Here is a 102,658-nt window from a genome sequence, read left to right on the forward strand (position 1 = left end):
TTGCGGCTTCTTACTTCTCTTCTGTGGATTTACGATCAGGTTACTGGCAAATCCCTATGCACCCGGATGACAGAGAGAAGACCGCTTTTGTAACGCCCGATGGACTATTTGAATTCAACGTGATGCCTTTCGGGCTTTGTAACGCCCCCGCAACGTTTGAAAGGTTCATGGACACTATACTTCGCGGTTTGAAGTGGGAAGTTTGTATGTGCTACCTAGACGACGTTGTGATCTTCGGCCGAACATTTCGTGAGCATAACGAGCGCCTGGACTTGGTACTAAACTGCTTGAGGAAGGCCGGCCTTGTGCTTAATTCTAAAAAGTGCCATTTTGGTGAACGACAGACACTTGTGCTGGGACACCTGATCGACAAAGAAGGTATACGACCAGATCCACAAAAGACAACAGCTGTGGAGGCATTCGAGGCACCTCGCTCTGTGAAGCAGCTACGAAGTTTTTTAGGGTTATGCTCCTACTTTCGCCGTTTCATTCCCAAATTTGCTGACATAGCTCATCCGCTCACATGCCTTCTCCAAAAAGGTGTTCCTTTCGAGTGGAGCTCGGAATGCGACTCATCGTTTCGGCAGCTAAAGCTACTGTTGACGTCCCAGCCTATTCTTCGCCACTTCAATCCGTCATCACCGACAGAAGTTCATACCGATGCTAGTGGTGTTGGCATTGGCGCCGTACTAGTTCAGCGTGTCGGCGACAGCGAGCATGTGATATCGTACGCTAGCCGCTCATTGAGTCGCCCCGAGCGCAACTACACTGTCACCGAACAAGAGTGTCTGGCGGTCGTCTTCGCTGTGCAACGGTTTCGATCGTATCTCTACGGGCGCCCCTTTACTGTCGTCACGGATCATCACTCTCTATGCTGGCTTGTGAATCTTCGGGATCCCTCTGGTCGACTAGCACGCTGGGCGCTCCGTCTGCAGGAGTATGATTTCGTTGTTTCCTACAAGAGCGGCCGGCGACACGCTGATGCTGATTGTCTCTCTCGCCTGCCACTCCCAACGACTGAATGTGACGCGGACAACTTTGATGAATACATCGCTTTTGTGTCCACGGGATTCCCGGATATGGATACCTTCATATCAGAGCAGAGGAAAGACGACAGCTTACAGCCGCTATTCGCGGCCGCGCGGGAGTCCGCTGCAGACAATCGTTTTCGCTTACGTGACGGCGCCCTATATAAGACGAACTTCTCGGCTACCGGTGCGCGCTACCTTTTGGTTGTCCCCAAGAGCCTTCGCAGTCACGTATTATCTGCCATGCACGACGAACCAACTTCCGGACATCTTGGATGCACAAGAACACTCTACCGTGCTCAGGAACGCTTTTATTGGCCCCGGATGCGCAATGATACCGAACGGTACGTCGCCAGCTGCACCCAATGTCAGCGTTACAAGCGACCAACTGACGCGCCGTCTGGTCGCCTTCAGCCTGTTTCGCCTCCTAGCACCCCCTTTGAGCAAGTTGGTATAGATCACAGAAGTTAAAAAACAGCGCTAAAAAGACGGGACAAGAAAAGAAAGGACAACAGGACAGGGCGCTGTCCTGTTGTCCTTTCTTTTCTTGTCCCGTCTTTTTAGCGCTGTTTTTTAACTTCTGTGAACATGAACCAACCAGCCCAAATGCGTACGCTTCTGCAGTTTGGTATAGATCTTCTGGGCCCTTTTCCGCGATCCACAGACGGCAATCGTTGGGTCATCGTTTGCGTAGACCACTTAACCCGTTATTGTGAGACGGCAGCAGTGCCGTCGGCCACAGCAAAAGACGTTTCCATCTTCTTGCTGTTTCAAGTTATCCTCAGACACGGACCTCCTCGCATCGTAATCAGCGACCGTGGGCGGCAATTTACCGCGGATGTTGTCGAAGAGACCCTTCGTCTGTGCTCATCAAGCTTCCGCCATTCCACTCCATACCATCCACAGACTAATGGTCTAGTGGAACGCACGAACCGAACGCTTGCCAACATGCTGTCCATGTACATCGACTCCGCGCACAAAAACTGGGACACAATTTTGCCTTTCATCACCTATGCTTTCAACACCGCAAGACATGAGACCACTGGTTACTCACCTTTCTTTCTCCTTTATGCTCGTCCACCACGCTATAATCTTGACACTATGCTTCCCTACTCTGCTCATCACAGTGAGCCGATCAACGAGATTCTCTGTAGAGCAGAAGAAGCGCGACGCCTCGCTCGGCTACGCACCGTCACCTCGCAAGACCGGTCAAAGATCCGCTATGACGACCGTCACCGACATGTTCACTTCAATCCTGGAGATCAGGTGTGGCTCTGGACGCCTTTACGGAAACGTGGCCTGTACCAGAAATTTCTCGCTCACTATGTCGGGCCCTACGTTATCCTCGAACGCCTCAGTGAGGTCAACTACCGCATAGCACGGCGCACAAGCACTGGACGGCGCTCGGCTAAAACAGAAGTGGCGCACGTCGCTCGCATGAAGCTATGCAATGCACGAACCACTGAGTGACTCGCCCGGCGGGCTTCGTCTGCCAACGGGGAAATGTCACGAGCGGTTGCAATGCACGGCGCATACAGCGCGAATGAACATTCAGACAAAAGGTGAAGAAGGAAGACGACGTTGGGTGTGCTGTCTCGAGACCCCTTGTGGAAGTAAACGCGAACCATCCAGGCTCGCCTGTTTTTCAACCTTTTCGTGTACTTCTTGCGTGTAACAATATATTGTCACGTGATCACAGAACGACCACAACGTCTGTTCACAGGAGCAGCACTGGACGTCGAGCCGAACCGAACGTTAGAGCACGAGCACACACCAACCGTCCTCTTCTTTCACACCATGGCACATACTCGCATTGGCATGGCTAAACCTCGTTCCACGCCTGTGGCATCACCCCCCCTTCGAAAAAAAGTACCACCCCGATGACCAATGCCGATTAAAAGTTAAAGTAGTCGCGTACACGCACAAAGACGCGTGAAGAAGCAGTGTCAGGTGGCTCGGGGGTAGAGTGGCTTCATCCGTGACACATGAACAATGTCGGGCTGCTGGGAACATCGAGATCGCTCAGCTGTGTCTTCAAGCAGAATTTCGTAGTTGACATCTGTGAGGCGCCGTAGTACTCTATAGGGACCGAAGTAGCGGTGAAGTAACTTTTCCGAGTGGCCCCTTTTGCGAACGGGGATCCACCGCCAGACCAGATCACCGGGTTGGTAAATGACATGGCGATGACGTGAGTTGTACCTCTGCGAGTCGATTCGTTGTTGTTTTCGGATCCGCTTGAGTGCAAGCTGGCGGGCCGCGTCGGCGAGCCGGAGAAAGTCGTTCGCATCAGTAGTAATATCGGTCGTGTCAGGCAACAGCATGGCATCAAGCATCGTAATTGCTTCTCGGCCGTGAAGCAACCGGAATGGAGTGAAACCCGTAGTCTCTTGAACCGCAGTGTTGTAAGCGAACGTTACGTATGGCAAAATTGCATCCCAGTTCTTGTGATTACGGTCGACGTACATAGATAGCATGTCAGCGAGCGTCTTGTTTAATCTCTCCGTCAGACCGTTGGTTTGTGGATGGTATGCGGTTGTTTTGCGATGAGCTGTTCCACTAAGTCTCGTGACGTCTTGCATCAATTGGGCTGTAAAGGCTGTTCCACGGTCAGTGATAAGAACTGTTGGCGCTCCATGGCGGAGGACGATGTTGTTGATAAAAAAATACGCAACCTCATTGGCGGTGCCTCGTTGTAGGGCTTTCGTTTCGCAGTACCTCGTTAAATAGTCAGTAGCGACTACGATCCAGCGGTTGCCATCATGTGACTTCGGGAAGGGCCCAAGCAAGTCCATGCCAATTTGTTCAAACGGTTGTGACGGGGGTGTAATAGGATGTAATAAACCAGCAGGGCGCACAGGTGGGGCTTTACGGCGCTGGCAATGATTGCATGTTTTAACGTAATGCTTGACATCCTGGGTGAGCTTTGGCCAGTAGTAGCGAGTCCGAATCCGGGCAAGGGTACGTGCGAATCCTAGGTGGCCGGAGGAAGGCTCGTCGTGGCAGGCAGATAAAATGTCAGCACGTAGCCCTGGTGGAACGACGAGGAGGTACTCAGTCGCATAAGGTTCGAAGTTCTTTTTGTAGACGATGTCGTTGCGGAGACAAAATGACCCTGAACGTGCAAATGCCGATGGTGGATTCGAGCTGCGACCTTGAAGGTATTTGATAAGTTGTTGGATCTCTGAATCATTCCACTGTTGTTGGGCCAAGTCAGATTCACTGACTGCACAAAGAAAATGGCCATCGGTATCATCGTTCCTCGATGTCGTCGCGAGGGGTGCGCGCGAAAGGCAATCAGCATCAGTGTGCTTGCGGCCCGACTTGTAGACGACTGTAACCTCAAATTCTTGAAGGCGTAAGCTCCATCTCGCGAGGCGCCCTGAAGGGTCCTTGAGATTGGCCAGCCAACAGAGGGCATGATGGTCCGTAACTACTCTGAATGGACGGCCATACAGATACGGTCGGAACTTTGTTATCGCCCAAATAACAGCAAGACATTCCTTCTCCGTGGTCGAGTAGTTAGTTTCCGCAGATGACAAAATGCGGCTAGCATAAGCGATGGGACGTTCAGCGCCGTCTTGCCACTGGACGAGTACTGCACCAAGACCGATGTTGCTTGCGTCAGTGTGAAGTTCGGTGGTGGCATCTTCATCAAAGTGCCCTAGTAAGGGTTCACTCTGAAGGCACTGCTGAAGCTGGGAAAAAGCGGCTCTCTGCTCTGGACCCCACACGAAAGGAGTATTCTCCTTCGTTAAACGGGTAAGGGGTTCAGCGATGTTGGCAAAGCTCTGGACAAAGCGCCTGTAGTAGGCGCAGAGACCCAAAAACCGGCGCAAATCCCGTTTGTTCGAAGGTGGAGGAAATGCAGCAACAGCCATGGTCTTTTCTGGGTCTGGTCTAATGCCATCGTGACTGATAAGGTGGCCGAGGAACTTTAGTTCTTCGTAGCCGAAATGACACTTCTCCGGTTTTAGAGATAGGCCTGCAGATCGAATAGCGATGAAGACGGACTGAAGTCGTTGTAAATGTTGCTCAAATGTTTTGGAAAAAACAACGACGTCGTCTAAATACACGAGGCAGGATTCCCACTTCAGACCGGACAGGACGGTGTCCATCATCCTTTGGAACGTTGCCGGTGCAGAGCACAATCCAAATGGTAACACTTTGAATTCGTAGAGGCCATCGGGAGTTATGAATGCTGTTTTTTCCCTGTCACGTTCATCGACCTCGATCTGCCAGTAGCCGCTGCGTAAATCCATTGAGGAAAAATATCGGGCATGTCAAAGTCGATCCAGTGAGTCATCTATGCGTGGGAGAGGGTAGACGTCTCTCTTCGTCACTTTGTTGAGCTTCCGGTAATCGACGCAAAATCGAAGAGTGCCGTCTTTCTTTTTAACAAGTACGACGGGTGACGCCCATGGACTGTTCGAGGGTTGGATAACGTCGTCGTCGAGCATCTGTTTCACTTGAAAACGTATTGCCTCTTGTTCTTTTTGCGACACGCGGTAGGCGTGCTGTCGTACAGGCCGTTCGGTAGGGTCCGTTATAATGCGGTGCTTCACGGTTGGGGTCTGCTTGATTTTGGAGGTGGACGCAAAGCAATCACTATACGTACGTAAAATCATGCGTATCTGCTGTTGCTGCGCACAGGATAGCTGGCAATTCACGTCAACCGTACTGGCTATATCAGTGTTACCTTCGGCAGCAGTGGCAATCGGAGCGATAGTGGAACATTCTGCGTCATCGATGGCTTCAAAGTTCGCGATTGATGTTCGCTTTGCTAAGTGTTGGTACTGGCCGCCGAAATTCGTGATCAGAAGCTGAGTCCTCCGATGTTTCAGTTTGACGACAGCACGCGCGACACAAATCTGCCGAGCCAAGAGCACCGAGAGGTTAGTTTCCGCGATGCCACTACTCTTGTTGTCACAGTCGCTCTCCACCGTTACGAACATACTGGCTCGCGGCGGCAGTGCGATGGTGTCGTCAGCAATTCGAAGTGTTGTGGTCGGCGCAACTGCATCCTTTCGTAGGGCTGTATGGTCGTTAGATAACGTTATGAGCAGGTCGCGAAGGTTAATAATGGCTCCATGCTCGCGGAGAAAATCCATTCCGAGAATCAGGTTTTGGGAGCATTCGCGCAATACAACGAAGGAAACAATGTACGTCGACTCACGAATTCGGAGGCGGGCAGTGCACATTCCTAGCGGTGTCAATAGGTGACCTCCCGCAGTCCGGAGGTTGGTTCCATGTCCCCAAGGTGTCGTTACCTTTCTTAGCTGTGCAGCGAGGTCAGCGCTTATAACAGAATAATCGGCACCCGTATCTACAAGAGCGGTCAGCGGGTGGTTGTCGACAAGAACAGAGATACGAGCAGAGACCTGTTTGTCGTCGATGGCACACGTCGGTGAAAGAATGTCGTCGGATGTCGGCAGGCAAATCGGGGGAGGGTCTTGTAACGGTCGATCAACAGCGGCCTCACCCCCAGAGGTCGCTGTTCTTAGTTTCCCCGGCGCGGGCTTGTGGATCTAGGTGATCTTCCTGCAAGGACGTCCGCAAAGGTTGATTGTTGGCCAGGTGACGTGGAACGCCGTGGAGATGGTGAGCGGGATTGGCGACGCGGAAGGGTTGAGGATCGTTGGCTTGCCAAGTACTCGGCGATAGCACGGGGCCGCTCACCATCTCTGGGTCGACGAGTATCCGGACGAAAGCCGGGAAGACCCATGTGCCTGTAGGCGCACTCACGGTAGATGTGACCTGGTTCACCACAGTGATAACATAGAGGCCGGTTGTCGGGAGCACGCCATACACTGGATTTCCGTGTAAGGGGTGGGTTGCCGTACTGCGGTGGTCCCGAGTAGAACGACGGTGCCGTCTGCAGGGTGGACGGACGGGACGGATAGCCAACAGCTGGTGCAGGAGTACGCAGTGCTTCCGCGTACGTTAATAGCGGAGCTTCGGCTGGACGCGGGGCCGTCATGGGTTGGACTTCGGCTGCACGCAGAGTCGTCATGGGGTGCACCAGCTGCCGGACCTCTTCGCGAACGACATCCGTTAAAGCAGCAACATGGGGCGGAGAAGACACCACGTGCAGCTTTTGAAGCTCCTCGCGCACAATACTGCGCACGAGCTCCGTCAGGTCTTTTACAGTCGTGACGTCAGGTGTTTGTAGGACCGACGACACTGACGAAAGACTGCCAGGACGTTCATACTGGTACGAACGCTGCCTTAGCATTCTCTCCATTGTCGTGGCTTCGCGAAGGAAATCCTCTACAGTGTCGGGAGGGTTCCGCACTAGTCCCGCGAACAGCTGCTCCTTCACTCCCCGCATTAGGAGGCGCACCTTCTTTTCTTCCGTCATTGAAGAGTCGGCTCGCCTGAACAGCCGCGTCATGTCCTCAACGAACATGGCAACACTCTCGTTCAGACGCTGGTTTCGGGAATTGAGGAGCCGTTCCGCTTGTTCCTTTCGGTCAGAGCTTCGGAAAGTATTTCGCAACTGGTTGCAAAACTCTGGCCAGGTTGTCATAGTGGCTTCATGGTTTTCGAACCAAGTGCGCGCAGAGTCCTCGAGATAAAAGTAGACGTACCGAAGCTTTCGCTGCTCGTTCCACTCGTTGACGCTGCCGCAACGGTTGTAGTCGTCGAGCCAGTCGTCGACGTCCTCATAAGGGTCACCGTGGAACGGCTTCGGAGTACGCGGGACGTTGAAGAACCATGGAGGAGGCAGCGTTGATGTTTCTTGGGTTTGCGTTCCCGCACTAGCCATAGTACTGTCGAGTTGAGGAAATGGTCCGAATTCAGGAGGTAGGCCTAGTTGTCGCCTGCTACGCCGTAGGTCAGCTGGTTCTTCCAAGTCGCGGCTAGTGTCGGGACCTTGCTGCTGATTGCAGTGCATACAACACTACCCAGCACCTCCACCAGAAAATGTCACGTGATCACAGAACGACCACAACGTCTGTTCACAGGAGCAGCACTGGACGTCGAGCCGAACCGAACGTTAGAGCACGAGCACACACCAACCGTCCTCTTCTTTCACACCATGGCACATACTCGCATTGGCATGGCTAAACCTCGTTCCACGCCTGTGGCAATATATATATATATATATATATATATATATATATATATATATATATATATATATATATATATATATATATATATATATACTTGAACGACGACTGTGACGACGGCAAGAACCAGCCGAGACTGCCCATATGCATGGTTGATATCGCAATAAAACGGCTGTGCGTGCTGCACAACCGTTCACTGGCCACCCCGTATATTAGGGAAAGGACTGCGCGTTCGGAATGTAGTAAAGCGCAACTTTACTTGCCTTTCTCTAGACGTTGAAGACAATTCTTCTCCTTCATTCGATAAATGAGAATAATAAAGACGAAATAACAATTAAGAATTTCCAAACTATACCTAATTACTCAACATTCACGCGCTACGCCCCCCCCCCTCTCTGCGACGCATTTACTCGAGTTAATGCCGTGGGAAGATGCAGCGGCAATTTATGGGTTTAGTTTATTTTTAGTTTATTTTTTATCATACAACATTTTTCATTGCGTACTAAATTTAAAACCTCGAAGTCCTGGTCAATACCCTGAGTAGGTACGTGTCATGTTCGGTAACGCTCAACAAACAAACAAAATGGGCCTTTAATGGCGATAACAATGGCGATAATGAAAGCGTTTAACCTGTCGAAAAGGGCGTTGATGATGTCGATAAGGAACGATGATGAAAATGTCGAGTCAACGCCGTTAGCAAGCGGCCACGGGGACATTTATGACGATGGTGAAGGTGATTGTTGCATGACTGTTCTTGTGTGACTGTTCAGTGACTGTGATGGCCATGTAACAATATTAATAGCGAACGAGTTGAACTTATGATGAACACGGTGACTACAGTAAGTAGTGATGATGATAATAATTTATGCGTTGAAAAAGACTTGCTGGCAGTTAACCATTGTTCACGCATTTATTATTATCCCGCATCGGGTTTCAACTCTCGTCGTGACAGAGAAGTTCAGGAATCATATATCTCATCCACGTGCACATTAAACACCATTGCTCGCGAGTTTTACAAAAATTCCAGTACTTTAATGTTCTTGCGCCCTGCCGTGCGTACTGATCCCCTTGATTTAATTTTGTACGCATGATTTTTAATTGCACTTTAGTTCCTGCTTTTACACGCGTTGATTTTTTATACCCCCACCCCCTCTCTTGTTATTATTATTCGTTTCAATTGCCTCATGCACAGTCATTTGCTCTTTGCTTCTCTTCTTATTGCGTGTGCGTGTTTGCGATCAGCCTTACGATGACAGCATTTTTTCCCACGTGCATTAATTTTACCAATCTGTAATCCATGTAACCCTTTGGCATATTAGTAACCGTTGCAGTGTTTTGTTTCATTTCGATGAAGGCTGGGCCCACGGCCGAAACGTCAAATAAAAAAGTCTTTTCACTTGTGAGTCAAACACCCTTTTTCGTCTCTCTCTATCTCGTATATATTATAAGCTATGCGTGGGCAAGCCCTTTTAAGAAGACACGCGCAGCGCGACGCCACAATGTGTAGATATTGCGGTGGTTTATCTCGCATACGTACGGGGCTGTACCGGCTTCCGCAGCACACCCCAACGCAAGTGTCACCCAACGTCTGTAATGTTCAGAAAGATCAAACAGTATACCTACTCGCGACAGTTACGTCTTTCGTTGGTCAGTTGCGGGGGAGAATAAGCCGAGCGAGGAAGCAGAAAGACGTACATACATACACCATGATCAACAACACATTTAATTTAATTGTCACTCGTGTTTCCTGGCATACCAGGGGCGTACGCAGCATTTGTTTTCGGGGGGAGTGAGGGGTGGCACTTTTTTGATTTCAATTGGGGGCCGGGCAGGGAAATGGTCATTTTCTGCCTTGTACGCCCTGGTGAAAAAGGGAGGTTTAAGGGTCAAACTTACTCCCCCACCCCAATCTAAGCACTAGTGAGGTCAGCCCCCCCCCCCCCCCCGACTTCTCATGATTTAAGCAACTGCCTAGGGGCCCAAATACTGCAAGCTTTGAATTACAGTGTACTAAAGGTACCTTGAATATATTTGTTCAGTGATTCATCTTTTGCCGTTGGCGACCTCTTGTGGTCACGAACGCGCAGCAATGTTAAGTTTTCGGTGAGCCAAACAGATGGCGCTACATGCGCAGGCATGCCGCGCTACGAGCACGCGTCGCTTGCGTGTGAGCGCACGGCCACAGCCGCAATGTTTGAGCTCTTGTGCTGCTTTCGAGAAAGTTTCCTGTAAACGCTGATGGGATTCCCAGAGCGTTGAGAGATTGCAATTCTCACTCGGTTGGGCTACGGTGAGAGTATTTTCACAATATTAATTACTTATTGTGCTGACGGTGATGTACATGCATGAACTGTAAACGAAAATGTTCCGTATCATTGAGGTGTGGAAATACGTGAGATACAGCACACAGATATGAAAGTGAAATTAGTTCAAAGAATTTGTCCTTGAAAAGTGCATTATCGAAGCTGTTAATATTTTTCTCAGCTATAAATATTGTTCAATTTACGTTCGACAGATGTAATTCCTTTACACAATATGATGAACCCCAGCTGAGCTGTCAGCAGATATAGACAGATTATCGATAATTTTTGTATTGTTTTTCAGCCAAATGATTACTCCCTACTCAGGCAAATAAGCAGAATCCCTGTCTCAACACCATGCGTCGCATAATGATGCGCGCATCTTCGTTTCCTCACTCAACAGAGGAAAACAAAATATCCAAATACTCGGTACTGGATCGCCAATACTTATGCGCCATGGTTGTGTACGTTCATTTACGAGGGGCATCATTAACTTTTGCAAAGCTGGCTTAAGATTCGTTTTAGATTGGGAATCAAGCGGGCCGCTTCTCCATCGTTTCTGCTTCTCCACTTGCTCCGCGTTGTCTTCCTCCTTCCTCCATGGCGCCACCTGTTTGAGCGCGGTGCGCATGCGCGCGCGCTCCGTCAACTTCCTGTGTGCACGCATCATGTCTCACCCGCATCCCTGATTCCCCCCCCCCCCCCTACCACCGCCGCCAAGGTAGGTGGTTGTTAGGATTCCCCTTGTTTTTTTTTGCCGCAGTGTGCCTTAAACGTTGCGATCGGATGTCGTCAATCGACCAACGAGCGTCGACGATCACCGCCGGCGACGACTAAGTCAGTCGGTAAGCCTTTTCGTTTCCTTTCGTCGCCTAGTTGCCGTTCCGAACTTTTTTGTTGTGTGTGTGTGAAAGGAATCCTCCCTCGTTCTCCGTGATGGCGGCGTTTGCGACAGAGATCTGCTCTCCTTTATTTGCGGTTCCGCGCCGTACTTGACTTTTTCACGCGATGGTAGAGCTATGGAAATGTAGAAGTGACCGTTCTGTGTGTGCAACCTGTTGTTTGTGCGGATCGGCCGCAGCCTGGCGATGCCCGAGAGCAGCTTCTCCCCCGCTGCGGAGCGAGCCCCAAGAGGCGTCACGCACGGCTCCCGAGCTGCATCCTCTCGATGGTGCATTCGTCGCGTTTTTAATCGACTCGCGTAAGGACACAGCCTGTGCCTTGTGCGTCAGACCCGCTGAAAATGGCGAAGTGAACTAAAACCAAAGCCCGTCCGCTTACGCCCCGAATCGGCAAGATTCCCTTGAGGAAACAAAAGAGAGGAAACCCGTCCGCTGCGAATCAACAAGTGGCAGCCGATCGCGCACGGCGCTTGTCGTTGCAGCGCGTCGTCATGTGTCCGTTTACGGATGCACTGTCCGACATTGCTACCTGAAATGCCGGGCAAGTGAAAATGCTCCGTAGCCCCGTTTCGCTCGCGAAGAAAAAAAAAAAGAAAAAAGGTGTGGGTTGCAAACGGGGGTTGGGGGGGGGGGGGGGGTGACATCACTCGAACGCTTAGTTGCAGGGAGTCATTCGTCTATCTCTGGAAGCCAGCATTCGCGTTGATTGTTAGAGCCACTCCATTGTCTTTCGCTTTATCTCGCTGCGAGGGCTGCTCGCCTGAAGCGTGTGCGCAGCAACATCTTGCTCGCAGGCTGTTCTCGGTGTATCCCTTCCGAGTATCGTCTACTGCACGATGCATAACCTTACGGGCCTGACTGCACAGAGCTGCCATCGTTATCTTGTTCTCACGGACAGCGTCATGTTGTTGCACAGTAGGTAAGGTGGCTAGCGGAGACACCCTACAATAAGTTCGGCATAGTACAGAATGCTGGGAGAAAAAAAAAAGGGGGGGGGGGTGAAAAACGAAATGCCGACTAAGCCGAGATAGGCGCGTTTGTGTCATCCCCTTACGTGCCAAGGTGGAATAGTGCGTGATGAGTAACCCAAAGACACGACGCAAAGCAGATCGGTCGCAGTTCTACGAACGCGCGGATCAAGTGGCAGCCGTTCGTGCTCTTCGCATTTTGATTTTTCTCTTCAGTCCTTTCCCTGGTTGCCTTTTTGTGTTTTACTTTTCTGTCAGCAGGGCGACAACAAAGCTATGCTTTTCACGTTTTCGTCAAACAGTTTCAAACATCGTTCCGGCAAGGTGTCTGTTTTTTTTTGCCTAGTTTTGCTTCGATACTTGGTTAAATGGTAGTCAAGTGATCCCTGTTGCACGTTAACTTAGGCTTCTTTTTTTCGCTCTTGTGGGAAAAAATAAACCGAATGAAATTGCTTCAAAAGAGTTACAGCTTAAAGCTAAAGTAGTTTAATGTTTATTAAGGAATAAAAAAAATAACTGCTGTCCTTCGCGACCATCTTTGCTTGGAACTACCAGTGGTAACCTTCGCAGCAACGTTTCGACTTAATGATGTGCGCCGCCTCAGCTTATTTATTTATTTATTTTTCTCCGTTTCGCGCGCGTCCTGTATGTGTGTGCTTGTGGGCCCGTGTGTGTGCATGACGAAAGTCGATGACCGAAAGGAAAGAGAAAGTTGCTTCGCGTGCTTTTCTTTTTTTTTTTCCTCCCTTCCACTTCGCCCGCGCTCATAGACTGGGTCAGCAGGCAGGCACCGCTTGCCGGCTTTTCGAGAGCCTCCCTGTGACTGTGTCTCCACCACGCGGCCTCACGTGGAGACTCGGTCGCACGCTGGCTCGATTTCTTTAGAACGCTCATTTCGAATGCAGCGAGAGCGTTCGCTCATGGAATAATGCTTCTTGCCATGGACATACATGTTAGCGTACTGACGAATCTACTACTACTACTACTAAGAAGTGAACTTTAATAATCGGCTCGGGTCGGCAGGTTGGAAGTAGATGGTGGCACACGGATCGTGACGTTGTATCAACGGGAGGGGCGCAATGGAGTAATTGTTCGCGGTGTCGTAGCCCTCCGACCGGGGGCTCGCGCCGTTGCTTGCGCGTTTGTGGCCGAAAATGGTGGCGGTAGAAAACATTATTGATGAGAGCACATCGTTGTGGATGGCTTTCACGCTGAGAGCTGTGGCGTCCAGGCAGTGCCTCGCGACGTCCTCCGCCAGGTCTCCAGCCGAAGTTGGAGATTAGGCCTGATGTTAAACAAAGCAGCCACCGCCCTGGGCTCAGTCCCTCTAAACGTTCTTGCTGTGACCTGACCGCGGTCATCCCAGAAACAGGAAAGAAATCCTGCGCTAATGTCGTTCTTGTGAAGGTCTTGGTGTAGTTCTACATCTTGCGCTTCACGTAGCTCCACCACCGAGCAAGTGCGTAGCACGAGCAACGCCGCAGCGATTCTCTTGACGCATGCATCCATAGATAAGGCAACCACCTCGTCATTCACGCTCTTGCGGAGGCGTCCTCTCTTGGGCGGCGCGAGGGTCAGCCGGATGTTCCAGAAGGCGTTTTTCGCGATTTTAGGTAAATTGTGTGGCGACTTGTTCTTGGTTATTTCTTGTGCCTGTATTTCTTTAGACCTTGTTAGTTTCCTTTTGCACTGGCTTCGAGCACGTTTGTATTTGTTTTAGGCCTGTATTGACCACGGCGTGACTATGCGACATGAGATGGTAGATGGACAAGTCGAATCCCTGAATTGTGCGGCAATTAAAAGTCGGAACTCGTTGTACGGGGCGCCGACCTGTGACCGAGGACAGGTAGCATGAATGGAGCGGTGTCTGAACCCCGCGGATGGGCGTTTACAGCGCGCGTTCATCTGCGGAGCCGGCAGTGGACGCGAGACTTGCCGCCGAGAGGAAGACGTCCGCCAGCTGCGAGACGTCAGCGAGCGCCGTCCTCCTCCTTCTTTCTTTTTTTGTTTGTCTTTGGCCCAGTCCCGACAGCCATGGAATTTGCTCCCCCACAAGACGTTTTACCCCTGCGCATGTTATTAGGGTTTTACTTAAGTTGTTGATGAACTTACAAAGGGTGCTTGTGATGCATTCGTTGCCTCGCCTAGCTTCTTTTTTTTTTTTGCTTTTGTGTTTCACAGCGACACATCTGTGTCGGTGTGAACGCTTATTCACGGAAGAGTTTGTGTGCTTAGAGGGAGACGCCTTTAATACGGCTACAGCGCTGTAAAGATGTGTGCCCATATCGCGAAAGTTCGTACACACGCACACATAAGCGTGCGCAGGGCTCCCCTGCAGGGGTGGTGGGGGTGGCGAAGGTTCGTCGCACCGCCCCCTACCCTCCTTATCATGTGAATATATTAGGCTGACTTTGCGCCCCCCTCTCGCCTCCCTCCCTATACTGTCAATATATGAGGCTGGCTTTGCGCCGTCTCTCTCGCACCCTGCCCCCCCCCCCCGTGTGCGCATGCCTACACACACACGCGCACACACACATGCGCACACACACGTGTGTGTGTGTGTGTGTGCATGTGTGTGTGTGTGTTTTAGTTGCTAGACAACACGCCAACGGTACGCGTTCTTCTTTGCGCAGACCGTCCCTGCGCGCATCGTAACAGGAGAGTTCGTGCGAGTACAAAAACGAAAAAAAAAAGCTGCATTTGTCGAGCCCTGTAACTGCACTGGCCAGTGCCCAAGCAAAGAAATTACGGCTCTTTAACATCTTCTCAATGCTCCTGTAACTTCGCGATGCAATGACATTTGATATTGCGCACGGGCTTGCATGGTTTCATTTTCCACGTGGCGGCCTGGCTAGCGCTGTCCCAGTGCGGGCCAAAAATACACTCGTGAGCGCGCTTAAAAACTGCGGCCTCCTTCAAATGCTTCGGTCGCAAGAGGAAGTACTTTCTAGACGAGTGGTTTCTTTCGACTGGAATGGTATGCAAATTTAAGCGTGTAACGTGATAAAAGCATTCTGGAAATCGTGTAAGGCGACTCCCAAAAAAAGCCACGCACAACTTCGGCTCTTTCATCTGGGAGCCACGAGAGCGGAGCTCAACGGAAGCACACATGGAGGCAAACATAATAATATTATGTGGGGTTGATTGATGATTTATTTGTGGGGTTTAACGTCCCGAAACCACCATATGATTATGAGAGACGCCTTAGTGGAGAGCTCCGGAAATTTCGACCAGCTGGGGTTCTTCAACGTGCACCCAAATCTGAGCACACGGGCCTACAACATTTTCGCCTCCATCAAAAATGCAGCCGCCGCAGCCGGCATTGTATCCCGCGACCTGCGGCTGAGCAGCCGAGTACCTTAGCCACTAGATCACTGCTGCGGGGCAATATTATCTGGGGTCTTACGTCCCGAAACCAGGAGGCAAACGTTGCGACTTTTGTGGCGAAGGAACACGCTTGCATCTCGAGAACGGCGCGCGCAGAGCAATTTGGCGGTTTGCTTCGAAAGAGACGCGTAACAGGGCGCGTCCACACGGAAGTTTGTTTCGCGAGAAAAACTGGGCTGAAGCCGCGCGACCCACCCGTCTGTTGTGTGCAGCAAAACTGACAGGTACTGCTGTCGAATTAGTCAAGCATGGTCGGATATAGCATCAGTGCGCCAGTAGGGCACACAGCAGGATTAATTTACCGTCCATCAAAAGTGTTGTCTCACGACGGACATCAAATGAATTAGTACTGTTAAGAGTTAGAAATGGTGTAAAAAAAGAACAACAAGAAAACGAGCAAGCGAAGCTTCAGCTGATGCGCGCCCTGCATATATGCTAGGTGTATGGGTAGTTTCGAACTTGGGCTGTAGAGTTGTCATAATGGCCGCTTCTTTTTTTGACTATAGTAATGGACCTTGGTTGATCAGATGAATTTTTGTGTGCGAGACTTTGACCCTATTGCATGCATGGTTTGTGTTCTTGGAAGTTGAATAGCTACAGAAACCGTATCGAGCGTTGGACGTCCTGGCCCGATTTGGGAAAAGCCAGCATGCCAAGAAGGGGCATATTATTTTACAGCTGCTTCCGGCACCTTGCGGGCATAGCGGTCCCCGGCTTTGATTATGTGCCCGTTCGGTTGTAGCGGCCTTGAAAAAAAAAGAAGAAAAGGAAAAGGACAGCAGCGACTGTCGTTAGCGCGGGCAAACCGTTTCCCCGGGCGAGCCGCAATTAGGGTCAACTCGCATGCCCGGAAGCGCGGAGGTTTTCCACCGGCGAAAGCGCAGGCCAAACCGTTTCGCTCCCCTGCCTCGAAAGTGTCGGTCATCTCGACACGTTCGGCACGACAATAGCTCGTGCGTTTCGCCGACTGCCTTTCTTGGTTGTCCAGCTCTTCGGCGAATGCCTCGGATGCCTCATCAGACGCGACGATGAACCGTCGGCGTCTCGTGGCATCGGCGTTAACTCAAGTGACGCAAAAAAATTATCGTGTGCTGACGTCATCATAACGTCGTAGATCGCCAAAGTCATGACGTCACAGCGTGCCACCGGTCAAAGGTGGCCCGATCATGGTCAGTCTGCAACGCCCGACAATTGGTGCAGGACTACAGCTTCACTTTATGCGAGGTGCAGGAGGAGGAAGGGGAGCAATGAAAGGCGGCGAGGTTAGCCAGACGCCGCCCGGATTCCTATCCCGCACTAAGGGAAGGGGCGTGAGGGTGTTAAAGGAAAGCTGGCAGTGCCTCTGATCCTGGCGGCTATGCAAAACCACGTTAGATGCCCAGAGCTTTCGGAAGGTGGCGGAAGAGGTTTAACATATTGACTGATAAGAAGACCGCTTTCGCTTTGGGTCGTCTGAGGCGAACGCGTAAGAGACCACGTAAGAAGCTGTCACCGTCGCATGTGCAACAGCAGTCGAAAACAGCCCGGGCTTGAGAGTTCTCGCAAGGTATATTTAAACAGGTCGCGAAGGCTCGGGCGAAAAGCGCTTCAGAAGCTATTGCCAGCGACATCAGCATGGGGAGTTATGGGAGCTGCGATTGAAGCGCGACCATGTTTGAAGGGAACAAACACTAATAGTGAAGAAAACCAAGTTTGATTCAAAATGGACAAAATCTCGTTTGTAAAACCTATTGATTGCTTCTTCTGCAACTATATTATGTAGGTTACGTAGGACCTAGCAGGCGCCTTCAAGATCTATGACCCCACGGTATTTGATGCAGGAATCTCAAGGTGGCGTCTCCCCCCGTATTTTCTTTTCGCGCCTTTTCTCACTTAAACAAAGCGTCGTGTCGCGGTAATAATGGTGTTTTCGGGATTGTGAAATTCTACGTTACTAATACGTGAAACATCGTTTTGCTCTTTAGTTGGTTTAGTGTCCCTGTAGTATCCATTCGCGGCGCTCAGGTTGCTGTGTGAGTGGAATCACACGTGCACAACCTTGGTATGAATTGTCCATTTAAGAGAACTTAGTACTTTTTCAGTGTGTAGACGTAAACTCGTGATTGTAAATTATCATTACTGTGGTCATCGTGATAGACGCTTGATGGGTTGCACGAAAGCTCTCCTGTTGTGCATGAAGACATGGTGGACGCACAGTTCTGTCCGCTATGTTCTCCCCCAGCAGAGGGCGTACTTGTCACCTGTATTATAACATAGCGACAGTAACGGCGCGTACAACCAAGCCATCGCGAAGCGAATGATGCATCGGCGTTAGTCGAGGTTATTATCTATGCCATGCAAAAAAAAATAAAAATGATACACCCTTCGAGGTTGATACTATCCCGAAGTGCATTGTCTCGCCTGACTCACGCATGACATATGACGATTATTATTTGTAACCGAGATAAGCCCCAACCGCCTTCTCCTTTCCTCCTCTTCCTTTCCTTAAAAAAAAAAAATCACAGCATATTTACGGAGTACATGATGATGAGTGGGGCGAAGCATCCGTCAGCCCGTCCGCGCTTCCGTCCGTCTGTCAATCCGTGCGTCCATCTGGTGAACACTCCAACTAATGCCATCTCGCATCTTTTTATCATATATTCATTACATAGAAGTACCGCCGTCCAGTGGACATTCCAAGGACTAAACGAGAGGTGGCACGGCCGGACTAGAGGAGCGGCACCGGCACACTCTCTTGCGGCCTGCGCCTTGTTTCTAGTTCCCACCTTTCACCGCCGCTAGTTCATGGCACTGCGGCCCTACCCTCGCTAAACCTTGCTAAAACAGAGGAGGTTACGCCCAGCGAGTTTAACGTGGCAACCTTTTCCGGTCAGATAATGCTCCAAGTGCGTCCTTCTGTTATTAGTTTTTAGTAAGCATCAAATTCAAGGCAAGTTTTATTGGAGACTAAGCCACCGATACTCGTCTCTGTAGGTTATTTCATCAGAAGCAACCATCTTTTTATTTATGATTAACGTGCGTGGTTTTCCTCCTCATTTCAAAGAGTGCGCGCGTGCCGCTTCTCTATAGTCCGGCCTTGGAGTTGGCTACATACATACATACATACATACATACATACATACATACATACATACATGCATGCATGCATGCATACATACATACATACATGCATACATGCATACATACATACATACATACATACATACATACATACACACATGCATGCATGCATGCATACATACATACATGCACACATACATGCATACATACATACATACATACATACATACATGCATGCATACATACATGCATGCATACATACATACATACATACATACATACATACATACATACATACATACATACATACATACATACATACATACATACATCGCGGACGCACGACCCACGGCTTAAGGAGCTTCGCCCCTAAAAGGTTCACATTATGAGGACGGCACTTGGCTAACCCTACTTCCCACTGAAGCATCCACTTTCTACACCGAGCGGCGGTGGTCTAATGGCTGAAGTACTCGGCTGCTGACCCGCAGGTTGCTGGATCGAATCCCGGCTGCGGCGGCTGCATTTCCGATGGAGGCGGGAATGCTGTAGGCCCGTGTGCTCAGATTTGGGTGCACGTTAAAGAACCCCAGGTGGTCGAAATTTCCGGAGCCCTCCACTACGGCGTCTCTCATAATCAAATGGTGGTTTTGGGACGTTAAAGCCCACAAATCAATCAAATCTACAGCGAGCGAAACTTCTTCGTCGCCGTAACGCAGTGTTCTTTGCACTGGATGCGCACCGCAACGCCGAATTAGTTACTCTATGTGCTACCTAAAGCTAGCATATTGAATAACTTTACGCCGAATAGCCATGGCACGTCATCAGCCGATTGTACAATGAACTACGGTGCGAGCACGGGATGGATGCTGTGTTCCTGTATGTTGTCGGCAGCTCGCAACTTTAGTGCGACCATGAAGAGCTAGATCTTTTTGTTTTGCACGTTTCAACGTTCGTTGCAACTTTGTTGAGAAAGCCAACTGCATCACAAGGTACTCGCGATTTTATGAGCAAAGGAACATAGGCTGAGGAACTCGTACGTACCAGTCAATCCGAGTTCGTGTCCTATTTTATTTCACAAGTCGTCCTTTAGCAAGCTGTCCTTGTGCTTGGGGTGGCATTTTGTTGTATAGGACGGGGTGGTTGCGCACGAATTCAATAAACATTTCTGCTAAGCGCACGTTACTTAATTGTGACATGACGAGCGAGTCGGACTTGGCCGCCATTTTTGTTTTTCGAATTCCTCGGCTAGCGCTCCTATTGGTTCGCGGCTAGCCGATCTGACGGCAGACGCCGCGAAAATTGGTCCGAGAGTGATCGGCGCGGAGAGGGCCCTTTCGGCGGCCAAAATGCTCAGTGAGACTCACATGCCGGATACAAACGGGCCTGCTCTTCTGGACAGGGATCGTGTGAATAGAGCGAAACAATTCCAAGACGAAAGCCCATCGCTATGTGTCCCATCCCATCCGAGCCGTATCCCTGTAATAGTCATTATTGCTTTTATTCTGCGGTACATAGTATAAGAAGCTTTTGCTTGTTTCATCAATGCTAGCGCGCCCTCTGTTCACCGCGTTCGCAGTTCGCTTCTGAATCCGAGACCGGCGCATTTCTCGATCGCGCGCGCATGCACACACAACGTGCGTGCACCGGCACACAGCCATACCGAAGGCTTCCCGTGGAGTTCTCCCACGAATATGATGCCGCAGGCTCCCACGAATACGATACCGCGCCTGTGTTGCTCGTTCCGGAGGGACCGCATCGGTTGCGACGGCGGGGCGGCTACAATGTTGCTACCAAAGAAGAGCCGACGACGTGCGGTGATGCCGGACTCGCGGATGCGACCGGCGCATTGCACGGCGCGTGGAAAAAACGTAGCGGTAAATCGCGCCCCTTGCTCCCTCCGCCCGTGTTTGCTGGCGCGGCGGTGCAAAGGCCGGTCTGCTTGTAGAGGGAAGAGTTGCTTTAGCGGGCGCTTTATTTTTTTATATTTTTACTTTGTGATCGTCGCGCCATACAGGAGAGCGCGCGATCACTCTCTGACGGTTCACATCTGCGGTTTTTTTTTTTTTTCCTCCTCTCGTTTCATCGGCGAGCATTCGAGGGCGTCGCCTCTGTTCGCTCGTTTTCTCTTTCTGCTACTGTTGCAGTCTGCGTTGCTCCATTATAGGGTCGGGAGTGCAACTTTCAGGCTGCGGTTTCCGAAGGGCAGTGCAGACGTCAGAGGGGCTTGTGCGAACGCCTTGCGTAACTGCTCCGACGATTGTTAATTCGCAATACCTCGCCGGGAAGACGCGACGCGCTTCATTGTGTTCCTTGCTGTGTCTTCCACGCGTGGTCTCACCTTTGCAGTGTATTCCTGTATTGCGAGCTGATATGCGGAGACCAGTCCGCGTACGCGTGATCTTCTGCTGTCATGCACCACCAAAAATTTTAGAGAAGGCAATGACGATTCTGACGCATTTCATATAATATCATGAACCAAAGTAGCCGACACTAACAATGATAGGCATTTGCGTAGTGGCTGTCTTGCTGCTGCGTCAATGGATATTTTTTTCTTTCTCTCTCTCACCTGTGGAGTAGTAAACTGCTAAATAGTCGGCTTTGTTCCCGTACTATAACCTAAGTTTTCGCTGTTCGGACGCGAGTTGAAACGCTCGTCTGATTTTCTTTCTCCGAAATTTTCATTCCATTCTGGAGTTTTTTCTTTCCTTAACGACGGTCTCTAAAGAGCGATTATTAATGCGGTAAGACTCGATTTACTTCTCACAGAAGAGTTAGTTTGCGCCCGAAAATATTAATATTGTCGGGGGTAGTAGTATACAGCTTTGGTCTGTGTGTGCGCTCATGTCAGGATTTAGGCAGCAATCGAAACTTTTAAAGCTGTTGGCGTATGACGTATTACGCTAGCAGTTTTACAGTAACTGTACGAAGCGCTCGGGCCTCCTTTATGAATTACCGTTTCACGGCATCTGTATTGCAATTAAGCAGGCTGTGAATAGCGGGCGGCGAGTCGGGAATGGAAGTGTTTTATTGTGAGCGGTATATATTCTGCGAAAGATACACACAATGATAACGTGAATCATTCCTAAAATGTAGAAAGGTACAGACAGAGAAAACTTCGCGATCTGCGTACTAGTGTTGACTGCGTTTTCACTACAGCCCCCATCTTTTAAATAATTTTGGGCGTGTTCATAAATCAAGTCGCATAAATCACCACTTCAATCGCTCCTTCACGTCCGCCTGTTGCATGCATCCGCGTAACATGGGTGTCTGATAATCGCTGTAGCGGTAAGAGGTGATGTCACACGTGTTTTCGCATCCGGCCCATCCATCGTAATTACTTCCTCTTCCAAGCCAGGTCGTGAGTTGTGTTGTGAGCATCGTGTGTGTTGTAAGCATCGCGGCAAATTTCCGCGCATCATTTGTTTTTCTAATATCTTTTTATTCTGTGTTTGTGTGTGTGTGTGTGTGTGGGGGGGGGTGATTCTTAAATAAGTGAAAAGAAGATAAAAGTGAGCTGTCTGCCGTAACTGTCTGCATCATAGTGCGACATTTCGACAGTGGCTCACGAGGGATGGGTGTAAGGAGGGATTAAAATGTATATGGAAGATTAAACGGGATAGGGATAGAGATGGGGACACCCACATACAGAAGTATGGAGGAGATAGGGAAAGGTGGACACGGTCGCAGGAGTCCGACGACAAGGCACCACTCAGCGAGATCTCTAGTCGGCGTCAGGAGATGGTGTAGGGTGAGCCAGTCGACCAGAGCTGCGCTGTCGTCGGAGATTGCGGGGGCACAAGCGGTCGGCAGGAAATCCAGTGAGCGAGGGTTTCTCTGTGCGGAGATAGAAAGAGACAGAAGCGGTACGGATTGAAAGGAAGTGGTCCCGCTGCTTCACGAAACAATCATAGTAGTTCCAGTGACACGCCGCCGAGGTTTTTCACTTGATATCGTGCACTTACGCAATGTAACTGCGAAAGAAAAAAAGAGAAAAAATTCTGCGCGCTTTATACATATTGTCATCAGAGGCATCTTTTACTGTCATTTAAAATGCGAAGTAGCGCTTAGCTAATGCTTTCAGTGAATAGGAGAGGTTAGCTTTACGCAGGAATGCTGACCGTGGATTTAGTTGTGATTTCCTCTGCATATTTTTAAGTGCTTGGGTCGCGCGGACGTCATGAGTTTTTTTTTTCTCGCGTTTCTTGCATGCATTCACTCATGGCGTCCCTTCACTTTATGCGAAGGTTGCTTCGCTTCGGCCTTTCGTCGAAAAATTGTAGCTCGCAGTCCGCCCTTTTTAGTTACCTTCGAGACTGGTAGCGAATTCTTTTAATGAATCTAGTTAACCGCAGTGGTGGTCGATGCGGCAGGTACGACCATACGAGGTTAGGCTACCAGTGCTTCCGTGTACCGACCCTTGCGTTCGGCGGTGTGGGTAGTGGCAGCAGTGGTTTGAGAATAGACCTCTACCGGGGTACGTCACAGCGTGACGTCACCGGTGCACGTGCAAGGCGGTGGTTGGCAAAACACTCCCGCCGGTAGCTGAGTGGGGTGCTGTCGCTTGGTGCTTGGGGCATTTTTTTTTTTTTTGAAAGCTTAATCTTCATCTCACAGTGGCAGCATTAGCTGGCCCCGCCGCGGTGGTCTAGTGGCTAAGGTACTCGACTGCTGACCCGCACGTCGCGGGTTCGAATCCCGGCTGCGGCGGCTGCATTTCCGATGGAAGCGGAAATGTTGTAGGCCCGTGTACTCAGATTTGGGTGCACGTTAAAGAACCCCAGGTGGTCGAAATTTCCGGAGCCCTCCACTACGGCGTCTCTCATAATCATATAGTGGTTTTGGGACGTTAAACCCCACATATCAATCAGCAGCATTAGCTGTGGCGTGTGTCAGAGAACATCTAGGTGTGTGATAAAGTGCGTGATGAAACATTTCCCACGCTCGCTGGCTCTTTATCTCGGAGAAGTGAACACACGTACGTGGCGGCCTGTGCGAGGAACAGCGGCATCTTCTTCGAAAATGGGCTGTGTTGACTGTGGCGTGTAGTGTGCGTTGAAAGGCATCGACAATATTGGTTCATATTTATGGACGGTGAAACTGGGAACATTGTGCGTGGTGTGTGCAGTGTGAATAATGCAATGCGTCCTGTTGGCGAAAACACTGGCATTCGTTGCGGGCCGGTTTCAGTAACCGATTGTCGATGGAACTTTACGATCTGACATTGTAGTCAAGGTAAAAATACATTCGACACGATCATCGGTGAGTGGGTACATCTGAGCATATGCGCGGCGTGCAGAAAAATAAAAGTTCATGATATCCTGGTGATATATACGACTACGCATGAGCTATAAGCATGTTGTAGCGTTGCCAAATCTGCATATATGCTTCACCACAGCTATAACTCCTAATATCGGATACCTGATACGTGTTAATGAAAACAGCGCAGATTTTGGTTTCTTGTATACTTTGTACTTTTACGGCTCGATCCTTATGAAGTGACAATGCGCGTTAGAAGTTTGTGTATCAGGCCTAAAGGAGCGACGGGTACGAACACACGTTATAGGTGTCAAATGCAGCAAGGTAACTGTACCAGATAATACTATATATTTTTAGAATGTCGGGTTTTACATCACATAAATTTTCACTGGGTTATTGAGAAACGCAGCGGCAGAATTTCACTTTGATTTTCACGAGGATATGTTAACCTCAGCCTAACCCACGGCAAGAAGTGTTTCTTTTTTTTTTTTCATTCATCTCCGATGAGACTTTTGGGCAACGATTGAGAGTCTTATCCGTGACGTCGCGCACAGCAGCTCAAAACCACGCTGCCGCCAATGCTGTACCTCGTTTAAAACTGCATTGCACATGCCACAATGGAAATTGAGTAAGTTTACATATATGCCTTGCAAATATTTCTCAAAGTGCCAGTAATGGTGTACATTCAAAACGTTCGCTTTCGAAAAAGATCAGATTTTTTTTTCTATGGCTGCCATCTACGTGAGTGAAGCCCACAGCGTGCTATAGTCGCATCTCTCAGTACTCTAAACAAAGTTTCTCCATTCATCCAACTACGACGAGCAAATTCCCACACTATGAGCAGTGACCCTTCCGCGACCCCCTTCTTACAAAAGCTGTGACTTTGCAACATAGCAATGTAGAAATTTCTGTCGAAAAATGCAGACACGCAGCTCTGCTATGCATAAAGATGCCGCCGAAGGAGCTTTCTTGCAAACCAGCACCTGCTCCTAGAGAGGGTGTAGGGGGCAGGGTGCCCCCAGTGACGTCACACTGTTTACAAACAGGGAGAGGTCCCAGAGACGCTCACTTCTAAAATGGTGGTGGTGGTTAGAAGAAGAAGGCGTCTGATTTCTGCAGCCGGGTTGGGTGCACGGTGCAGCTGGCCTTCCCGGATTATCGTCGTTGAAGGGGGGAGAAAGAATGAAGTGCAGAGGCCACCTCTTCGGTTCGGGGAATGCGCAACACCGAGCGTCCGGCATGTCACCTCTCTCTCTCTCCCACCCTGGTAGAAAATATGTTGGGCGCCCCTTGGAATCGAATTCGCGACAAGGTGCTCTCCGCTCTCTTTCTCTCTCCCTTGCGATGATTTCACCCTTTGCGGTAGCACCCATTTTCGCCCGTCACTTCCTTGAGTCCCCGTCCGTCCACGTTTTCTGCGTTGCTCCTTTTGTCCTCTTCCCATCGTTTCGGTCCACGTCCCCCTGAGTCTATAAACATAATGAGTTGTGCAGCTGTTCAGGTGCAACGCTGCAGAGGCTGTGCAAAAGTGTGTTCGGTCAGGGAAAAATTCAACCCGCACGTCTCGTGAGCTTGGCACTGGTTGTTGGAAACGCTCGAGCGAGCCTTGCGCGTCGGGCGTTGCGTTGTTTTCGATGCGAAAGCATCGAAAACATATAATCGCTACACGACCCAGAAACAACTGATTAATAACCCTATAACGAAATTTGTTTATTTCCAAGGCTCACACACCAGGCATAAAACTGCGGATTGTAAATTTATTGACTTACTTCTCGGTGCTAACGCATCTACTGTGAGAAATATCGCTAGCCGCCATAACGTTGCACTTGATGCATTAAACGTCTTCTCACCTCGACCATTCTCTTCCTCCTGCTCCTCGGCAGCACGCCTCAGCGCGGACGCCTTGTAGATTGGTAAACCAATGAATGGATGCTGTCTTATAGAAACGGGACAGTGCCTTGCGAGCCACCAAGTTCAGTTTTTAATGCGGCCACTGGTGTAGAGATGAACGTTGCAAGTCAGCAGCCTGGGGCAGTAACTAGTTAGTAGCAACGTGTTTCCGGTAACTACTTACTTTGTTTCAGCAACTCTTAGCTGTAACTAGCGACTTTTGAGTATATACGTATTCAACACTGACACTTGCTAACAGAGGCTGACGATAAAAGGCTTTTCACTTTCTCAACGGTCGTCCTCACCATGTCTGCTCCATCTTTTAGCTTTCTTTAATAGGGCTCCCCCCCCCCCCCCCTGCTTAGGTCGCTAAGAGGTTTATCTTCCCTGCATCTGTAACGCAACTTTAAGTTTACTTATAAACTACATGTCGTAAATAAGTGATGTTGTGATTGAGCCGTTTGCTAAATTTTCGTCCGCTGTTTTTTTTTTTTTTTTTGCCGGCACATATATTCTTCTGAAGAAAGTGAATGCGAGCCATTTGGTAGGTATCCACAGTTGAAAGGATGCTTAACAAAATTTATGCTGCCGAGATTTTCAACCAGATTGCAAAATTTGGCCCTTAAATTGATAGAGACAACCTTCATTCTAGGCAGAAACTGCGGGAAAATAATGAAATTAATGTGTTTTTTCACAAACTGCCGCGCCGTGAACTTGAGAAGGTGACGTTCGCTGACGTCACACACACCCGAAACGGTGGTGGTGGTAGTGGTTAGAAGATGAGAAGGGCACCTAATTTCTGCAACCCGGTCGGGAGCACGGCGCAGTGCCTCGAATCGGGCAAGTCAACAATGCTAGCCGTCGGCCGCGGCTCTCCACTCGCTCGACTACCACGTCGGTTTCCAAAACCGGTATAAACAGCAACAGCAGCGAACAATGCTTCACGCTGGTACAGTGTAATGCTGGAGCGATGCACCAGCCCTTTTGTGAAAGGGAAAGAGTGGGATGAAAGGAGAGGTGGAGAAAAGCAAGAGGGGGACAACAATACGTGCATTCCTGCATGCTCCTCGGTGAATGTGATGTCACGGCAGCCGCGGCACGGTGACAATCCATCAAAAATGCAGGAAATTCACTCCGTTTGTCGGAACAGTGACTGACATCTTTGGAGTCGCATTTTTAAGTTTCGTCAGTTTTTTTTTTTTCAACTTTGATTCAGTATTCCTTTAAAAACAGCGCGAAGTAAACGCAGACAAGAACAGCGCTAGTCCTACATGCATTCTCGTCAGTGTCTGCTGTTGCATTTGTCGCATATTAGAAAGAAGCCCGCCGCCACTCCAGCACTGCTTTGCTTTTTTTTTTTGGAGGAGCGTTAATTAGAATATCTCGTGGCGAAAAAAAAAAAGAGGAACAAGGGTAACTCGGCCGGACCCTTTCGCTGTTTACGCAGAGTTGCTGGACGGCTTCTGGTTTTGTGCACTAGGGTAGCCTACAAGCATTGGCGGGGAACGAATGTTTTAGCGAGTGTCCCCCTCATGTTCGGCCTTTTTCTCGCCTTTGTCTGGCCAAATAATTCAAATGCATTTTTTCAAAGCTACGCACAACATTATAGGAGTTGGGCGTGAACATTAAACGCCTTCCCTTTACCAGAGAGCGGAAAAAGACTTTCCTTACTCTGGCATAACTAAAAAAAAAAAAAAAAACTACTTAGAAGTGTTGCTTGGGCTAGTTTGTATGACATGAGGATAGTTTTAGCGTGAGAACAGAACGGCGACATTCGTGTCATTCTTGTCTCTTTGTCGTCGCTCTGTTCTCGCGCTATAACTATCGACATAAAAACACAACAAGTTTTCTGCTTCAGCGTTCGAGTGATAATTGAATTAAGAGGAAGTTTCTTGGGAAGCAAGACGTTCTGTTGCTATTGCTATGTTTACACTGACCGAAAAGATGAACTGGGAGTCGACGACGAGTGATCCACCTAACAAACAACAGGCGGTTGTAAAAATAAGACATGCAAATGCTCGTGACGGTACCGCTTCTCCTTTACCCCTTGTGGACATTTCGCCGCTAAAGGCACCCCAACAGCCGAACCCTAGGTGGTCGAAATTCACGGAGCCCTCCACTACGGCGTCTCTCATGATAATACGGCGGCGTTGGGACGTTAAACTCCGCATATCAATATCAATCACCCCAACAGCACAAAAGCTTCATCAGAAAATTACTGAGGATGATTTGAATGAAGTGCTGAGTTCCGTCTTTGCTACATCCCGTATCCATGATCCATAAATATGTGGTTACTCGTGGTCGCTTTCCGATTAACGTCATAGATGTCCAATTTATCTATTATTGTTTCACTGATGATACTATGCCAAGGAGTTTTAGATGAAGCGCGTACTGGCGTAGCCGGAATGGGGGGGGGGGGTTCAATGCTTTCTCGTGTAATTTTTCAGTTTTGCACATGAAACGTACGCACTAGCATAATAAGTTTAGTCTGAACCCCCGCCACGCCGCCCAGAAAAAAAATTTCTGGGTACGCTATTGAAAGCGCGTACGCAGAATGTAAAAAAAAGGGAAAAAAAAAGAAAACGCCATCTCACGCAACACGGAATTTGGCGTAGTATGATGATGATGATGTAGTGACGTTCCCTTTGTAACGGGTTGTCGCGTGCATAGCGGCTTGGCCATAAAAGAGAAGTTACAGCTAGAAAATTTAGCAAGAAGAGCGGCAGAAAATCCCGGCTACGGGAGAAAAACAAAGAAAGGGGAAAACAGGACGGGAAAGGTGCGAGGGATGGTGTGCACTATGGAGTACAGAGGGGAAAGGTCCGCTCACTTTGTGACCCTCAGTTCTTTCCTCTACAGCAGGGTTCGATAGCCTCGCAGTGCCACCTTACAACTAGAGCCCACAACACACGTGCTCCGCCTACGCGCATTTTGTAGCGCTACCCTACAACGTTGTCTGTCGCAGCCTCCCTCCTCCTCCTCTGGTCCCCCTGCTCTGACACCTTCCTCCATGCTCTCAGAGATAGTGGCATCGTCTTCCGAGAAGCACCCAGCTGCACAGTCATCGTCGGAACGTGGAGGGAGAGCGCTTAGCCCTTTCTCGGATCGTCGTCCAGCATCCATCCGCGAAGAGCACCGGCGTGCACTCGAGTGGAATCGGCGTGTCTTCCTAGGACCTCGTTCGGAATACTGGCGGCACGTTGTCATTTACGCACTGCAATCTCGCGCGGCGTCTCCACACGGTCAGCACCAGGTTTGTCACATTTGTTGTCCTTATTGCGATTTAATTCTTACTCATTTTCGTGTTCGGATACAAAGTAGCTGTCTTGCTAGGAAGTGCAGCCACTATTACAAAGAACACACAACATAAGCGCTTGTGTTGTGTGTTCTTTGTAATAGTGGCTGCGCTTCCTAGCAAGATGGATCCTTACCAACTGGCCCGATACAATTGTTTATTGATTTACAAAGTAGCTGGTTACAGTTGAGTAACCCGCCATTTCTGTACGTTCGCCCCGTTCTCACCTGTTCCCCCCTAGCGTGTCCACCGTGCATCCGAGGTTTATGGAGTAAGTGTGTCAGGTGCTGATTTAGCGCATTATTGTTCCTCGGCTCCGCGAATTTTATACAACGAGTCGAGCTAGTCTTCTCTCACCGTCCCTTGTTCCTTCTGCTTGTTTGTTGCTTTGTCCGCCGCGCGTGAGCAGTGGTCATGGCGCCCGGCTGCCGAAACTGGCCGCGGCGGTCACATATCGATGGAGACGAAGTGGTAGAGGACCGCGTACTCACTGTGCGATGTCAGTGCTCCTTAAAAGGACGACAGATGGTCGAATCTTCCTAAGCCCTCCACAAAGGCACCTCTCGTAATCATATGGTGGGTTTGGGACGTAACACGCCAGATATTGTTATGGTTGTCGTCGTTCGTTGCTTGTGTTGGTGTGCACTTGACGTCATCTGCGATGAGGCCTAGCGGCGGGACCCCCGGAGGACCTCTTGCACGCTAACTTATGGACGGCGTGCACAAACGAACATCCAAAATGGCGTGGCGGAAGCTTTGTGAGACTGTAGTAAATGTGGCGCGCTGCGCAGATATTTGAGATCCGCCAGCACTACTTGGCGCATGCCAGCAGTGCTGGTGGAATACTATCGAAAGAGCAATGTGATTGACAGTTTGCAAAATTTTTATTGTACACTTTGCGACCGAATAACCTCGAGCACGGACTCGCAGAACGAACCATTCGCTGTGATCCGCACGTCCATGCCAGGTCCGTAGCCAGGAATTTGCTCCGCGGGGTAGCGCCCACTTGTTGAAGGCCTTGAAGAACACCATTTTTGAAAATTATGTTTACTCTGTGAAACAATCCCCTCCATCCTAATTTTGTGTGTGTGGGGGGGGGGGGGGGGAGTCAGGACTCCCTGCCTATCCTCTTTCGTTTCTTCCTTCCCCTACTCATGGGAGCAATGTGGAGGATGAACAAAAGCGCATGCTGTGAACGATATTTTTCGAATGGAAAACGTTCCTGAAGTAAAGCATAAATCGATTTTTCTTTTCTTTTTTTTTTCGTGCATGCTCAATTTCCCGTGTCCCGTCATCGAAAAAACTACAAGCAGGGTGCTCTATCGAGGATCCGAGACGCCGGCTGCTGCAGTGGCGCTGCGTAGAAAAGGGGGATGGATAGTATACGTCGTTTTGCGGGAGAAGCAAAAACTGCTTGCATCGAAATCTAAATAACGTGGTGTTTGGTATTAGCAGTCTGAAAAAGAAAAAAAAAAAACGTGCCAGGCATGCGCAGAACGCAGCCACAGCGCAAGGCCATGGGTCCGGCCTTCACGCGACCCACTGTTACTGTAAGTGTGGTTGCGATGTGCGCACAGCGCTATAACTTGTCGTTTTGCAAAGTAGGCGAATTCCCTCTTCGCGCCTGTGAGGCAATACGCGCACCTATGTAGCTGCACACTTCGTAGATGTGATGCATTTTGGCTGAACCCTTTGTAACGGATTGGAACGTTTAAACAACCCCCTCGTTGGGCGATTCGCGAGGTGTGTGGTGCTATTCCCCTCTCCTGTCACACAATGTCACAGCTTGGCCGATGCAGCCATAAAATTAAAATCGAGGGCAAAATATGACCATTTTCTGGGAGAACGCCAGAATGTATTTCGAATGTGCAGGCCGTTTGAAGATAACCAATCGGTTCTTGCGCGGTGTTCAAAAATATCTGAAGTAGAAAGCAGACACATGTATGGTTCTTTTTGTAGACATCACCGAGGCCCATAACAACGTTAATCAGGACATCCTGCACGATATATTGAAGAAAGGGGACGTAGGCGACGATTGTAGGAGCGTTTGGGGGGGGAATCTACTGAGAAAATGCAGTTATTTTGCGTTGAATGGAAAGGGTAAGTTGCACTGAAAACGTTGATATTAGCTATGGGCCCAGGCAGGGATGTCCCTTGTCCCCGCTGTTGTTTATGCTGTGCGTCATCGAAAAAGCGTTAGGAGCTAGCAAAACTAGTTTGATTTGTCGCTCTTACAGGTCGGCGTGATGATAGAGCGGAAGCTTCCAGGTATATTTTATGCTGACAGCCGATCATCTGGCGGATATACTAGGAAGGGAAGGTGAATCTTTAGAAGGACTATAGGATTTAGTTTAACAAAATGTGGATCGATGGTATTCAGTGATGCCAATAATGAGGCTGTCAATGAATATAAGACCAGGAATGTCCAGAGAAAAAGGATACAAGTACCTCGTATGTATGGGTATAGTGTGAGGTTGATACGTGGATTGAGTTACAGGAAAAAGCAACGCGAGCGAAGGGAAAGAGAGAAATGGCAATAATGAAGCGCAGAGTGGATACAGCAGGTATGAGGTGTTTCGTGGTCTATGAAAAGGTTCATCGATTCCGAGGCTTACATTTGCGAACTCAGGCATTAGTGCGGTTGAAGTTAAAGGTGCAATGAGGGATGGACGTGAATCACCCCCGTATTCTTGAATCTCCCTTCACTCGACGCTTCGCCTTCACTTGGGAAAACCGAGGCACGGCAAGTCACTGCGTATCAGCAATAGTGTGCTGTGATTCTTGAGTAGCGCAGCGTCATTTTCAACCGAGCGGCAACGCAGGACAGGTTTTAAGGTGATGAAAGCTCAGAACGAAATGAGGTTCGGGGAATATGTAGGAGAGTAGATGGGCTGATAAAGTGTCGTTGTATTTTTATGGGAAGAGGGTTGACTCACAGTGGAGAAGAAAAACTAGTACACTCACTCTCCATTTCACGGCTGGCAGTGCAACCGATACGGCAACAAAGAGCGTTTAGCAAAAAGTCAGAGGGGGTGGGGAGGGGGCACGATTTATTGGATAGCAGCGAGGGGGAAAAAGTGGCTATGCGTACTACGCAAAGGCAAACACGGAAGTAAGGAGGGAGACATTTTATGAAAATTTGAGAGGGAGTGGTTATTGTTTGAGGCGAAGTCGGGTTGCCTTATAACTTAGACTGCTGCTAATAGAACGCGTAGTTTGCTAACCCGCCGGTCGCGGGATCGAATCCCGCGCGCAGTGGCCGCGTTTTCGATGGTATACAGATAGAAAAATGAAAATTTTAACGAATGCCCCTCTTGCCCCCGAAAAAAAAAATTCTGCCTACGCGTCTGGTAACGTGCTTTCACTCTAATGTGCGCATCTTCGGTACCGGTCGGGTCTGTATTGTAAGCGGAGCCTCCGTGTTCGAAGTGGCGCTTGGAAGTTGGCATATACATGAAGCGGCAGACCCGCACCACGTGCGCCCAGAAATGACGTATATACGTGCGCCTGTAAATCCAACGGCAGCTAGCGCACGCAAGGCTTTTGCGGACGCCCGTCTAAAACTGTCTATCGACGAGTTCAGACCGTTTTTCGCGTCTTTTGGCACGCTCCCTTATAATATGAGTGATGCAATTATTTATCAAGGGCGATTGTTTGCAATGGCAGCTTTTGTCTGCATTGCTGAAATCGCAATATGTCGCTTTGAAATGCGGTTTTCTGCAACCGCTAATAACATTTGCAGCGATGTATTCAAGGCACAGCGTGTGCCCGCTCACGCAAACGTTGAAAAAAAAAAAAAGTCAGTACGCGTGCAGAACACCCCGACACACTAAATAAATCTAATGTATTTCGTTTTTTGAGGCGCAGATATAGTACGACGTTTACAGCTCGACCCGTACGGCGCTTAAAAGCCGTTATTGCTCAGTTGTACTTTCATTGGCGCACAAAGCGTGCCTAATACAACACGGGGTTCCCACCTTCTTGTTCGTTAAAATTTACGTTCGGAGATGAAGCAACAGTCCACAAGCAACAGTCTAGGTGGTGTTGCTTATAAGGTAAGCCGACTTCGCCTCTAACAGTAACCGCTTCCTCTCAAGTTATCATAAAATGTATCTCTCTCTACTTCCGTTTTTTGCCTTTGCGTAGTACGTATAGCCGCTTTTTCCTCCTCGCTGCTATCCAATAAATCGTGTCTCCCCCCCCTCCCCTCTGACTTTTTGCTTAACGCCCTTTTGTTGCCGTATCGGTTGCACTGACAGCCATCAACTTGATAGTGAGTGTACTAGTTCTTCTCCACTGTGAGTCAACCCTCTTTTCATATAATTACAACGACTCTTTACGGAGACGCGAGAATGAAATAGCCATTTTCGAAGAAAAAAAACAACATGCACATTGAAATTCTCGATGGTTCCGATTGCTCGTTCATAAAGAAGATGATCATCAAGTTTGGTTCTTATCTCCACGAGATGGTTGAGTGCGTTTGTTGGGGAAAGCGTATCAGAAACCTATTGTCAAGAAGCGGCTCCTACGCGTGCAGAGAGGCCGAATGCGAAGCAAATACCCGTGCACATTTTTGGGCTTTTCATCTACGAAAACTTTCTGTGGACACTAAACTATAGATATAGAGGACAAACAAAAAATGCTTTATGAAGGCATAATTCTAGCCTGGGCGACTGTGGAGTCGCTGGCAAACTGGAACTGATGCTCGAATTGGCGGAAACTAGTCTTATAAAGGCACCTGCTTTCGCATCAATTCTGAAGAAAGCAGGGGCCCTTATCTGAAAGGTGATGTTACCACAGCTTAGATAGTCAGAATACTCTTGCCGGCAGCTCTGCTGAGCGGGTTAAATGACACTCACTGGAGTGGCAAGTGAGCCTATAATTTCAATCTATTCAAGTGACTCGGGCGTGGCTATCATTAAAAATAGGGAAGTATTCATTTTGAGCAATTCCGATAACACTTTCCGCTGTGCCTAGTCACTGAAAAAAGAGCGACAGACAGAGAGAGACAATTTTCAGCATTATTTTAACAAAACTCATGCAAATAACTCACTAAGCTATTCGGTAGAGTAAAAATATGAAGCGCAAAAAGATAACCTGTGATTTTGAATTATGTTGAATTCCAATGGCGGAGTCGGTGCAGCCGACCGACTTCGCGAGCGAGCACTCGACTCTGGCGTAGAGCAAATCCTCCAAATCCGCCATCGGAACACAACCCGCCCTGCTGGAGCAAGGCGGAAGCTGCCGCGTTACCCAGGATACCTTGCGCGTGGTCTTTTCCGCTGTCTGTTTCCTACGTGGTTTACCAGCATCGCCGCATCGTTCGTTTGCTTGTTCAGCGCTATTCACCTGTGTGGAATGGATATCACGCCAAGCGTGCAACAGCTATTGTCCACGACGTCTGCTGTCGCTATCGAGTAGCAGAAGCATTGCCGCACGCTTTGCTGAGGCAGCCGAGCCGTCCATGCCGTCCGCCATTATCAACACAACTTGCGTGATGCTGGCGCGGCGCCAGCCGTGCCCCCAAGCAGGTAAACGTGTTAAAGGAAATGCGTCACGCTGAGTTCCGGTCCACTCCACCGATTTCGGCGGAGCAGTTTTTCCTGCTCCACGGAGAGACTCCCGCTCTGAATCTCCACCGGCTCTCTCATTGGAACTTTTGACTCTCGCTCTCACTCTGTCATTGGAACACACTTGCTCTGAAAGGAGCAGAAAAACTTGCTCCGACTCCGCCATTGGAATTCAACATTAGGCAGCTAATGTAGGCCTCGCTTACATACATGTGAGCACAGCCAACTAAAAAGTGCGACTGTGATGTGCATGTCAAATGCTGCGAAATGCACGGCATGAATCAGCATGAAGTTTCCGTGTTTATTTATGATCATTACTGATAAATAATTACGTGGTGATCGCTGCAGACGTCAGACTTGTGACTTGCTCTGTTGCCTTTCCTACTCACCGTGAGCAGCCATGAAGAATAGAAGTATGTAAACAGGACGTAATAATGTAGCGACGAAACGGAACTGTAATAACAGTTTTCAAAATATTCGCCAATAAGGAGTTGACATAGACACAACAAACAGCCACAACAAAACAAATACAAATAGACATGGCAAGGATATGAATTGTCATGACTCATTACCGTGTGGAACGCAACTTGAAAATGGTAGTTTTGGAACCCGCCGTCTGGTAACAAATTTGCAGCACACGATGATGGGAGCTTCTTTTAAACAACAATTCAGGTTGGTTGAGGCTCCATATTATTCACCGTTTTTTGCTCCGTCGGCTTTTTCAACTAAGGGGAGTGTAGTGCCTCGTTGACAGCGCGAATGGCTTATATGACTTTCCCTGTGCGAGTTGCCAGACGGGCAGACCACGGCGTGTACTACGCAAATCTACGTCAAGCATAAAGCAGCTCCCTTGTTAAAATGTGTATTTATCTGTTTCAGCAATATGATTCCGCCATTCTGACCTCCCCGTCCCGCTTTGGAGTGTTTGGGGTATGATCACTTTACATATGCTAGAGAATCACCGTGCACACCACGCACGCAGCCACGTTAACTCACTCTTTTATTGTTATTACGCAGAACCAGGCGTATCCGATTTGATCAATTTCCCGCATAGATGCTGGAAATGCCCTACTAAATCTGCACCTCCAGCTATATCGTCTATATTAAACAGCCACTATGTTTATTTAGTATGCCGAAGTGTTCTCCACGCTGTCTTTTTTTTTTTTTCCATGCTTGCTCGAGTGGACGCGCGCTGCACCTTGATTATCGATACAAATGTTATTAGGGGTTACATCTAAACCGCATCAGCAGTGCAGACACAATCTGCGATCAGCGTACGATCACCCTTGATAATTTATTGCATTATCACTCAGATAACGTGGACTAGTCCGAAAGCGCACATAACTGTGTGAACTCGTTAATTACAGTTTCGTTTGGCTGTCTGCGACAACCCTGCGTACGCACGCTACCAATGAACGTTGCCCACGTGCGCAGATCCATGAATAAGGCACACTGCAATCGTCACTTCCGCCACGCAGTAAACAAAACCTCCGCGTGAGCGCAACCCGCAGAGGAAGGAAACAGCTCCGAAGATGGGCGCGTTTTCTCGAACGCAAAACTTCCGTACACGCAACGCACTCCGTGAGAAAGCGAGACAGAGATTTGATTGATTGATTGATTGATATGTGGGTTTTATCGTCGCCCCGCCGCGGTGGTCTAGTGGCTAAGGTACTCGGCTGCTGACCCGCAGGGCGCGGGTTCGAATCCCGGCTGCGGCGGCTGCATTTCCGATGGAGGCGGAAATGTTGTAGGCCCGTGTGCTCAGATTTGGGTGCACGTTAAAGAACCCCAGGTGGTCTAAATTTCCGGAGCCCTCCACTACGGCGTCTCTCATAATCATATAGTGGTTTTGGGACGTTAAACCCCACATATCAATCAATCAATCAATCAATCAATCAATCAATCAATCAATCAATCAATGGGTTTTATCGTCCCAAAACCACCTTATGATTATGAGAGGTGCCTTAGTGGAGGGCTCCGGAAATTTCGGCCACCTGGGGTTCTTTAACGTGCACCCAAATCTGAGCACACGGGCCTACAGCATTCTCACCTGCATCTAAAATGCAGCCGGGATTCCATCCCGCGACCCGCGGGTCAGCAGCCGAGTACCTTAGCCACTAGACCACCGCGGCGAAACCGTTGTGGCAAGATGGTGATTTTAGACATTTTTTTTTCACGAACCAATATGCGTCTCATGTAGAGAAAATGCACTTGGCTGCCGAACTTGACAGAAGTGCGTGCCCCTCGTGGTCGTGCTACAGTAACATCAAAGTTGTGTATTCACAAGAACGTTTGTGATCAAATTAAAGTGTCAGCCTCGCCATATGACAATGTTGAGCAGTAATAATCACCAGAACGTTATGCCAGCTATTCAATAGAGAGATAATGGTAGGAGTCGGGGAAATTTTATTCGTCAAAAAAGTATTTACGAAGGTCCGCCGCAGGTATAGAAGTGAATATGTCCTTCTCAGCCAGTTTCCAGCAACTTTGGCATCGCTTGTATCCTTATATTAGGCACAGGGCCTCATGCAGTGTCACTAGTGACTACTATGGCGTCAACACCGCGGCGGGGTGGCAAGACAGGGAGGAGGAGGCGCCGTCTCGACTGTCGCGCCGATGTGACGCGAGCCCCGGAGCCCGCCTGCCCCGCTAGTGCAGTGAGAAGGGGCTGGGAGAAGTGGGACGAACGAAGCTGCCGCGCCGCATTGCATAGGCGAATCTTGGTTGGTGTTTCGACGGACGATCATAGCGGTGGCGGTGTAGTTGCCGTAGTACGGAAGCTGTCAGAGCGTCTGCATTTGGCGCACGGGTGTCATAGCCTACGAAAGCGTGCAACTGCGCGCTTCGATTGCTTCTAACGCATTACTGAGCTTTAAACGGTGTCTGAACGCCTGCTACGCGTCATGGTGCACAAATTGCGCCGATTCGTTCCATGTGTTAGGAGCGTGCTGACCCTCAAAAGAAAGCTACAATTGGATTTCGCCTAGATGCACCTAAGTGGTCCCTGGTTGATGTGTGCATCACCGTGAGACAATAATTGAATACGAACGCACAACGAAGAGTGAAGAAGTAACAAAGCAGCCCACGAAAACCCACAACGCTGATGTTGTTTTAACAGCGTGCTTCCCATTATTTGTGCACTGGTTTATACCATCTATGAATGCTTAAAATACCTGGCAGCCAAGCCGGAGGCACGCAATCAGCTCCCAGGAATTAACTTTATGCCTCTTAGGCCTCAGCTCAAGCATCTTAAACAGGCAGATGTAAATATAGCCCTTCTTATTTGACTTTTAGGCGTACTTCATGGCGCTAGAATGGTGATTCATGTCACATCATTAGCGCACATGCTCTCGATCGCTGCATACATTAGAACAATGTGAGTTGTCAATTGTCCTCCACCCGGCTTTGCCATGCAGTCGCTCCCAAGTCTTTTTCCTGGTCTCGCATCATGCGCGATGAACTGATTCCGCTCCATCTTGTGCGTTATCAGGGTGTCTACCAACCTGGAAAACCTGGAAAACCTGGAAAAGTCAGGGAATTTGAACACGCCTGGAAAAGTCAGGGAATTTCTGAAAAACCCGGCCAGGTCATGGAAACTGACTGTAGTCTTTCAGATCGTCACGAAAATATTCATTAGCATTAATCAAAGCTTTAAAAATCGCTCCTTAAACCACACAGAACAGCTAAGCAGAAGCATAGTTAAAAAAAAGCAGTGCATAGCTGGCGCTTCTACTTTCCGAGTACAACGTTACTCACGTGCATAAAATTGTGCATGTTTGTCTTGGCCGCGATCTCGGCTCGGCTTGAGGGTTTTCTGGTTAGGCTGGAAGTGCCATCAGCAGAGGGCAAGGTGCACAGAATATGCGAGTCGTAATTATTTTTTTTACTGAAATGTGTAGTTTACAGGTGCGTAAATTGGACTGGGATACAAAAACAGTAGTAGAGCAAATATGGTAATCCAGATCGGATCCAATCCAATCCAATCCACATATCAAGATGCCTGGGCTGCAGCCATATTGCCATTCTTCTTGTGATGCCGTGAGCATGCAGTGAGTTGCTATGCCTCTTGCGAAGAAGTGTTCGTTTAACCCTGATTGGGTGAACGCGGAAATATCCGAGCACGCCTCATGGATTAGAGCAGTGCCGAACGATACAAGTAAGGCTCACTGTGCAGCATGCCAGAAGACTTTCTCGCTTAGCAATATGGGCATCGCTGCTGTCTCCAGTCACGCTGTGAGCAAGAAACACCTAACTGCTGTGAGCATTGTGCAAAGTGCTTCCCAGACAAACATCCGCGCGTTTTTCGGTGCTGGACCCAACTTGCCGTGTTCCATGACTGCTACGACTGCGAGTGAATGTGTATCGACTGTGCCAAGCACGAGTGCTGAAAGCGTGCCTGCTAAACCGGTGGCCGTCGCGCCTGACGGGAAGGCATCCTTAAATGGGTTTCTGGTCAAAAAATGTGTCACGAAAGCAGAAGTTGTTTGGTGTCTGAACACTATAGCGACCCATGGATCGTTTTGTTCAGCAGCAGCGTCAGCTGCGCTTTTTCCCATCATGTTCCCCACGTGCGACGTCGCGAAGAAGTTGCAACTTGGTAAGGACAAAGTTGGCTATACAATTTGTTACGGTATAGCCCCGTACTTCCGAAACAGGCTGCTATCAAAGCTGCATAGTGTCCCACACGTGGTCGTGGCTTTTGACGAGTCCCTGAACAAAATTGCTCAGAAAGAGCAAATGGACGTTTTGATCAGGTTTTGGGACCCAGCTGACGACGTTGTCAAAACTCGCTACCTGACGTCCTGTTTTTTAGGACACACTCGCGCAGAAGATTTAGCTGCCGCTTTCAAAAAGGCCACTGAGAACATTGAGCCGGCAAAAATACTTCAACTTTCAATGGATGGTCCAAACGTCAATTTGAAGTTGTTGAAGTCGTTGAAGCAAGAGTTTTCCGCGTCTGATGGAAATCAGAATATTGTGGACATTGGAAGCTGCGGACTGCACGTTGTGAGTGGTGCATTTAAAACAGGCCACAATGTGACAATGTGGAACACAGTAGTGTTTCTTAGAAGCTTGTACAATTTGTTCAAAAACGTCCCTGCACGCCGAGCCGACTATGTCAATTTCACAGGGAGCATACTGTTTCCGCTAAAGTTTTGCTCAGTGCGCTGGCTGGAAAATGGCAAGGCTCTTGCTAGGGCACTGCAAGTCCTCCCAAATGTGGTCAAATATGTTGAGCATGTCAAGAAAGAAAAGAAACTTCCAGCGTGTGGCAGCTATGCTCATGTCGAGACGGCTGTGAAAGACGAGATGCTGCCAGTAAAGCTGGCCTTTATGCTTTCAGTTTCAGAAGAATTGGAGCCATTTTTGGCTGAGTTTCAGGCAGAAAAGCCGATGCTACCTTTTCTTGCAACAGCACTGGACGGCCTGTTGCGGTCACTGCTGGGACGAATCGTGCTAAAGGAAAAGCTGGATGCTGCAGGCACATTTTCAAAACAGATAAAAATTGATCTGGAGAAACCAAACAACATCATTGGTATAGCTGCCTTTGACATAGGCCTTGCCGCCAAAAGTGAGTTGCGAAAGATCACTAAACCATCTCACACTGCGGTGGTAAGTGTCAAAAAAGAATGCATCTTATTTATTAAGGCCTGTTCAGCAAAGATAATCGAAAGATCACCTCTGAAATACAAGCTGACAAGGGGGGCCAGTTGCTTAAACCCAGCAGTTTGTGCCGCTTCTGTGGAAGCTGGCCAGAAGCAGCTAAACATTGTACTTGAAGTACTTATAGAGCATGGGCGCCTTACAGGCCTACAAGGAGAGAGAGCAAGTAGATCATATGTACAAGTGTGCTCGAACAGCACTGCACAAGTGCGTTTGCGAAAATTTGATCGTGCAAGAGAGCGCTTGGAGAAGCTGTGGGTGGAACTCTGTGCAAGTTCTCATGAAGAGCTACTGCTGTTTGTGAAGATTGTGCTGTGCCTTTCACATGGAAATTCTTCTGTGGAGCGGGGATTTTCAGTGAACAAGGAATGTCTTGTGGAAAATATGAAGGAGGAGTCACTTGTAGCACAAAGGTTAGTGTACGATGAGGTGTCTGCAGCAGGTGGTGTTGCAGAAGTTGACGTAACAGACAAGATGATAGACATGGTTCGAAGTTCCAACATCAAATGGAAGGAAGACCTGGAGAGGAAAAAGAAGGAACGGTTGGACGTATTGGATGCTGAAAGGAAAAAGAAGAGGACTGCGGCTCTTGTGAAAGAGCTTGAATCAAAGAAGCAAAAACTGATGGAAGACGCACAGCTTCAGGTCTCCATGCTGCAGCAAGAGATTGAATCCTTGAAACAGTGAAGGCATTGCCGATGCAAGTAAACAAGCTTTTCTGTTTGTCGAGGGACAATTATTGTGTCTTTGAATATTTTATTTATTGTAAAAAATGCTTTCAGACAAGGGAATGCAATAAAGCAGCATGGTTTCCATTTTATATGAGCGCCTCATAATTTCTTTTTACCGCTCAGGAGTTTGTTTTCCAGTGCGCAGTTTCTTCCAAGCAGACGTACCGGTCATGGAATTTGCTTGAAATGGTCATGGAAAACCTGGAAAAGTCAGGGAATTTGGAAAAATGTAATTGGTAGACACCCTGGTTATTGACAGCGCAAGCGCAGACGACAAGCTGTAGCCGACATGTGCGAAATCCTGATGAGCTTATCGCTTAGTGCTGACGTGGCACGCGTGCTTTGCGAAGAAATAGGTAGCGAGCATACATCACCTGGATAAAGGCTTGTGAAGGCGAGAACGGAACGGATGGAAGCGCGGTGGATCATTTGATTCTTCTAACAGAGGAACTCTACGGCGGAGACAATGCAGCTATCCTGCAAAAAGGCGGGCATGATTCTACGGTATTTGTACTTTTCTTTCACTAGCAACTATATGGAAACTTTGGACAAGTTTTTCCGCGTTGCCATCATTTTCCGTATGAAGTCCGTGTAGCGCAGTGCTAGTGGTGGCCAGCCGGTTCGGGTGCCGGCTGGGCGCCACGGCCACCGCTCTGCTTCGGCGTCTCGCATCCTTCCTAATCTGTACGCCTTCGACCTCTTATTAAACTTGCGATGACGGCATGGCTGCCTTACTCGCCGTCATGTAGCTACCGCTCCGCGCGTCGTATGTTCTACCCGCGAGTAAAAGCTTGCGAGTGTTGTCGAGGACCGCGGCTGCAGCAGTGATGGAAGAAGCGGGCCATCTCAGTCGCACGGAGGGCGCATGTACCATCATTGCGCATGACAGACCTGCCATCACTTGCTCCTCAAGAAGAAAGGAAACGTCCCGCCGGTACTTCCCTGGTCTCAAGTGCAAGAAGGAACGCCGGGAGACTGAGAGGGGAGGGCTGCGTGGCTGGCGCACCAACTATGAACATTTAGGGCACTGTGGCGAGCGTTGGCGTGCATAAGCGGGCGCAGGGATCCCTTCAAGGGTAGGGGGAAGATTCGTCGCAGTGTCTCCTCATTATTGGGTGAATGTAAGGAACAAACTGGGAGACCCCCCCCCCCCCCCCCTTATGTTGCAATGACGTGGCGACCCCACCCCACGCATGCAGCGCGTGAGCGCTATCCGTATACATCAGCGAATGGCTCGTATACCATTCTGCGCGTTGTGACCTCTGCTTGGTGCTGTATCACCACTGATACGAGAAACGGCATGAAAGTAACCTTTCCGTTGGAAGCGACCGTATTCCCATGCACCAGAAATTTATAATTGCGCTAGATCGGATCAAAGGGAGTTAGCTGCTAGCCTTACTTCGTTCAAAATTACATGTTGCTATCGCATTCATACTATTTCTCAATTTCGGTTGGCCCCGCCATGGTGGTCTATAGTGGCTAAGGTACTCGGCTACTGACCCACAGGTCGCGGGATCAAATCCCGGCTGCGGCGGCTGCATTTTCGATGGAGGCGGAAATGTTGTAAGCCCGTGTGCTCAGATTTGGGCGCACGTTGAAGTAACCCAGGTGGTCAAAATTTACGGAGCCCTCCACTACGGCGTCTCCCGTAATCATATCGTGGTTTTCGGACTTTAAACCCCGCACATCGATCAATCAATCGATCAGTTTTGTGCATATTATTTTCAGAGCTATACTCTTCTGCTTTCTGTGTCCAGCTCACGTATGAGTTGTAATTCGTCCCCTGAGTTACTCATCGAGGCAATGTCATCAGCGAATCGCAGGTTACTAAGATACTCACCATGAACCCTTATCCCTAACTTTTCCCTATCTAGGGCCCTCGAAACCTCCTGTAAACACGCGGTGAATAGCATTGGAGAGATCGTGTCTCTCTGCCTTACACCCTTCTTTATTGGGATTCTGTAGCTTTCTTCATGGAGAATTATGGTGGCTGTGGGTCCACTGTAGATTTCTTCCAGTATGTTTATGTAGGGTTCGTCGGTTCCCCCATTCCGTAGTACCTGCATTACTGCTGATTTCTCGACTGAGTCAAACGCCTTCTCGAAATCTATGAAAGCTATGTATAGGGGTTGGTTGTATTCCGCGCATTTCTCTATTACCTCATTGATAGTATGAATATCGTCTATTGTAGAGTAGCCTGTACGAAATCCTGCTTGGTCCTTTGGTTGATTGAACTCTAATATCGTCTTCATTCTATTAGCTATTATTTTTGTAAATATTTTGTAGGGAACGGATAGTAAGCTGATCGGCCTGTAATTTTTCAAGTCCTTGACGTCTCCTTTCTTGTGGATTAAGATGATGTTGGCGTTCTTCCAAGATTCTGTTACCCTTCCTGTCAAGATACGCTTCGTATATAAGGTGGCCAGTTTTACTAACACGATTTCTCCGCCATCTTTCAGCAGGTGCGTTTTTACCTTATCCTCACCAGCGGCTTTGCCTCTTTGCATTCCTTCTGTAGCCTTCCTTACTTCCCCTGTCGTTACTGGTAGGATGTCGAATTCCTCTGAACTATTGTTTCTCCCGATATCATCCTGCTGTTTTGGTTTCTGTACAGCTCTCTGTATAACTCCTGCGCCAGCGCAACTATCCTATCCCCATTGGTTATGAGTGACATTGCCTTCCTTGTCCCTTAATGCGTACATCAGATTTTTGCATATGCACAAGTTTGCTGTCGTTGCTTTTAGGCCACTGCCGCTTTTTACAGCCTGCTCAATTCTCTCCATGTTATATGTTTTGATGTCAGCTACCTTGGGTCTGTTGGTTAACTCAGCTCTATATTGTCGGTTGATTTTGAGGCTTTCATGGCTTGTCGATTTAGGTGCACGTTAAAGGGCACCAGGTGGTCGAAATTTCCGGAGCCCTCCACTACGGCGTCTCTCATAATCATATGGTGGTTTTGGGACGTTAGACCCCAACATTATTATTAGAACGCGTAGTTATAAAGCGAGATTCAGTAAAGGAGAAATATGTACGTGTTGTGTGGAAGGAAACGGCGGAGCATGTTCGAAATTTAATGTAAAGATACGCCCGGGTGCATGCTTGGACACTATATCCTACATGAAGGCTTTGGTTTTAGGGATAGCAAAGGAAAAGGTAAATACGTGCGTGATATAATTAAATAAGAGATGGTTATACAAGTGGTATCGAAAAAGGAGAGAGAGGACATTAATGAATAGGGGGAAAAATAAGGTCATTGTTCCGTATGGGGCAGAGAGTTGGGCTTTGAATTTATGGTCTTTGTGATTTTGTTCTTTTTAAATGAAGTTTCTTTTTTCGAGCTTGGAGGTGCGCACGTCACTGCCCAGCTCAAGAGCTGGTGGTTCGACTAACCACGTGTTAGCCAGGGGGATAGGGATGTCGAATGTCTCTCGCATGGGTTTGTCTTTTCAAACTCCCTAGAAATCCGTCACATGCGTGGTATCTTACATTTTAGATAAGCTCACTCGGCATGCCACAAGCTTTCTGTCGTCAACGCTCATTGAGCATTACAAAACGTCTAAAACTTCTAACGATGCGTAGCCCCGAAAGCTTAGGTCGTTTGTGGCGGTATATATACGGTGACGCATCAAAGACTACCGCGGCCTTGACCTGTATATACTTCGCACATAGCGCGCGTTCCTTTGAGGAACCTTCGTGAGACTGACGAGCGTTAAACAGTGCAGCGTTTCCTGCTCGATTACGTTGATTGCGCAAAGCGAAACTTGCATTCTATTGAACATTTCATTGTTTTAGGCGCTCTTGCCTGATATCTCGCATCGACGGGCGATGGTTAGAATGCTGTATTATATCAAGGTGTAGAGTTGTAGAGCGCGTACTCGATGTACACTGCTACGCTCTTCTTTTTCTTTACCTCCGCTACTCTGCGTCACTTGACGCTTGGTGCACTCTAACTTCGATCTCTGTAGGCCGGAGTGGTGCACGCTTTCGGACACTCCGAGAAAATAAACAACCCGTGGCAATATTCCGTCCCTGTAAACACGATGGCGGACGTTAAAAATTAGTGTCGTTGTGTTAGAGTAGGTGAACACATAAAGTTTATGATGTGATATTTGCAACGCAGCGGCTCAACATGTATGCGAAAGACACAAAGCGACGCGATGCCGCGCGTATCGTCACCCGAGTGCCACGTATTGTTCGAGCTGCGAGAGGTTTCGTCCCTGGTTTTAGTTGAATGGCGCTCACTGCGCTTATTGGAGACACCGTGCCGTGTGTTGGCCCGCGTGGAAGCATGCCGGCCCGCGCGGGCTCCTTTCGCCGCCGGCGGGCATGGAGGAAGAAATCTCGCCCAGTGAGATGGGAGCTCCCTTTAGTGGGCCGCTTGGCTGCTCCAGGTAGCGGAGCACCGTGTCCTCCTCCTCCTGGCCCGCTAACCTCCATTGCCGTCGAAGGAGAAAGCTTATCCGGTCGCCTTCCTCCTCCTCGCCCGGCGCTCTTCCGCCGGCCCGTATATTTTGGTGCGGCGCCTTATCGCTCGCCGCTATGGGCCGATCTTTTGGGAAGACCGAAATGCGGAGAAGCCGCCGCGGCGAGTTGGTTTTGTGGCTGCGCGCTCTTTCTTCTACTCTGCGAGGCCGCGTTTCAAACGCTTGGAGTCATCCCGAATTCATTTTTGTTGTTGCCGTTGTTGAAACGGGCGCCCTTGCGTATTGTGGTTTCGCCACACAGCGAAGCGGCAGACTTCTGCCGCGTTTCTTCAGTGGCACATCTCGTTTGCCCTGCAACGTGATCACACTTGTCTGTAGTTGCCGGTCGGCCACATCTTTTATTGCCGACTATAGGTCAGCAATAAAAAGTGGACCTCACGCAGACTCACTCAATATATATATATATATATATATATATATATATATATATATATATATATATATATATATATATATATATATATATATATATATATATGCGTGTGTGTGTGTGCGCGCGCAGATACGGACGCTGTAATGATACCAAGCATAGTCATACTCCACGCCATGACAAGCATGGACGGAAGCTCGCAGCTAACAAGTGTGATTCAGACTGTGGTGATTTAGAAACGTCGTGATAGTCCGCTTGACCATTGCCAAGCAGCATATATACTGTTTCGCGGTGAGGTTCTGTCCTGCACGAAGGATTATAATCTTGGCTTCTGAGAGCGCCACGAGGAAAAGCCGTATTTAAACGCGACTGTAACCGAGCGGACGGAAGAGGGGGGAGGGGGGCGAGCAGGAGATAAAAGAAGCTCGTTGGCGGAAGTGCGCGTCGTCCGCGGGTACGAACTTCCTAGATACAGGATACGATATACCGGGGCTTTCATGAGAGATAAGCGTCTGTTTCGTGTAATGGGAGTGATAAGGGAGCGACGCTAATGCCGCCATATTTCCAGTTCCTCCTTCTCGGACCGTTTCCCCGCATCAGCGCCTAGTTGCGACGCAGTGTTTCTTTTTTTTTTTTTTTACAGCTATGATTGTAATTGCATCCCGGGACACTGGTATGCTCGTCGTGCTACATGGGATTAGGTTGGTTATCTATCTGTATTTTTTTTCTTTTCTGCCATGCGTCATTGGTTTTGTGATGTCCACGCGCCTCACTCGCTTTACGGAGATAACTACTCGCGCGTGCAGTCATTGAGCATCCGTGTTGAAGTGGCTGTTCGGTGGTTCGCACTTAGCAATCAGTAATCGCAGTATCGGTGCAATATAAAATGTAAAACTGACGTCATTCGATGAGAAAATCTCTCGGAAGTGGACGACTCATTTCACTGAGCGCAACTACATGCGAACTATAGACATGTCAAAAACACTATCCGCCAGTATCTCGTCGATGTATCTCGAGCGATTTTCGCTCGAGCGTCTCGTATATCGTTATCTTGAATTCGCGATACGAACTCAAAAACTATCTGGTCAGCTATGTGCAAGCAGTCTTCCATTCTTCGCAAACGATATCGACGACTGCAGCACTCGCCACGGTGGTCTATTGATTATGCTCGACTACTGAAGCGAGAGGCGCGGGTTCGAATCTCGGCCGCATTTCCGATGGAGGCGAAATTGCTGGAGGTCCGTGTGCTCAGATTTGCGTGCACTTTACACAACACCAGGCGGTCGAAATTTCCGGAGCCCTCCAACTACGGTGTTTCTCATAATCATATCGTGGTTTTGGGACGTTAAACTTCAACAATCATTAGTTCAACGGTGACATAGGAGCGTGCAGTGGCCAAATAGTAATGTTACATGTGGCACGGATTCGAGGGGATTTTTGCCGCGTCCATTTGTGCAATATACATTTTGTTGTCATTGTCGTGCTATATCTTGACACTGGCTTCATTAATTAAGGCAAAATAAAGGCAAACGCTGATCGACACCCGAGAAATCGTGACAGGCTTTGACGTATAGTCGTAGTATTAACTCCGCCTCGCAATCTCTCTTCACATCACTTGCCCAACGGTAAGTAGCAATTCTGATTGAGGCCGGCCTCTCACCTTTTCTACCTTAAGAAACTTTCTTCACTCTTTTTTGGATCGCCGAAAAGTGGAGCTAATACCGGTGCAGCCTATCTACGCTCTTCATAACTGCGTTATGTTTAACTAAAAAATTACGTCGTCGCCGATACTTGGAAGTCTGATGGTTTTCGTTAAGGTTCTAACGAAGAAAAAAATATAGCCATCGATAGATTCCCCCCTCTCGTGTTCTTTTAATTAGTTTGCCAATTGATGGACGAGCGAGGATCGTGCCGGCTGCTCGTTTGATCGGCCCGTCGTCGATCGCAGTGCTGCGCTTCTTAGCGTGCGTCACCGCTGATACGCACTGAATGCGGTCGGGTTGCGGCGGCTGCGACGGGATCGTTTCCGGGGCGACGGAACCGTTCTCGCGGGGCGCGTGTCGGGTTTGCGGCACGCGCGGCAACTCGTCGAGGAAGCTCGGGGCTTGGCCCGCCGGGAAAAAACCGGCCGCGCGGCGTACAACCGTTCGCCGCAGGGCTAGCCGACGAGGAAACTGCAGCCTTGGTGTGCCAGCGGCGACCAGTTCATCCGGCGCGTCTCCTGCTGCTCCAGGAGAGAGCGCCCTTCGCGGGGAGGCCACGCTATGGCAGCCATGCGTTCTCCTTTGCAGCGGTGAAAAGGGGGGGACTCCAAGGCGTGGTCAAGGGCGCTTGGCTCATCGGTAGAGGGCCGTATTTTGGCGTAAACGCGCGGGGAGGGGGAAGGGTGAGTTAATGGCAGGGGAGAAGGACGCCGGACACGTACCGGCTGCGATGAGAGCTCTCTGTGGTCGGGATACGCGGCGGAGAAAAAGTCGAGAAACCACTTTCTCCCTGTACCGCCGGCCGATTGTCGCGTGTCCTCTCATTGTTGTTCGCCTGTCCGCACGTGTTCGGCTCTTGCCTCGCTTCCTTGAATATCTATATAATAGACCACTACACTGCACTTTTCGTGCGGGTGGAAGGGCGGCGTGCATTTTCGGTGAAGAACAGGAACTCTCGCACCAGTCCGCTAAAACGCGGTGGAGTTGGGCTTAGCATTCAGGTCACTGACATCCGCCTATTCGTTTTCTTAGGGCTGCCGTTGCTTTGAAGAGGCATCATGGTCGGTATAGAGTCGTGAGCTGTCTCGTGCATCCAGTACTGCCCGTGGAGGTGTATTGTGGTCGTATACGAAAAAAACAAACGCGCGAGATGCTGCGTGAAGAATCCGTCAGCGGTGATGCTGGGTGCCTCCAACCGATGTGTGTCCCAGCGATCCATGCTGACAGCTTCGCTTGGCGTTCCTGTAAGTGCACCAGGAATGCTGTCGACCTTGGTGGCCGTTGCCCTCGGTTGTACGACGTTGCCTCCGAGCGCTTGCTTGGAGCACGGATTCAGGCTTCGTTTGGCGTCTTGATCGAACGTAAACTGTCTTGCTTTCAAAGCGTCATACGCGTCGATTATAGCGTATTTGCGACCACCGCATTGACCCAATTAACGGATGCCAGCAGCAAGCACTGATCACTTATCAAGCTGGCACATTTCCGTGTACCTACTTGGCGAGAAGTAATTTTTCATCCGTAAGCTAACAGAGTGAGCTGTCGTCTTAATGATGATGATATGTGGGGTTTCACGTCCCAAAACCACCATATGATTATGAGAGACGCTGTAGGGGAGGGCTCCGGAAATGACCTTGATCTTGCTCACTATTATCTCTTTCTCGTGGCTGTGGTCGTGGTAGGCCCTCGCAGATTACGTGCTCGTGCGATTGTGTATCTCTCTCAGCTGTACTCGTAGTGGCGTGCGCGTAATTTTCTTTTTGCGGCACCATACGACTTTGTTTTCGCGTTCTAATTGTGGAGCATCGCTTGGTCGGGCAATCCCGGTAGATTGGTTTCCCATGCCGACCATTTCTCGAGAGACCGTGTCGATCTGCGATGCTTATTTCTGCGCTGCTCCTACGAACATTGCCTGCGATTTTCCTCCAAGGTCGCCTACCTTCGCGGGATAAATTTAGCGGCGCAGCAAGTCGGCTGTCCGACCAGCCCCTTGCGGATGGCGCGCCGGCCGACACCTGCACCGTGGCGCACCATCGTTTGTCGCTCGGCGCGCAGTATGGCGTTCAGTCTGCCTTTATCGTGGGTGACGCGCCGCGCTGACGGGCACGGGTGAATGTTCCCCAGTGGCAAACAATGGCTGTACGATAACGCATCTCGTGTCTCCCACGCCGTGAGTGTTCGGTTCCGCGTCTGGATGCTTTCCAGAGCTTGGGCGCTCTTAGTCATTTTCGCCCCCGCCGTGCCGTTGAAATGATACTTACAAGTGCGGCAGTTTGGGCTCGTTGGTATATAGGCGAGAACAGAACGACGTTCCTCTTGTCTCTTTGTCGTCGTTCTGTTCTCGCGCTATATCTTCGTTGACGTGATCCCGCGAGAAATCGGCGGCGCGAAATCGGTGCCGCCGCGGCTGACGTACTGCAGCAGCGGGCTTCATCGATACTGCGCCACTGGCTGGGCGAGCCGCGGGTCACCTGGCGGCGGCCCGAGAAGCTCGCGGTCATCGCTGATGGCGCGACGAAAAGCGCGCGGAGAAACGGAGCTGTTTTGACCGTTTTTGTCGAACGGCCGCCTCTCCCCGGGATGTTGATCGATTGCGGCGCTCCCCGCCGCGGTGTCTCTGCGCAGCTCCTTGAGCGCGAACGGATGTTTTTTCCAAAGGGCAACGCACAATCTGTGACGGCCACGACGGTGCGTGGCTGACCGGACTTTTAATGGGATTGACGAAGGAGCCAGGTTTTTCCCCGTTCGCGCCGGAATCTGTGGTCAGCGCTCTATTGCGTCACAACAACAACAGCAGGTGCCGCAATCGCGCCTCTCGGAATCTCGAACACGCGTTTGTCGCCAGAGAAACGGGCATGGGAGCGGCTGAGCTCTCGTCGCCGTGCGGATGTGACGTCGTGTTTCCGTCGTTTGTTCCTCGTCTTCAGGGGGATGCGGGAAGGCGGCAGCAGTCCCCCGATCAGCCTTCCTCCATGGGCGCGGGAGGGAGGAGAGAAAGGCTTTCCGGCCACTGTCCGTGATCACGTGGCCCTCCCAGCGGCGGGGCGGTGATGGGGCATTCCATCGATCCGCCATCCGCGGATCTGCAGCGCAGGTGGGGAGCCCCGGTGTGTGTGTGTACAGGAGCGTCGCTGGGGCAACGGCGCTCGCGGCCGACGCGCCGAGCCCAGCGCGCGCGGACTCGCTCCGCGGCCGCCCGCCGGCGATCAGCCCTGTCCAGGTGAGAGCATCTTCCATGGCGGCGCGCGCCAGGCACCGTCGGGATGCTCGGTTTCGCGCCGATCTGGCAGCATCCCAGCGTTTTCTTACCTTCTGACGTGCATGCTGGCGCATGTGCGGCGACTTGTCGAGGAGTCGATCCTTTGAGACGGCAAGGCGCCAGGTGGGCCGATCTGTCCGGTAGACGCGAATCGCGCACCCAACCAGTAGTGCGTGCTGTTTAAAACTTTTCCGTACCGTTGAGAATTTTTTTTCACGCGCCGATCTTTGCTGGCGACATTTTCGCGACAGTGCCTCCGAAACGCCCTCACTGCGCGGCATCCTGATCGGAAGGCGCCTTGCAGCTTTCGGCAAAGCGCGCTTTCTCCGAAAAGCACGCGGGGGTATGATGTTGTCTTCGGCTTTTTCCTCCTGCCGCTCTGCGTCCGCCCGGGGGGTGAGGGATGCTCCTGGCACGGCTCTCTGCCGGCGCGGCGCACGCATCCGGCTCTGCGGTCGCCGCGTGCCAGCCAGTGGCCGGAAGCACGAGTACCGGCCAGCGTCTAGTGTCGCGCGTTGACCGCTACTCTAAATGAGCGGGGGAAAAATGGAAGAGGGGGGAATTGCACCCTCACGGCAGTTGTCGAAGCCCATTTCTTCTTTCTTTCTCTTAAGGAGTATTCTCAATTATGTACACAGGTGCCCTGTCTGCCAAACACGGTTGCTAGGTTCGCGCATTCGGGGTGCAGAATATGGCGCAAGAAGCAAAGGCTTATGGAGAAGTCTTGCAACCCCCCATACACGACTGCATCAGGCGTGCGAGCGTGCGTCCAGAAATGTCTTCCTTCAGGGAAGAACGCGGAATGATATCATCTCTCCCGTTTCCCACATTGATCGTGACGTCATTCACAGCACGCGAATACGGGTATCCCGTATGCAGGCGCCCACCGCGCATAGCGTGGCACTTGAGTAACCATAAAAAAAATGATTGGTTGTTCGCTTTCGATGCTCGAAAAAGCAGTTATTGAGATAATACTTGGACTCAGTACCATTGCCCAGTTATTGCAGTGGCAGTTGTAGATGGCGCTTGAGCACTTGAGCCTAACTTGATTATGTTGTCACAGACCTTGTTTGCAAGGTCCGGTGATAGGCAGTTTTGGAACTCATCAGAGTCTGTCTTTTGAAGATGCAGAAATTGAGGACCCTATACCTCAGTGTAGTTTTATCACGGGGAACGTTGGGCGGGCACAACTGTCTCGTGAAGCTTTTTTCGTAGCAGCCTCCTGCGGAAAGTCGATCGTGCTTGACATACCGTCTTTTGCAAAGCGCCGCAGTCTCGTACATGGACTTTGCTCTTGTGCGTGTTGAGTTGATGCTTGCAATGCATTGTGCCTTTCACTCACTCATTACTTGCTGTCCCGCGCGCATCCCGCTCTCGCTGTGTGTGCGTGCGTGTGTGTGTGTGTGTGTGTGTTGCGCTAGAAATGCTATTGTTGCGTGAAGGTTTCCGTGTGCACCGGTAACGGCTTCGCCGAGCGGTACCCACAAGCGTGTGGCGAAAACCGCGGAATCTGGAACTCTTGAAAATTCTGCGACACTATCGCATTCTCGGGCAACTGTCTCGGGCCGTGCGGCGAAAGTGAAACGGAATGTATGTACGTCGCCAAACGAAGAACGCCCTGCGTTCGACGGCATGACTGCATGTGTGAGTAGGCCGTCACATAATTAAGTAGCCCCTATGATCTAGTTGAACGATACAGCAAAGTTTTGCCGTCTGTGTGCTGCTTCGCGTTGCTCTTGAACGGTCCACCAGGGGTGGTATTTTGTAAGTCACCTATAATTGGACTGTGCCTTTGAGCGCGCGCTAATATAGGACAGAGCTGCACGGCTGGCGAACTGGCGCCAATAGTCACCGCGACTATGTAACCGATCCGTGGGCACTGAAATAGACGGTGCGTCTGGTGGACTTCTAAAGAATGATAAGACTCTCGCGCCGATGAAAACTTTAGCAGCACTGGGCGGCGTAAACCGAAGTGTTACGTACTATGAACATGTGTAAAGCTGAATTTCTGCACAGGTATTACGCGACCATATCCCTTGAACGAAAGTGTCAGTTCGTAAAGCCCAAGTTACCGCCCTAATTCTAAAAGCATGCAAAGCCAAGACACCACACACGTTCCATATCATGTCTCCGTTTTCACGCCCTGCCTTTTAAAAATTAATACAGTCCAGCTAGCTCAGCGGTATGTTATTCTACCACCCTAAGCAATTAACAGCCCCGCCACGGTGGTCTATAGTGGCTAAGGTACTCGGCTGCTGACCCGCAGGTCACGGGATCGAATCCCGGCTGCGGCGGCTGCATTTCCGATGGAGGCGGAAATGTCGTAGGCCCGTGTGCTCAGATTTGGGTGCACGTTAAAGAAGCCCAGGTGGTCGAAATTTCCGGAGCCCTCCACTCTGGCGTCTCTCATAATCATATGGTGGTTTTGGAACGTTAAACCCTACATATCTAGCAAAGGACGGGAATGAAAACGTAAAAGCGAAACCACAGCGAGATGCCGACTGTGGTGCCGAGGCAATGCAGGCTGCGCCGCGCATGCCCTCCATGTGAGGAAGCAAATATAGAACTGTGGTTTGCCGGTCGAAACGTGCGCTCCCACCAGGCTATGTAGTTTGTTCGCTTTCCGCGGTAGCCTGATGGATATGCCGTGGAACGCGGAAAGATGCACATGCTTAAAGGGGTATTGAGACGCAAATCTTTATTTGTCATCTCCAAGACCTCAAGAGCCTAGAAAACGTACAGCTAAGCGTGAGTTCACCCTGAAGAAGTAATGAGAGTATGTTTTTAAAAGGCTTGTTCCGGTTTCTACTGTACACCCTGACGTCACAACACGGTATGAGCTTCACGTCGCGCACAAAGCCGCTTCACACAATCAATCACAACTGGCCAGGCTGCCGCGTGAAGTCACCAGAATTAGCACTGTAGCCGGACGTCAAGCTAGTGTCGATGTCAGTATAGGTACGCCATGGAAAAATTGGCTTTAATATCAAAACAAAATCTCTTAACGCCATTTGCTGAGCCTCACGCTTTGCTCACAACCGCCTTTGTACACGGGAGATTAGTATGGCAGAGTCGAGCAGAAACACCTTCATAAAATGGTGTCAGATATGAAAGTACAAATGCTAAAAGAGTCGCATCGCCTTTCACAAGCCTGTCACGCGTGATAAATTTACCAGTTACGTGTAATTGATTGAAACAAAAAAAAAAGAATTACTCTGGCCGTTACAGAGTAAAAATGTAATCGACCAATGAAAAAAAAAGTAAAAAAAACGTTCCTGAACGGAAGGCGGCGCAGTTTTCGAGAAAGGGAACGCGCGGTGGTGAGACGGAAGCCTGCTGTGGGACAAAGAAACGCGCGACCCAGAGAGTGTACGTGCAGCTTTCCTCCACCACAACAGGCTCCAATATCAAGGCTCTGGAGTAAAGACAGTTTATTCTCCCTCCCTATCTCTCTCGCGCGCGCTCCTTGATCGCGTAAACATTGCACAAACTATTTTTTTAAGACGTTTACGCGAGTTGAAAGAAAGAAAAGTAAGATGTAGTCTGTTGCTCTTCACATTCCTCAAGTGCGGCTAGATATACTAGTGACAAAAAGAAGGTGTCACTATCTGCGAGAGGGGTACAGTCGCTGCAGCTGGCGTGTCGGTTGTATGCCTTCACTTTCTTATTTTCTCGCATTTCGGTCCACAAACACGACCTCTTTTTCTTTTTTAACTCTGTCTAAAGATGTCAGGTTCAGTGGTGCTATCGCTTTATCTTATCTTTGCTTGTTTTTCCTGGCCTCGTTGTTCGCCACACTTTCTCGCCTCGCTGACTTCACGCGGAATTTCTATGTCCGGAGCCTCCTCCGATGCGGGTGGTGCGATACCGCGTGTTATACGCTACACGTGCATGCACTCCGCGATGTGTCGGCCCTGCTCGCCGTGGTCGCGGACACTGGGTTTAACTTGCTTCCGCAATATACGTCGCCCTACGCTACAGCTTTCTGCCCGAATCGACGTCGTTATCGGCTATGGTATTCGAACCTGCGACCTCGCGATACGGTAGTCTGGCAAAGCATTATCGTTCCACCGTTACCCGCCTGTAGCCGAATTCGCGTGCCGTCGAAGGATGCGAAAATTATATACGGCGAACTCTCATCGCTGAATTGATTGATTTGTGGGGCTTAACGTCCCAAAACCACCATATGATTATGAGAGACGCCGTAGTGGAGGGCTCCGGAAATTTCGACCACCTGGGGTTCCTTAACGTGCACCCGAATCTGAGCACACGGGCCTACAACATTTCCGCCTCCATCGGAAATGCAGCCGGGATTCGATCCCGCGACCTGCGGGTCAGCAGCCGAGTACCTTAGCCACTAGACCACCACGGCGGGGCACTCTCATCGCTGAATTGTGTATTGATTGGAATGTGGAAAAGAATTGGGCAGAGCAGATATCAAATCAAACGGGCCAAATTCTATTTTGAAAATAATTTTGTCATTTTGATTTCTACCGGCGTCCTTACAGCGCAAGAAGAGAGACAAGCTGTCCAGATAGCCCAGACGTTTCTGTGCACTGCCTTTGGCACAGCTTGTTGCTGAGACACGAAATCTTGCTACTTTCTCGCATATACTACAACCTCTTTTAGAGGTACAGGATATTGAACCTGCTTCAGCGATTACAACGTCGTTGTCTTATGCTGTTCTTTTTTCCGTTCGGACGAACACTGGAGATAGTTTTCAAATATGATAGCTTCGCGCAAGTACTGAAGCCTACGCTGTTCCATTTCGTCGCCCGCATTGACACTTTGCCTCGGTGCCGCTGCGTGCACAAGCAGTGCGAAGTCACTGAAGCAATGTTGCACCGCCGCCGATAGATGGGGGGACGTGATGCATCGGCTACACCATTACTGCAGAGCGCAAAAATTCACTGAATCGATCTTAGAAAAAACGATCCTGGGTTGACAAATCAAGTTCATTAAACTGTAATATCCTGAAAACTAAATGATTTTTGTGTGGAATTTATAGGAAAACCGCTGGGAATTTTCTAAAAGTTCGTTATTACGAAATATTCGTTAATCTGAAGTTCGCGGAAGGGAGAGTCCGTAAGAACATGCGCGTCGTGTCAAAATGAAGCGCGATGGTCCATTCCTTCCTTAAAGCTGGCTGGACAGCCGGTAGAACGCCCGACTAAAATGCTCGGACGAAGGAAGCGAGCCTCGTTGCTCAAGCTTAGCGTGTGCCACCGTTTAGGGAAAATCGCGCGCGAAATGGTACGAAGACGAGAAAGGCGACCGAGTGGTGGTCGTCTTACTATTTCGCATATGCGTTACCGACGCTGCCTCCCGTCGGTTGCGCATGCGCTATAAGCACCGCTCCCCCTTTCGGCCGAGCGTTAACTACGGCACGATGACGCTCTTGTAGAGCACTACAGATGGCACGAACGTTGTGGCATATCAGGACCGCCAGAGATATATGTGATAACTTCGGCGCGTAATCGCGCAGTATCAAATTCGGGATGTTCGCCGAGTGGACCGTATAAAACTATGAGGTTGCCTCCTCTGAAGTTGCACTATAGAACGTGCCCAGCTGTCCATGATGACCACGATGACTGACCGTGATGGCTTATTCCGGTCGTATATGCGAAATCATGTGTGTGTGTGTGTGTGTTTGTGTGTGTGTGAAAGAGAGATGAGGCAGGAGTTACGCGATTGAAGAAAAACAATTCAGAGCCCTGTATACAGCTTGTCACCATAACCCCGGCGAAAATATCGTTATAACTCGTATCATTTGGGTTGCTCATTGTAATTTATTGTTTCAGTACCATGTCCCTAGCTTCATAAATGAGAGCTCGATAACGTGTGCACTCCGCAGGTGCGACGTACATGCTGCGGTCTCTGTCATGTTTCGCGAATTGTTCTTTCTTTTGGTAGTGCGCGCTGTCACACATTCGAACGCGGCCAGTTTCCGAACACGCTGCAGCACTTCGTCGCTCTGTCCCGAACTCGGCTGCAAGCGTGCGGATCGACAGCGCAATTCGCGGCCATTGTATTTCGCGCATTCCAAGGCCTAGGGTTCGACTCCCCAGCGACTGCGTTGTGTTCCGGTAGAGCGGAAATTTCGTGAACACGCCCGTTTGGTATTGCAATATTGTGGTACGTTAATTGTGTAAAATACAGCAGCACTTTTCGTGGCCTGTAGCCTTGCCACGGTGGGGCCAATCGGTTAAGCAGAACAGCGTTCGAACCTCGGCGGCCGTACTGAAGCGGACGGAAAGGGCTGCATATGTAACCAGTTTTCCGCTCGTGGCGCGAAAGGTTGACCAAGTGATGTGGCGGTCCCAGTAGACCGGAGGCTTTGTCTCGTTAAGGCGTGATTAAGGAAGCTGTGTCGACAAGAATAAAGTGCGCGCGAAAGGAAGGAAAGCTACGTTTCCGGTCAGCTGTAAACAGGTGTTAAAAAAAGATCCAGCGATACACGGGGGAGCTCCCGGGGGGGCACAGGGAAAGCCCGACCGTTGCGGCAGTCTTGGAGGCCACGCACCGGAGACGTGTGGAGCAGCCGCGTAGCGGCGCTTCATCGGTTAACCGCAAACGAATATTAGAACTTGCCGCTTTTTGGGCTTCTTTTCAATCCTCTGATCTAAGTGAACAGTTTTAAATACTTGGGAGTCAAGATTACCAGTTGACTGTCCTGGAGCAACCATATTGACGACCCTTGTTCCTCCGCCTCCAGAAAGCTAGCGTTTCTAAGACACAAACTAAAGAAAAAACGGGCCATCTCAAATAAAGCTTCTTGCATACAGTACATTTATTCGAACCCGTTTAGAGTACGCATGCGTGGTCTGGGACCCATATTTTAAAGGAGACATTCATAAACTTGAAATGGTCCAGAGAAGGGCGACAAGATCCATTTGTAATGCCTATCGCAATCTTAATTCACCCTCATAACCTATGGCTACAAACAACATTGCACTCTTGAAACAGCGTAGAGCTATCGTCAGACTCAAGTTTCTTTTCCTGCTGACGGTTAGTGTGAATATAGGCCTATGAAAATGCAGGCCTATGAGATCGCGCCGGGAGCTGATGCATTGGTCTCTACTCTAAAGCGACGCTCCACATCTGTGTATATTGCATGGGGTTCGCACGCCACGCCGCCTTCCCAGCGGCGGAGGTGTCTGTGAATTCATATTTATTCTTTCCACAAGTAGTGACAGTTATTGAGCGCATTGTCTGATTCTTTTATGAATCTTTTTTTTTTCTGCTCTCAAAAAGAAAAAAAAAACAGCGGGATGGCACTGACGTAGACTGACTTTCGAGGCTGTGGACCAAAATTGTCATCGCTTGTCTGAAGGGTGCGCGTCGGTTTTTGAAACGAACTTACCGAAAGCCTTCCCTCGACACCAGCTGTGACGTGACCAAACCCAGCCTCTGTGCTCGTCGCAGCGATAGCTGATAACTGGAGTCATGGCTAGATGCTTGCTTTAAATGCGGGTGCAATAGTAAAAGTGTCTGTATCGCGAGGCCGGTTAATCAATTGGAATAATATTATCGCGATACGGCGGGAGGGATCCACGGAGTAAAAAGAATCCACGGGCTGCTTTTATTATTAGAAACTAGTGGCTGATTCCGGTGAGCTAAGGAAAGTAAAAAAAAATCGCATCTTTACACACCGGTAAGGGAAGGCGCAACCTGCACAAAACGAGTACCACTCGCAGTTTCCTAGTTCTCGGCGGTAGCTATTTATCGCATTAACGACAAACGCCGTACGAAACAGAATGCTTACAGCTCATGACATTTTGCCAGCTGTCATGTCACTGCTCAGCGAAACTTTTTTTTTTCATTTTTGTGGCAAAGTTTATGACATGAACATCTTGCTGTGTTTATCTTTTTGATTCCTTACGGCACAAGTAGAGAACGGAAGGTGATCCATCAGAAGGAAGTCAGTGCAGAGCACAGTATGATGGAAAGTCCTTTATTGAAAAAAAAAGGGGGGGGGCATCTATTTTGTGGGGATAAGGTTTTTGTGGGGACCACGGTGTCGTAGGTTTTGCACATATTGTGTATCGCCATCACTAGTACTGAGGCGGTATGCGATGCTGTCAGTACTGTGGCACGTAGGACCCCCTAAACCACTCTGATCAGGCCGCTCAGACCTCCATATTGCGCCAATAACAACTGCGTGTCTAGTCCGCAAAGTGCGCTTTACGATAATTTGTGGGCTGCAAAGCGTGCATGGCCATTCACCTTTTTATCAAATGCAAGTTGACTAACTATCAACGGTCAAGTTCGCTAATCTATACCTTGCGGTCTAATGGAAACCGAACGCGATGTCAAGCTGCTGCGAAACGTTGGTGGCGGAACAAGCTCCGTAGTGATTGTGCCCTGTTCATGCGGCCGATCCTCTCCGTAGCAATGCGCCCATCTCGGCTGGGTGGGACGGTCTTGGCGGCGGGGGGGAGAGCCCGATCAATAGCAAGAAGAGAGCGCAGCCATGGTGACGGGAAGACAACACGGGAACACCTCCCTCCTTCCCTTCTGCGCCGCCGGCTGCGGATGTCGGCCGATGCTGGACTCCGCCATTGCGGCCGCTACTATCATCACCTCCTGGTCCCCGGGCATTTAATTATTCCCGCGGACGCAGTAGGTTCCGTCGCTCTGCCGAGAGCGACGGTAGTTCATTTTCTTCTGCCTTGATGTAGCATCGCCTATCTTTGGCATCGCTTTCTCGGGATAGATGTTAGAAAAATTTCGGCGGCGCGGTTCATGGCCGGGCGAGGCGCGTCGGCGGGCCAAGAAACGGCGCCGCTCGCCCGAGTGGCTCACGCGTGCGCTCTGACCTTGGTCCGTGTCCGCTCGGTCTGATGAGGGCCCGCCATCGATCCCTGGCGGGGCCATCCAGAGGCTGTTTCGGAGCCCTTTGCGACTGGCGGCAGCGAGGAGAAGCATCTAGCGCACCTGCTCCGTTGCGCATGCAAGACAAGCGCATTCGTGTGGCTTGCGCAGCTTTTTTTCTTTTTCATGTCAGTGGGCGAGAAAATGGGGGCCGTTCGATCTTTCCGCGGAACTGCTTCTCAGCCAGCGCATGTGCAAATAGCATCACTATATCATCCTCATTTGCGTCGACGTTAATCTAGTCCGTGTCAGCTTCAATGGGAGACGTGGGTATCGAAATGTATATGCCGCGCAATCAGATAGGTATGAAAAACGATTGCAGTGCCAACGATTTAAGTTGCTGCACGCGACCAGGTTTCGCCGGAATCTTTAAATTATTTCTCGATAAAGACTCGAGGTTTCACATTTCATGAACACTGCGACGCACATACATTTTATTTATTTTTAATTATTTCTATTAGATTTCAGAACAAAAAACATCGGTTATACATTGGAATACAGACTGTGTAACAGAATGATGCAACAACCCCGTAGCTTACACACCGTGATGCGGCGTTTAATATGGCGCGCCTTGGACGCAGCCGTTCGGAATGTTTTCCGAGTGGAAAAGCAGTCGAGGGAACGCCCTCACTGCACTTTAGCCTGGTGGCCTGTATCAGTTATAGGGCGAGAAATAAATCGCGGTCTTGTTTACGATCGCTCGGCTGTGATCCGCCTTCGCGATCCGCCACTGCGTGTCTGCGCCGATCTAGTGGTTATCGGAGTGATCATCTCGACCTTGACGTCCATTAGGTGTCCTCAGCGCTTCTCTTTTATTAAACTTAAAGTTTTCGTGAAGGAGTGCAGATGTAAACTTCGCGAATGAGAACGCCCCGAATATGAACGTCGTGGCCAAAAGCCTCGCAAAGCGCACCATTCCGTGCTAGGCGTCGCGAGGGCTGTTTCGTCACTGCCGCCGCCGCCGGTTCCTCGTCGGGCTGCTATTCGTGCGCGGGGGGCGTCTACTGCGGAGCACGAAGCCGCGCCCGCGAGAGTGCCTTTCGACGGTCGTCCTCGTGGGCTATTCCCGTCTTTCCTCGTACGCTGCGTATTGGGAGACTCGAGCGAATGCGCGCTCACCAACACTTTTCCTCCGGTGGTCGCGCCTATGATGGACTGCAGCATCCATTCTTCTGGGCTGGACGTTGTAGCTCTCGAAGGAGAACACGGCTTCTTTCGCTGCTGACACTCAAATGTGTGCCCCAAAGCGCTCGCTCGATATTAAATCTCTGCAAGAGTCGCCACTTCATGTGCGTGCGCGTATGTCTGCCAGGAAACGGTGTGGGAGTATGGTGTATGTAGCTAGCTTTACGGCAGCGCCTCTTCCGATCAGGCACGTCACATTTTCCGTTTACCCTCGATAGCGACTAAGCTGCATAGCGGTAGCCGGACCCTGAACGGTAATGAATGTGGCATTCGCGCTTACCACAATAACTAACATGAGCGAGCGCGCAGAACACCTCTCAAGTGCGCTGCTTCTTTCGCATATGTGGACTGATTGCGGAGGCCCGGTATGGGACTCGTAGGCTTGTCGTCCAGCTGTAGCATTCCGTCTGCTGCTTTCTTTCTGTAAGCGGGTTAACGTTGATAGTAGTGAAAGGTGCCCCGAAATGCGCCGCCTATAAGCGGCGCGATCCTGGCTCATATGATACAGGTGTAGTGTGGCTATATTTTGCTGCACGCATGGAGTGAAAGATGATTTCGTGGCCAAGCCTGGCGTGGCGACAGGAACGCGCAAAAAGGATGTCATTTTTGGTCACGCTTGCAGGGTGCGGAGCGAGCCCGCTCGATCCCAGCCAGCTACGGTTCACGGCCTTCGTGGCGATAGCTTTGCCCAATAATCGCGTCCTCCATGCAGAGGCGCGAGTGATGGACGAGCAGCCGCGATTGATCCGCGACGCGATTTCGACCAGCTCTTTTCTCCCTCTCTCTCGAAAGCTCACGCGGCAGCTGCTGCATGCGGTAAAGTCCCCCGCGAGCGCCGCCGACGGCTGGGTCGCTGTGTTTATCCGTTGCCATAGCCACGCGATGCCGAGGGCCGTCAGGGATGATACCTGCGCTCTATGCTCCCTACCCCCTCCCGAATTTCGATCCGCGGGCCGCTTATCGTGGCGCTCCCAGCAAATTCTCCGTCATCGGACCGACAATAACTCCACGGTCGGCAGCCCCGGGCGCCAGCCTCCTATCCCCTGCGCGAGGAGCGCGTCCCCGACATGTGAGGATCCTCGTTGAGCTCATTTCTCTAACAGCCCCTGCACAAAACTACGTGTGCGCCATCATGATGTTGCGTGCCGTGTCATTTCGGAGCCCGCGCAGAGTGCCTTTAAAATCTCGGAAAGGGAGAACTGACGCGTGCGAAGGCGGTGGGGGGGACGTCCAGTCAAGGAGTGTGTCCTTCCATTGTCTATTACTGTCGCGGCACATCTTGCTGCCACTTGTAGGAGTTTTCGTGAATGCTCATGAGTACCCACCCGTTGGTAGTTGCGGGTGTAAATTCTACATTGTTTTTTTTTTTTCGCATAGAAATACTGTTATGCGTTGAATGAGTGGTTGGCTGGGATGCCCAAGCTTATTAAAAGTCGGTCCACTGGAATCAACATAGAACTGATGTTAGTGTAAGAACACTTTTTTTTTTTTGCTCCTTCTTTCTACTGACAGTTGGCATTTGCTCGGCCGGGACTTCGGTGCCCAACACTGGTGCATTGCAAGGCTATCTCTTTCCCATTTTCCAATGTAATGTTCAGTCACCCATCAATGCATATGCCACTAATAAGGACATATTCGTTTAAATGTGCACAAAGTCAAAGAACTTTCTACGTTTTTTTTCTTTGTACATATGGTGGAGTGCAGTGCTGGCTTGTAAACTGCCAGCACAAAATTGTGAAGTGGTTGGGATGGTGGAGTGCAGTGCTGGCTTGTAAACTGCCAGCACAAAATCGTGAAGTGGTTGGGAGTTAAGATTTTGCGAATTCATTACTCCAGTATGCTTTGTTCAAAATATGCTGAATAGTTTTTATAGTAAGACCATCGTATCTCTGATTATGGCACTTGGCGTGCATTTCCGTCCTATAAGTAACGATAAGCGATACCAGTGTCACACAGTGCACTGCTGGTTGTCATTAAGCCCGGTAGAGATCAAATTTCTCAATGGTGATAGGCCCCCCAGCTGCAGCATTTGTGAAGCAGCCAATCATTATCAAGCAATCGTGATCAAAAGTGACCATAAAATAGTAGTGTAAAAGTTCCCCAACAATATATATACCTTAGTGCCTGTATACATTCCAGCTCCTCCTCATTGTGGCTCTGTTGCTACAGGTAGCACAGCAGCCATTGCACCATTTTTGAGTGAGGGTTTGTTTATCTCGTTTGAACACTTCATTTTCTCTTGCCCATGTGATCAGCCCTTCAGTATTTTTCTTCTTGCCACTTCCTCAATGACCATACTGAAACCATTGAGTGGTTGCTTCATTCGGCCTCATTAAAGGAATACTCCACACCTTGTGCTCTCTCTACATGTTTGCTGCAGGCTTGTCACGAGGTGCTTGTTTATCAAGACACCACAGAGTGCCTTCCTGGATTGCTGTGGATAACTGATGCCTGGCGGCTGCTGAAATTCTCGATGAGACATGAATGGAGAGCCTGGGAAGCTGTCTCCTGCGCACCCAATGAAAGATGATGGTGCAGGAGACACTGAGAAAGGTAGTTTGAATTTTGCTGATTGCGTGTTTTCTTTTATCTGCACTTCTCATTCGTACCAGTGTAAGATGGATGTAGTAAAAGTCACCATGTTTAAGACATCAATTGAATGTTTGATACAATGAAAGCTCCAGCTCGTAACTCGCTGTGCACTATTCATCAGCTGGGTTTTTATCACTTATGAATAAAAAAATCTCGTTCGAGTTCACCGTCGTCGGAATATACCCTTCAAGCTCTTCATTCAACCCATACTTCATAAGTGACATTGAGTGGTTCTTAATCTGGCCATCTTATGTGGCTGCATACCTGTTTAGTTAATTTAAATCAGGAGTAAAAAATTTTTTCTAGTCTGGGCGTCTTCATAAGCTATAGTGATTGCATCAGTCACCAAAGGAGCTGGTTATGCTTTTTTCACTCAGAGTCAACCTCTGATCACCAGCTTCACCCTGGGCAAGCAGCAGCTGCTTTAGGCAAGCCCAGCAGCCTTCCTTCGAATCTTGACAACAACGGAACCGAACTTTCAACGAACGAAAACCAAGATATTCACCAAGATGGAGATCTGCAAAGGGACACAATAGCGGCCAAACGAAAGAACTCTTCGGTGAGTGTCATAGCCACCAATAACACTTCCTAGTGAATGCCATGTATGTACTGCTGTTAGATTTCTAAAGCTAGTCATTGCGATGCTCTAAGAAAGCCTCAGAGACTGTACAATGGTGCTGTGGACTTTTCTTTTAAAGCGTCGCACTGTTGGCTTGTAATGAGTGTGTTGCTGACTTTAACTGCAGTAACGACAACTGGTTTAAGTTAAGTAAACTTGGGGGAGTGGCAAGGAATAACACGCCTGTCAGCTACAATTCTGTACACAAATGTATGTTTTTTGATGCTTCGATGCAATGCTGAAATTATTTGACCTTGTCAACAAATGTTGTAGTTTTCATTGTTTTATCTACTCACTGTTAGTTAGTTGTACGGGAAGTAATGAAGTTTATACAAAACTTGTCATGGCATCCTGGAAACGTAATAGGTACCCTTCACTGTCTTCTGTTTAAGAAACGGTGCACTAAATTTGCACTGAGCTTATGTCAATAATTGAACTCTTAAAGAAATGGCAGAAGCTGAATATTCTACTGAATTGCTTATGCCAAGTGTGTTCAAAGAGTACATATTTATAATTGCAGTGTTAGGGGATACAGCAACCCCAGAAAACATATAATTTCAGTGGATTACTGGGTAACAATAGGGCCCTCAGTTACAAGAGAACACCCATATCTTTGAGGTGGAATGGTTATGACCACAATGTTCTTGTACAAGCGGTAAGCAACCATGGAGCAAAAAAAAAAATGTAGGAGGTAGCTTCACATGAAAATTTTGAAGCCCAGGTATAAAAAATGAAACAGGAGGTGGTTGCTGGGAAGTGAGCCCCACGTTTGGAGAACGAGGGAGGGGTGGCGAGCACTCTTGGTGTGCGCTCGCCGGCTTTTGTTTTTGTTCATAAGCCCACCAAGAAAAAAGTAAATGAAACAGGAGCATCGCAGGAAATGAGCACAAATGCACAGAGCTAGCAGTTTTAAAGGAGGTTGGCATCTAGACCGTACGCGTGCTCCCTCCATTTTTTTTTTTAATTTTTCTTTCTGTTGCGCCTCATCATAATTCAACATTGAGGTGAAATGAATGAATCACCGTTGTATTTGCATTATATTCAGTTGCACCTCTTCGTAAAAATCAACTGAGGTCCTGTAATTTTTCTTGAAGAAAACTCTGAAAATAGCTTTTCATTCTGAGAAGATGGTCTATTTTTTCATGGCAGACATAAAAAAAGGTGAGTGGGAAGGGAGTCTGGTAAGCTTAGATTTCACTTCATAGAATTACCTTTATGCCAACCAGCTTTTCATCTTTTCTACAGTGTATTCTGCAAACAACACAAAAGATAGCTATTAAATGAGCTTTCCTTTTTTGTTTATTGATTTCGAGGGAACACCACAACAGAACACCTCAGCCACCAGAATAGTGAAATTTAAATTTCTTCATAAAAGTTATAGGCAAAGCTGAAGTTGATGTACCATGGCATTGTGTACTTTTTTCAAACTGAGAATTGTTTCATCATACTTAAGCTCTTAGGGAAATGGATTAATGAGGAACTGTAAAGCTGGAACATTATTCTCTGCTGGTAATATGTTCATAGTTTTTTACTGAGGATCACAGGCATATGATGTGACTGGTGGCGTCTCGGTGACAATTTACTTTTTAACATCTATGTTTAGAATAGATGGTTATGCAAGCTCGCATATATTCAAAATTTAATTCAATACTGAGCACTCAAGTTAGTGACAACCAAAGAATGCAGAGCGAATACAGTACTGCCTGTCACTGAGAAAATGTCAAGTGCCAGACAAGTATATCAGTTATGGCAGGGCCTGTGCCTTGGAACAACTGCAGTGGAGCTTTACAGAGCAACTTGCACTGAAATCTAAAGTTATTACCATTCAGTATTGGACCGTGTAGAGTACTGTGCCTTGGAACAACTGCAGTGCAACTTTATGGTGCAACTTGTGCTGAAATGTAAAGATATTACCAAATATTGGAAAGCAGTGCTAGCCACAAGACATCACAGCATTCTCAGAAGGAAAAAAAATTCCCTTAATGTTGTCCAGTAAATGAGGCCACTAAACAAACAGGAAATGCTTAATAACCGCCAACTTATATCTGGGTGAACTCGTGCTGACCCACATAATGTCCGGTACATGGCCAAGCACGTGCCAAGGACGCTTCTGCATTCTGACACTCAGATGTTGGGTCTTGTGCCTCAGGATGAACGATGGACTCACTGATTTGAAATTACAGCATGCACTGTTAAAAACTGTTTTTTCAGCCCTCTGGGCTTTTTGTTGTGGAACTGCTGTTGGTGTACAGAGCTTTCATGCTGATTACCTGATTTTACAGCACTTTTTTTTATCTTGTACATTGAATCGTCCTATATACTTGTGTCTTGTTGTAGTTCTTGCTATTTGAAAAGCTTATTCTGAGCCGAGTCAATAACATGAGCAACTTTAAAGTCATTTGGAGCGCAATGTCGCTCAGTCTAAATTGTTTACAAAGCTGCAAGGCTGACAATGGTTCACTTCTCATTAGCTATCTTGGTGCAGCACCTAAGTGGGTGATGCATCAGACTGTTAGTGGTTATGACGAAAGCTTTGAGATATTTTGTCTTGCAGTGGGAGTTGATGGCATAGTTTAATCTCTCTGATCTAGGAAGCTGTGTTGATTTTCATTTGTCTGGGTCATGCATTGTCTCTGGCAAGTGACAGTTATTGCATTTATTTTCCATAGTCACATTGCCAAAAGCAAGGCCCGTGTGCTCAGATTTGGGTGCACGTTAAAGAACCCCAGGTGGTCTAAATTTCCGGAGCCCTCCACTACGGCGTCTCTCATAATCATATAGTGGTTTTGGGACGTTAAACCCCACATATCAATCAAAATCAACATTGCCAAAAGCAACTGTTTTAGCAACACATCTGTGCCACATCTAATTGTACTCCAAAAAATATTTTCCTTGAAGGTCACTGTTCATTTGTTGAATTTACAAAGTTGGTTCTTTTATGAACAATTCAAAAAATAATTTATTCAAGTTATCATACTAAAAAATATTATGTATTTGTAGTTTTGGAGTGCTCATATTTTAATGTAAGGTCAATAAGGTCTCATTCATTTGCAAAAGCCACTGATACCCTGTTTACCAAATTCAAATGAGCCTATATTAACTGGAAATTTGTGCCTGAGCATAGTCCACATCACACAAAATTAGATGATTTTCTTTACCCCATTTTCGACAGAAGAGACTTTCTCGATGGGGCCCTGCAACACTTCTTGAGCATCGTCAAAAATGCTGCTGACCGGTACTCAAGGCTCCCAAAAATACTCAAACCAAATATTATAACTTAGCACGCGGCCTGGAATTTACAAAATACTCAGTAAGCTGAGAATCACTTTTTCTTCTCTTAAGAAATCATGCTATATACTCAAAAATCATTGTATCACACTTTCGCTTATTCAAACACGGCGTGCTCGGGAGTTACTGGCACCGCCGTGAGAGGCTGTGATGTGCCTGTGTGTGTGCACGCGATCGCACTGAAAAGCCCTGCGTTCAAAGAAAAAGAGAGAGAGAGAGGGTGCTCAAGGTCATGTGGCATGTGTCACGTACCATCTTTCCCATGCCATCCCTCCTTGCTTAGCTTCCAGTGCTTTCGTCGAAACTAGAGAAGAGAGAAAAGCATTGCAGCGTGTGACAAACGGTCAGTTCGTGAGGCAATAAGCTTCTTCAGTGAATCTATTCCATGGCTACTTGGAAAAGTGTTGTAGGGCCCTTTTAAATTATTAGTAATCAGTTTGGTATCCAGAATTCGAAGCTCAGCATATCAGGAACACTGCTAAACTACATGGTAAGTTTTCTGTGCTTACATCAGAATTCCATTATATCAATACACCGTGTCAAACCTGATAAATTGGGCACTGCAGGTTTATTAAACTGAATAAAGAGTCCCAAACACTGTTTACATTTAAATGATAGAAAGAAAACTGCACCATATATTCTCTAAAAACTAGGTGTGAACAAGCAGCAACAAGCCTTCACTATCATAACTCAAATATTAAAAAATTTATAAAACTTTGTGTACTCCTCCCCTTGAAAGTGCCTTGCTGACCTCTGAAGAAAGCTCTTTAAGCATACTCATAAAAGCATGACATTATGCTGATTTCATTCACTTTGTATGATAGATGTGACTTTATTGCAAGTTAGCTCATAGAATTTTCACTGTTCTCTGCTACAATAATTTTCCCTATGGCACAACTGTGGGCAAGATGTTTCAAGCATTGAAATGATGCAGCAATATGTCGAGCACATAGCATATATATGCCCACATTGCAGCACCTGTTGTAAATTGTGGCCTCTGAGATACAGTTGTGAGCCACCCAATAATTGAGGCTATGGTAATGCCAGAACAGGTTGCAGGGGCACACCATTATGGTAAACTGACTTATACTATAGCCTCGCTGCTTTGTTGCTGTATTATGGTGAAATGTTGCATGTCCTAGTTTCTTTAGCTCGTTCTTGTTTCACATCCTGAAAGTAGCTCTAAAGCAAGCGTTTTATGGGCCCTGTCAAATACTTGCAGCAATGACAAAAATACACATTTTCTCTCAAACAAAACCATCATGCTGATTCTTTCAGTTAAATTACTAATGCAGCGTGTCAGTTTGTCTACTCTCATCTCTTTGTTTCTTGTTTGTACCTTCGGATTTTGTGCTACCTGCTCAAGAATAATATAGTAGCTGTTTTGAAGATGAAGACATTTTACACTTCTTTTGCAGGTGGAAGGCCCTCACATATGCCCCGTGTGTGATGATGTCCTAGGCTCATCGCATGCCTTAACTCTCCACATCCGCCAGCACAACCCGACTGATCACTCACACACCTGTCGGCTCTGTGGCAAGACGTTGAGCTCAGCCAGCTCTCTGGACCGACACATGTTGGTGCACTCTGGCGAGCGGCCTTTCAAGTGCACTGTGTGTCACATGGCTTTCACGACCAACGGCAATATGCACCGACATATGCGCACACATGCAGGGCCTGAGGAGTCTGAGGGGTCCTCTCGGCGGGGTCTCAAGCGTCCACCTGAGGTAGACACACCCCCACTGTCTCCCATCCCTGAGCAAGTGTCCTGTCCAGTTTGTGGAAAGGCCTTCCTGTGCCGGGCTGGCCTGGCCAGCCACATGGCCACCCACCCACATGAGCCCATCCGGTGCACCCAGTGCTGCCAGGTGACAGCCAGCTATGCAGCCTACCTGGACCACCGCTGTGAACCTCAGGATGTGGCACCTCAGGGTCCTGGCTTCCATGACCTCACCTTTGTGGACTTTTCCACGGGCAAGTTCTCCCTTATTGCTAAGTCACTTTGTGAGAGCCAGGCCCGACGACCGAGTAGTGCCTTCCACACATTTGAGTGCAACCTCTGCAAGCGTGCATTTCCATGCAGCAGTGCCCTGCGCTTGCATGCCCAGGCTCATGGGCGGGGTACCTTTTGCCCTAGCTGTAGCTGTGACTTTCCTAGCCCTCGTTTTTTAGAGGCACATCAGCTCAAGCATCGCCGAGCTGAACAGTGTGGTGCTCCTCCTTGTAGCAAGGAGGATTTCTTGGCCTTGCTAGAGCTTCAGACACGATCATCAAGTGCTGCTCTCGAGGAGACTGTTCCTCAAAGCAAAGAAGAGCATTTTGAAAGTTATGCTTATTTCAATGGTAGCTCATCTAGGCCTGAAAAAGAAGCAGGCCATGACTTTGCTGACATTCAGTCTATAATATCCGTGACATCAAAAGCTCCATTAGCAGCAACTTCTCCAGGCCAGAGTGGGGCCTCTCCACGACCTGGCTCACCTTTGGAGGCTGACTCTGCTAGTCCTGATAGTGGCAAACCTGATGAGGGTATACGAGACGAATCCAATGCTGAGGAGGAAGGCCAGCCACAGTTTGGTTGCAAGTTGTGCCACATGTCATTCTCAAGTCTTGGCTTGCTGCGCAAGCATAGCCAGCTTCACTCACATGGGTCAACACCTTATGCTTGCAATGTTTGCTCTTACACAAGTATGGACAAGAGTACTCTTATACGACACCTGCGAACACATAATGGAGAGCGACCATTTCAATGTGCAATATGTAAGTACGCTTTCACTACCAAGGCCAACTGTGAAAGGCATGTGCGTAAGAGGCACAAGAAGTTGACTAAAGGTGAAGTGCGAGGAGCCATGCAATACAACCCCCACATGGCGGAACGAAGTACAAGTTCTGAAGCTCTGGCTCCTGAAGTGGGCAGCCTGGAAACTGTCTGCAAGTATTGCAGTGTAGACTTCAAGTTTAATAGAGTCTTGCGTCACCATTTGCGCTCGCTGCACAACAGCTGCAGCAGAAAGCCATTTTGTTGCAACATCTGCAAACTGGGATTCTCTACAAAGAACAATTGCATTCGGCATGCCCTTAAGCAGCACCCTGAGATGCGCGATCGCCTAGCACAAGTTGTGGCTGCCAAGCCACTGGCACTCAGTGATTCTTCAGAGGATCTTACTACAGGGAGCACTGAAGACAGTCCCCAGAAGACATCACCCACTGATGTAGCAGCTCCGTGCAGCCAGCCTCCAGCACTTGAAGAACCTTCCCCTGAGGAGCCATCACGGGAACTTTGTCTTGACCTGTCATCGCCAAGCCCTTCTGAAGCCAGGACTTCATCTGAAGCTGCAGAGCCACTCAATTTGACTCTCAAGCCGGTGCGTGTTGTGGCCACTGGCGGCAATGAAGCCAACAACAACGATGACCAAGTTATTGCTGCGAAAAGCTTGGTTTCCCTGTCTCAGCTTCCCCCCCCACAAGAAGAGCCATTGGACCTCGCAGTCCATGCTATCGATCTGAGCTGGAGAAATTTCAGCAGTCCTGAACCACTCCATGTAATTGATTCTGCTAGCCCGCCTGCCGCACTAACACTACCACCACCACTGCTACCACTGCCGCCACCGCCACCACCAGTACCACAAACTTCAAGTCAGCTTCTTCAGCCCAGCTCAAAGCAGTTGCCTTCTAAGACTCCTCCTCTTGGACGTCCGCCTGTCAATGGATTGCCGCTGACTCGAAACCCGAATATACTAGAATCTTCAAGTGCTGGTGACAACATCTGCAAAATGACATTTAAAATGGTCAATGACAAGCTTATACCAAAGAACCAGAGATCTTTTAGTTGTGTTCATTGTGCTGCAGGATTTACTTTGAAGTCTAACATGGAGCGGCACATCAAAAGAAAGCACCCAGAGCATGCAAGACCGACGCGAAGTCGGAACTTCATTCCAACTATGAACAGTCCTGGCTCATCGAAACCTTTTTCATCCACTCTATCTGATGAAACACGAACTGCTCTCCGGGTTGTTTTAAGTAGCAAAGCCAACAAAGCAGCTGATGCTACTGAGACCGTGCCCCCTGTTACAAGCCAAGAGCAACAAACAAAAGTGGAGTCAAAAGATGACCACAAGGGTGTGGAAGACTTGTCCAGCCGAAGTGTTGAAAATGGCAGTGATGAAGGCTCAGCAGATTTAGCTAGCGTTTCTTCTGTGATCCACACTGCCAACTCACAGGTATTTCAGCAGTACCTGCTGGATGAGAAAGGTTTGCCTGAGGAAACACAAGAGACAGGCACTGGTGAATGCAGTGAGAGTGATGGTGGGGAGCATCGCGAGCGAAAACGAAGCTCATATACTGACTCGCCCAACAGTGTTGCCTGTCCCTACTGTTTTCGAAAATTCCCGTGGACAAGCTCACTGAGACGGCATATTCTCACACACACAGGGCAAAAGCCTTACAAGTGTGATCGTTGCCCTATTTATTTCACCACCAAGTCCAACTGTGAACGACACTATGTGCGCAAGCATGGCCGCCATAACGATCTTTTGACGCGTTGCGTGCCTGAACGCCCATTCAAGTGCACTGTCTGCCCAAGCAGCACATTTTCAACACGAGGCAATCTGCGCAAACACTTGTACATCAAGCACTGGTCTCGCAATGGCACTGACAAGAATGCTCGCATGCCAAATGTAGCGGATGGTGAGCCACCAAATGATGACTCACTGGATGCCATGGATGATGCTGGAGAAGGCAGCTCAGACAATTGCAGCGAAAACAATCATGAACGCCCTGATCGACTGCACTGTCCTTGCTGTGATGCTGCCTTTAGTACAGCTGCTGAAGTGGAGCTTCATGTGGGTCAGCTCATAGATGTGCCATATCGCTGCCACATGTGTGATCAAGCCTTTGTGCAGCGTTCCGACTGCCTGGCTCATCTGAAGTCAGAGCACACAGGCCTGCATTTGCCTGCAAATATGGAACATGAGGTTGTGGCAGCTCACATGAAAAATGACAGGCTGGAATCCAATGATGACTACAAGCTGTGCCGTATTGCTTGTGTCTTCTGCCTGCGTAGGTATGTGTCTAGTGATGGGCTGAAGAGGCATGTGCTTGGCTGCCATGCGTGTGATGAAATTGCTTGTGACATTTGCCACCAGAAGCTCCCTTCCAAAAGCAGTATGGCCCGACATAAGCGCAAGCACCAAGATGTGCCTTCCTCTGAGCTGGCAGATAGCTCAGAAGAAGAGGGCAAGCCTAACTGTAAACATTCCTCAAAGAAACTACTCCTCCTTACAAAGCAGAAAAGAAAGGCTGGTGAGGCTTCAGGGGCCTGTAATGTGGAAACCAAGAGCCCTCTCGAATGTGGCAATGGCGATCTCATCCAGAACCTCTTAGGAATCCAGGACTCTAAGATCATTGATGAGATGCTGATGAATCCTGCTGACTCAGCTGCAAGGCTGTTGGGGGTAAAACAAGTCTGATTCTATACATGAGATTCCTGCCTATAACCAGTGTTAGTGAGGAATGATGTATGTAAGTGTTGACTTCTGCTTGCTCTAAAGCAATATGTTACCCAAACTGTTCAGCTGTTTTATAGGCTTGACCTTTTGGAGAACTTGTAAATCTGTATAGACATGTGCTGCAGTTGTTTATGCAAGTCATTTTTACTGCTCAAAACACAGATTGTTTGGTAATCCTTTCCCACTTATTTGGGGTCCAGTGTTGACATGCTGTTGCTAAATGTCGTTATATAGTCACACTAATTGAGTATTTTGCTGTATAAGTTATTGCACCAAGCTGAGTGTTTCAGGCTGATGTGAACTGATTGTTTTTTTCATTTTGTTTATAATTTTGACTGTAAATTTTGACACAATGTTTTACACTTGCATTCTGTTATGCACCTGTTGCACGATGTGTACATAGTTGCACCTGCTGTGATTTTAGAATGTAAGAAAAGTTATAAGAGCAATATAGCTGGTATGCGTGACTCTTTGCTCTGAAGCAAAGAGCAAACACAATCAAGAATCATTCCACTCTAAATAGTAGTGAAATATTAGTACAATAACAAATCAGTGGCTCTCTTTGGCTGCACAATATATATTTTGCCATGCATGCCTTCAACTTGGCACTACTGGTGATGCCACTGGGTCCATACTTGGCCATATCATTCAGCACATGGGACCATTTGACGCATTGTCAGCCCTATCAAAGTTACTTTGACTGTAGCGAAAATATGAACATATCACATACATTCCTTATCAATGCAGTCGAAGCTCAGGGCCACCTGTTGCCACTCCATGGTGGTTTTCAAGCATAGACCTTGCAGTGCTTATTCCAAAGCGCCTGATATTGTAGAAAATTAGATATAGGGCCCACATTCCATATTTTGGGGCAAGCATTGTGTATTTTTTATGTGTGTAATTTATACGCACCTTCATATACAGATGTGCACACACATACAGTGCTGTAGGGTTGTATGTGACACACTGCTGCCTTCTTTGCTTGCTGCTATGCAAACTCACATGCTATACTCTTGGTGCCTTTTTGCTGCTGTATTTTGAGTAGCTGGTGCATTAAGCAGAGTTCCTTTGCCTGTGCCCACTGTTATATGCTGTGCTTTGCACCCAAGTGCACTTGCTTTCTACTGTTGCTGTTTATATATATAAACTAGCACCGTCCATGTATGAATGAAAAACATCTGCAATCAACTTGAGCCATTTTAGATTGATGCTTGTATTGAATCTTGCTGCTGTATACCTTTAAAGCACATCAAAGTGAAGCAGCACAAATAAGCACAAGACAAATACCTTTGACCTGAGATGTCATCTCTGGCAGAACCAGCTTGCTGTAAAAACACTGTACTTGTGTAGAGAGCTTGTTTTATGACGGTCAGTTTTTCTGCCACTGTCCAGCTTGACTGTCACAGTGATCTGCAATGTTTAGAATTGTGGCATGTTTGTAATCTCTGGAGAATCAAAGGTCTGCTTTTCATAAAGACTTCAACAAATAAATGTAAACATTTCTTCGTGTGATGAACAAATCTTAATGGTTTTAGTGTGAACAAATAATCTGGCACCAGCATCACTTCAGCTACGTTTTAGTATTGGTTGATTTGTATTTGTTGTAATCGGTAACTTAGTGTAAAGCATGAAATACTTTCTGACAGTTGTTGTCAACAGCTTCCCAGTGAACATGTCTAGACATTGACAGTGAGTCAATAGAAAGTCTGAGGTTTTAATGAATATATAGAGGCTTGAAGCAAATACCTGACAATAAAAGACTGACTACTCTGATAAGCAAACTGGCTGTAACATGCGTTATACTCTGATACAAGTAAAGAAAAAGGGGGTTTTTGCTGTCAAATGACCGTTCTCCAGCTAATTGCATCACCGTGTGACCACATGGTAGACCACCTTCACTCCATCCTCATGAGAGGAATCTCAAAGCCACGTGTCATACAGCATGTCATAAAGAGGCTGGAACACCAGAGGCTGGAGGGGAAGGGGGACATTCATCGCAACAGCGAAAAGCTGCGTTTTTCTCAAGTTGTATATGAGTATAGTAACTTGATTGTTATTGGCATGCAAGCTTCCTCAAACATGAAAGCTTTCAGTTCATTTTTAGAAGGCCATCCAACATCAGAGAGTGAGGGAAATGTGGTCAGATGACCCAATGAAAATCAAGTTAAGGGTAGGAGTTCATTTTATTGTTTTTTTTTTTTGAAAGTTTGAAAGATGTAGGTACCTCAAGAAAGCAGTTATTGCCCCGTTCAATCATGCAGTAGCTGAATTAAAAGGAATAATTTCCAAGTTATACATAATGCTCCTGTCTGCCAATGTGATTGTATGGCACTGAGTCCAAGCTTCACCGATATCGGAGAAGTTTTAAGACTGTGCACACTGTAAACATCTGACATCTATAATGCACGATGACCCCATAGAACATAAGATAATTCTATGGGAACATCGTGCATTATTCCACAACGGTGACCATCCGGCTGTGTGTTTACATGAATACTTTGTTCTTATGGGTCATCTGCTCCAAATTGTGCTTCTGGCTGCGAGTGAAGTGGGACCACATACTCCACAATCAGTTATACTGTGGTACAACTCAAGGAGGAAGCATTTCATGTTTCAAATGTGTTCTATGTGGCATGCTCTACTGTCATTATTTTTTAAATTTGGCACACAGTATACTAAATAAAATTATCCTTTACTAATTTTTTCAGGTGCTCAGTACTTAACTTACCTCTTGCTCTTGTATTGCTCTTGTATTATTCTGAACTTCAGGATGGCTTGAAAAGTTAGAAGCCTTGAATTTAAGAATGCTCTTAAGGAAAGAGCTAAAATGTTTTAGTAGGACTGTACTTATGTCTCGTTAATATTTTTACATATCTTCAGGCCACTTAGTGTACCGAGAAGGTAGAAATATGGCAAGCTTCATCGACGTACTTGCTTTACGTTGATAATCAGTGGATGCGTGTGTTTGTACGTGCATTGTTCTGCGCTCTGTTGTGCATCTTCTTGCCTTGCTTTTGTGCCTATGGGCTTCACTACGCAGTTATAGACTGCAAAACTAGTCGCACCTTGGCAGTTTGCTGCTCATTAGACATTGTCAGCATCTGCTGCTGTTAATGGCTTCATAATATAATTTTTAGACATGTATAACTGGTGCTAGCCGTGCTGGCAGCGATTGGTTTTTGAACATGTGCAAGTGTGTTTGTTTTGCAATAAAAGAGTTCTTACAGTTCATTGTGTATATGTTGAGATTAATTTGTGCCTGAGCTGTTGCAAGGTTGAAACGCCCGAAAAGAATGCTTGCTCAGATGGCTGTTAGAGCTATGTAAGATGAAAACGAAATATTGCCGGAACCATGGCAGTGTTTGCAATAATAGGATTATTGTATTTGTGGAGCATGGCATGATACAGCATGTAGTGTTGTATGTAAGCGTAGAACATGGAAACTCTGTGTAGGGGGTATTGTAAATGCACAATATTTAGGGTCCCTGAGTACATCTGACAAGGATACTATCAATGTCTCTCGTGCAGTTTCTGTACTGACTAGGCTATTAAATCTGGGGCACCACTCGGTGAGTTCCACGGCGCCAGGAGATTGCGGACGGCAGGCCGATCGACAAGAGCTATGCTGGCGTCGGAGAACATGGGTAACACAACCACGGTCGCAGTCGTAGCCAGAAATTTTGCATCAGCTTTCCTCTGTGACGTGGCTATCGGCGGTAGTTTGAGCAGACTGTGTAAATGTATATCAAAATCGTGCGACTTCCTGCCTTTCCCCATGTGTATGCTTGTTAAGAGAGTAAGTAATTGCAGTAAAATACAGTAAACGACAGGTACAGTCACCGTTTGGAGCAACGGCCTCTCGTCGCACCATTAAATGGTCTAATCTAGTCTTCGAAAATGCATCATTGCGATGACTCGCCCAATCAGAAAAGACATCGTTAATGGTAAATCTCTGTTAAGTGTAGATGGCGTAATCCTCGTCGTGGCAAAGTGCGTTGCACAATTAAGTCGAGGACGGCTCCGCCTATAACGAGGAATGAGAGGTATGCGCAGCATGTTTTTGTACATTCATAATTGCATTTCGGTTTTGCTTACTTTGTTGAGCAAATTATTTCTTACTGTAGATGTTGTGAGTGCATGCCTATGGGAATGATTTTTATGTTAAGCTCTATATGTCAAGCAATCCAGATGCAGGGATAATTTTTAGTCAACATTTTCTTTACTGCGCGCATCTAAGCATGCTTGCGATACGCAATAAGTAATTTTTTGCAAGTTATGCTGCACGTTGGCAACATGATTTCGCTCGCGTTATTTTTCGGGCAGACTCACCTCACAACCTTGGTTGACATTACATTTGCACTGTCTTTTGATAGCAGTGAAGTACTCCAACCTTAGAGGTTTCATCGTGCAATCTTCAAGGGCAAGGTAATCATTGTTGATAAATGTTCACTTGGCCTTAATGGAAAATGCACCTGGGACCAGACTATGCTTACTCACATAGAAATTGCTTGTTCACTGTGTATATGCGCTAGAACACTCAAATACGTGCTAAAACCAGGGTGTCTACCAACCTGGAAAACCTGGAAAAGTCAGGGAATTTGAACACGCCTGGAAAAGTCAGGGAAAAGTCAGGGAATTTCTGAAAAATCCGGCCAGGTCATGGAAACTGACTGTAGTCTTTCAGATTGTCACGAAAATATTCATTAGCATTAATCAAAGCTTTAAAAATCGCTCCTTAAACCACACAGAACAGCTAAGCAGAAGCATAGTTAAAAAAAAGCAGTGCATAGCTGGCGCTTCTACTTTCCGAGTACAACGTTACTCACGCGCATAAAATTGTGCATGTTTGTCTTGGCCGCGATCTCGGCTCGGCTTGAGGGTTTTCTGGTTAGGCTGGGAGTGCCATCAGCAGAGGGCAAGGTGCACAGAATATGCGAGTCGTAATTATTTTTTTACTGAAATGTGTAGTTTACAGGTGCGTAAATTGGACTGGGATACAAAAACAGTAGTAGAGCAAATATGGTAATCCAGATCGGATACAATCCAATCCGATCCACATATCAAGATGCCTGGGCTGCAGCCATATTGCCATTCTTCTTGTGATGCCGTGAGCATGCAGCGAGTTGCTATGCCTCTTGCGAAGAAGTGTTCGTTTAACCCTGATTGGGTGAACGCGGAAATATCCGAGCACGCCTCATGGATTAGAGCAGTGCCGAACGATATAGTTGCCAAGTTCTTCATTAACAACATAGTCCTCAGACATGGTGCACCCAGCGTGGTAATTACAGATCGTGGCCCAGCTTTTACTGCAGACCTAATGAAATGTCTGATGCGAATGACCCACACAGACCAGAGAAGAACTACAGCATACCATTCTCAAACAAATGGCCTAACGGAGCGCTTGAACAGAACACTGACTGATATGCTTTCAATGTATATTGACGTCGAACATAAACTGTGGGATGAAATATTGCCCTACATCACGTTCGCATATAATACAGCCGTTCAAGAAACAACGCGAGTGACACCATTTGAACTTGTATTCGGCCGAAGAGTCACCACTCCACTGGATGCCATGTTACCACTGAATGATGAAAGCAGCAATCCACCTGGCCTAGACGACTTCCTGCAAAGAGCCGAGGAAGCACGACAGATGGCGAGATACAGAATACGCCGCCAACAATGTATCGACTCCTATCGGTACAATCAGCGTCGTACCGAAGCCCATTTTCAACCAGGTGACAAAGTATGGATATGGACCCCAGTGCGTCGCCGTGGACTTTCTGAAAAACTTTTTAGCCACTACTTCGGGCCTTACGAAGTACTCCATCGTGTAAGCGATGTAACTTACCAAGTCAGATCCGCTATACACGGGAGCTCAAAACGCCGCAACCCTACAGAGGTTGTACATGTAGTCCGGATGAAGCCGTACTATGAGAGATCACCGGAAGACCAGTGACGCCTACGCCTACCACGAATCTATTCATCGCCTGACGCATCGGGACGATGCGTGTGAGGAGGGGGATTATGCCACGACATAGTGCCTGCATTCAAACAACGTGCCCATCACCACGCGCACAGAGACATACATGGGCGCCGTCTAGTGTTGCGCAGAGACGATGATGATAGCACGAGAACCCAGCTGGCCCCTGCTGATGTGTGCCACGTGCTTGGGACTCTTCTTGAAGAAGTAGAAGAAGAAGACATCTTGCCGATCTGCTGTAACGTGCTACGACCATAGTCCCTTTGAGTTGTGGGCACAGGTTCGCCCTTTAATAAATACGTTTTATTATACCCCGAGTCCTTCAACATCGTTACAATATAAGTAAGGCTCACTGTGCAGCATGCCAGAAGACTTTCTCGCTTAGCAATATGGGCATCGCTGCTGTCTCCAGTCACGCTGTGAGCAAGAAACACCTAACTGCTGTGAGCATTGTGCAAAGTGCTTCCCAGACACACATCCGCGCGTTTTTCGGTGCTGGACCCAACTTGCCGTGTTCCATGACTGCTACGACTACGAGTGAATGTGTATCGACTGTGCCAAGCACGAGTGCTGAAAGCGTGCCTGCTAAACCGGTGGCCGTCGCGCCTGACGGGAAGGCATCCTTGAATGGGTTTCTGGTCAAAAAATGTGTCACGAAAGCAGAAGTTGTTTAGTGTCTGAACACTATAGCGACCCATGGATCGTTTCGTTCAGCAGCAGCGTCAGCGGCGCTTTTTCCCATCATGTTCCCCACGTGCGACGTCGCGAAGAAGTTGCAACTTGGTAAGGACAAAGTTGGCTATACAATTTGTTACGGTATAGCCCCGTACTTCCGAAACAGGCTGCTATCAAAGCTGCATAGTGTCCCACACGTGGTCGTGGCTTTTGACGAGTCCCTGAACAAAATTGCTCAGAAAGAGCAAATGGACGTTTTGATCAGGTTTTGGGACCCAGCTGACGACGTTGTCAAAACCCGCTATCTGACGTCCTGTTTTTTAGGACACACTCGCGCAGAAGACTTAGCTGCCGCTTTCAAAAGGGCCACTGAGAACATTGAGCCGGCAAAAATACTTCAACTTTCGATGAATGGTCCAAACGTCAATTTGAAGTTGTTGAAGTCGTTGAAGCAAGAGTTTTCTGCGTCTGATGGAAATCAGAATATTGTGGACATTGGAAGCTGCGGACTGCACGTTGTGAGTGGTGCATTTAAAACAGGCCACAATGTGACAAAGTGGAACACAGTAGTGTTTCTTAGAAGCTTGTACAATTTGTTCAAAAACGTCCCTGCACGCCGAGCCGACGATGTCAATTTCACAGGGAGCATACTGTTTCCGCTAAAGTTTTGCTCAGTGCGCTGGCTGGAAAATGGCAAGGCTCTTGCTAGGGCACTGCAAGTCCTCCCAAATGTGGTCAAATATGTTGAGCATGTCAAGAAAGAAAAGAAACTTCCAGCGTGTGGCAGCTATGCTCATGTCGAGACGGCTGTGAAAGACGAGATGCTGCCAGTAAAGCTGGCCTTTATGCTTTCAGTTTCAGAAGAATTGGAGCCATTTTTGGCTGAGTTTCAGACAGAAAAGCCGATGCTACCCTTTCTTGCAACAGCACTGGACGGCCTGTTGCGGTCACTGCTGGGACGAATCGTGCTAAAGGAAAAGCTGGATGCTGCAGGCACATTTTCAAAACTGATAAAAATTGACCTGGAGAACCCAAACAACATCATTGGTATAGCTGCCTTTGACATAGGCCTTGCCGCCAAAAGTGAGTTGCGAAAGATCACTAAACCATCTCACACAGCGGTGGTAAGTGTCAAAAAAGAATGCATCTTATTTATTAAGGCCTGTTCAGCAAAGATAATCGAAAGATCACCTCTGAAATACAAGCTGACAAGGGGGGCCAGTTGCTTAAACTCAGCAGTTTGTGCCGCTTCTGTGGAAGCTGGCCAGAAGCAGCTAAACATTGCACTTGAAGTACTTATAGAGCATGGGCGCCTTACAGGCCTACAAGGGGAGAGAGCAAGTAGATCATATGTACAAGTGTGCTCGAACAGCACTGCACAAGTGCGTTTGCGAAAATTTGATCGTGCAAGAGAGCGCTTGGAGAAGCTGTGGGTGGAACTCTGTGCAAGTTCTCATGAAGAGCTACTGCTGTTTGTGAAGATTGTGCTGTGCCTTTCACATGGAAATTCTTCCGTGGAGCGGGGATTTTCAGTGAACAAGGAATGTCTTGTGGAAAATATGAAGGAGGAGTCACTTGTAGCACAAAGGTTAGTGTACGATGAGGTGTCTGCAGCAGGTGGTGTTGCAGAAGTTGACGTAACAGACAAGATGATAGACATGGTTCGAAGTTCCAACATCAAATGGAAGGAAGACCTGGAGAGGAAAAAGAAGGAACGGTTGGACGTATTGGATGCTGAAAGGAAAAAGAAGAGGACTGCGGCTCTTGTGAAAGAGCTTGAATCAAAGAAGCAAAAACTGATGGAAGACGCACAGCTTCAGGTCTCCATGCTGCAGCAAGAGATTGAATCCTTGAAACAGTGAGGGCATTGCCGATGCAAGTAAACAAGCTTTTCTGTTTGTCGAGGGACAATTATTGTGTCTTTGAATATTTTATTTATTGTAAAAAATGCTTTCAGACAAGGGAATGCAATAAAGCAGCATGGTTTCCATTTTATATGAGCGCCTCATAATTTCTTTTTACCGCTCAGGAGTTTGTTTTCCAGTGCGCAGTTTCTTCCAAGCAGACGTACCGGTCATGGAATTTGCTTGAAATGGTCATGGAAAACCTGGAAAAGTCAGGGAATTTGGAAAAATGTAATTGGTAGACACCCTGTAAAACGCGTTATGTTCTCGTTTTCTTTTTTTTTTTTCGTGGATTTCGTCGCTCTGATTCCTGAAACAATAGCGCTACGGCAAGGTGTCTTCCGTTTGCAAGCGTGCAGCTGTCATTTTCTTTCAGGTCAACAGATTCCGAGCTACTGAATATTTCGCCGTGGAGCATAGATATGCCATGTTTACGCTGTTATAACTAGTACGTGCATTCATGTTTGATGCCGGCGCGAACAGGAGCAGCCTCGTACCACACAATATCTGGAGTGATCTGTTCACTAGTGATGAAGGAATGAATTCCGGTCCTGTTCAGAGCATAGTGCACCATAGTCTATTTCTCAGGACGCGTGAACTACGACGAGAACTACCAGCGCATGCAACACGAGTTTACTTCCGCTGTACTGTGCACCATCCGTGCCTGTCGGGTGTCCGTTTCGGGCAGTCTGATGTGAGTCGCTAGAACTTCACTGCTGCCATCAACACCTTCGCGTTCCTTCGCGCATGTGGTATGGCATCACAACGCAACAAAACCTACCAGCCTTCTATAGGGGCGCAATCACAAACGCGAGACGTTTCGCGCGCAGAGTAAAATACTGGTTAAGCGTAAAACCCTTGAATAAAATAAAAGTGTTTGTTACCTCTTGTCCTCCTATCTGGCGCTTTCCCATGACGGCCGGTCCTCCCATTGGCCGAACGCCATCACGTGCCTCTCGCACGCGTTTTCTCTTGCTTGTTTTTTTTTTTTTTTTGACAAGCTTGGCATGTGTGCAGTGTGTTTCGCGTCTCTCTTCCAACTCTTTACCAGGCCGTGTAACTCTATGGTGTGTCCGTGGTGCGGCGATAAGCCGACTCTGTACCACTTATCGTGGGGGTGCAATCGCAACATTTCGATGTCATCTCTTCCAGCATTGCAGCTTGCTGCGTGACTCGGGCTGCAATGCCATGGCCGCGATAAGCATGCATAGCCTTGTAGACGTGGCGTGGGACCGCGCGGTGGTTAAAGGACTTGAGGTGGTCCAAACACACTTACCAATAAAGTTTTTCAGAAACTCTGGCCGTCTTTCGATGTCCTCTCGTTGTGTTTCGACAGTCAGTAATTCCTTCGCATGACGAAAAAAGATCTTGCTGAAATACGAACTGTCGCGTGGTGGTTTGGGCTAGTTGGCATGACATGACGATTGTTATAGCGCGAAAACAGAACGACGAACAAGAGACGACGAGTGCTATCGTCTCTTGTCCCTTTGTCGTCGTTCTGTTCTCGCGCTATAACAATCGCCAGCTGTCGAGCGTGAGCGCTTCGCGGCAACAGCGTAGACGCGGAGAGCGTCTGCTAGCTACGCACCGCGTAGGTGGAGCCATGGTCGAAAGAAGAGAGAGCGAGCGCCGGCGTAGGAGGAGGAGAGAGGAGTTGTCCTTACTTTTATTTTATTCAGGGGTTAAGGGCAAGCGCGGCCATACCAGCACCTGAAAGGAAGCGGCAAATGTTTACTGGCGAACATGGTCTCCTAAATGGCGGGAGCGCGATGTGCGCCTGCTATCTCGGAGGCCATGTTCGCGAATCTTTTCACCAGGGGAGAAACGAGCGCTAGTGTTTTTAAGGCGGAACATTATACCAGCTGACGTGTATCGTCGCTAAAGTTCTGGTTTCTCGCATTCAGTGTGCACTGCCCGAACTTTGCTGAGCGCGTTGCTTCGTAGCAATGCGAAGTCACCCTCTTGTAATATGCTGCCTACACGAATCGATGGGTAGTTCGTGTTCTATGTCAATGAGCGCCCTTCTATGAGACTCGATGGCCGCGCCGAAATGCCAATAGGTAACGCTTGAAGATTATTTCTCGAAAACTGACGCTTGCCCCAGTGCACACTCTACAACTGGCGAAACGGCTACAGAAGCCGAAAAAACGGTTCCCAGCAGTTCTGCAATGCCCGTATACGACTATAGTGTAACGAAAGATCTGAAAAGCGATCGGAGCACGATGCATGCACGAAAAGCGCGATTCCTGACAACGACATTAGTCTATACGTCTTTAACGGGCAAGACGTGAGTCGTTGCAGGACTACGAGACTTGAAGACGTTTGCCAATGGCGCAAACCAGGTGCTAACTACACCTTTTACTCAGTTAGTGAGCGCTAACTGAAGTTCCAACCTCTCTGGCTAGACTTATTTGTCTGGCTGGCGTGTTCCAAATATCAGGAGGGAGCTCTCTGCAAGACATGCACGCTTTTTAGAAAAGAAAGTTCATGCAAGGGGACTCGCCAAGTTTTTGGTGCTTTGTTCCTCTTTCCGTTCTCGCGTAAAAAAAAACGCGCTCGAAAATTTTCAGAAGTCACTCCTCGGGTGACTATCACAAGACCGCTGCTCTAGACGTGTGTCAATGGTCGTGTTAATGGGAAAAAAAATCAACACTATCCTGGTATTCCATGCGTCTCTTTACTGCGTAGAACGTTGCTTGCACAGAGTTTATTTCGTTTTTTTGCAAAAAAAAAAATATGGTGCAAGTATTGTAGTAATAGGGCCACATTAGCGCATATTCTCTGGCAGTGTCCAGCACTAATTGGCAAAAACAGAGACGCGGCCTCCAATGAGGACCTACGGGAGCGTTGGTGGACCGCGCTGCTCAGCTCAGGACTAGATAATCAACTCTGGGCGATCCAGCAGACCAAAGAAGCTGCTGAGAAACATGGTCTCTCAACCAGCTCCAAAGTGGGAACACAGCCCGGTAACCTGCAGGAAGTGAATAAAGTTGTTCACTCTCACTATGTACATTGTTCTTCATTTTACACGATAACATGTCCACCCACCCATGTTTCTTCATTTTGTGCATTTCTTGTTGGGCGTTATGTCGCTAATTTCGGAAATCGCTCGGGGCGCACTTCTAGTCATGTCAATGTAAAGGGACAAACAGATGGAGCAATTATATGTATATACAAGGTGTCCCACGTAACTTGAGCCAGAGTTTAAAAATATGCCGGAACACGTAATTACGACGCGACCAAATGCATGTTACTCACCGTTGCCTAGGGTCAGTCAGACTATTACTTGTGTTTTCTAATATTGTTTAATTAGATATGTTTAATTAACTAACTTTTCAAGAAATGGAGATAGATAAAAAATTTCAATGACAAAGTTGTGGATCGGTTTGCAAAACGTCCGATTAGACAGTTTTGAAATTTATATCTGTTAGGTATTAGTGTTTTTCTGCTAATTGCAAACACCCACGAAATACAAAAAAGTACCACGTGACAAACCCGCTCGCGCGTTCGTACGCGAAACGTTAAGGAGCACCAGAATCATTGCGCGCACTGGCGCACGAGCAGATTTGTCACGTGGTATTTTTTGTATTTCGCGGGCATTTGTAATTAGCAGAAAAACACTAATGCCTAACAGATATAAAGTACAAAACTGTCTAATCGGACGTTTTGCAACCGATCTACATATTTCTCATTGAATTTTTTATCTATCTTCGTTTCTTGAAAAGTTAGTTAATTAAACATATCTAATTAAACAATATTAGAGAACACAAGTAATAGTCTGACTGACCCTAGGCAACGGTGAGTAACATGCATTTGGTCGCGTCGTAATTACGTGTTCCGGCATATTTTTAAACTCTGGCTCAAGTTACGTGGGACACCCTGAATCAGGGTGTTTCTGGAAATGTGTCCAATATTATTTAAAAATCAGAAAAAAGGCGTTGTTTGCCCGTTGTCTTCACAGTTTCTTTTTATATAGTGGCAGGCATCTTAAGAGGGTTGAAGATATTATTTGGAACGGTAATTGGGAAAGTTGAAATTATTATCTTTTCAATTATTGGAGTTACGCAGTTAAATCAAATGAGAGAATTGAAGTCCTTCATGCGAAAAACCGATTGCTGCTTTGAGATTTCAAAAAAAAAAGGTATTTAGTAATAACTGCGAATTAATGGAATTCTCCCCAAGTATGCGGCGAAAACAAAACGAGAAAGAGCGCAGCTGAAATGAGGGAGTGTTGTTATATCAACCGTCCTCCGACTTTGTTGTGTGGCTGTGTCGGCTGCGCTTGCAATTACATCACACATGACGCACATGTGTTATCGAACGGAGAAGAACTGCACTCCGGTAACCGCTGTTTTGAACAGATACCATGTCATATTGTAGTCGTCTGCTTGTTGCGCTCTTCGGTCCGTTGGTTTCGGTTTCGCCGTAGAGCTTGGGATAATTTTATTAATGCGTAGTTATTACTAAGAGGCCGATTTTTTTGAAATATAAAAGTGGCTATGGGTTTTTCACATCAAGGGCTTCCATTCTTCTATTTGACGCAACTGCCGAACTCCACTAACTAAAATGATAATTAACTTAACTTTCTTAATTACCGTTTCGAATGATATCTCCAACCTTCTTAAGATGCCTGCCGCTAAAGAAAAAGCAACTGTGAAGACAGCGAGCAAATAGCGTCCTTTGTTGATTTTTAAACAATATTTGACACATTTCTCGAAACACCCTGCAGATAATTTGTCGTATATTTTTTTCGGCTTTATGTATTCTAGCACTATTTGCCGCACTTCTGAACAATAAACCTTGTGCTCACTACAGTTGCCCACACTGAATTTCTTAACGCTGCTTAATGTTTACGACCACCAGGTCGTGGGATCGAATCTCGGCTGCGATGGCTGCATTTTCGATGGAGGCGAAAATGTTGTATAGGCCAGTGTGCTCATATTTGGCTGCACGATAAAGAATGCCAGGTGGTCAAAATTTTCAGACCCCTTCGCTACAGCACCTCTCATAATCATATGGTGCTTTTAGGACGTTGAACCCCAGATAGCTATCAATCAAGCAGGTTTATGACCACCATCTTTTATTTTTATCAGCTTAAGTTACATGATGGGTATGTTAGTAAGCTTTTCTAAGGTTACGATTGGCCTGCACGTTTGCCTGTACTGCACCTTTGTCATTAGACACTTCGGAGTGCCTTTAAACGTTAGGGCATAGCAAATATTTGATTGATATGTGGGGTTTAAACGTCCCAAAACCACCATATGATTATGAGAGACGCCGTAGTGGATGGCTCCGGAAATTTCCACCACCTGGGGTTCTTTAACGTGCCCCCAAATCTGACCACACGGGCCTACAACATTTCCGCCTCCATCGGAAATGCAGCCGCCGCAGCCGGGATTCGATCCCGCGACCTGCGGGTCAGCAGCCGAGTACCTTAGCCACTAGACCACCACGGCGGAGCGACATAGCAAATATATGAATCAGTATATTGTACAATCGCATGCAAGCGAAGTTCGGTGGATGAGCCAGATATTCTGTCGCGCACGCGCGCGCATGTGTGTGTGCGTGTGTTTAGATGACAGCAGAACGTGCAAAGGTTCAATAGAAATGTCATTATTTGGCTTGAGTATATCTTAGCACACGTACCAAACGTCACACTGTAATATGCTTGAACGTGGCCTATCAGACCTTGGATCTGTGCCTGCCTTTTACCAATAAAACGCCCAGTGAAAATTATCGCAGTGATTGACTCCGGCGAGATTTGTTCCGGCGTGTACACGCATGAGAACTGCTGCAGCATTCAATCCCATCGCCTCGCCAACTTAAAGCGCTCGCGGCCTAGATTCCTGCCCAAAATCTCACAGAGTGCCAAAGCCTTTACAAACACCGTGACACATTTTCCTTTGTGCAGACATTATTCAGTGTAAAAACGCCTAGGATTGATACTGTGATAGTAGCACCGCTTAGTTTCTAAACCATGCCCCGCCGCGGTGGTCTAGTGGCTATGGTACTCGGCTGCTGACCTGCAGGTCACGGGATCAAATCCCGGCTGCGGTGGCTGCATCTCCGATGGAGGCGGAAATGTTGTAAACCTGTGTGTTCAGGTTTGGGTGCACGTTAAAGAATCCCAGGTGGTCGAAATTTCCGGAGCCCTCCACTACGGCGTCTCTCATAATCATATGGTGTTTTTGGGATGTTAAACACCACATATCAATCAATCAATTAGTTTCTAAACCATGTCCTTCAGCACAGAATCCAACAAGCGAGTCCCTGAACACTCCGCCAATGAAATATGATTTACCAGTAGAAAAAAACAGAAGGAATGCCCACACATCTATCTTTTCACACGGCAATCTTGCGGGCGTACTCCTTGACGAGGCGCTGGCAAGGGAATCGCTGCAGGGTTGGCGGGCTACGCCCTCTCTCGGCTTTTACGGTACTACTACGTGGAGCTCGAGCGATTCCTGTGGCTCATCACCAGGCTGCAGTTTGGAGCTGCACGGAAACCTATACCCGAGGATTGTTTTATTATTTTTTTGTTTTCAACCGTAATTAATTTATTGGCTCAATGTGCTGTCTTAAATGTTTTTTTTTTACATTCCATACATTATACCTTAGGCGTCGGTATTATTTTTTCTCCCTGCTGTGCTGCAATTGATAAGTCGTTTGTAAATTTGCCGCCGAAATAAATGTCATCCTGTGTTTGACATTTATTAAACTGGATACGTCAGGCCTGTTTGGCTTGCACTGGCGTCACTGAAACAGTTACATTGGTGCATCAACATGGGGGGACGCGAACTTTGTGATGCATCGTTATTACTGTCGTGACACCGCATGGTGGTTCCTTTTTTTTATTAATGCACAGAGGCCCACTAACATTCAAGCGACGACGTTGTCACGCTGAATCGGGTTAATCGCGGTGTTCTGACACCGCCTTGCGTCATCTAAGCCGCCATGTTGTGTGTCCGTGACATCGCGTGAAAGCTATCGATGCTTATTACTTACATGCATATTTCATTTCTCTTTGAGTTTACTGTCAGATCAAGGGAATGCTGTGCAAGGTTGGAGGTCATCGATTAACTCAACACATCGGCTTTTCAACGGAGAAGTATCACCTCATTTCTGGACTGTTGCACGAGAGCATATGCGTGCGCACAGGGGCGGGGGGGGACTAGGGGGGGGGGGGCGGCTTTTTCCTGGTCACCTAAGAGAGGGGGAGGGGCAAAGTGAGCACGACACATTGACATAATATGGAGGGGGGCGCTGCGAGAAACCTTCACGGCCCGATCCGGCAAGAATGCTGGAATGTTCGATGGCACCCCACAAAAACACTGCCGAGGCTGTGACGTCACACGGGCACTTTTAATCGCGATCAGGGCGATGCGGATTGGTTTACTTGATCGCGATCAACTTTCTTACCGCTGCTACACGGTCCAAGCTAATCCGGTTCGAGCTTGGCTCCGGTGAAATACACCAGGTGGCTTGCGTGCAGTAAAACATGGGGTTACTGTATATGCTACCTCTATATAGTAAAACATGTCACTGACAAAACTCGGCGTACGATTTTTCTACGGAGCCATTTATCAGCGATGTTATTCGTGCAAGAACCGCTCGAACGCCCTTGCGTACCACTACAATAGTAATTTCGATAATCCATCATTCGATAGAGTTTTCCTTTGCATTTACCTGTATTGCTGTGTGAGATCCTTAACCTTCGCTTTTATTTCTGATTGCCCCCGCCCGTAGCCGTCCAGTCGCAGTGAAGCGTCAATCTCGGTGTATACGCGCGAGAGTTTCACTTCTGGTGCCTCAAGTCTGTTCCAGTCACTCCTTCCAGCGGTCAATTGCTGCAGAGGTCTCTTCTTTCGACCACGAAGTGCGTTACGACGTAGTGGAAAAAGCTTGCGACACTCATAAACGGTTTGCTTCGAGGTGCTCCAACAACTCCGATGGTGCGAGGGCTGCGATGGTGCGGAAGGCAACGGTCGTCTGCTTGTCGTCTGCTTCTCCCGCAACTACATGCAGTCGATACGAAACTTAAAATATAGGATATATAAGATATTGTTCCAATTTGAAACAGTTGAACATTTACTTTTTTATAAGCATATAGCCATTTTAAAGAGTTTTTTATTGAACCATGCTCGATTTTCTTGTTTAATGTGCTTTCAACAAGTTTGGCCAGGGGTGCAGAAGACAGCAAAATCTCAATCTCTCAGCCAGATCACGATGCGCGGATCGCGATAGCCTTGATCCCGATAACGCCTGATCGTGATTAAAAGCGACCACAGCTCCTAATCTGGATCGTGGTTAATCCGGATCAACACTGATCGCGATTAAAAGTGCCCGTGTGACACACCGGTATAATCGTACTCCCGTGCATAGCCGTGCGCGTGGTTCCATTTCAGGTAGAGGGGGGCAGGGTTCCCTTTCGGAGGGGGGGGGGTGGGTGGGGTGGCTGTAGTCGCAGCCTCAGTCGTGAGTTTTTTTGGAGAGGGTATTTGGTCTTGATCGAACATTCCAGCACGTTCTCTTGTGCCTAGCGATGCTAATTTTTTTATTTCTTGCTTGTTTTCTTTATTTTGTTGCTGTTGACATCGAAAAAAAAAAAGGCAATTGTGGCAACTTATCAGCCTCGATACAACGTCTGTTGGTAAAATCGTCAATTTATACTACGTTAATTTAATATTAGACCAATAATGCAATAGTCGCCAAAAGCATTCCCTCCCCCCCCCTCCTTTTTTTTTTCATGGGAAGCTCCGGCATAACATTCGAATAACGCGGCAGAGCAAATATATTTCCCTTCACAAATCAATTTCATGCGAAGCAGTCAGCGAGTGGCTGCTTACGCCACACTTCGAAGCAAATATCAAGATGCGATCCACGTCTTCATGGGCGTAGCTAAGGGGAGTTGGGAGTGTTCACCCTCTCCCTCCCCCCTGATATTTTCGATTGTGCTTTAGTACTTATTTATTTTATTTATTTATTTTGAATACCTCAAAGGCCCCAGCTGAGGCATTACATGAGGGATGGGTATTAGTTACAGAATAAAAAAAAAGTGATTCGAGGGCAATCTTGAATTGATGCGGGTCGGAGTGGTGCACGGTAGTTGCAGGCAGACAATTCCAGGCCCGCGCGGTTGTCACAAAAAAGGAGCGAAGATGTGCGGTACTTTGGGCTGGTGGAGGATACACTGCGCTTGAAAGGTTTGTGTGGCTTGATGAGCGATGGACTGGCAGGATGGTTGGAACTCCGATGGGGGCATGATAAAATTTGTGAAAAAGGCATAGTCGAGATATGTGACGTCGTGATTCTAGATTAGGAAGGTGAGCACGAGTTTTAAGTTTGGAAACACTTGAATTGTAGGTATATTCAGAGTAGATAAAACGCGCAGCACGGTTTTGAATCATACACGTTCACTGCGAACGCACGCATGAACATAAAGTATGGTTGATCCCCCCCCCCCCCCCTTGCACCCAGATAAAAATTACAGCTACGCATCTGGACGTCTTCTTGTAATGCAATTGAGTAGTCACGTGTCATCAAGGCGTAAATGCTCGAGGCCCGTGTACATAGATTTAGACGCTCGCTTTGTAAACAATCGCATGGTGGTGAACTCTATTGATAGTTATGTACATGTCGTGGACTTACCACGGTCGTTGACTTCACTGACGCGTAAATGGTAGCTCATGCTGACGTGACATCGGCATTGGCGGTAAGTCACAGACGTTATACCTTTATCGAAATGAAGTGTTGATTGGTGCATCCCTGCTTGTACGATCAACGAAAGAAGTGAAGCAAGGCATGGGTGTGCGTATGTAAGCGTTTGTGCACGTGCGACAGTAAAATCGCCTCTATAAGTAACAGCAAGTCTTCATCTTCTCTGATCGGTGTAGAGTATCCAGTAAAGTTTTCAATGCCTGTTTGGCAGTCCTTTTGTTTCTTTCGCTGTCCTTCAGTGTCCTTGACGTTTCGTTTATGTGTGGCGTACACCCGCTCACCATGAGCCGTTGCATGCGGGTGTGTGACAGACGTGACTGTGGGAAAAGGTGTGACGTACGCGACAGGCATGTGACGTTGTTTATGTCATCCCCTGTCAGTCGTCATAGGCTGTAAGCGGATGGATGGATGGACGGACGGACGGATCCAGAAAATAACCCAGAGCATCAAACGCGTTTTTCGAAGGTCGTAGGTTCGATTCCTGCTCACGGCTGGTTATTTTTTCACCCACTTTTCTTTCTTCTTATTTACATTCGATTGGTTCTAATAACTTCCCCTATGCATTCCTTGGCATTACTGCCTGTTAGATCTTGTAATATTGTGCCAAAACACGGAAAAACGAGGCCTTAGATATACACTTCTTTCCCCCCTTGTGTGTGTGTGTGTGTATATATATATATATATATATATATATATATATATAGAGAGAGAGAGAGAGAGAGAGAGAGAGAGAGAGCACATTTTCGTTTTTAGGAGCTTTTTAGGAGCTTGCCAAAGAGACGAGACTCGTTTGCGGTGTACGTGGTTGTTCGAAATGCTTTAATTGGTAATTTATTCAGAAATCTTAGGATATTTTCTATCCGAGTTTCGGGCAATGGCAAGTGAGCTTCGTGATATCCCGAAGTTCTCACTTTCTTCTCGCTGATCAAGCTCACTTGCAGCGACATCCGTTTCCTGGACTAGAGAATAAGAGTTCGTCGAGGTTAGTGCGACTGCCTCTACGGCGAATCGGGCTTTTTACTTGATACGTGGTGGTTACAAAAACACTACATCCGGTGCCGTGACTTCAGTGTTCTAGTACACTCTACCGTGACGCACGGCATGCGCAGCTGCGTATAGATAGGGCAGGATAGTGCGCGCGTCAGCGTTGCCACATGTCGCATGATCTCCCGCCGCAGCTCCGAAGCCGATGAGTACATTGACCTGAACTCTTCTTTATGACGCTGCTTTGTATCCGTCAGGCGGCGTGCAATTTCAGAGGATTAAAAAAAATTATCGATTTCAGAATAGGCTTATTGGAATTGAAGACGGCTTGTGTGTTTGTGTTTGAAAGAAGTTTAAGACCCACCGAAGGGAGTTTGCTTGTATTGCCATGTAGATCGCTTCATTCTAAATGGTATTCGACTTTAGCCTTACAAGTACACGTTTGTGAAGCTGATTTTACATATAGAAATGCACTGAAAAATTTTGTCTTAGATTGTGACATCAGTACTCTGCTATAGAAAAAAATATCTGAGTCAGAAAATACGCAAACTTTCATTTGTTAATATATACTTAGTACTTACATTAAGAGACATGAAGTGCCCTTGCTTGGAATTAAGCAGGTTGGTACACCACTCTCTTGCGCCTCGCCAGTACTTCGGTCGCTCATCGCTCGCAGGCTGCAAGCGTGGGCAACGTTCTAAAAACGTTGAGCGTGGGCGACTAACACCAGGTGAGGTGCGCCGTCCCGAAACCTACCGTGAAGGCCCCTAGAGGGAGCCGACGACGCGGCCTCCGAAACACCTCGGGTAAACGCGCCTCATGAGCGCAGCTGAGCGGCACAGGACATCTTAGACGAAGGCTTTATTTGGTTGGTGTGCGTACATGTACACGTATTTCACTGATCAATACAAGCGCACTCCTTTCCATAAATTCGTAAGCGAAACCTGCCGTCGGTGTTCAGTACAGATTCACTAAAGGTTGTCACCAGTGCATTCGCTTTCACCGGAGCTGCCTAAACTATTCGTTATGCCACATGCGTGAACTCATTCACCCAGCTTGCCTTGGCCACGTTAATATGTGTGGTCCTGTGCGCGGTAGATATAATCAGCGTTAACTATTTGTTATATACCCAAGCGAGGGCCCTACATGTGCGGTATTAATATGAACTACTTCGTGATGTCGCTCTCAGCACTGAACAAACATTACTGAGACAAACTACACATCGACCAGTGGGCGCAACATGGCGTAAACTGTCCCCCTCCCAAAGTCAAACCAGCATACCCCTCCTGTTACTGCGTTACAACACGGGCTTGAGCCCTGCATGTCGACGCCCATAGCTGCATTCCGAGCACAATTATCTCAAACTGGGTCACTTGATGCAGCTTTTCATTGCTGGTAGATGCCACAAACGGTCGATTGATTGCCGAAGCAGCAATTTAAACAGCTGCTCTGCAGTAAATACCTCATGCGTTGTCTGCGAATGACGGAGTATAGCAGAAATCAGTGATTCTCCTTATATCCTCGTGTTCACTGTCAGTATCATTTCACTGCAGAAAAAAAAATATCCTAAAGAGAAGAGCAGGTGCGCCCTTCTTTTTAGGATTGTTGCGAAAGCTTACGTCTTTTTTTCACGGTGGACGAAGCACACTGAGGCACGGGGCAGTACTTCACCCTTGCGCAGCACTCGATCGCCACGCGGACGTTGTGTGGTGGGTTCGCAAGTACTCGTGTTTTTCATGGCCGCGACGGCTATGCGATCGACTGCTCATTCAGCAACGTGGACGGATACACCACCTCGTCGGAGATACCGCGGCGTTTCGCAAGTTGTACCTACATGATTATGGAGAAAGGCAGGCTGATTGATATTTAGAAAGAAAACATCCCAACTAATTCGCATCGCACGGCGGAAACTGAAGATGACGAGCGAGAACACATATAGTTTCACATTCTGACCAGCAATGCGGTCGGCGTGCTCGTCGGCCATACGGGAGGTTTCTCGGCCCTGTCGATTGGGCCGCAACTAAAACAAATTCATAATTGCACTCGAAAAGCTTCATTTGTTGCGCGTGTTGACCCTCGCGAGGCTGTTCGTTCGACAAAGTTCTCGCCAGAAGCCGACGATCCGTACATGGGAGCAGCGGCTACTGCAGTGCGGTTGAGAGCGGAGTCCACCAACTAACGTCACACGTGAGAGGGCGCCACTCCAAGATCTCGAAGCCCGTTATGGGGGATACAATAGGTGCGAAGTGCTTAGAGGTCTATGGAAAGGCATAATAATTCCGGGGTTCACATTTGGAAACTCAGTGGTGTGCATGATGTCCAAGGTACAATCAGGAATGGATGTAAAACAAAGGACTGTGGGACGCCTCGCGTTGGGCGCTCACGGGAAGACGACAAATGAGGCAGCCTCATTTGGCGAGGCACCTACGCTCCTTCATTTTACTAAGCCTCTCATCAAATCTCATTTTGCTCCGAGTTTCCTTTACTTCAAAGCCAGTCCATCCCATATCCCTTGTTGGCGCGTGTAGCAGGGCTGTGTAGTAGTATCGCGATAGTATATCAGCTATACTTTTGAGTATCTGATTCGAAATACGTTTAAAAAAATACATTTGTATATCACTAGTGAAATACTTTTACGGTGAATCGGTTGTATCACGATACTCTTTTTTTTTCGTAAATTAGCTCAGACGTGTTTTTAAAAGTGAAAGACATTTTGTTCTTTCTTTGGATGTCAAACAAGCAAAGGATGGTTTCTCACAGGCACATAATGCATGTTGCAAAGCACCCGATGCCGCCGACGGAGGTCGATGGGGGCTTCTGCGGAAGAAAGCCACTGTTTCGGCTGCCTTGCAATGCGTCTCTTTTATTTATTTTTTGGCGGCCAGCCAACTATTCATGACTCCCTGGAAGTCGATAGTTATAGCGCGAGAACGACGACACAGAGACAAGAAGGACACGAAAGACACGAGCGCTCGTGTCTTTCGTGTCCTTCTTGTCTCTGTGTCGTCGTTTTGTTCTCGCGCTATAACTATCGTCATGCCATACCAACTAGCCCAAGCTGCCACACTCCCTGGAAGTGTCTGCCTTTGGCGCGCTTCCAGTCATTCCTGCTACCCCCGCAGCAAGTCAGGGTGCATTCCTGGCTGATTTACAAGCGTGAAATGGTCTTTTGTGGTAAGGATCCCACACCGTCGGAGCCGACATGACTTGTTGAGGCTTTTTGAAGCGGGTACTAGTGGTGTTGGTAAAAGCTTTAGTCAAATTTTGACCGAGCATGGGCGTTCGAGGGGGGGGGGGGGGGCGCAGAAGGTGCACTGACTTCCTCAGCTACTTGAGCCCTTGCTCCCCAACCAAGCTAGGCTAGTCGTTTCCTCCTACTGCTCAGCCACGATGCAAGAAAGGTTTGCACACAAAGACAAAAATCCAGCCAACGCCATGTACCCACGAGGAGCAACATTCTCGCTCCTCGTGTTGAGTGCTTGTCATGAGAGAAAAAAAAACACCGCCATGCTGGTCTGCGCACTGGAGCAGAAAGGCTGATGTCACAAGCTTGACGGGGGCATCATGTGGTGTCAAGTCTAATTAGCGCAGTCAAGAGAAGATTATGGCAACGTCCAGTGAGCCGTCCGTGAAATAACAGCTGTCCCTGTTTCCACTTCGATTTGAGAGAGCTCGCAGGGGCAACCCACGAGGGTTAAAACCGTGTCACTCCCAAAAAAACGTGATTTTAGGAAACCGACGTTTGAATATAGCAGTTTTGACATACTGGGTTTTCCTGCACATTGTTGAATGCGCAGCCGTCCGGCCCGGCGCCGACAAAACTCGGGAGGCGGCTTTCAAGGTGTTGTCTCACAAACGTTTTAAAACGTGCCCGGTGTGCCACCCCCCTGGGCGACTACTCCACAGCTTTAGATCACGCGAAAATGTGCACACGTACTGGTCTTTAAAAAAAAAAAAAAAACTTCCTGGTTCTGCTCTGCTCGGCTGCCCCGACCGGGCGAGCCAGAAGGCCCTGGTAAACCGAGCCCGAGTCGCGTTGGACGCCAATGGGATTCTGCAATGAGGAGCCCACCTAGCGTTTGTGAGGGATGGCTCACACCAGGCCACCTCCCACATACTCCCTGTTTATAAATAGAATAAAGTGTCTCTCTCTCTCTCTGGTTATAAAATACGCTTTCTTCGGGACGGTTCCCCATTAAGAGATTGGGAAGAACACGTCTCGTACGTGTTTCACCCAACCGCTATTTTGTAAGTTCGGTTTGTACCTAACTTACAAAATAGTACCGTATTTATTCGCATATTTGCCCACTTTTTTTTCTCTCGCAATTTCGGGGCGGGGGTGCGCAAATTACGCGGGGATTGCGCGAGCCATACGAAATAGTGTGCCACAGTCCTAACGCGCGCAGTGTATACATTAAAAATAATAAATTGGAGCACAAACGAAGCATACTTGTTAATTTCGAAAGAATTAGCGCGTATTAACCATTCAGATACAGTCACGTGTGGTCTAGCGGGAATCACTGACCTCGAAGTCCGATTGGGAGTCATCGTCGCGGCCGGAGCCAGCGCCCTCCCGTAACGCATCGTCCTTGGTTCCGTCGAGTGCGTCTTTCGACAAAGCTGGAAGAAACTAGGGACCACGACACAGCGATACTGGATGAATTAAGCATCCGCACATAATTGAAAAGACCTCCTTCAATGGCAGGAAACTTGCATTAGCAACCGTGCACAATAACGAGCTCACTAAACATTTCTACCTGTCTAGAAGGATTTTTCCTCCACCTCACAAAAATCTAACCCGGCCCCAAGCACTTACATTAAGGCTTTTGCAAACGCGGATGTACCCTACTTTGAAAATGTTACACATCATGTACCCTGACCTATATCCAAGTAATCTTTGTCCACATTGTGGGGAAATAGCTTCATTAGAACACATGCTCTGGCAGTGCACCAAATTCGCTCATTTATCGCACATCACCTCTGCCAGATGGGAGGCGGCAATCCGCAGCTCATCCTTGGCAGATCAGCTCTGGGCTGTCCACCAAGCCCGCGAGGCGGCTGAGGAGCTTGGCATCTCAGTCCCCACGTGGGAGCTGCCCGCAACACAGTGATCTGTGTTTTGGAGGACCAAATAAAAGTTTATCCAATCCAACCGTGCACACTTCTGTTTTCTCGCGTACCGATCGCGCCGGTCGTCACATGAAGTACGTCCCCTCGAAGTCCTTTGCGGCGGCAAGCTTCCCGTTTTCTTCGGCGAAATTTACACCGGCGGGCTTCAATTTCGCGGTAAATATAATTACTGTAGCACATCGCAAGCAAACCGTCAAAACGCGTCGGCTGGATGGCGAAGCCTAAACTTCCGCGACAGGCCCTCGCACGCCTCCGCTGCAGAAAATAGTCCGTGCCGTGACGAGAGCGTGCGAACGCTCGAGCAGTTCCGCCGACCCGTCAACAGGTTTGTGTTCCAGTGCGGTATTTTAGGGACCCTACATTTCGGGGCAAGTCCTCGGAAGAAGGGACCTGGCAGCCTGCTTGACTGCACTCGTCTGCTCGGCGAGGTCTGCACCCGGCCAAAGCATCGAAATGTCCAAAGGTGCGCGCTCGGGCGAGTCAGGTAGCGCGAAATATGCGAGTAAATATTTTTTTTCTCTCGAAAAGCTGGCAAAATATCAGGGGTTGCGCAAATTATGCGCGTAAATACGGTATTTTGTGCTCACATAAAATGATGATTTTGATCAAGTAAACTTGCAGTCGGAGTTTGTCCTCTGGTATTTGTTCCTTCGTGTCCTTGTTCCAGTCACGATGTGTCATTCTCAATCGTCCACTTTATGCATTGTGCTTTAGGGAACTACATTAAATGAAATGAAATCACGCACACACAGCGGTGGTCTATGGTGGGCTGGGGAAGGAGTATGTTGCCCCCGCCTTGAGTTTTTGAAGCACGGGCTTTAGCGCATATATCTTTTCTCTGTTGGAACTGGGCTTCCATATCCGGTCATCAGCACAGTTGACGGAAGGAAATATTTACACGGATCCCGTCTCAGTGAACAGCCGCCGGCGCTCTTTTGTGTGCTGGATTGTTGTATAAGTTGGATCCACCACCTCATTTTCCCTCTCAACGTGGTGGCCAAAGTTTCACCAATCGCACAGCACTTGCAGGAGCATAATAAAAGATCACGCCTGTGCCTTCGAAGGCCCAGTCGACGACGGTTGATGACTCGAATGGCCCTTTTTGGGGAATCGGCGGCTCGTGGACACCACTTTGCCGCATACTCGACACGTGCGAAAATCCACCCGGCGTCGGAGAAGCGACACCACAGGTGCGTGGAGTGTCATTGTTTCTCCCCTCCGCGTCACTCGGGAATATTGTAAATATATCCCTCGAAACACTCCCACATTCTCGAACGCTTATCAAGAAGCATACACAGCGCTCTCTTAAGCGGAAGCGCAATGTGATAGTGTTTCGAAGTACTATTACCAGCTTGCGCTAAATATTTACACCACGACGAATTACCAGCTAACCCAACAACATGTTTAAACCCGCTCAGGAATGTTGCCGAGAAGCGCAAGAGAACGACGACAGGCGTCGGTGATCGGGGCCGGCACTGGGAGAGGGCAAACAACTTCGCACTGCGGATGCCCGGCATTCTTTCTTTCTCTTACTCTCGTCTGCCTCACATTTTCTCGCATATAACCCTCACCCCCACTTTTTAACGCTTTTTGGTGCATTTCTATACGGCCACCACTTCTCCCTTTCTCCTTTCATGTGAGTCTTCCTTTTTGTCTTTCTTCCCTGTCCTTAGTTTTTTTTTTTCTATGCTATGCTATGCTTTACTCTCACTTCCCCCTCACTTTCACTTCCATTTGCGCCAAAGCTCGCCCTCGGATCGCAAGAAAGAATCCCACCTCGCCAAGCAATTTTTTTTTTTCGACAACAATGTCTTCCTTTCTCTTTCAACTTACTCTTATTTTTGATAATCATATATACTTATTGAAACCAATGCCGGAAAAATTGCAGCACGTGTTCTGGAAGCAAAGCAGAAGGAAGAGAGCGTGGCCTGGTAGCCTGGTTCATAATGATGGTAGATTTATGTGTATGCAATTAAAGGAAGCATTTGGGGTGGGGGAAAGCGTTTTTTTTGCACTACGATAATTGTCATCTGCTCTCTATATAGGGAAAAAAATCGAGTAATTGGGGAGACAAACAAGCATTAAGTGAGTCGTCTGCTGTCAGTAAGCCGTGTCTGTCTGTGTCACTTCTTGTATTCTTCATTCCCAAAAACACTACGCACATATTTCCCTCTTCCTGTACTTCCCTGGAGGGACTTGATTATCGTGAATGACTCCCCCCCCCCACATCATCAACAACAACAACAACAACAACGAAAATTCAGCAGATCCCGCGTACTTGGGAATCGAGGTTGTGTGAAGCATGCGGAAGGAAGGTGACCATCTTGCATTTTTTTTTTCATTGAGTGACACGTCGTAATATGACGCTAGCTATATGTACAAATGTAACCGAAAAAAAAACAAAATAAAAACAAATTGAATGTTAAGCTTAGGGAGAAATTCACTTTATTTTCAACCCGCTTAGCTTTTAAGGTTTTCTTTTTTTCTTCTTTCCTTATTCTATTTTTAATTCATGTTTTACCAATGTGTTCATTTTTAAACACTCATATCTAAACGTATTCGGCTGGTATAATAATTTTATCTTTAAAGCAAAGTACCGGCCATTTCATGGCCGATCCCCCACGGTGGCATGCACCAGTAAGGAACAACCAACCAATCAACATACCTGCTGTCAGTAAGCCGTGTCTGTCTGTGTCACTTCTTGTATTCTTCATTCCCAAAAACACTACGCACATATTTCCCTCTTCCTGTACTTCCCTGGAGGGACTTGATTATCGTGAATGACTCCCCCCCCCCCCACATCAACAACAACAACAACAACAACGAAAATTCAGCAGATCCCGCGTACTTGGGAATCGAGGTTGTGTGAAGCATGCGGAAGGAAGGTGACCATCTTGCATTTTTTTTTTCATTGAGTGACACGTCGTAATATGACGCTAGCTATATGTACAAATGTCGCACTATTAGCAATACCAGAAACTGGTATATGAAGCTTTGATGCTCGCGAAGATGCTGGCCCTGGACACTGCTACCAAATCCACTTCAGCGCATGGTATCTAACCAAAATTGACGTTAACCCGACGTGACGGCTGTATCAAAGGAGTATATATGTAATGTTTATAAAATTGGGTAGGTATCACTGCCACCACTGTTGACGTTTTAGGAAGATTAGCGTCTACTTGGAAAGTAGCTCCGGGCCAAGGCGTAGCTCTGTGGTAGAATGCTTGGCTACCACGCTGGATACTTGGGTTCGATTCCTGCTGGGACCCTGAAGTTTATTATTTCAATTTATCGCGGGGTCAACGCTGCGTATGTCAGGTCTTTCTTAAGACGAACATCGACGCTACCGATATTTAGTATTGCTTAACGCTCACGCTTTAAAATTGTCCATGTGTGTTATCATCGTTCCTGGGTAGATACCAAGTGTCGATCACCTGTGGCACATACCTGCATACCAGCGGCACATAACCGCCCGTGGGTATGTGCCACTGTCTGGCGGGAAGTGTTTGATGACGTACGCGACGGGGTTGTGGCATAATTCATGTATTGACCAGTGCGTCATATTTGTCAAACCATTTTACCCTCCCATGCTAATTTTGGTTCACGCCAAGTTACGAAGGTGATTAGAGAGCACCCAAACGTAAGCGGCTAGATATATAGATAGATACGCTCATAGTCACCTAAGTTCGCTAAGAAATGCTTCGCATTAGAAAAAAAATTCTGGTATCGCACTTGCTGGCTCGCGTTTCCATTCTTGAAAACTCGACTCTCGCCCAGGAGCAGCGCCAGCACGGGGCGTACGAGGCTAAGGGGGGGGGGGGGGGGGGGGGTGAAGCCCATTACCCCCTCTTTGCCCCCCCCCCCAAGAGAAAGCATAGTCATAACACAATGTCGAGATTTCCCACCTCACTTGGTGATAACACTATCCGTAAATGTGAAATGTATGAGTATCGTTGTGCAGAAAAAAAAAAAAAAGAGGGCACCGAACTAGGATACATCATACATGCCTTTCCTTTGGAGTAACTGAAAAGGGTTTTAGCCATAAGAACGTTTGTGAACTCGTATGCAATTTCCTAACCAAAAAAAAAAAAACAAAATAAAAACAAATTGAATGTTAAGCTTAGGGAGAAATTCACTTTATTTTCAACCCGCTTAGCTTTTAAGGTTTTCTTTTTTTCTTCTTTCCTTATTCTATTTTTAATTCATGTTTTACCAATGTGTTCATTTTTAAACACTCATATCTAAACGTATTCGGCTGGTATAATAATTTTATCTTTAAAGCAAAGTACCGGCCATTTCATGGCCGATCCCCCACGGTGGCATGCACCAGTAAGGAACAACCAACCAATCAACATACCTGGATGGCCAATCTGTTGTCTAAAGCATGTAGTGTAGTGGTGAACAAAGTGGCGATAAGTGGCGAAGCCAAAGCATAGCCTCAGAAATATGACGAATTTAGCTTCATAACCTACACATAGTTATCGGTAGATGCGGCAATGCTCAAAAGCTGTGTTTTGCCGCCACAATTTTTTGAACATACCACAAAAACGCCATTAGCTACCTCGGCAATTTGCAATAAAATTTTGTCAATGTAGTTTTATTATTTTTATGATGCACATAAATGGTACTTTATAGTAGTATTTTATGTAGTAGTTACTTCTATGCGCGTTGCTTCCAATCCATGGTAGAACCTTGGTCGAACGAGGGGACATTCATGATGGCGCTGCTGTAGGTTCCTCCATTAGATATGTATTGCTAATGGCCGACATGAAGGAATATTTGCAGAGATTGATGGACAGCTGCAGCAATGAGGGATATAGGTTAGATTTCACATTCAGTAAGAAAAAATCAGCAGTCATGATTTTTAATGATAATGAAGGTAGTGAGCTTAGGATACAGGAGGTCACGCTAGAGATAGCAGATAAATACAAATATCTGGGAGTATGGATAAGCAATGAGGCCGAGTACCTAAGGCAACACTAAATATATGTAACGACTAAAGGTAACAGGAATGCACCAGTGATAAAAAAAAGGGGGCATCAGTGGAATTACAACAGGCATGATGTTGTGAGAGGAATATGAAAATGGGTCATGGTTCCTGGTCTGACGTTCGGCAATGCGGTCTTGTGCATGAGATCAGGAGTTCAAGCAAGATTAGAAATTAAGCAACGTGGAATAGGTAGGCTTGCTTTAGGAGCTCACGGGAATACACCAAATCAGGGAGTACAAGGTGATATGGGATGGGCATCATTTGAGGGCAGGGAAG

The 102,658-nt window shown here is 48.0% G+C and overlaps 1 protein-coding gene across 2 annotated transcripts; it reads left to right on the top strand.

Moving 5' to 3' along the window:
- The first annotated feature begins 11,088 nt into the window (after positions 1–11,088).
- Positions 11,089–76,228, top strand: peb (zinc finger protein pebbled). 2 transcript variants are annotated; one of them, XM_075877632.1, is made up of 4 exons: positions 11,089–11,246; positions 63,377–63,549; positions 63,966–64,147; positions 68,914–76,228. In XM_075877632.1, the coding sequence occupies exons 2-4, from the start codon at positions 63,477–63,479 to the stop codon at positions 72,958–72,960; spliced, it is 4,302 nt and encodes a 1,433-aa protein (XP_075733747.1). In that variant the 5' UTR covers positions 11,089–11,246; positions 63,377–63,476; the 3' UTR covers positions 72,961–76,228. The 2 variants fall into 2 exon arrangements, with proteins under 2 accessions (XP_075733747.1, XP_075733746.1); XM_075877631.1 differs by lacking the exon at positions 11,089–11,246 and adding an exon at positions 50,073–50,898.
- The last annotated feature ends 26,430 nt before the right edge of the window (positions 76,229–102,658 follow it).

Source organism: Rhipicephalus microplus, chromosome X, assembly GCF_043290135.1.
Source record: "Rhipicephalus microplus isolate Deutch F79 chromosome X, USDA_Rmic, whole genome shotgun sequence".
Taxonomy (NCBI): Eukaryota; Metazoa; Arthropoda; class Arachnida; order Ixodida; family Ixodidae; genus Rhipicephalus; species Rhipicephalus microplus.

Excerpts from the sequence above, each read along its gene's own strand:
- peb (XM_075877632.1), top strand. The coding sequence starts at position 63,477 with ATGAATGGAGAGCCTGGGAAGCTGTCTCCTGCGCACCCAATGAAAGAT. Across the intron at positions 63,550-63,965 it reads TGCAGGAGACACTGAGAAAG|AGTCAACCTCTGATCACCAG; the intron begins GTAGTTTGAATT and ends TTTTTCACTCAG. Across the intron at positions 64,148-68,913 it reads CCAAACGAAAGAACTCTTCG|GTGGAAGGCCCTCACATATG; the intron begins GTGAGTGTCATA and ends CTTCTTTTGCAG.